Source organism: Amia ocellicauda, chromosome 12, assembly GCF_036373705.1.
Source record: "Amia ocellicauda isolate fAmiCal2 chromosome 12, fAmiCal2.hap1, whole genome shotgun sequence".
NCBI classification, from domain to species: Eukaryota; Metazoa; Chordata; class Actinopteri; order Amiiformes; family Amiidae; genus Amia; species Amia ocellicauda.
The window spans coordinates 38651243-38795421 of NC_089861.1; the positions used below are offsets into that span (position 1 = coordinate 38651243).

At 42.2% G+C, this 144179-nt stretch overlaps 13 non-coding genes across 13 annotated transcripts; 2 read left to right on the top strand and 11 right to left on the bottom strand.

Moving 5' to 3' along the window:
- Positions 1 to 32832: 32832 nt before the first annotated feature.
- Positions 32833 to 32906, bottom strand: trnai-aau (transfer RNA isoleucine (anticodon AAU)). The gene has a single exon. It is a non-coding gene; the product is annotated as a tRNA-Ile (tRNA).
- Positions 32907 to 34157: 1251 nt separating this feature from the next.
- trnai-aau (transfer RNA isoleucine (anticodon AAU)) lies at positions 34158 to 34231 on the bottom strand. Its single transcript has one exon. It is a non-coding gene; the product is annotated as a tRNA-Ile (tRNA).
- Positions 34232 to 35482: 1251 nt separating this feature from the next.
- trnai-aau (transfer RNA isoleucine (anticodon AAU)) lies at positions 35483 to 35556 on the bottom strand. Its single transcript has one exon. It is a non-coding gene; the product is annotated as a tRNA-Ile (tRNA).
- Positions 35557 to 36806: 1250 nt separating this feature from the next.
- On the bottom strand, positions 36807 to 36880 carry trnai-aau (transfer RNA isoleucine (anticodon AAU)). Its single transcript has one exon. It is a non-coding gene; the product is annotated as a tRNA-Ile (tRNA).
- Positions 36881 to 58154: 21274 nt separating this feature from the next.
- Positions 58155 to 58228, bottom strand: trnai-aau (transfer RNA isoleucine (anticodon AAU)). The gene has a single exon. It is a non-coding gene; the product is annotated as a tRNA-Ile (tRNA).
- A 1251-nt stretch (positions 58229 to 59479) lies between these two features.
- Positions 59480 to 59553, bottom strand: trnai-aau (transfer RNA isoleucine (anticodon AAU)). Its single transcript has one exon. It is a non-coding gene; the product is annotated as a tRNA-Ile (tRNA).
- Positions 59554 to 60804: 1251 nt separating this feature from the next.
- Positions 60805 to 60878, bottom strand: trnai-aau (transfer RNA isoleucine (anticodon AAU)). The gene has a single exon. It is a non-coding gene; the product is annotated as a tRNA-Ile (tRNA).
- Positions 60879 to 62129: 1251 nt separating this feature from the next.
- On the bottom strand, positions 62130 to 62203 carry trnai-aau (transfer RNA isoleucine (anticodon AAU)). The gene has a single exon. It is a non-coding gene; the product is annotated as a tRNA-Ile (tRNA).
- Positions 62204 to 85036: 22833 nt separating this feature from the next.
- trnar-ucu (transfer RNA arginine (anticodon UCU)) lies at positions 85037 to 85127 on the top strand. The gene is given in 2 exon segments: positions 85037 to 85073; positions 85092 to 85127. It is a non-coding gene; the product is annotated as a tRNA-Arg (tRNA).
- Positions 85128 to 99178: 14051 nt separating this feature from the next.
- Positions 99179 to 99252, bottom strand: trnai-aau (transfer RNA isoleucine (anticodon AAU)). Its single transcript has one exon. It is a non-coding gene; the product is annotated as a tRNA-Ile (tRNA).
- A 1251-nt stretch (positions 99253 to 100503) lies between these two features.
- trnai-aau (transfer RNA isoleucine (anticodon AAU)) lies at positions 100504 to 100577 on the bottom strand. Its single transcript has one exon. It is a non-coding gene; the product is annotated as a tRNA-Ile (tRNA).
- Positions 100578 to 126573: 25996 nt separating this feature from the next.
- Positions 126574 to 126664, top strand: trnar-ucu (transfer RNA arginine (anticodon UCU)). The gene is given in 2 exon segments: positions 126574 to 126610; positions 126629 to 126664. It is a non-coding gene; the product is annotated as a tRNA-Arg (tRNA).
- Positions 126665 to 141224: 14560 nt separating this feature from the next.
- Positions 141225 to 141298, bottom strand: trnai-aau (transfer RNA isoleucine (anticodon AAU)). Its single transcript has one exon. It is a non-coding gene; the product is annotated as a tRNA-Ile (tRNA).
- Between the last annotated feature and the right edge of the window lie 2881 nt (positions 141299 to 144179).

The window sequence follows — 144179 nt, forward strand, 5'->3', positions numbered from 1 at the left end:
TGCCTCTCATGGAGATACCATTTGAGCGCATTGGGATGGATTTGATCGGTCCGTTGGAGAAAAGCTCCGGGGTATCAATTTGTGCTGGTCATAGTAGACTATGCCACTCGGTACCTGGAGGCAATTCGTCTACGGACAATGTCAGCGACTAGGATCGCCGAGGAGCTGTTTAAGGTCTTCACTCGGGTGGGGATCCCAAAGGAAATCCTGACAGATCAGGGCTCTCCATTCATGTCACGCGTGATGCGAGACCTCTGTAGGCTGCTGGGGATAAAGTCCATCAGGACCTCAATCTATCATCCCCAGACAGACGCCCTAGTGGAGCTCTTTAATAAAACCCTAAAGAACATGATCTGTAAGTTTGTGAGCACAGACGCTTGGGACTGGGACAAGTTATTGCCACCCCTGCTGTTCGCTGTACGCGAGGTGCCCCAGACGTCCACTGGCTTCTCTCCCTTCGAGCTGCTGTACGGGAGGCGGCTGAGGGGCATCCTCGACTTAATAAAGGAGGACTGGGAGGTGACCGCCCCCTCCCAGACCTCTATGGTACAGCACATCCTGGACCTGAGAGATCGGCTATCGGCACTGGGGAAACTTGCACAGTTGCATCTCTTACAGGCCCAGGAGCGACAACAGCGCATGTACAACAGGAGAGCCCGGTTACGATCGTTCACCCAAGGACAAGGTACTGGTGTTATTCCCAAATTCAACATCTAAACTGCTGGCTAAGTGGCAGGGACCCTTTTTGGTCACACGCCGCTTAGGGGATGTTGATTATGAGGTGTGTCGCCCAGATCGTCGGAGGTAAAAGCAGATCTATCATCTGAACATGCTGAAGAAGTGGCGAGAGCAGGAAGCATTGGGTGCTTTTAGTTCCCCCCACAATAAAGAGTCTGAAGCCACTGTTTCTGAGGTTCGCACTGAACTCAATTTAACAAACGCCCATTTAACAAACGCACAGAAACAGCAGGTTCGCTCTTTATTGTGCCACTTCCAGCATGTCTTTTCTCACCGACCCGTGCTCACACTTCTCATTGAACACCACATCCACACAGCACTGGACCACTGCGTGCGTGTCAAACCCTATCGCACCCCCTATTACAAAAACTAGGCTGTCAATGAAGAGGTGCAGAAGATGTTGGAGCTGGGAGTCATTGAAAAGTCACAATCGGAATGGTGTAGCCCTATAGTCTTGGTGCCAAAGCCTGACGGCAGCACTAGATTCTGCGTTGATTATAGGGAGCTCAATGCAGTGTCTAGGTTTGATGCCTATCCGATGCCCCGTGTGGATGAGTTGCTGGATCGGCCGGGCGCTGCTCACGGAAAACCCGGGCAAGTGAACAGTTGGGAGGAGGGAGACCAAGTATCTGGGGTACCTCTTAGGAGGGGGGCAGGTACGGCCAGTCGTTGACAAGGTGTTCGCTATTGCCTCCTGTCCGCCTCCTAAGTCCAAAAAGGAAGTTCGGCAGTTTTTGGGGTTTTCCGGGTATTATCGCCAGTTTCTGCCGGACTTTGCCACCCTGGCTTACCCCCTGACCGAAGTGACGCGAAAAGGTGCTCCAGATACGGTCCAGTGGACGGAGCAGTGCCAGGTGGCTTTCCAGGTGATTAAGGACCGCCTCTGCCAACACCCTTTTTTTAAATGCCTTGACTTCTCTCTCCCTTTCATTCTACAGACCGACGCCTGAGAAGTTGGAGTGGGCACGGTCCTGTCCCAGAGTGTTGGCTATTCAAGAAGGGGGGCTCAAAGATGGCCAGATATAAATTTATCTATTTTATTTTATTTTATTTATTGTGCTTTGTTGGCACAGTGTTTAATGTTCAGTCTTAAATACATATTTTTTAATTGTAGTTTTGTAATTGATTTTGTCTTTGAAAAGCAAGACAAAATAATAAAAAGCACATTTTAGACTATTTAATTTATGCAATGGTGAAAAAATTGTCAAGTTAACTGAAATGTAAAAAACAACAAACAAAAAAAACTATCAAAACAATCTGATGCATTTAAAAGAACAATAACGGTCAATGCATTTGACAAATAAAAAAAACATCAAAACATTCAAAAACAGTGAAACCAGTGCTATTTAGAAATAATTAATACAATAATTTCCATAATTTCTTTACGTACTGTTGGAAATATACCATCTGGCCCAGGTGATTTGTTTGTTTTTAATTCTGCTAGTCCCTTTACTACCTCCTCCTCATTTATCCTGATCTCTCTTAGGGTTTGACTGGACTGGTTGTTAACCTGTGGCATGTTATCTGTTTTTTCTTTAGTAAAAACCTCAATATCGTCAGCTCAGCATACCTTAGTATAACTTAATATAAGCAACAGAGACGCTGCTGTGAAGGAGCGCAATAGTCTCTATAGCCGCTCTGTCACAGCCACCTCAATAAATACATCAATTCATTAATCATTGTATTGACTTCAACCATTTAAACACATGTAATGTTTTGCTTTATGATAGGGGTGGCTAACCCTGGTCCTGGATTTGAGCCCCCACCTCCCCAGGGATCTGTATTGGCAAACTGCTGAGCTGATGATATTGACTACAAAGGGGAATCTCTCTGGAATGGTCCATTATACAGGGGAGCTAAAGACCTCCAGGAAAGCACTAACCTGTGGCCCTGGGGCCCTGGGGTTTGTCTGCCTAACGCTCGTCCTCTGTTCTTTGGGTCTGCACTGGTTCTGGTCCTATCTGACCAACCTGTTCTGAATAGGGCAGTGGTTCTCGACCTGCGGCCCGTCACACATGGAAGTGCGGCCCACGATATGACACCCACATTTAACACTACAAGCGCAGAGCCGGTCAATTTGACCGTTTTGGTTATTCAAATTTGAATTATACTGTGTTCCAAAATACACTGCGCATATACCTATTCGTGACTATTCCTAACTATATGTATTAAACATGCCTACAGCGTTTTAGCTGCATAAACACGAAAATAAATAAGTTATAAACACATTTACCTAGAATAGCCAAAATCGGGTTATTTTGACTGGTCATTTAAATACATAATAACTCAAATATAACACATAATCCTGCCTTCCCTTTACAATAGAGTCAGTCTGGCACTCAAGTGGCGATCTCTACCTGTCTACAATCTTTCATGTGCTTGAAAAACACATGCATTTGTACAGCATTACAGGTGTTTTCTTACAACTGTAGTAAGATTGAGTGGATACAGTGATTACCCGCAAATCAACATGGATTTGAAACGGAGATTGAAGAGAGCTCGTTTTGGAAATTGGACAAGTAAAATCATGTTCTGTGAAATTGCAGTGTCTCACCACACAATAAGATGAGTTACAACAACCTCAACTTGAACAGAATTGTAAAACTTTAAATAACGTGCTCAGGTAACCACAAAACATATGTTCTATGAACGTTTTGTGTAATGCGCATGTGCCAAAACCATCACGTCATGATGACATACTACTTTACCGGAGTTGAGACATTTTTTGTATTAATTAGCATGGGATAAAGTTGCTGATCATGCAAGAAAAGATGAAGTAGCCCGCGTTTGAATGATTATAGATGGACTTTGTGGATTGCACATAATGAAATTAATAAGTACAGTGGGGGAAAAAAGTATTTGATCCCCTGCTGATTTTGTACGTTTGCCCACTGACAAATAAATGATCAGTCTATAGTTTTAATGGTAGGTGTATTTTAGCAGTGAGAGACAGAATAACAACAAAAAAATCCAGAAAAATGCATTTCAAAAGTTAATGAGGGAAATAAGTATTTGACCCCTTCGACTTAGTACTTGGTGGCAAAACCCTTGTTGGCAATCACAGAGGTCAGACGTTTCTTGTAGTTGGCCACCAGGTTTGCACACATCTCAGGAGGGATTTTGTCCCACTCCTCTTTGCAGATCCTCTCCAAGTCATTAAGGTTTCGAGGCTGACGTTTGGCAACTCGAACCTTCAGCTCCCTCCACAGATTTTCTATGGGATTAAGGTCTGGAGACTGGCTAGGCCACTCCTTGACCTTAATGTGCTTCTTTTTGAGCCACTCCTGTGTGTTTTGGGTCATTGTCATGCTGGAATACCCATCCACGACCCATTTTCAATGCCCTGGCTGAGGGAAGGAGGTTCTCACCCAAGATTTGACGGTACATGGCCCCGTCCATTATCCCTTTGATGCGGTGCAGTTGTCCTGTCCCCTTAGCAGAAAAACACCCCCAAAGCATAATGTTTCCACCTCCATGTTTGATGGTGGGGATGGTGTTCTTGAGGTCATAGGCAGCATTCCTCCTCCTCCAAACACGGCGAGTTGAGTTGATGCCAAAGAGCTCGATTTTGGTCTCATCTGACCACAACACTTTCACCCAGTTCTCCTCTGAATCATTCAGATGTTCATTGGCAAACTTTAGACGGGCCTGTACATGTGCTTTCTTGAGAAGGGGGACCTTGTGGGCGCTGCAGGATTTCAGTCCTTCATGGCGTAGTGTGTTACCAATTGTTTTCTTGGTGACTATGGTCCCAGCTGCCTTGAGATCATTAACAAGATCCTCCCGTGTAGTTCTGGGCTGATTCCTCACCGTTCTCATGATCATTGAAACTCCACGAGGTGAGATCTTGCATGGAGCCCCAGACCGAGGAAGACTGACAGTTATTTTGTGTTTCTTCCATTTGCGAATAATCGCACCAACTGTTGTCACCTTCTCACCAAGCTGCTTGGCGATGGTCTTGTAGCCCATTCCAGCCTTGTGTAGGTCTACAATCTTGTCCCTGACATCCTTGGACAGCTCTTTGGTCTTGGCCATGGTGGAGAGTTTGGAATCTGATTGATTGATTGCTTCTGTGGACAGGTGTCTTTTATACAGGTAACGAGCTGAGATTTAGGAGCGCTCCTAATGTCAGCTCATTACCTGTATAAAAGACACCTGGGAGCCAGAAATCTTGCTGATTGATAGGAGATCAAATACTTCTTTCCCTAATTAACATGCAAATCAATTTATAACTTTTTTGAAATGAGTTTTTCTGGATTTTTTTGTTGTTATTCTGTCTCTCACTGTTAAAATACACCTACCATTAAAATTATAGACTGATCATTTCTTTGTCAGTGGGCAAACGTACAAAATCAGCAGGGGATCAAATACTTTTTTCCCTCACTGTAAGTAATGAAAGTTGAGGAAGAATGACTATTTTGTCAATTAGACTTGGTTTATATTTGTGAAAACTTGAAAAATTAAGTTCAATTAATATGTTTTTCAGTTGACTTAACTAAAAATTCTAAATGCTTATTAATTGATAGAGTACGTTGGCTCAATTTACTGCATGTTATTTCAACAGTGAGTGAACTTAACACTTCATGTTTGCTAAACTGAGTCAAAGCAACAAGATGACTTGACTAAGTCACGTTGCGTCAACAAATAATTTTTACAGTGTAGCGGTTACATTTATGATTTGAAGAAATGTGGCTTCATTTTTAGTAAGAGGCTCAACTGAGTGTAGGTCCTTGTTTTGTGAAAGTATGCCTCAAAGCTAACCATATTGTGACTGCAGTTCACCATTGGTCGTTTGAAAATATCAAATAGCATGTGCTCTCTCTGGTTGGTTCCCTGACTAATTGAGGTAGAAAGCAGTCGTTTGCCCTCTAAAACATTTCTACTACTGCTTCTGTAGTCTCAACTGGGCTTTCCCAGTCAATGTTAGGAAATCTAAAACCCCATTATAACAGCCACTATAGCCCAATTGAAAAATCGTTTAAAGTGGTAATGTTATCTCTGAATAACTAGTTGTGTGCAAGTTTCTATCAGCTACTTTCAGAGAACAAAAGTAGTGAGGGAGTTCAAGGGTGACGATCTCGAGTCATTGTACATTTTCCCTGCATGCTTTGAAGACACGCGATACTTATACTACACAATACTTCAGGTCCAAGTTCAGAACCGGACAGCCGTCTTTAGACTCTTTAATAAAGGCAACCTAAATTAATCAGTGGGCCGTACGTCTGGGTGTCAAATAAGCACCTGGGCCACAACAGGAGCGCAGCCATGGGTGGGCCTGGGTGGGCCTGGGTGGGCCTGGGTGGGCCTGGGTGGGCCATGGCCCACCTACTTACCTCTCAGGTCCACCCAATCAGAGAGTGTAAAATTTCTCCCGCGTGTTAAAAAAACATTATAAATACAAGATTCTGAAGCAATAACGTGTTTCGGAAAATCACAGGCTTTATTCCAAAGCATGGGGGCTGGTTCTTTTCAAGTCTAATGGTTACATTTTGGCTAAGTTATGCACAAGCAGGTTATAACTGGCTGTGGTAAATGTTTTTTTACGTAGTGCATCACACCATGACAACTGAACAAATGTAGTTGTGAACGGAGTTCCTACAAATGGTGAAACAAAATTATTTGTTGAATTATTTCAAAAGACGAGAAGAGAACTATCAGAACAGCACATTACACAACCTGATAAATCACCAACTGCATCGGAAGAAACCAATATAAGCACTGCTTTGCATCCACAGGCCAGTGTTGAATTCGGTAAGGAAACATTTTACTGTCCCTCGGATTTATAAGGAATAGATGAGTCACCTACACGGCCAAAATTGCAGGCATTTGCTTTAATTTGTGTTAAATCCCAAAGTTTTTCATCACAGCGGTGGTATGAGAAGTATCGCTGGAGGAATACAGCATAGCCAGAAATGCAATTATCTGTAGATATGCAGGCATTTGTTCTGATTCCCACACCGAAGAAACATTCACTAAAAATGGTTTTAAAGATTTTAAGCATTTGAATCAGAGCCGTTCAAAACATGAAGCAAGCAATTGGTACTGTCCATCCGAAGGTTACAGACAAAGCCACACAGAAACATTTTTAATCGGTTAAATCGGGATTCCAGGAAGGCTTATTTGAGAGGAATTGTGATTAAAGCTGTGACTGACATTCTGATGTACTGCACAAAGCAGTGAATTCCAATCAGGGGTCTCAGAGAAGCTCTAAATAAAGGACATTTCTCTGAGCTATTTAAAGTAAACATGATAGTGAAATACAAACCTGTGTTGAAGAACTCCGCAAAAATGCAACACTATGAGCCCTGATACTCCAAAAGAGCTACTGCTTTACCATCACGCACACCTCATCACAGGGTACATTTCATGACCAGCATCAGTTCAGTATAGACCAGTGTCTCTATGGTTACCTTGTCCCAGTACAGACCAGTGTGTCTCTATGGCTATTATTATAATTGTTATTATTATTATTATTATTATTATTATTATTATTATTATTATTATTATTATTATTATTATTATTTCTTGGCAGATGCCCTTATCCAGTGCTATACAAATTGCAAGAATACAGTTAAGGCATCAAATATTACAAATACAAATGTACATGGTACAAAGCAATTCAAAATATAATACATTTTACAACTTCCAATTTACACAGGTAAGTACAGTAAGTGAGGTCATACATCCTGGAACTTAAAAGCTAAGTGCTCTCAAGATGTAAGGTCACAGTCAAGGGTTACGGGAAAGGGAGCAAGGGGGAAATCAATCAATAATACAAGTATTAGTAACACAAGAAGCATGATCAAATGCTGTGAAGTGCTATCTTCCAGGGAATAAAAGGACTAATACGTAATATTACTAATGGTTACCTATGTAGAAGTCCCAGTATAGAACAGTGTCTCTATGGTTACCTATGTAGAAGCCCCAGTATAGAACAGTGTGTCTCTATGGTTACCTAATCCCAGTATAGACCAGTGTGTCTCTATGGTTAGCTATATAGAAGCCCCAGTACAGAACAGTGCGTCTCTGTGTGTAGAGTCACAAACACACAGAGGGAATTCTAGATGGGCAGGAACCAGAACCCTTGGATGATCTAGAGCTAGAGAGGGAGGATTCCCCTGTTGTGAGACGCTCCTAGAGATATAACAAGGGTACACTTCCAGTAAGCTTAATAGAAGGGTATTTACAGAAAATATGCAGTGTATTGTCATTATAGATCACAGACCCCTTAAAAGGTATCCTGAAATTGCCTTGAATGTTTTGATATATAACCTGTATTAATTCAGCAGGTTTTCAACAGGGGGGATACTGTAAGGGATACTACTTTGTTCAGAATACGGTATTGTTACATTAAGAACACCAGAGAGGTCTAATGTAATGGATGGCTTCGCAAACCAACTGAATTACTGAATCGCCTAACCTGCTGTCCAATCGGAATGTAGCTTTCTCGAGAAAAAGGGTGGGCTGTAGTTCGGGAAGAGTAGTCGCCATGATTAGTTGAGTGTGCAAATTGGAGCTGTGTAGTGTGCAGAGGAAATAAACATGTTTTTTATATGAAAACAATGAACTTTGTTTTTGAACACTGGCCTGGAATTGTGTATCTTTTCAGGTTTTTTTTTAGAAGAGACTGTTCTAGGTGCAAAGTGAACGGGACCCGTGTGACACGCAGTTACGGAGAGCCCGCGTTGAACTAAGATGACTACAGTGAGATTTCCTGGACAAAGCTCGGGCAAAGGATAGCGCAGGGTGCACCTGCACCTGAGTTTTTGTCAAAAAGCATTGTGATCAGAGAAGGTAAAAAGGGAAAAACGCAAGTAAGCAGCAATAGCATTTTCTTTCTTTGAAGCATAGCATGACCATAGTTTTTCTATTGTATAAGTATCTTGGTGTAGGGGTGTCTCGCCTGTCCTGTAAGATTCGGGAGGGTAGGAATAGTTTAGTTATCCTCTCTGTTTACTTTTTGTGTGCCCCATTACTGTTAGTTCAGGTAGCCATTGTGAATTTAAATCTTGAACCCTACTTTGCCAAATTAGGTCACAGCTATACTTCGGTATGTAAAAAAATATATAACGCAGGATGGGCACATACCTCAAATTTGGGGGGTATAGGGACAAACTGTGTTGGGGGCGCGGACTTAGATCCTTTAGTTTCTCATCCATCCAAGATATCTAGCTTAGAACCCCTACAACAGCAGGACATTTACTAACTCCTCGTTACATATGGTTACCTATGTAGAAGCCCCAGTATAGACCTGATGCTGATGAAGTGAGGTCCGGGGGAGCTGGGGGGCTGCGAAAGTGAGGTCCGGTGGGGTCCAGGTTTCCTTCTTTGTTACCATCACTTAAGTTTACAAAGTGATCAAACACAAAGGCTTCTCTGACATTGTGAAAGTGTTTGTCCAAATCAGTAGGCAGTGGGTCCTCAGCCAGTCCAGGTTCAATCACAAAATTAGGGTTCTCAGTAAGAGTCCAAATCAAAAACGCAAGCAATCCTTAAAATATATATATATATATATTAACACAGTCAAAACCACCACAATCTTTCTACCCAACAAACAAGGAGAGCGAGGTAGGTCCTTATATAGTAAGTTTTAGAACAGTGGGTAATTTAAGATGGTTCTTGTGATATATCCTTCCCAACAAGAGCGCAGGACTAGGACACTGTCTTGTATGAGTGTCTGTTAGGTGGATGAGGAACTCATTGGCTGAGATTCAGATAATTATTACAAAATAAATTTTTCAGCACTTCCAAATCTCACAGCCACTGCAAATCTCGCAGCTGCTGTTTTATTTTTTCAGCAGTTGCACTTCAGGGCCACCGTAAGAAAGAAACTAGGTGTAACTCAAGTAACAGAAAGGTTGAGTACTTGTATGGTTTAAACGGGTCCACTGTGCCATCCTTAATGGACAAGTTTTCGGTCCAGAAATGTACCAGCTGAATGTCTCCATCCTGCCATCGGCTCCAGTGCGTCTCTTCAGTTTTCTGTGTCATTGTGCCCGCACCGTGTGAGTTCACCCGTGCACATGTTGCAGCAAACTCTCCAGTGTAAATTCAATGTAAAGTGCTCCTTTACTTTCCACGGGTGAAGCTGTTGCCTCTCTCAAGGTTTTTTCTAGTAGCTGCGCCCCAGGTAGACCCAAGTAATCGACGATTAATTACATTTTAAGATTTTATTCGATTTTAATCAACTTTATCGCTAAGTCGTTGGAAGCCCCGCTGTCGCTGAGTACTACTGTATCTGTAAGTGTGTTTTAATGACGAGGCGGCTAACGCCAGATGGTAGGTGATTGGATGTCGTACCAAATGTACCGCTGCAGCACTGGGTCATGAACGTCATTCAAGGTTCTTGTAGTTTTCATTGCCTTCTCGGTTAATTGCGACAATCCACAACCGAACTACATTTCCCACATTTTCTAATGTAATAATGATTAGTGTAAAATATAATTATTATCAAAATCCTGTCAATGTAGTATTTACTTATAGAGTTCAAATATTGTATATGCACTGTGCGCCCAAATTGTATTTCACACTCGCACAACATTATTTTCACTCACAAATTCGAGCATAACGCTCACACTGTAGAGCCCTGGGTTACCTATGTAGTAGCCCCATATAGACCAGTGTGTCTCTATGGTTACCTATGTAGTGGCCCCAGTATAGACCAGTGTGTCTCCATGGTTACCTATGTAGTAGCCCCAGTATAGACTAGTGTGTCTCTATAGTTACCTATGTAGTAGCCCCAGTATAGACCAGTGTGTCTCTATGTTTACCTATGTAGTAGCCCCAGTATAGACCAGTGTGTCTCCATGGTTACCTATGTAGTAGACCCAGTATAGACCAGTGTGTCAGGAGAAGAAAATTGTTGAAAATATTGTCAATTTGTATTATTTAAAACTGTAACAAACTTTGTTATTTCTTATTTAATTTGCACTCACTGTCACTCAATGTTTTGTCAATTTGCTGCATCATTCAGGCTTCTAAATGTGCTGTATTTGAACAATACCACTTAAAACACATGAAATACAGAGTATTCAAATTCCAGCTGCCATTTGGCCTGAACTGTAATACTCATTATTAAGAAGTCACACACATTGAGTGACATTGCCTTCAAGAATCAAAACATTTCATAAACATGGAACCATCGATCTTCATCGATTTTTACCAATCATTGTTTCATTATCAATTCACATCTGATTCATATACTCCTGAGCATTCTGAGGCACAACGTGAAAAGTAAATTTTAAAATCAAAAGTCTGAGAGTAGAACATCAACTGGACTAGAATCTCAGCCCTCATTAAAACAACAATCCATTCAACAATAGACTAGTCATAGGCAGGACCATACTGGACTAGACCCAAAGAGAAACAGTTCCCACTGACTAGTGACTGACTAATGCAAGCCAGCTTGACTACTGTATAATTAACAGACTTCTCACTACGTTTGACACAACATTTGGCACAATGTGACAATTATAAGTCTAACTCTATAATATAGTCCATCTAATAGACCAGAGACACACTGGTCTATACTGGGGCTTCTACATAGGTAACCATAGAGACACACTGTTCTACTACAGGGGTCGATCTTAACGCGAGCCCGCTTGCCAATGGCTAGTGCAGCTCGCTGCGGACCAGTACAGATTCTCTAGAACTAGTCCGTGTGGCTTGTGCATATTATCTTACGTTTTACAGCTGTTACGATTTAAATCCTCAGATTTTTCCTCGGTGCGCTATTCGGTGCGCTAGTTTCACGAATGCGTGCAACTGACAATGTGCCAGCGGTTGCGTTCGGTTTGTGTCCTCCAGCCTAACTCCGGTAGTATTTTATGTAGAAATGTTCTGGAAACGATCGCTACTAGCGCACGTCAAGATGTAATCGAATGTACCACTTGCAGCAGACAACAGAGGCAGTCTGTGGAGTGACCAGAGCATCATTAAACGTGAGTATAATCCTAAAACAAAGCCAAAAGACAAGAAAACGTGTGTATCAATCCTTAAATACAGTTGCATAGACCATAAATAAGCTACGTTAAAATACAAGTAAACGTATAGAGTGATATTGTGCAGTTAGGGATGGGCCATTTGGTATAGGGGGGGGGTACTGGATTAAACTGAAGAAACCTTGTACATAAATCCTTTAACACAGTTGCATACACCATAAATAAGCAACACCGTATTTAAGTCAATATATAAGCAAACATATATGATATAGATAGTGATATTATGGAGCTAGGGATGGGCCATTTGGTTTGTTGGGCGCTCACTATGGGTCGACCCTGGAGAGCTGTGGTGCAGGTGAGCGTTTCTCTCTCCTTATTTCCCTTTCTTCCTTTTCACTCTCGTCCTTTCTTGTGTTTGGTTTCAGCGCAGGGCACACACCCTGATTTCCAGTAACCATTCTGAACCGTTTTATTTTATTTCTCCAGGTATGGTGAGGACAATGACACTTTTAAAGTGGAGAGTTTCCCCAGCAGTGGCGATGATGACAATAACTAAGGAAGTGACGAGTGCCACAGAGAAGGTGACGTCAGACTACCACTCGGGCTCCACCTCGGTCTAACACAGCAGCACCTGGGATGCCCAGCACGCCCCCCCCGCCACCCCACACACACACACACATACACACACACACACACACACACACAGTGTACCGGTACTGAGCCAGCACTGTCCCCAGTCCCCTGGATCCAGCGATAATATAGAGAGCACAGAATTCAAGTGAGAAAAGTAAATTCGGATAATTGTGAAAGTCTACAGAAGCCCCCGCACTGCGACTGTCTGTTTACTCTGATGGTGCTCAATTCATGTTGCCGTTCTAGACAAGCGGCCTGTGTCATTAATGCTGGCTGAACACGGCTGATCGTGGCACAGAGCGCCAGCAATTGTGAAAAGGCACATTAAATGGTTATGGTTCCTTTCATCGCTTAGCTGGCTTGCCCTGTGTGATAAATGTCTGAGCTTTTATCGAGATCATGTATTCTACAATTTATGACAGTTGAGCAATAACATATAAACTGTTTTGCAGGCGCCTGATTTTGTGTGCCAGCCTGTTCCAGCATGGCAGCAGCTACCCAGGAATAAGTGTGTTCTGTACATAGCGTAGTGCTTTGCCAAACATAGTGCATTGTTTCTCTGACAGCAGATGGTGAAAGTTATCTAATATGTAAACATTGGTACAGGATTAAGTTAGTAACTCAAAGGTGTTGCCCTTTGGGTCAGATTGCAACACAAGTGCAGGATACGCACTAAATTGCAGCCTAGTATATAATTTCCTGGGGGATTGTACACACCTGGGGCTTATACCAATCAATTAGCAACAAACAAATGATCCGGAGGTCCGATATAGAGCAGAGGAACAGCTTTCCAAAGCCCAGTGGGTCATAGGGAACATGTTGCCTTTGTGATTGAAAGATGCTTCTTAAATAATGCTCAATTTGCTCTGCTTGTGCAACCAATGCATATATTGTTAGAAAGTGAAATTGATACGCGGGATACTCATTTTGCTGCCCTTATCCTTGTAGAATTAGTAATTCGTGTTCAGATCCTTTATGGAGAAAAAAATATGACATTCAATGTGCATCAATTTACTCCTCTGGCCTCAAATGTCAATAATTGGGGAGCCCTGTGAGCACATTCTGCTTCTTATTTTGAAAATGGAAATGGAAAGCTTGTTAAGCTGTTGAGGTGCACCACTACACAGTTAATATGTTTATGCTGTCAAAGACTCTCCATTTAGCAATCTACACAGCATTACTGAGAGGGTATCGAATTTCTGTAGCAAATTAACTGAACCACCAGTTTTTTTTTAAAAAGGAAAATTAATAAAATCGTCTTGAATGGTTCAAAAACTGTACTCCTTGGTTTAAGTACATTTGAAGAAAGAAAAGAATGAAATTATTAGAAGGGAAACCACAAAACTTGAGACAGGGGTGACAGGTAGCGGTGATCTGGGGAATCCATGCAGCAGGTCCGACAACGAGACACTTGGCACCGGCAGCACATGCTTCAGTGCTCTGGGAGTGTTTACAGCCTGTGAGTTTAACACTTCATGACCGACAGCTGCCCTTCATGCCAACACAATACACATCAACAATGACTTTCATCACCATGTTCATCTGGACACTCTGCACTCAGGGTGGGAATTATTTTGATTTTATTATTTCCATTTTGTATGTATTTCTTTGTAATATCTAAACAGGCACACATCAAACTCACAGATCAAATCAGATTGTTTTCATGTATATTACATATATATGTAAGCATTATTTTTATTCTTCGTTTCCAGAATCCAGCGGACAGTATACTGTGACTCAGACTCCATCAGTGAAATCTGTTCAGCCAGGAGAGACACTCACTGTGACCTGTAAACCCAGCAGTGCAGTGTATATTAACAACATCCTACACTGAGACCAACAGAAAACTGATTTATTTTGCCACTACCCGTCAGTCTGGGATCCCCATTATAGTGTTGGGCTGTGGTGAATGAGGGCCCAGAGTGTGAGCCATCTCTGAGTGACTGTGCTACACTGCTCCACAATATCACAATATGTACTGCTGGTCATAGCAATACAACAATAACAATACCCTGCACACAACACATGCCCTTAATAAGGTCCTTCTCTGTCAGAGGGCAGCCTGAGACACGTCTTGGAATCCAGCATGACTTCACTATTGACAAATAGTACATAGATTAAAAAAAAAAAGTTTCTACCTACTTTAGTCAGCTAATGTGTCACCTCACCCCTTTCTAGAAAATAAAATGATATTTGTTACATCAGTAATACTTGCATATCATATGAAAGAGGGAGACTGGGACACAGATTAATCTGATTAGACATTAGTATTAAACTGGGATCTCTGACAGGGGTAAAAATAGAAGAAAACCAGGAAAGTGTCCCACCCCTATCAAGTCCCACCTGTGTTCACAGCTCCCAACGCATCTAACTTTCTGTGACAGGATTTGGATGAAGGAAGCTGCTCTGCATACCTGTCCTCCCCGAGGTAACTGGATTTAAACTGCATTTTAGGTAACTTTTGTTTAATCATGCTGACAATGGATTTTATGTATTTTTTTCTTTGTTTTTATCCATCTTTAAACTATTGTTATATTATGATTTGTAACGTACAATAGTTTTAAAAGTCATCTGTCTAATTGCCACTTGGTGAACGGGTAGTTGGGGTTTCTTATTTGAATGGTTTCTTTTTTGGAGTTGAGTTGTTACAATGATCACGATTTGTTTTCACATTTAGAGTTTGGTTTGTAGTGTGGTTTATTTGTTTATTTTACTTCACTAACCCCAGTTCGCCTGTGGCATTTAAGATGAATAATTATTGAATCGTTTATTGCATATCCTGCTTTTATTCTTGGATTTTTGCTTGTAATAAACTGTTAAACATTTTGTACAATTTATTCCGGTCTCTGCTTACTTTTATTTGATTAAAAAGATCTTGTAGGGGGAAACCTGAGTTGTGCGCATTATATCTAAAACTATTTGGGCGAAACGAGTGGCATGGTCAGTAATTTAGCCAAGGGTAGAGTGTACACATCAGCCACCTGGTTACAATTATTATGATGCACAAGACAATATGAATTATTGTGAAAAAAAATATATAGAGAGTCTGCCCATGATGACATCTGTCTAGGTCACTCACAGCAATAATTGCCCTCATAGAAATCTTGCACAGCGTCAGGGGTGGCGGCGGGGTATGGCTTGGTTAGGCTACAGCCCCACTTTAGCACCACCATGGAACAACCAAGAATATCACCGAGCAGAATAAGTGCCAGCCAGTTCCATTTGTGTCACTGCGTCATTGCTGCGTGAGCATGCAGTGTAGTGATGCAGCGCATCACACATTACACTGATCTGAGTCAAATTAGTTAACGCTAGCTAGCTATGTAAGTTGGGAAATTGGAACATTGTTAGCATTATTATGGATCGATCCAACCACGACAACCGGCAGATTGTGCTCCTTTGAAAACGTAAATGCCGAGTTTGAATATATTTTAAATAATAGGGTCGATTTGGAAACTGTGCTGACTTTGTCGTGTTTTGTGTGGCCTCGGCGGCCACCTCTTGTGCTCCGTTAATTACTGTAGCGCTCTCTCTCTCTATCTGTCTCTCTCTGTGTCTCTCTATATCTTTCTTTGTGTGCGTCTGTGTGAGGGGAGTGTGATGCGTGATGTACAATCCGCTGGGTTTGCCAGACAATGTGAACGACTTTAAATAGCATGCATAGTAATTATTGCCTGAACTCAGTAGTAGTGACCATCCATGTCTGTTGCTCTCGATGTAATTTTGCGTGTGAAAAAAGGAGTCAGTGCAATCGTCTAACCCAGTGGTTTTCAAACCGGTCCTGGAGAACCCCCTGCCCTGCTGGTTTTTGTTCCAACTGCAGCGTACATTTTGTTGTCTCAAATTTGCATAGTAGTTATGCTAATCAAATATAATTTTGCTTAGCAACACGAGTTGCTTGATTAGCAACTTAAATTGGTCTACCAATTATCAAAAGTGGTGATTATTTGTTCTCACACAAACCCGCAGCGCAGCCAAGTACTCGGATATGGGCGTGTCTGGTGTAATTGGAAAGCTACAGCCCTGCCCTGTATGAGTGACAGACCCGCTGGCCAATGAGGGACGGGATTCGGGTAACAGGGCACGGAGTGCGGGCCGCCTCTCGGGCGTCACAATAAAAAAAAAAAAATATGCGTATCTTAAAGGGGAGGTACCTCAGCATTGCTTATACGCATTTTTGATGCTTGATTTGGGACGGAAAAATGTATTTTAATGCATCGCAGAATCAGCGAATCGATGAAGAAAATACATCGCAAATGGAGGTGAATTTGTCTCACATTTTGCGATGTGAACCCTGACAAAATGTTCACTGCAACTGAGGTCTTAAATTGCTTAATTGAATCCTTAATTGACCTAACAAAGCAATATACCATTCAATTAAGTAATTAAAACCTAAATTGGAACAAAAACCAGCAGGGCAGGGGGTACTCCAGGACCGGTTTGAAAACCCATGATCTAACCCATAGCAGCCTAATGCGTGGTATTTCTAGCTACTGGGAAGGGTGCTATTTTATTGTGTATGTATTCACACTGAAATTCAGACGTTGCATTACGGGTTCGCCATCCCTGCCATAGTGTGTGTGTGTGTGTGTGTGTGTGTGTGTGTGTGTGTCAGTCCGACAGAGCAGAGCAGCGGCTGCAGCTGCGTGATTTCCAATGACACCGACACGTTCAAAAGAACCGTAACGTCGGAGCTCATCAATACTACAGTCTTTAATCATTTAGCACCGGGGCCCGTTTAATACCGGGTTGGTACACAGCCCTTCTCATGGCCAGTGAAGCAGTGTTTTTTTTTCTTATCTAGTGAAGTGAATGTGCTAACGTTACTTAAAGGTTAAGCTTTCTAGCTGACGTTTTATTTGCGAGTCTACCAGCTCCTCACTTTTGCCATGTTCAGCTTCGCCTATCATACCTGGTGTTCATGCTTTGCAAGAAATGTGGCCATTGCCTCTCTGCTTCTTTCGATTCCTTTTCCTCTCTGTCCCCTGATTTTTGCCTTTGGTGAGGCATTTTGACTCGCTAGTCAGTTTCCGCTTTGCTGAGCTGCAAAATGCACATCAGTGTGTTCCGCACATCTGACTGGCCAAGTGTTTCGACCGCACCATTTTCACAATAACAGCGTGGGAGTGGGGTATCAGATGTCCCACTGCGTGAGGCTTCCTCTAGTTCAACTGCGTGTTGAGCTTTCTTTTCATACTTTCCCTACCATGGAAGATACTCTCAAAAAGTGGATACAAAATATTTGGTGTGAGCAGTTCAGCATAACCCCTCATACTATCGTCTGCAGTCGCCACTTTCAAGAGGAAGATTTGAGTGAGCCTAAGCTCCAGGCTAAACGGTCCCGAATTAATAAATTGGACAGTTTACTGTACAACCATGATAATAAGAAATCAATTCTGTACAACATGAAAAACAGGACAAAAATCATTTCACTGATTCTAGGATTTTGAAAATGGGGCGGGGGCCATAAGGAGGCCATGATTATTACAGAGAGGTCTGCTAGGGGGGTCTGGGGGCATGCTTTTAAAATTGGTTTTAAAAACTCAGTTTGTAAGTCAAGATTGAAGCAAATTACAAGGATAAGCTGGGCTATTCATAACAATCCAGCATTAATGTACCACCATATTTGCTACCATTTGCTAGTGACAAATGTATTTTAAAATGAACACAATAGACAACGGTGATGCCTTCTTGCCATGAACACAAGACAATACAGACAACTTTTCCACCCGCCTCACCCCCAAAAGTGCTTCAATATGGACACATTCCTTGAGCATGTGTTCAGTGCAAGAGGGAATGGTATTAGTGAACAAAATAGGGTCCCCTTAATATGCAAAAATAAAGAAAATGCCTGACTGGAGAGAATGGGTACACAACTCCCCCCAACATCACTAGAATGCATATTTAACACTGTATGTTAAGAAGTACCTTTTACAACAAAGTGTTATGACCTCAAACAAGTATTTACGTGCAAAACAAAATCTATGTATTAATGTCTGAACAATAAGTTATGAGTGTAACATTCAATCCCTGGACCCTTATGTAACATTATATACTGTGCAAATATATACAAATAGGTCAAATAAAAAACAGCAATTATTTGTTCAATACATGGCAAAAAGGTGCTAAAATGATTTACCAAGAAAAGAACACAAAAACTTGTGAGCTAAAACATATTTTTTTAACAATCAATAACAAACAATAAATAACATTAACGATTAGTATTATTTTTACTAAAAAGAAAATCATATTTGTTTTAGTTAATATGATTAATGTATATAAAAAGTATTTACTTTGAAAAACCACACTATTAAATGAAAATACATTTTAACACTATAACAAGGTAATATAGTACAAATATAACTGAAGAAACAGTAACAGCTAAACACTCAAAGATAGAGGAGGAGCAACCTCCTCTGCCTCTGTGGACCAGCCTCCTCTGATGTATGGTAACCCTAAACTAGCTATCACCATTCATCAAATTGTCAGTGTCATAGCAGAAATAAAATCCAGCACAGCAAGAGTATTTCAATGGTCAACTTACTGCGCACTGTCTGGTCCTTAGACTGACCTGCAGTGCGCATTGGAGAGCAGAGCGCAGCAGCAGGTGTGTTTGATCCAGAACTGCTCTCTCGCACCTCTATGCACCAGCCTCCTCTGGTATGTAGGTAGGTAGCAGTGGCCACACTGAACACAGGGCCCGATCTGTAATCAATGTATACCAGTGATGGCACCAGTGACTTTTCTAGTCTTAAACCCCCCCCACCAAGAATTGGGTCTGAGTTCATGGTCATTGTGCTTGTACATTAGTGTATGCGTACAGTTACAATTTACAGTATCCTTGTATGTGCTCGCTTTGCTTTGTGGAATGATGTTCGTTGCTTTATTGTTGTGTGTTTCAGATGATCATTTTATCATTTTCAGAGTTAACATAACTAAAGATTCAGCAATAATTTGGTGTTCATATGTGTGTAGTGTTATCGCTATTCAATATAGTGTGCCCAGTGTGCATAATGAGAAACATGTTCAGCTCATCTGCTCTGATGTTATGGATATCAAAAATGTCAACCCTCCACAGACACACACACACAGAGACACAGACACAGACGCACTAATAGGGACAAATTTTACTCCCTCAATAAACAGGCGGACAAGGAATAATCAGGACCTGATTTAACTGAAATAATACCAAAAAAGTTTATTGAGCTACAACGAAGCGCTCCGGAGATGGTCACTGGGCAAGACACATCTAAAGTTTTTCTAAAGAACTTGCTATCATATACAAGAGGACTCCCTTTGGTTTCTGGGCAACTAGATGTTGGTAATGAGGTACCTCAAACTTTAACAAACACGTCTCCTGTGTCTTACATTATGTTCTTTCTATGTCCTTGGATGAAAATGTTTTTCTAAAAATCACCTGCACAGAACTACTGTACCTGTCCTCTCCGGAGCCATACACAAAGCTTAAATTCATATATGGGTTACACAATCTTGCTGCAACAATGGTGGGAATATAATATATTTGGCACTCAGACAGGGCACTGTCCCACATCACACACAGAGACACACACACACAAGCACAGACACACACAGACAGCCAGACAGACACAGACAGTGTGCTTGACAAATACTTCCCCTCACAGTCAAGTCAACATGAGCCGCATTATCTAAAAGAAGAACCCATCATTTCCTTTTGTGTCAATATCAGCGAGACAGGGATTAAAAAACACATCTGAAAATGCTACTTGTACAAGCACGCTGAGATGCCCCGTCATCAGTAGGTGTGCAGAACAGTATGGTGACAAATGTCTTGTGTGGCTCTGTGGCTTAATGGATAGCGCGTTGGACTTCTAGTGAAAAGGGCAGTGGTCAATCAAAGGTTGTGGGTTCGAGTCCCACCAGAGTCAGTGCTCACTTCATGAAACTTAGAGCTTGCTGGGCTTCCTCGTGACAGCCAGAGGTATCTTGCAGTCAAGTTCCTTGCTGATGCCTTCACTTCTTACTTTTCTGGAATGCCAACTTTGTCCCAAATCCTTGCTTGACTATCAAGACCTCATACGCTGCTTCTTTTCCTAGCCACTGTCACTGTACCAGTCCCCCTCCGTGTCAGTTGCATCTCCGGGAACAGCTGGATCAGGTGGCCTTGTACTTAAGGCCATGGACTACTAAGCCGTTGTGTTTTGCACCCGTGGCTTTCTATCCCACCATCGTTGTGGGCATTCCTTGTTTGACATTTCTTGACGACTGACGCCGTGTACGTCCAATGGACAGTTCCAAGATTCGCAAGACAGAGCTACTTGTGCATTATTGCCCGCTTAACCTGGCTGCCTCTCGAGTGAGCAAAGCCATTTTACCAAATAGAAGAACCCATCATTTCCATCCGTCTCAAAATCAGCGAGACAGGGATTTAAAAAACACAACTGTAAATGCTACTTGTCAAATCACGCTGAGACGCCCGGTCATCTGCAGGCATGCAGAAGAGTATCTTCGTCGTACAGTTTTGTGGTTCTGTGCCACAATGGATAGTGTGCTGGACTTCTAGTGACACACACACACACACACACACACACACACACACAGACACTACAATTCAATATTCAATGTGCAAACAAGTTTAGCCAGAAGAAACAGAACTCTTTCAATCAATAAATCATGAATATACATTACAAATCGATTCAGAATATGCATAATACAATGTAAAAGCCAGACACAGGGATGGAGAGAATCTCTGGTTCCGTTGGTGTCCGGGCTTTATTGTGGTTCACAGGGTAAACGGGACAAAATACAAGGGGTAAAAACAACCAAAACGAAACATCCACACAAAACAGGGTGCTCCGGGCAGTCAGGGTTGGGAGTGTCAGTCCTCCTTCTCAGCGGGTTAGCTGCCTCCATCTGGGAAGGAGAGGGATTAAATAGAGAAGGCACAGCTGCCACTGACGTCACAATCGCCTCGGTGCTCATTGCCCGCAACCGTGAGTCCACAGCCTGTTAGCGAGGGAGCGACAACACAGCTGTGGCACATGAGCACCTCATCAGCAGACGTCAGCAGCAGCCGTGCCGTGACAGACAGCGGCCTGTCACATACAATTGTATATTTCCTGCATTCCGTTCCTGCACTCTCTCATTCACCCATTCTAGCTGAGGCAGCCAGTGAGCCCACACACGTGCTATCCCTTCCTCTTCCTCTCACTTCACTGCTATATCAGCGATGACATCATAGAAATCTCTCACCTGACAGCAATGACATTACAGAGCACATACATTATGTCTCTCGCCACACTGTCAGTGTTGACTTTCTCGCTCAGTATGCCAGCTCTCCCGGAAACACTGCAATACGTGGATGAGTTTGTACCATTTTTGGATGCTCTACCCTGCTGGGGCGGAGCTGTGATCCAGCTGAAAAGCAGGTCAGGCATGTGGGCACCTGGGCAGCGAAAGATGTATTCGTAATGAAGAGAAACCCAGGTCCAACCCTCCGGTTCAGCCACAGACAGCCACAGAAGTAGTATAGATGGCGGCATCACTTATTTTGACAGCTGGAAGTCCCGCCCTCCCTATGAACCTTTGAACGGGAACTCCTCTCTCCTTCCCAGCACCCCCCTTGGGTTACCATTTGACCCTCCCTTGTCAGCCATCTTGGATGATATCGGCTATTTTGGATGTCAGCCATCTTGGCTGATATCGGCCATTTGTAAGGTCATAGGTCATCTGGTAAGATGGTAGCCATTTTGTTAGGGTGACATCCATCATGGTGAGTGTCCAAGTGCACCTCACCCTGCTGGTGTGGAGATGTAACGTTTAATAGCGTAAACTGTGTTTTTAAGGTTATATTGTTTTCATGATACTGTGTTGGAAAATTAAGAAATAAGAAAATAAAAGTTTTATATATTTTAGGTTATAATGTTTTATGATACTGTTTAAGTAAATAAAAAGAATAAGAAAAGTTATATATATATATATATATATATATATATATATATAGGTTATATGGTTTTATGAAACTGTTTTAGTAAATTAAAAAATAAGAAAAGTTTTAAATATATATATATATTTAAGGTTATATAGAGAATAAGAAAATAGAAGTTTTAAATACATATATATATATATATATATATATATATATATATATATATATATATATGTATATATATTTAAGATTATATTGCTTTATGATACTGTTTAAGTAAATAAAAAGAATAAGAAAAGTTATATATATATATATATATATAGGTTATATTGTTTTATGAAACTGTTTTAGTAAATTAAAAAATAAGAAAAGTTTTAAATATATATATATATATATATTTAAGGTTATATAGAGAATAAGATAATAAAAGTTTTATATTCTATTTTAGGTTAAAATGTTTTATGATTTGTTTTAGTAAATTAAAAAATAAGAAAAATAAAAGTTTTATATATATACAAGATTATATTGTATACATTTAAGAAAAATAAAAGTTGTAAATACACATTTATATTTTATTTTAGATTATGTTTGATTATACATTTTTAGTAAATTAAAAAATAAGAAAAATAAACGTTTTATATATATTTAAGGTTACAATGTTTTATGATACTGTTTTAGTAAATTAAAAAGAAATATGAATATTTACTCAGAGTGGGATTTGAACCCACATGTGTTTTTAGTTTATATGTTTTATGATTAGGCTTAGGATGATACTGTGTTTGCAAAAAAAAAGGTAAGAAAAAATCAATTAAGAAATGTATAGACTTACATATATTGCATGTCATTACATATATATTTAAGCAAACACAGATAAACACACATACCTATATCTCTTTAGTTTATATTTATCAATAGACAATAGAGAACAACAGTGAAATGTATAGAATTATATCTGTACATTTTGACCAGCACTGTACTTATTATATTTGTTACATTAGTGAATGCTCAAACGTAGCCTTAACATGTATCATATTTAAGAATATACTGCATTTCATTCCATTACACACACACACACACACACACACAAACATATATATATATATCTTGTTAGGTTTTATTTATCAATAGACACTAAAGACATGCACACCACTTTTCTTAGAGAGACACAGTGAAGCACTATTTGTGAATACTCATATGTAATAAATAATATATGTATATATGATTTGTTTGTGCTTTAATGTATAGAATTAATAAAATACACACACACACACACACACACACACACACAATGGTGACTTTTATTGTGACAAACAAGCATTTTACAACATGGAACATAGTCAGAAGTAGAAAAAGATACTCCATGAAATGTTTTATAGATACTTGTAATCATTAATTTCTTGTTCACAACACCAACATTGGACAGAAAGAAACACTGACCTGTACAGAGTAATGTCATTTCCAGCATATTCCATATATATTCCCAGTTCCTTCTATTGGGAATCCGGTGTTGGCTTCAGCTGAGTCGCAGTAGCCTGTTAGGCACTGGCTCCTGGCTTTTCTATCCCTGTCTGCCCCTGTTGAGCATGCTTGGGAAAAGCAATGCAGAACCGTTATCCCTTCCTACCGGACTGTGACTTGTATACAGTTCATTCTATAGGTGGGAGTGCATGTGTTTTTTACACGTGTACCCCGCCATTGTACATAGTTCCTTTGTCAGCAGGCCTTGGCCCCTCCCTAGCTATACTAGCTGTGCTGAGGGCCGCTGCTGCTGTATTCAGCAGTAGGCTTTGAGTTTGCTCTTGTGCCCCGCTGTGTATATAGTTCATTTATTGACATCAGTAGAGCATCTGTTGCCGCTAGCTTCCGCAGTGGGTATCCTGCTCCTGTGTCATGTGTGTGGTGCATGAACTGGCTCCTGCGCCCCGCAGTGTATATAGTTCTTTAGAATATACAGTTGAGCTTGTCCGCTCCTTATTAAGTTTAGAATGGACAACTGCTCCTGTTGTTAGCGAGGGCACTCGTGCTTCGCTATGTATATAGTTCCTTTGCCAGCAGTCTGTGGCCCCGCCCTAGCTATGCTAGTGCTGAGGCCACTGCTGCGGTGTCCAGCGGAAGGCACTTGAGTTGGTTCTTGTTGGTCCACTGTGTATATAGTTCCATTATTCGTAATTGAACTATCCAGCAGTGGCTATCTAGTCTGGGTAGCCCGCTGTATGTTGAGCACGGGCTCAACGGACTGCGACCTGTGCTTATATGGTGTGGTCTGGGTATTGGCCCTGCTCCTAGCCCTGCTAGTAGAGCAGGAGACTGCTATTACTAGGCTTCATGGTAGGCACAAGGTCTTGTTGCCTGTGGATACACCATTGCTTATTTCTTCCCAGTTCAGCGTGACTGTGGTCTTCGCGTCTGAGCAGCCCAGATGTGGCCCAAGGGGCCCCTGTGGTTCTATCATAGAGTTGGTACGGCTCCTAGTAGGTTCGCCTCGGGGCAGGCTCTCTTACCAGCTCGCTGCCTCCTCCCTTGCGACGGTTTGGTTATACTGTAACACCTCCCCCTTGGGCAGTGCTTCTGACTCGAAAGATAACGATAGGTTGCGTATGAAACCCCGGTTATCTGAGAAAACAAGCACTGCCCAAGGGTTGCAAGCTCGCGCAGGAGTTCAAGCTCCCGGCAAAAAGAGGAAGTCCTTGTGCAGACGTCACCTTTTATACAAACAGGAAGTGGAAGGGTCCTGTTTGAGTGACGGGCACAAGGGCCAATGGCAGCTTTGATAGACAAAAGTCTTCGATGCGTTCCAGCGATGCACGCTGAAAACCCCTCCCCCTTGGGCAGTCCTTCTTTTCTCAGATAACCGGGGTTGCATATGCAACCTATCGTTCTTTGTCTATGGTTAAATCCCTCTCACTTTGTAACTTTTACTAGTAAGTCAAATTGAGATTTTAAAAGTTGGTACATGTGAGTCAGAGCCAAGAAGGTTGAATTCAGACTGTAGGTTGTTTATGTACATGGGTAAATTACTTTTGCTAGCCTAGTATAGTACTATATACCAATGCTTTATTGTCCTTCAGGCTAAATCATTTTGTATACCAAACAATGGTGAGTGACATATTCTGAGTAATGTACTTAAACTAGTGCTAATCATGCTCTGAAACCAACCCATAGAGAACAAGGTGAAAACTGGAATTAATGGCAAAGCACAGCCATAAACAGTCAACATAATCAAGCCCAGTTAGAAATATAGATGTCTATTTATTTTGAGCACTAATCTTACATTTCATAAAGAAAAGCATTTAATTCTTAGCAATTGTTAGGTGTATGCTGTACGTATTCCAGTTAGTTCACTGTAATGACAGAAATGAGAAGTTCATTTCTTTAGCACACTCACGGAAAACCATTTATTTTTAAACAGTTACTAGATAGCCAGTTTAGGCCTTCATCTTAGTTATTTCTAATAGCAAGAGTGCTTAAAATTATTAATTGAATTATATATCTTTGTTCCCCCTTTTTCTTACTGCTCTCATAAAATAACATTTTATTCAAGCAATAACAGGGTAGCCTAAATATACAACATATCTTAAAGTACAAGGCATCTGAAAGCTGTGTATGGTCTCAATGCATTTGATGCGGAGGATTAATTCAACTGAAAATGGTCAAAACTGTGGACTTTTATTGAATGTTAAATTTGACAGTGTTCTCTCTTAAGGACCTGTTGCCTGTGGGACGTTGCTGCTTTGGTTGTGTCCAGTGCCATTTCAGATAAGAGAGGCTCTGCAGGACAAGCAGGACAGAAACCCGTCTCACAGACACTCTGCCTGCTCTGCATCTCCATTTCCCCTCTCCACCGCACACAGCTGAACGTTATTCTGAATCTTACACAGAGCGCTCAGCTTCTGACACTGATGGCAACATGGGGCCTGGCTCCGAGCCTGAGGAAAACCATGAGGTAATTCAAACTTATTTAATTTCTATACTGTGAAATGTCAGATTGAAAGTGGTTTCTGTTCTTAATGTTTGTATTGTTTATGTATTTCATGTATTTTTGTACAGTTTTGTGTTGACGAGTCCTACATCAACATGAATGTGAATTTCAATGTGAAGAGCACGTGTCATGCTCTGTAATGCAAGGGAGCAATGAGGGGCTGTAGAGACACTCATAAGAGTAGCAGGAGCACTTTTTTATGAACTACTAATTTGTTATATTTTAATAGAATATGAAATGTAGTAGAAAGTTGTATCAGATCAGACCACTGGACAGAAACACCCCACCAAGACTGAGTTTTCATGTTTCTGCACATGTCACCTACAAACTGTTGACAGAGTGGATGAGGGTCTACAGCAGAGGTTCCCCATCCTGAGGTTGTGACAAAGTCAGGGTGAGTTTTGTTTAATATGTTTTTAAATTATTATTATTATTATTATTATTATTATTATTATTATTATTATTATTAAATTATTATATTGTTATTTTAAATATATTATTCTGTAAGTAAAAATATGATTGCTTAATATGTTTTTGCATTATTATTACTATTATTATATAGTATTTGTTATTTATATATATGAATTTGTAATTAAAAATATGATAAAATTATGTCAAATTAAATCAAAATTATAAACCACATTAATGTACATAGTATAACAACATGATACATATGATACAAAAAACATGTCTTAGTATTTTAGGGGTTGGAGGCTAATTTGAAAATGTTACAATGGGGTAAGGTTTTAAAGCCCTGGCCTACAAAGTCATTTTAAACCCCACCGCACAGCATTGTCAAAGCCCTGCTACCCGCTATCAATGCAGTTGTTAGCTCTGTATTAGACAAGTGTCTAAAAGTTGCATGAATAGATTAATAATACCCCTGTACTACTGGTAAACCTTTAAGTTTACATCATAACAAGTGTTGGAATATGTTGAGGGTGAGCCTATTTGTTTCTGTGTCTGTGAAATAAGCCATTTTACAAAACATAGAGTTTGTAGTGATTTTTCAGAGTTTCAGGGTTTAGTAGAATGCAGTTTTGGTTCATATAAATATGACGTTGTGCTTATTTCAGTCTGCTGTGTGTGTTTCCTGAAGACTGACTGCATTTTCACTATGTAGTTTGCAGATTACTCCTAGAAGTTACATAAATAATTTTACAAAACTTAAAATTTGCAGTAAAATACCATTTGTGCTTATTATATCCTTGCAGTGTGGTCCCTATTTCTGTGTTTTGTATGTGTGTCATGCTTGCAGTTGTCACCATGTATTTGTAGGTTTGAAAAATAAGGTATTTCCAAAGGAATAGAAACTTAAGAGTTTCTCACTTTATTTACAATAGATACCTGATGTACTTTGTCGCCAGAACCTGGTATAACTTTGAAAAAGAAGCCAAGAGTGAAAGACTGAATAGAATATATATGGAATATGCTGGAAATGACATTACTCCGTACAGGTCAGTGTTTCTTTCTGTCCAATGTTGGTGTTGTGAACCAGAAATTAATGATTACAAGTATCTATACAACATTTCATGGAGTATCTTTTTCTACTTCTGACTATGTTCCATGTTGTAAAATGCTTGTTTGCCACAATAAAAGTCACCATTGTGTGTGTGTGTGTGTATTTTATTAATTCTATACATTTGAGCACAAACAAATCATATATACATATATTATTTATTACATATGAGTATTCACAAATAGTGCTTCACTGTGTCTCTCTAAGAAAAGTGGTGTGCATGTCTTTAGTGTCTATTGATAAATAAAACCTAACAAGATATATATATGTTTGTGTGTGTGTGTGTGTGTAATGGAATGAAATGCAGTATATTCTTAAATATGATACATGTTAAGGCTACGTTTGAGCATTCACTAATGTAACAAATATAATAAGTACAGTGCTGGTCAAAATGAACAGATATAATTCTATATATTTCACTGTTGTTCTCTATTGTCTATTGATAAATATAAACTAAAGAGATATAGGTATGTGTGTTTATCTGTGTTTGCTTAAATATATATGTAATGACATGCAATATATGTAAGTCTATACATTTCTTAATCGATTTTTTCTTACCTTTTTATTTTGCAAACACAGTATCATCCTAACCCTAATCATAAAACATATAAACTAAAAACACATGTGGGTTCAAATCCCACTCTGGGTAAATATTAATTTTTCTTTTTAATTTACTAAAACAGTATCATAAAACAGTGTAACCTTAAATATATATAAAACGTTTATTTTTCTTATTTTTTAATTTACTAAAACAGTATAATCAAACATAATCTAAAATAAAATATATATGTGTATATACAACTTTTATTTTTCTTATTTTTTAATTTACTAAAACAAATCATAAAACATTATAACCTAAAATAAAATATAAAACTTTTCTTTTCTTATACTCTTTCTATTTACTAAAACAGTATCATAAAACAATATAACCTATTGATTATATATATATATATGTATTTAAAACTTTTATTCTCTTTTTATTTACTAAAATAGTAGCATAAAACAATATAACTTTAAATATATATATGTATTTAAAACTTTTCTTATTCTCTTTTTATTTACTTAAACAGTATCATAAAACAATATAACCTTAAAAACACAGTTTATGCTATTAAACATTACACCTCCACACCAGCAGTGTGAGGTGCCCTTGGACATTCACCATGATGGATGTCACCCTAACAAAATGGCTACCATCTTACCAGATGACCTATGACCTTACAAATGGCCGATATCAGTCAAAATGGCCGATATCATCCAAGATGGCTGACAAGGGAGGGTCAAATGGTAACCCAGGGGGGTGCTGGGAAGGAGAGAGGAGTTCCGGTTCAATGGTACATAAGGAGGGAGGGTCAAAGATTAACCCAGGGGGGTGCTGGGAAGGAGAGAGGAGTTCCAGTTCAAAGGTACATAGGGAGGGCGGGACTTCCGGCTGTCAAAATAAGTGATGCTGCCATCTATACTACTCACAGACACAGTTAGCCACAGCCACGGCTTCTTCCAATTCTCGTCAGTGTTCCAGATTCGATGTTTTTTTTCTTCAGTGACGTTGTAAACACGCACGTGGGGAGCACATCAAAACCCAGTTTTGTGATTCAGTTACAGAAACAACTGACACAGCGGAGCAGTAGGGGTTGTAACATTTTTTGGTCCAAGGTCTGGACCACAGCGACTGAGTGGTCCGGACCTCGGCACTGTGGTCCACGGAGTGGTCCCGATCACGTAACGCAAATTGGGATGGGTTTTTGTTTAGTTTTTTTGGACACACCGTATAAAACCCATTTACTGTCAAATATATTATCGACATATCCAAACTACAAACATAATGATCATAAATGTACAATATTAATAGTATAATTCTCATTTGTAACATAGCCGATAGCTGATTTCTTTTTTAATCTTATCTATCAGACAATTTGTAGGAAGCTGTGCTAACGTTACTCTGAAAAATGCGCTTACATTGAGCAACTTTGTCATTCTGAATGAAATTATTCAAGTTATCAATTTTTCCTCATCATGACTGAAGAGAAAAGATAGCTTATTTAGAATCTTATCTTTAATTTAATGTCAGCCTATTTACATGTCCTCTGTTTGCGCTCTGCCAAGAAATGTTTTATCAACTTTTTTGGTTAAACCATATCTTCCTTATTTTATCACTGTGAGATCTAGCAACATTAAAAACAAAAGCATAGGTTGTTTTGTTTATGTATGGTTAACATTGTAATAGTTGGTATTTTAAAGAGAGATTATAAGAGATGTATTAACGTATTGATCATCTGATGCCCTTTGTCTTTTCTTGAAGGATAATGTCATTATGAAGAAGATAAAACTTTTTTTTTTTAAACACCTCCCCCCAGCAGGATTTGGGTCGCCTCCGCACTGTTTCTGCTGAAACAAAAAAACAAGTGTCAATCTCTGCAGGAATCTACTCCGGCTCCCCCTTCTGGTGATGAAGAGGAACCCGAGTCCAAGATGCTTCCAACCAGCCCTCAGGCGCTCCCTTCGGCTGTAGGTCACGCTCCAGGGGGCCGGGGGAGTTAAGAGGGTGTCACTGGACGGGGACGACAAACGCCTCCAGTGACAGACGGACGCACACAGAGAGAGAAAGAGACAGAGAGAGAGAGTTGCACTTCCTCCTGCAATGCAATAAATATGCCCAAAATAAGGGACACATTCCTTAACAAAATAATGAATGCCACCCTACCTTTGACAAAACTGAGAAAAAATAAAAATGGTCAGTCCTCCTGGAGGAGGGACACACAGCCTCCCTGGCTGCCCAATATGTCACCGCCTGCCACAGCCTGAGGGGCACAGTGACACATGAGCACCAGCTGTAAATAAAATGTAAATACTCATTTGTAATGCATGTCATTGTATTTCCAAAAAGGAATCTGTAAACACTAAACCTATTTTCTTTAATTCTATGTATTAAAGATCATTTTTAGTTTATTACATTTTGTTTTTCTGTACTTTTATACATCTTATTGTGATTTTGGCAGGACGCTGTCTGTCACGGCATGGCTGCTGCTGACGCACACTAATTAGGTGCTCATGTGTTGCAGCCGTGTTGTCCGCTGCTTCGCAGACAGCTTGTGAGCTCACGGCTGCAGGCAATGATCACTGAGGCGACTGTGACGTCATTGGCAGGTGTGCTTCAGCTATTTAATCCCTCTCCTTCCCCGAGGGAGACTTTATTGTGACTGCCCGGAGCACCCTGTTTGTGTGGATGTTTTGTGTGCTGGTTTTGCCTTGTTTTCCCCTTTTTGTGTTTTTTTCTGTTGGACTATTGTGAACCCCAATAAAGCTCGGACACCGCCGGAACCCGAGACTCTCTCCGTTTATTGTGTCCGGCATTTACATTTGGTGGCCAATGTGGGGAAGCTTTGTGACATACTTACCCTGAACTCTGTACCCGGAAGGACAGCTATGGAGGCGTCTCCAGTGGAACAGTTGTTGGCCCCAGTGGTGAAGCTGCAGGCTCAAAAACAACAAACTCTCGAGACGCTTGTCCAGCAACTTCAAGTACCAGCTCCTGCACCTAACCCTGCTGTGGCCGCAGCAAACCCGGCTTGGGCAGGTCTGCAGATTCCAAAGATGGGACCGGAGGACAACCCAGAGGCTCTGAATTTCTGTCCAATATTAAAGATCCTAGGCTCTCATTATCTGATTTGGCTGGGGCACAATTGGGACATGTCTCTGGGGACCGATCACCATTAGTGACTGCAGGTGATGAGAGGGGCAGGGACAGCCTTCCCTCTGACTCCAGTCGTGTAGCAGCCAACAGTACCCTGTTGGACCCATGGGAAGGAACGAGTTCTGGGACTCACCTCCTCTCTCCTTCTTCCAGTGGAAGGCCCGACACTGGATCCCGCCTTCAACCGGGTATCCGATTTCGCTATGGACCAGACACAGGATGATGCCCTGGGACATATATATGACCAGGTCAGAGTTGTTGATGGTTGCATAGTGAATACACAGAGGGCACTTTGTGTTTCTCTCCAAACCAGCAGCCAAACCGATCATGCTGGATGATGTTGCAGACAGAATAACGTTCACCACGGTGCCTCCAGACTTTTTCACGAATACCAATCGAGCTGCACGGTGCTGGGCTGTGAGCACAGGTCCCACTAGAGGACGACGGGCCCTCGTGTCACCCTCATAGAGTCTGTTTCTGACAGTTTAGTCAGAAACATGCACACCAGTAGACCGCTGGAGGTCATTTTGGAGGGCTCAGGCAATGCTCCTCCTGTTCCTCCTCGCACAAAAAAGCAGATACTGGTCCTTCTGGTTCTTCTGATAGCACGGATGAATGTGCCATACTGGAGGAGCTGGACTACCTGTGCAACCTGAATGGGCTGCAGGGAGCACCTCATAATTCCAGTAGTGACAAGGACACTAGCAAAAGGCAAAACTAGAGAAGAATCAGTCAGGAAGGATAAGGAGAGAGCAATCGTCTGTGGCCACCACCTGCAAAACCATTCCCTTTTTGGGGTTGTCTTGCTGTTGCCTATCTCCGGTGCACCTGCTGTCACTTTCATTTGCACCAAAACAAGAGACAGTGATTCACAACCGCTTAGGCTTCCTAACTGTACAGATTAATATGCCTGAACTGTAACTGACTTGGTATTATGCTGTGATGATTACTTGTTCCCTTATTTTTTTGAGAGGTGTATTATAGAAGATAGCCTTGAGAATGCGGCCACAGAATTGCGGGAATCCGTGACTTTCAACACTTATGCAACCGAGTCGAGGTGACCAACAGCTCAATGTCTGGTTGGCACCATGGCTTAGATGTGCCATTCATGAAACTTGCGTTGATTCTTGAAGCCACTGGCATTGCTTCCCTCTCCAAGTCTGTGTAATAAGGAATTGGCAGGAGCCCACGAGTTGAAACTATCAGAGGACAGAATGCAAATGAAGTGTTCTGAGAAAAGCAAAGCGGCGAAAGGACATTTTCCCGTGTGCATGTAGATGGCCGACTTTGACACGGCTTGATGAAGTCTTGTGGATCCTACCACTGCTTAAGTGCACTACTACGCTTGCCTTCAGGGAGTTTCATGTCAAACATTCAAAAAACAGGACTCGAACTAGACGGATGAGCACCTACGATCGGTCTTGGCCGATGTGGGGATCGAACCCAAGACCTTGGCGTTATTAGCACCACGCTCTAACCAACTGAGCTAACCGGCCATCAAAAGGAGTCTCTCTGCCAGGCATTTCCTCATGTTTATGTAATTTGGCTGCAAAATGCATTACACACAAGTGTGAAAAGAACACTTTTGCAATTCCTAGCATTGGTGATGCTATAAATCAATCTGTCAGGAGTGGGATTTGAACCCACGCCTCCATCAGGAGACCAGAAAACCCTTCTACACTCTTCAAGGGAACAACACCTTAAGTCTGGCAAATTAGACCACTCGGCCATTCTGAGAGGATGTATACGTCCACCGCGAGATTATATACTGATCAAGAAAACTGCGGGAACACTTAAATCACACATCGGATCTCCGTGATCAAAATCTAGGAAACCTCAAGATCTTCACCATACATTGCATAATTCGTAACTCTCCCACCTCCATGCTTTTGAGACTGTACTGGGAGACACAGCAAACTTTCTTCAGACGGCACGTATGGATGTGCCATACTGGAGGAGCTGGACTACCTGTGCAACCTGAATGGGCTGCAGGGAGCACCTCATAATTCCAGTAGTGACAAGGACACTAGCAAAAGGCAAAACTAGAGAAGAATCAGTCAGGAAGGATAAGGAGAGAGCAATCGTCTGTGGCCACCACCTGCAAAACCATTCCCTTTTTGGGGTTGTCTTGCTGTTGCCTATCTCCGGTGCACCTGCTGTCACTTTCATTTGCACCAAAACAAGAGACAGTGATTCACAACCGCTTAGGCTTCCTAACTGTACAGATTAATATGCCTGAACTGTAACTGACTTGGTATTATGCTGTGATGATTACTTGTTCCCTTATTTTTTTGAGAGGTGTATTATAGAAGATAGCCTTGAGAATGCGGCCACAGAATTGCGGGAATCCGTGACTTTCAACACTTATGCAACCGAGTCGAGGTGACCAACAGCTCAATGTCTGGTTGGCACCATGGCTTAGATGTGCCATTCATGAAACTTGCGTTGATTCTTGAAGCCACTGGCATTGCTTCCCTCTCCAAGTCTGTGTAATAAGGAATTGGCAGAAGCCCACGAGTTGAAACTATCAGAGGACAGAATGCAAATGAAGTGTTCTGAGAAAAGCAAAGCGGCGAAAGGACATTTTCCCGTGTGCATGTAGATGGCCGACTTTGACACGGCTTGATGAAGTCTTGTGGATCCTACCACTGCTTAAGTGCACTACTACGCTTGCCTTCAGGGAGTTTCATGTCAAACATTCAAAAAACAGGACTCGAACTAGACGGATGAGCACCTACGATCGGTCTTGGCCGATGTGGGGATCGAACCCAAGACCTTGGCGTTATTAGCACCATGCTCTAACCAACTGAGCTAACCGGCCATCAAAAGGAGTCTCTCTGCCAGGCATTTCCTCATGTTTATGTAATTTGGCTGCAAAATGCATTACACACAAGTGTGAAAAGAACACTTTTGCAATTCCTAGCATTGGTGATGCTATAAATCAATCTGTCAGGAGTGGGATTTGAACCCACGCCTCCATCAGGAGACCAGAAAACCCTTCTACACTCTTCAAGGGAACAACACCTTAAGTCTGGCAAATTAGACCACTCGGCCATTCTGAGAGGATGTATACGTCCACCGCGAGATTATATACTGATCAAGAAAACTGCGGGAACACTTAAATCACTCATCGGATCTCCGTGATCAAAATCTAGGAAACCTCAAGATCTTCACCGTACATTGCATAATTCGTAACTCTCCCACCTCCATGCTTTTGAGACTGTACTGGGAGACACAGCAAACTTTCTTCAGACGGCACGTATGGATGTGCCATACTGGAGGAGCTGGACTACCTGTGCAACCTGAATGGGCTGCAGGGAGCACCTCATAATTCCAGTAGTGACAAGGACACTAGCAAAAGGCAAAACTAGAGAAGAATCAGTCAGGAAGGATAAGGAGAGAGCAATCGTCTGTGGCCACCACCTGCAAAACCATTCCCTTTTTGGGGTTGTCTTGCTGTTGCCTATCTCCGGTGCACCTGCTGTCACTTTCATTTGCACCAAAACAAGAGACAGTGATTCACAACCGCTTAGGCTTCCTAACTGTACAGATTAATATGCCTGAACTGTAACTGACTTGGTATTATGCTGTGATGATTACTTGTTCCCTTATTTTTTTGAGAGGTGTATTATAGAAGATAGCCTTGAGAATGCGGCCACAGAATTGCGGGAATCCGTGACTTTCAACACTTATGCAACCGAGTCGAGGTGACCAACAGCTCAATGTCTGGTTGGCACCATGGCTTAGATGTGCCATTCATGAAACTTGCGTTGATTCTTGAAGCCACTGGCATTGCTTCCCTCTCCAAGTCTGTGTAATAAGGAATTGGCAGGAGCCCACGAGTTGAAACTATCAGAGGACAGAATGCAAATGAAGTGTTCTGAGAAAAGCAAAGCGGCGAAAGGACATTTTCCCGTGTGCATGTAGATGGCCGACTTTGACACGGCTTGATGAAGTCTTGTGGATCCTACCACTGCTTAAGTGCACTACTACGCTTGCCTTCAGGGAGTTTCATGTCAAACATTCAAAAAACAGGACTCGAACTAGACGGATGAGCACCTACGATCGGTCTTGGCCGATGTGGGGATCGAACCCAAGACCTTGGCGTTATTAGCACCACGCTCTAACCAACTGAGCTAACCGGCCATCAAAAGGAGTCTCACTGCCAGGCATTTCCTCATGTTTATGTAATTTGGCTGCAAAATGCATTACACACAAGTGTGAAAAGAACACTTTTGCAATTCCTAGCATTGGTGATGCTATAAATCAATCTGTCAGGAGTGGGATTTGAACCCACGCCTCCATCAGGAGACCAGAAAACCCTTCTACACTCTTCAAGGGAACAACACCTTAAGTCTGGCAAATTAGACCACTCGGCCATTCTGAGAGGATGTATACGTCCACCGCGAGATTATATACTGATCAAGAAAACTGCGGGAACACTTAAATCACACATCGGATCTCCGTGATCAAAATCTAGGAAACCTCAAGATCTTCACCGTACATTGCATAATTCGTAACTCTCCCACCTCCATGCTTTTGAGACTGTACTGGGAGACACAGCAAACTTTCTTCAGACGGCACGTATGGATGTGCCATACTGGAGGAGCTGGACTACCTGTGCAACCTGAATGGGCTGCAGGGAGCACCTCATAATTCCAGTAGTGACAAGGACACTAGCAAAAGGCAAAACTAGAGAAGAATCAGTCAGGAAGGATAAGGAGAGAGCAATCGTCTGTGGCCTCCACCTGCAAAACCATTCCCTTTTTGGGGTTGTCTTGCTGTTGCCTATCTCCGGTGCACCTGCTGTCACTTTCATTTGCACCAAAACAAGAGACAGTGATTCACAACCGCTTAGGCTTCCTAACTGTACAGATTAATATGCCTGAACTGTAACTGACTTGGTATTATGCTGTGATGATTACTTGTTCCCTTATTTTTTTGAGAGGTGTATTATAGAAGATAGCCTTGAGAATGCGGCCACAGAATTGCGGGAATCCGTGACTTTCAACACTTATGCAACCGAGTCGAGGTGACCAACAGCTCAATGTCTGGTTGGCACCATTGCTTAGATGTGCCATTCATGAAACTTGCGTTGATTCTTGAAGCCACTGGCATTGCTTCCCTCTCCAAGTCTGTGTAATAAGGAATTGGCAGGAGCCCACGAGTTGAAACTATCAGAGGACAGAATGCAAAGAAGTGTTCTGAGAAAAGCAAAGCGGCGAAAGGACATTTTCCCGTGTGCATGTAGATGGCCGACTTTGACACGGCTTGATGAAGTCTTGTGGATCCTACCACTGCTTAAGTGCACTACTACGCTTGCCTTCAGGGAGTTTCATGTCAAACATTCAAAAAACAGGACTCGAACTAGACGGATGAGCACCTACGATCGGTCTTGGCCGATGTGGGGATCGAACCCAAGACCTTGGAGTTATTAGCACCACGCTCTAACCAACTGAGCTAACCGGCCATCAAAAGGAGTCTCTCTGCCAGGCATTTCCTCATGTTTATGTAATTTGGCTGCAAAATGCATTACACACAAGTGTGAAAAGAACACTTTTGCAATTCCTAGCATTGGTGATGCTATAAATCAATCTGTCAGGAGTGGGATTTGAACCCACGCCTCCATCAGGAGACCAGAAAACCCTTCTACACTCTTCAAGGGAACAACACCTTAAGTCTGGCAAATTAGACCACTCAGCCATTCTGAGAGGATGTATACGTCCACCGCGAGATTATATACTGATCAAGAAAACTGCGGGAACACTTAAATCACACATCGGATCTCCGTGATCAAAATCTAGGAAACCTCAAGATCTTCACCGTACATTGCATAATTCGTAACTCTCCCACCTCCATGCTTTTGAGACTGTACTGGGAGACACAGCAAACTTTCTTCAGACGGCACGTATGGATGTGCCATACTGGAGGAGCTGGACTACCTGTGCAACCTGAATGGGCTGCAGGGAGCACCTCATAATTCCAGTAGTGACAAGGACACTAGCAAAAGGCAAAACTAGAGAAGAATCAGTCAGGAAGGATAAGGAGAGAGCAATCGTCTGTGGCCTCCACCTGCAAAACCATTCCCTTTTTGGGGTTGTCTTGCTGTTGCCTATCTCCGGTGCACCTGCTGTCACTTTCATTTGCACCAAAACAAGAGACAGTGATTCACAACCGCTTAGGCTTCCTAACTGTACAGATTAATATGCCTGAACTGTAACTGACTTGGTATTATGCTGTGATGATTACTTGTTCCCTTATTTTTTTGAGAGGTGTATTATAGAAGATAGCCTTGAGAATGCGGCCACAGAATTGCGGGAATCCGTGACTTTCAACACTTATGCAACCGAGTCGAGGTGACCAACAGCTTAGTGTCAGAAAATAAAAGAACACTTTTGCAATTCCTAGCATTGGTCATGCTATAAATCAGTCTGTCAGAAGTGGTATTTGAACCTACGCCTCCATCAGGAGACCAGAAAACTCTTCTACACTCTTCGAGAAAACAACTGCATTTCCGTCCTTGCACTCTCTCATTAATCCAATCTTGCCCAGTCAGCGAGAGAAGCCATGTACATGCTTTGCCTTCCTCTCCCTCTCCCTTCACTGCCAGTTCAGCGATGACATCTCAGAACTCTCTCACAGCTGACTTCTATGACATCACAGAGTGCATCAATTCCGTGGCTTCTCATCTGTCGCCACACTGTCAGGGTTGACTTTCTCACTCACTATGCCAAGCTTTCTCGGAAACACTGGAATACGTGGATGAGTTTGTACCACTTTTGGAGGTTTTGCCCACCTGGGGCGAGGCTGTGATCCAGCTGAAAAGCAATTCGGGCATGTGGGCAGCGAAAGATGTATCTGTGATGAAGAGAAACCCAGGTCGATGATGTTTCCAATCAGCCCCATCGGTCCAGCCACAGACACACACACAGACAGCCACAAGCACAGACTGCCACAGACACACAGACAGCCACAGATAGACAGACAAACACACAGACAGTGTGCCTGACAAAAACTTTCCCTCACAGTCAAGTCAACATGAGTCGTATTATCTAAAAGAAGAACCCATCATTTCCTTTCATCTCTATATCAGAGAGAGCGATTAAAAAAACACATCTGTAAATGCTACTTGTACAAGCACGCTGAGATGCCCCATCATCAGTAGGCATGCTCTGTGGCGCAATGGATAGCGCGTTGGACTTTTAGTGAAAAGGGCAGTGGTCATTCAATGGTTGTGGGATCGAGTACCACCGGAGTCAGTGCTCACTTCATGACCCGGAGGCTTTTCTTGCCATCTTCAAGCGCACTGCCCGGTGTTGCGACTGGCCGGAGTCGGAGTGGGCGGTACGCCTGGCTCCCCTGCCACCCGAGTGCTTCGTCCCGAGGATGCCCTAGACTACAAAAGTCTGAGGGACAGTGTCCTGGACCGGGTCGGTCTGACGTCGGACGGCCAGCGCCGAAAGCTCAGAAGCCTCCGGTTCGAACCTGGCTCCCGGTGCCTGCCACCGCTGGCTCAAGCCACGGAAGTTGCCGACCTGGTGGCCTTGGAGCAGTTCATCTGCCATCTCCCACGTCCAACCTGAAGGCTGGCACCAGGCTGGCAGAGAACCATCATTGCCCGGGACGATGCCACCTTCTGATGCCCGACGGCGGGCACCCTCCCTTCCATTCCCAAGACCCCCTCTGACCCGACTGTCCTGGATACCAGCATGTTGCCAAACACCACACCTAAACATGTTTCTCCCCGACCCACTTCCCCTTCTCGCCTTGCCTGTCCCAAAAACAAATCTGCCTCCTTAGCTCCTTCTTTTTCTCTCTCCCCCGGCAGTGTGTGGTCCCCTGGAAAAACCACGGTGACGTTGCGGGCAGCCTGGACATCGCCCGGCCGGGTGCTCGCTAGTGAACACTATCTATCTAATATTAAGGATCATAGGCTCTCATCTGATTTGGCTGGGGCAGGTCACCTGTGTCGTGACAAGACCTTAAGCCGGATAATGGACCGATTCTTCTGGCCAGGCATCAAAAAGGAGGTAGAAAGATGGTGTGCTGCCTGTCCGGAGTGCCAGAAGACCAATGCCAGTGCAGTACCGTGGGCTCCGCTGGTACCGCTGCCTCTCATGGAGATACCATTTGAGCGCATTGGGATGGATTTGATCGGTCCGTTGGAGAAAAGCTCCGCGGGGTATCAATTTGTGCTGGTCATAGTAGACTATGCCACTCGGTACCTGGAGGCAATTCGTCTACGGACAATGTCAGCGACTAGGATCGCCGAGGAGCTGTTTAAGGTCTTCACTCGGGTGGGGATCCCAAAGGAAATCCTGACAGATCAGGGCTCTCCATTCATGTCACGCGTGATGCGAGACCTCTGTAGGCTGCTGGGGATAAAGTCCATCAGGACCTCAATCTATCATCCCCAGACAGACGCCCTAGTGGAGCTCTTTAATAAAACCCTAAAGAACATGATCTGTAAGTTTGTGAGCACAGACGCTTGGGACTGGGACAAGTTATTGCCACCCCTGCTGTTCGCTGTACGCGAGGTGCCCCAGACGTCCACTGGCTTCTCTCCCTTCGAGCTGCTGTACGGGAGGCGGCTGAGGGGCATCCTCGACTTAATAAAGGAGGACTGGGAGGCGACCGCCCCCTCCCAGACCTCTATGGTACAGCACATCCTGGACATGAGAGATCGGCTATCGGCACTGGGGAAACTTGCACAGTTGCATCTCTTACAGGCCCAGGAGCGACAACAGCGCATGTACAACAGGAGAGCCCGGTTACGATCGTTCACCCAAGGACAAGGTACTGGTGTTATTCCCAAATTCAACATCTAAACTGCTGGCTAAGTGGCAGGGACCCTTTTTGGTCACACGCCGCTTAGGGGATGCTGATTATGAGGTGTGTCGCCCAGATCGTCGGAGGTAAAAGCAGATCTATCATCTGAACATGCTGAAGAAGTGGCGAGAGCAGGAAGCATTGGGTGCTTTTAGTTCCCCCCACAATAAAGAGTCTGAAGCCGCTGTTTCTGAGGTTCGCACTGAACTCAATTTAACAAACGCCCATTTAACAAACGCCCAGAAACAGCACGTTTGCTCTTTATTGTGCCGCTTCCAGCATGTCTTTTCTCACCGACCCGTGCTCACACCTCTCATTGAACACCACATCCACACAGCACTGGACCACTGCGTGCGTGTCAAACCCTATCGCACCCCCTATTACAAAAAGTAGGCTGTCAATGAAGAGGTGCAGAAGATGTTGGAGCTGGGAGTCATTGAAAAGTCACAATCGGAATGGTGTAGCCCTATAGTCTTGGTGCCAAAGCCTGACGGCAGCACTAGATTCTGCGTTGATTATAGGGAGCTCAATGCAGTGTCTAGGTTTGATGCCTATCCGATGCTCCGTGTGGATGAGTTGCTGGATCGGCTGGGCGCTGCTCACGGAAAACCCGGGCAAGTGAACAGTTGGGAGGAGGGAGACCAAGTATCTGGGGTACCTCTTAGGAGGGGGGCAGGTACGGCCAGTCGTTGACAAGGTGACCGCTATTGCCTCCTGTCCGCCTCCTAAGTCCAAAAAGGAAGTTCGGCAGTTTTTGGGGTTTTCCGGGTATTATCGCCAGTTTCTGCCGGACTTTGCCACCCTGGCTTACCCCCTGACCGAACTGATGCGAAAAGGTGCTCCAGATACTTTCCAGTGGACGGAGCAGTGCCAGGTGGCTTTCCAGGCGATTAAGGACCGCCTCTGCCAACACCCTTTTTTTAAATGCCTTGACTTCTCTCTCCCTTTCATTCTACAGACCGACGCCTGAGAAGTTGGAGTGGGCACGGTCCTGTCCCAGAGTGTTGGGGGTCAGGAACACCCCGTCCTCTATCTAAGCAAACAATTATCGCCCAGGAGCGTAAATATAGCACCATTGAAAAGGAGTGTCTCGCTATAAAGTGGGCTGTGCCCTGTTTATTTAATCCCTCTCCCTCCCCGACGGAAGCAGCTAACCGACAAGAAGGTGGACTGAGTCTATTACCCCTGTCTGCCCGGAGCACCCCGATTGTGGACACTTTTTGCTTTTGCTTTTGATTTTGTTTTTGTTTTGTATCTCCGCCCTTTTTTGACATACCTGAACAAAATAAAGCCCGGACACAACCGAAACCGGAGACTCTCCCTCTCTCTCTCCCCGTTATTTGTGTCCGGCTTTCACAGTAGGCTATTCAAGAAGGGGGGCTCAAAGATGGCCAGATATAAATTTATCTATTTTATTTTATTTTATTTATTGTGCTTTGTTGGCACAGTGTTTAATGTTCAGTCTTAAATACATATTTTTTAATTGTAGTTTTGTAATTGATTTTGTCTTTGAAAAGCAAGACAAAATAATAAAAAGCACATTTTAGATTATTTAATTTATGCAATGGTGAAAAAATTGTCAAGTTAACTGAAATGTAAAAAACAACAAACAAAAAAAACTATCAAAACAATCTGATGCATTTAAAAGAACAATAACGGTCAATGCATTTGACAAATAAAAAAAACATCAAAACATTCAAAAACAGTGAAACCAGTGCTATTTAGAAATAATTAATACAATCATTTCCATAATTTCTTTACGTACTGTTGGAAATATATCATCTGGCCCAGGTGATTTGTTTGTTTTTAATTCTGCTAGTCCCTTTACTACCTCCTCCTCATTTATCCTGATCTCTCTTAGGGTTTGACTGGACTGGTTGTTAACCTGTGGCATGTTATCTGTTTTTTCTTTAGTAAAAACCTCAATATTGTCAGCTCAGCATACCTTAGTATAACTTAATATAAGCAACAGAGACGCTGCTGTGAAGGAGCGCAATAGTCTCTGTAGCCACTCTGTCACAGCCACCTCAATAAATACATCAATTCATTAATCACTGTATTGACTTCAACCATTTAAACACATGTAATGTTTTGCTTTATGCTAGGGGTGGCTAACCCTGGTCCTGGATTTGAGCCCCCACCTCCCCAGGGATCTGTATTGGCAAACTGCTGAGCTGATGATATTGACTGCAAAGGGGAATCTCTCTGGAATGGTCCATTATACAGGGGAGCTAAAGACCTCCAGGAAAGCACTAACCTGTGGCCCTGGGGCCCTGGGGCCCTGGGGTTTGTCTGCCTAACGCTCGTCCTCTGTTCTTTGGGTCTGCACTGGTTCTGGTCCTATCTGACCAACCTGTTCTGAATAGGGCAGTGGTTCTCGACCTGCGGCCCGTCACACATGGAAGTGCGGCCCACGATATGACACCCACATTTAACACTACAAGCGCAGAGCCGGTCAATTTGACCGTTTTGGTTATTCAAATTTGAATTATACTGTGTTCCAAAATACACTGCGCATATACCCATTCGTGACTATTCCTAACTATATGTATTAAACATGCCTACAGCGTTTTAGCTGCATAAACATGAAAATAAATAAGTTATAAACACATTTACCTAGAATAGCCAAAATCGGGTTATTTTGACTGGTCATTTAAATACATAATAACTCAAATATAACACATAATCCTGCCTTCCCTTTACAATAGAGTCAGTCTGGCACTCAAGTGGCGATCTCTACCTGTCTACAATCTTTCATGTGCTTGAAAAACACATGCATTTGTACAGCATTACAGGTGTTTTCTTACAACTGTAGTAAGATTGAGTGGATACAGTGATTACCCGCAAATCAACATGGATTTGAAACGGAGATTGAAGAGAGCTCGTTTTGGAAATTGGACAAGTAAAATCATGTTCTGTGAAATTGCAGTGTCTCACCACACAATAAGATGAGTTACAACAACCTCAACTTGAACAGAATTGTAAAACTTTAAATAACGTGCTCAGGTAACCACAAAACATATGTTCTATGAACGTTTTGTGTAATGCGCATGTGCCAAAACCATCACGTCATGATGACATACTACTTTACCGGAGTTGAAAATTTTTTTGTATTAATTAGCATGGGATAAAGTTGCTGATCATGCAAGAAAAGATGAAGTAGCCCGCGTTTGAATGATTATAGATGGACTTTGTGGATTGCAAATAATGAAATTAATAGTCATTCTTCCTCAACTTTCATTACTTACAGTGGGGGAAAAAAGTATTTGATCCCCTGCTGATTTTGTACGTTTGCCCACTGACAAATAAATGATCAGTCTATAGTTTTAATGGTAGGTGTATTTTAGCAGTGAGAGACAGAATAACAACAAAAAAATCCAGAAAAATGCATTTCAAAAGTTATAAATTGATTTGCATGTTAATGAGGGAAATAAGTATTTGACCCCTTCGACTTAGTACTTGGTGGCAAAACCCTTGTTGGCAATCACAGAGGTCAGACGTTTCTTGTAGTTGGCCACCAGGTTTGCACACATCTCAGGAGGGATTTTGTCCCACTCCTCTTTGCAGATCCTCTCCAAGTCATTAAGGTTTCGAGGCTGACGTTTGGCAACTCGAACCTTCAGCTCCCTCCACAGATTTTCTATGGGATTAAGGTCTGGAGACTGGCTAGGCCACTCCTTGACCTTAATGTGCTTCTTTTTGAGCCACTCCTGTGTGTTTTGGGTCATTGTCATGCTGGAATACCCATCCACGACCCATTTTCAATGCCCTGGCTGAGGGAAGGAGGTTCTCACCCAAGATTTGACGGTACATGGCCCCGTCCATTATCCCTTTGATGCGGTGCAGTTGTCCTGTCCCCTTAGCAGAAAAACACCCCCAAAGCATAATGTTTCCACCTCCATGTTTGATGGTGGGGATGGTGTTCTTGAGGTCATAGGCAGCATTGCTCCTCCTCCAAACACGGCGAGTTGAGTTGATGCCAAAGAGCTCGATTTTGGTCTCATCTGACCACAACACTTTCACCCAGTTCTCCTCTGAATCATTCAGATGTTCATTGGCAAACTTTAGATGGGCCTGTACATGTGCTTTCTTGAGAAGGGGGATCTTGCGGGCGCTGCAGGATTTCAGTCCTTCATGGCGTAGTGTGTTACCAATTGTTTTCTTGGTGACTATGGTCCCAGCTGCCTTGAGATCATTAACAAGATCCTCCCGTGTAGTTCTGGGCTGATTCCTCACCGTTCTCATGATCATTGAAACTCCACGAGGTGAGATCTTGCATGGAGCCCCAGACCGAGGAAGACTGACAGTTATTTTGTGTTTCTTCCATTTGCGAATAATCGCACCAACTGTTGTCACCTTCTCACCAAGCTGCTTGGCGATGGTCTTGTAGCCCATTCCAGCCTTGTGTAGGTCTACAATCTTGTCCCTGACATCCTTGGACAGCTCTTTGGTCTTTGCCATGGTGGAGAGTTTGGAATCTGATTGATTGATTGCTTCTGTGGACAGGTGTCTTTTATACAGGTAACGAGCTGAGATTTAGGAGCGCTCCTAATGTCAGCTCATTACCTGTATAAAAGACACCTGGGAGCCAGAAATCTTGCTGATTGATAGGAGATCAAATACTTCTTTCCCTAATTAACATGCAAATCAATTTATAACTTTTTTGAAATGAGTTTTTCTGGATTTTTTTGTTGTTATTCTGTCTCTCACTGTTAAAATACACCTACCATTAAAATTATAGACTGATCATTTCTTTGTCAGTGGGCAAACGTACAAAATCAGCAGGGGATCAAATACTTTTTTCCCTCACTGTAAGTAATGAAAGTTGAGGAAGAATGACTATTTTGTCAATTAGACTTGGTTTATAGTTGTGAAAACTTGAAAAATTAAGTTCAATTAATATGTTTTTCAGTTGACTTAACTAAAAATTCTAAATGCTTATTAATTGATAGAGTACGTTGGCTCAATTTACTGCATGTTATTTCAACAGTGAGTGAACTTAACACTTCATGTTTGCTAAACTGAGTCAAAGCAACAAGATGACTTGACTAAGTCACGTTGCGTCAACAAATAATTTTTACAGTGTAGCAGTTACATTTATGATTTGAAGAAATGTGGCTTCATTTTTAGTAAGAGGCTCAACTGAGTGTAGGTCCTTGTTTTGTGAAAGTATGCCTCAAAGCTAACCATATTGTGACTGCAGTTCACCATTGGTCGTTTGAAAATATCAAATAGCATGTGCTCTCTCTGGTTGGTTCCCTGACTAATTGAGGTAGAAAGCAGTCGTTTGCCCTCTAAAACATTTCTACTACTGCTTCTGTAGTCTCAACTGGGCTTTCCCAGTCAATGTTAGGAAATCTAAAACCCCATTATAACAGCCACTATAGCCCAATTGAAAAATCGTTTAAAGTGGTAATGTTATCTCTGAATAACTAGTTGTGTGCAAGTTTCTATCAGCTACTTTCAGAGAACAAAAGTAGTGAGGGAGTTCAAGGGTGACGATCTCGAGTCATTGTACATTTTCCCTGCATGCTTTGAAGACACGCGATACTTATACTACACAATACTTCAGGTCCAAGTTCAGAACCGGACAGCCGTCTTTAGACTCTTTAATAAAGGCAACCTAAATTAATCAGTGGGCCGTAAGTCTGGGTGTCAAATAAGCACCTGGGCCACAACAGGAGCGTAGCCATGGGTGGGCCTGGGTGGGCATGGGTGGGCATGGGTGGGCCTGGGTGGGCCATGGCCCACCTACTTACCTCTCAGGTCCACCCAATCAGAGAGTGTAAAATTTCTCCCGCGTGTTAAAAAAACATTATAAATACAAGATTCTGAAGCAATAACGTGTTTCGGAAAATCACAGGCTTTATTCCAAAGCATGGGGGCTGGTTCTTTTCAAGTCTAATGGTTACATTTTGGCTAAGTTATGCACAAGCAGGTTATAACTGGCTGTGGTAAATGTTTTTTTACGTAGTGCATCACACCATGACAACTGAACAAATGTAGTTGTGAACGGAGTTCCTACAAATGGTGAAACAAAATTATTTGTTGAATTATTTCAAAAGACGAGAAGAGAACTATCAGAACAGCACATTACACAACCTGATAAATCACCAACTGCATCGGAAGAAACCAATATAAGCACTGCTTTGCATCCACAGGCCAGTGTTGAATTCGGTAAGGAAACATTTTACTGTCCCTCGGATTTATAAGGAATGGATAAGTCACCTACACGGCCAAAATTGCAGGCATTTGCTTTAATTTGTGTTAAATCCCAAAGTTTTTCATCACAGCGGTGGTATGAGAAGTATCGCTGGATGGAATACAGCATAGCCAGAAATGCAATTATCTGTAGATATGCAGGCATTTGTTCTGATTCCCACACCGAAGAAACATTCACTAAAAATGGTTTTAAAGATTTTAAGCATTTGAATCAGAGCCGTTCAAAACATGAAGCAAGCAATTGGTACTGTCCATCCGAAGGTTACAGACAAAGCCACACAGAAACATTTTTAATCGGTTAAATCGGGATTCCAGGAAGGCTTATTTGAGAGGAATTGTGATTAAAGCTGTGACTGACATTCTGATGTACTGCACAAAGCAGTGAATTCCAATCAGGGGTCTCAGAGAAGCTCTAAATAAAGGACATTTCTCTGAGCTATTTAAAGTAAACATGATAGTGAAATACAAACCTGTGTTGAAGAACTCCGCAAAAATGCAACACTATGAGCCCTGATACTCCAAAAGAGCTACTGCTTTACCATCACGCACACCTCATCACAGGGTACATTTCATGACCAGCATCAGTTCAGTATAGACCAGTGTCTCTATGGTTACCTTGTCCCAGTACAGACAAGTGTGTCTCTATGGCTATTATTATTATTATTATTATTATTATTATTATTATTATTATTATTATTATTATTATTATTTCTTGGCAGATGCCCTTATCCAGTGCTATACAAATTGCAAGAATACAGTTAAGGCATCAAATATTACAAATACAAATTTACATTGTACAAAGCAATTCAAAATATAATACATTTTACAACTTCCAATTTACACAGGTAAGTACAGTAAGTTAGGTCATACATCCTGGAACGTAAAAGCTAAGTGCTGTCAAGATGTAAGGTCACAGTCAAAGGTTACGGGAAAGGGAGCAAGGGGGAAATCAATCAATAATACAAGTATTAGTAACACAAGAAGCATGATCAAATGCTGTGAAGTGCTATCTTCCAGGGAATAAAAGGACTAATACGTAATATTACTAATGGTTACCTATGTAGAAGCCCCAGTATAGAACAGTGTCTCTATGGTTACCTATGTAGAAGCCCCAGTATAGAACAGTGTGTCTCTATGGTTACCTAATCCCAGTATAGACCAGTGTGTCTCTATGGTTAGCTATATAGAAGCCCCAGTACAGAACAGTGCGTCTCTGTGTGTAGAGTCACAAACACACAGAGGGAATTCTAGATGGGCAGGAACCAGAACCCTTGGATGATCTAGAGCAAGAGAGGGAGGATTCCCCTGTTGTGAGACGCTCCTAGAGATATAACAAGGGTACACTTCCAGTAAGCTTAATAGAAGGGTATTTACAAAAAATATGCAGTGTATTGTCATTATAGATCACAGACCCCTTAAAAGGTATCCTGAAATTGCCTTGAATGTTTTGATATATAACCTGTATTAATTCAGCAGGTTTTCAACAGGGGGGATACTGTAAGGGATACTACTTTGTTCAGAATACGGTATTGTTACATTAAGAACACCAGAGAGGTCTAATGTAATGGATGGCTTCGCAAACCAACTGAATTACTGAATCGCCTAACCTGCTGTCCAATCGGAATGTAGCTTTCTCGAGAAAAAGGGTGGGCTGTAGTTCGGGAAGAGTAGTCGCCATGATTAGTTGAGTGTGCAAATTGGAGCTGTGTAGTGTGCAGAGGAAATAAACATGTTTTTTATATGAAAACAATGAACTTTGTTTTTGAACACTGGCCTGGAATTGTGTATCTTTTCAAGTTTTTTTTTAGAAGAGACTGTTCTAGGTGCAAAGTGAACGGGACCCGTGTGACACGCAGTTAAGGAGAGCCCGCGTTGAACTAAGATGACTACAGTGAGATTTCCTGGACAAAGCTCGGGCAAAGGATAGCGCAGGGTGCACCTGCACCTGAGTTTTTGTCAAAAAGCATTGTGATCAGAGAAGGTAAAAAGGGAAAAACGCAAGTAAGCAGCAATAGCATTTTCTTTCTTTGAAGCATAGCATGACCATAGTTTTTCTATTGTATAAGTATCTTGGTGTAGGGGTGTCTCGCCTGTCCTGTAAGATTCGGGAGGGTAGGAATAGTTTAGTTATCCTCTCTGTTTACTTTTTGTGTGCCCCATTACTGTTAGTTCAGGTAGCCATTGTGAATTTAAATCTTGAACCCTACTTTGCCAAATTAGGTCACAGCTATACTTCGGTATGTAAAAAAATATATAACGCAGGATGGGCACATACCTCAAATTTGGGGGGTATAGGGACAAACTGTGTTGGGGGCGCGGACTTAGATCCTTTAGTTTCTCATCCATCCAAGATATCTAGCTTAGAACCCCTACAACAGCAGGACATTTACTAACTCCTCGTTACATATGGTTACCTATGTAGAAGCCCCAGTATAGACCTGATGCTGATGAAGTGAGGTCCGGGGGAGCTGGGGGGCTGCGAAAGTGAGGTCCGGTGGGGTCCAGGTTTCCTTCTTTGTTACCATCACTTAAGTTTACAAAGTGATCAAACACAAAGGCTTCTCTGACATTGTGAAAGTGTTTGTCCAAATCAGTAGGCAGTGGGTCCTCAGCCAGTCCAGGTTCAATCACAAAATTAGGGTTCTCAGTAAGAGTCCAAATCAAAAACGCAAGCAATCCTTAAAATATATATATATATTAACACAGTCAAAACCACCACAATCTTTCTACCCAACAAACAAGGAGAGCGAGGTAGGTCCTTATATAGTAAGTTTTAGAACAGTGGGTAATTTAAGATGGTTCTTGTGATATATCCTTCCCAACAAGAGCGCAGGACTAGGACACTGTCTTGTATGAGTGTCTGTTAGGTGGATGAGGAACTCATTGGCTGAGATTCAGATAATTATTACAAAATACATTTTTCAGCACTTCCAAATCTCACAGCCACTGCAAATCTCGCAGCTGCTGTTTTATTTTTTCAGCAGTTGCACTTCAGGGCCACCGTAAGAAAGAAACTAGGTGTAACTCAAGTAACAGAAAGGTTGAGTACTTGTATGGTTTAAACGGGCCCACTGTGCCATCCTTAATGGACAAGTTTTCGGTCCAGAAATGTACCAGCTGAATGTCTCCATCCTGCCATCGGCTCCAGTGCGTCTCTTCAGTTTTCTGTGTCATTGTGCCCGCACCGTGTGAGTTCACCCGTGCACATTGATAATTCATTATCAATTCACATCTGATTCATATACTCCTGAGCATTCTGAGGCACAACGTGAAAAGTAAATTTTAAAATCAAAAGTCTGAGAGTAGAACATCAACTGGACTAGAATCTGAGCCCTCATTAAAACAACAATCCATTCAACAATAGGCTAGTCATAGGCAGGACCATACTGGACTAGACCCAAAGAGAAACAGTTCCCACTGACTAGTGACTGACTAATGCAAGCCAGCTTGACTACTGTATAATTAACAGACTTCTCACTACGTTTGACACAACATTTGGCACAATGTGACAATTATAAGTCTAACTCTATAATACAGTCCATCTAATAGACCAGAGACACACTGGTCTATACTGGGGCTTCTACATAGGTAACCATAGAGACACACTGTTCTACTACAAGGGTCGATCTTAACGCGAGCCCGCTTGCCAATGGCTAGTGCAGCTCGCTGCGGGCCAGTACAGATTCTCTAGAACTAGTCCGTGTGGCTAGTGCATATTATCTTACGTTTTACAGCTGTTACGATTTCAATCCTCAGATTTTTCCTCGGTGCGCTATTCGGTGCGCTAGTTTCACGAATGCGTGCAACTGACAATGTGCCAGCGGTTGCGTTCGGTTAGTGTCCTCCAGCCTAACTCCGGTAGTATTTTATATAGAAATGTACTGGAAACGATCGCTACTAGCGCACGTCAAGATGTAATCGAATGTACCACTTGCAGCAGACAACAAAGGCAGTCTGTGGAGTGACCAGAGCATCATTAAACGTGAGTATAACCCTAAAACAAAGCCAAAAGACAAGAAAATGTGTGTATCAATCCTTAAATACAGTTGCATAGACCATAAATAAGCTACGTTAAAATACAAGTAAACGTATAGAGTGATATTGTGCAGTTAGGGATGGGCCATTTGGTATTGGGGGGGGGGTACTGGATTAAACTGAAGAAACCTTGTACATAAATCCTTTAACACAGTTGCATACACCATAAATAAGCAACACCGTATTTAAGTCAATATATAAGCAAACATATATGATATAGATAGTGATATTATGGAGCTAGGGATGGGCCATTTGGTTTGTTGGGCGCTCACTATGGGTCGACCCTGGAGAGCTGTGGTGCAGGTGAGCGTTTCTCTCTCCTTATTTCCCTTTCTTCCTTTTCACTCTCGTCCTTTCTTGTGTTTGGTTTCAGCGCAGGGCACACACCCTGATTTCCAGTAACCATTCTGAACCGTTTTATTTTATTTCTCCAGGTATGGTGAGGACAATGACACTTTTAAAGTGGAGAGTTTCCCCAGCAGCGGCGATGATGACAATAACTAAGGAAGTGACGAGTGCCACAGAGAAGGTGACGTCAGACTACCACTCGGGCTCCACCTCGGTCTAAGACAGCAGCACCTGGGATGCCCAGCACGCCCCCCCCGCCACCCCACACACACACATACACACACACACACACACACAGTGTACCGGTACTGAGCCAGCACTGTCCCCAGTCCCCTGGATCCAGCGATAATATAGAGAGCACAGAATTCAAGTGAGAAAAGTAAATTCGGATAATTGTGAAAGTCTACAGAAGCCCCCGCACTGCGACTGTCTGTTTACTCTGATGGTGCTCAATTCATGTTGCCGTTCTAGACAAGCGGCCTGTGTCATTAATGCTGGCTGAACACGGCTGATCGTGGCACAGAGCGCCAGCAATTGTGAAAAGGCACATTAAATGGTTATGGTTCCTTTCATCGCTTAGCTGGCTTGCCCTGTGTGATAAATGTCTGAGCTTTTATCGAGATCATGTATTCTACAATTTATGACAGTTGAGCAATAACATATAAACTGTTTTGCAGACGCCTGATTTTGTGTGCCAGCCTGTTCCAGCATGGCAGCAGCTACCCAGGAATAAGTGTGTTCTGTACATAGCATAGTGCTTTGCCAAACATAGTGCATTGTTTCTCTGACAGCAGATGGTGAAAGTTATCTAATATGTAAACATTGGTACAGGATTAAGTTAGTAACTCAAAGGTGTTGCCCTTTGGGTCAGATTGCAACACAAGTGCAGGATACGCACTAAATTGCAGCCTAGTATATAATTTCCTGGGGGATTGTACACACCTGGGGCTTATACCAATCAATTAGCAACAAACAAATGATCCGGAGGTCCGATATAGAGCAGAGGAACAGCTTTCCAAAGCCCAGTGGGTCATAGGGAACATGTTGCCTTTGTGATTGAAAGATGCTTCTTAAATAATGCTCAATTTGCTCTGCTTGTGCAACCAATGCATATATTGTTAGAAAGTGAAATTGATACGCGGGATACTCATTTTGCTGCCCTTATCCTTGTAGAATTTGTAATTCGTGTTCAGATCCTTTATGGAGAAAAAAATATGACATTCAATGTGCATCAATTTACTCCTCTGGCCTCAAATGTCAATAATTGGGGAGCCCTGTGAGCACATTCTGCTTCTTATTTTGAAAATGGAAATGGAAAGCTTGTTAAGCTGTTGAGGTGCACCACTACACAGTTAATATGTTTATGCTGTCAAAGACTCTCCATTTAGCAATCTACACAACATTACTGAGAGGGTATCGAATTTCTGTAGCAAATTAACTGAACCACCAGTTTTTTTTTAAAAAGGAAAATTAATAAGATCGTCTTGAATGGTTCAAAAACTGTACTCCTTGGTTTAAGTACATTTGAAGAAAGAAAAGAATGAAATTATTAGAAGGGAAACCACAAAACTTGAGACAGGGGTGACAGGTAGCGGTGATCTGGGGAATCCATGCAGCAGGTCCGACAACGAGACACTTGGCACCGGCAGCACATGCTTCAGTGCTCTGGGAGTGTTTACAGCCTGTGAGTTTAACACTTCATGACCGACAGCTGCCCTTCATGCCAACACAATACACATCAACAATGACTTTCATCACCATGTTCATCTGGACACTATGCACTCAGGGTGGGAATTATTTTGATTTTATTATTTCCATTTTGTATGTATTTCTTTGTAATATCTAAACAGGCACACATCAAACTCACAGACCAAATCAGATTGTTTTCATGTATATTACATATATATGTAAGCATTATTTTTATTCTTCGTTTCCAGAATCCACCGGACAGTATACTGTGACTCAGACTCCATCAGTGAAATCTGTTCAGCCAGGAGAGACACTCACTGTGACCTGTAAACCCAGCAGTGCAGTGTATATTAACAACATCCTACACTGAGACCAACAGAAAACTGATTTATTTTGCCACTACCCGTCAGTCTGGGATCCCCATTATAGTGTTGGGCTGTGGTGAATGAGGGCCCAGAGTGTGAGCCATCTCTGAGTGACTGTGCTACACTGCTCCACAATATCACAATATGTACTGCTGGTCATAGCAATACAACAATAACAATACCCTGCACACAACACATGCCCTTAATAAGCTCCTTCTCTGTCAGAGGGCAGCCTGAGACACGTCTTGGAATCCAGCATGACTTCACTATTGACAAATAGTACATAGATTAAAAAAAAAAAGTTTCTACCTACTTTAGTCAGCTAATGTGTCACCTCACCCCTTTCTAGAAAATAAAATGATATTTGTTACATCAGTAATACTTGCATATCATATGAAAGAGGGAGACTGGGACACAGATTAATCTGATTAGACATTAGTATTAAACTGGGATCTCTGACAGGGGTAAAAATAGAAGAAAACCAGGAAAGTGTCCCACCCCTATCAAGTCCCACCTGTGTTCACAGCTCCCAACTCATCTAACTCTGTGACAGGATTTGGATGAAGGAAGCTGCTCTGCATACCTGTCCTCCCCGAGGTAACTGGATTTAAACTGCATTTTAGGTAACTTTTGTTTAATCATGCTGACAATGGATTTTATGTATTTTTTTCTTTGTTTTTATCCATCTTTAAACTATTGTTATATTATGATTTGTAACGTACAATAGTTTTAAAAGTCATCTGTCTAATTGCCACTTGGTGAACGGGTAGTTGGGGTTTCTTATTTGAATGGTTTCTTTTTTGGAGTTGAGTTGTTACAATGATCACGATTTGTTTTCACATTTAGAGTTTGGTTTGTAGTGTGGTTTATTTGTTTATTTTACTTCACTAACCCCAGTTCGCCTGTGGCATTTAAGATGAATAATTATTGAATCGTTTATTGCATATCCTGCTTTTATTCTTGGATTTTTGCTTGTAATAAACTGTTAAACATTTTGTACAATTTATTCCGGTCTCTGCTTACTTTTATTTGATTAAAAAGATCTTGTAGGGGGAAACCTGAGTTGTGCGCATTATATCTAAAACTATTTGGGCGAAACGAGTGGCATGGTCAGTAATTTAGCCAAGGGTAGAGTGTACACATCAGCCACCTGGTTACAATTATTATGATGCACAAGACAATATGAATTATTGTGAAAAAAAATATATATAGAGAGAGTCTGCCCATGATGACATCTGTCTAGGTCACTCACAGCAATAATTGCCCTCATAGAAATCTTGCACAGCGTCAGGGGTGGCGGCGGGGTATGGCTTGGTTAGGCTACAGCCCCACTTTAGCACCACCATGGAACAACCAAGAATATCACCGAGCAGAATAAGTGCCAGCCAGTTCCATTTGTGTCACTGCGTCATTGCTGCGTGAGCATGCAGTGTAGTGATGCAGCGCATCACACATTACACTGATCTGAGTCAAATTAGTTAACGCTAGCTAGCTATGTAAGTTGGGAAATTGGAACATTGTTAGCATTATTATGGATCGATCCAACCACGACAACCGGCAGATTGTGCTCCTTTGAAAACGTAAATGCCGAGTTTGAATATATTTTAAATAATAGGGTCGATTTGGAAACTGTGCTGACTTTGTCGTGTTTTGTGTGGCCTCGGCGGCCACCTCTTGTGCTCCGTTAATTACTGTAGCGCTCTCTCTCTCTATCTGTCTCTCTCTGTGTCTCTCTATATCTTTCTTTGTGTGCGTCTGTGTGAGGGGAGTGTGATGCGTGATGTACAATCCGCTGGGTTTGCCAGACAATGTGAACGACTTTAAATAGCATGCATAATAATTATTGCCTGAACTCAGTAGTAGTGACCGTCCATGTCTGTTGCTCTCGATGTAATTTTGCGTGTGAAAAAAGGAGTCAGTGCAATCGTCTAACCCAGTGGTTTTCAAACCGGTCCTGGAGTACCCCCTGCCCTGCTGGTTTTTGTTCCAACTGCAGCGTACATTTTGTTGTCTCAAATTTGCATAGTAGTTATGCTAATCAAATATAATTTTGCTTAGCAACACGAGTTGCTTGATTAGCAACTTAAATTGGTCTACCAATTATCAAAAGTGGTGATTATTTGTTCTCACACAAACCCGCAGCGCAGCCAAGTACTCGGATATGGGCGTGTCTGGTGTAATTGGAAAGCTACAGCCCTGCCCTGTATGAGTGACAGACCCGCTGGCCAATGAGGGACGGGATTCGGGTAACAGGGCACGGAGTGCGGGCCGCCTCTCGGGCGTCACAATAAAATAAAAAAAATACGCGTATCTTAAAGGGGAGGTACCTCAGCATTGCTTATACGCATTTTCGATGCTTGATTTGGGACGGAAAAACGTATTTTAATGCATCGCAGAATCAGCGAATCGATGAAGAAAATACATCGCAAATGGAGGTGAATTTGTCTCACATTTTGCGATGTGAACCCTGACAAAATGTTCACTGCAACTGAGGTCTTAAATTGCTTAATTGAATCCTTAATTGACCTAACAAAGCAATATACCATTCAATTAAGTAATTAAAACCTAAATTGGAACAAAAACCAGCAGGGCAGGGGGTACTCCAGGACCGGTTTGAAAACCCATGATCTAACCCATAGCAGCCTAATGCGTGGTATTTCTAGCTACTGGGAAGGGTGCTATTTTATTGTGTATGTATTCACACTGAAATTCAGACGTTGCATTACGGGTTCGCCATCCCTGCCATAGTGTGTGTGTGTGTGTGTGTGTGTGTCAGTCCGACAGAGCAGAGCAGCGGCTGCAGCTGCGTGATTTCCAATGACACCGACACGTTCAAAAGAACCGTAACGTCGGAGCTCATCAATACTACAGTCTTTAATCATTTAGCACCGGGGCCCGTTTAATACCGGGTTGGTACACAGCCCTTCTCATGGCCAGTGAAGCAGTGTTTTTTTTTCTTATCTAGTGAAGTGAATGTGCTAACGTTACTTAAAGGTTAAGCTTTCTAGCTGACGTTTTATTTGCGAGTCTACCAGCTCCTCACTTTTGCCATGTTCAGCTTCGCCTATCATACCTGGTGTTCATGCCTTGCAAGAAATGTGGCCATTGCCTCTCTGCTTCTTTCGATTCCTTTTCCTCTCTGTCCCCTGATTTTTGCCTTTGGTGAGGCATTTTGACTCGCTAGTCAGTTTCCGCTTTGCTGAGCTGCAAAATGCACATCAGTGTGTTCCGCACATCTGACTGGCCAAGTGTTTCGACCGCACCATTTTCACAATAACAGCGGGGGAGTGGGGTATCAGATGTCCCGCTGCGTGAGGCTTCCTCTAGTTCAACTGCGTGTTGAGCTTTCTTTTCATACTTTCCCTACCATGGAAGATACTCTCAAAAAGTGGATACAAAATATTTGGTGTGAGCAGTTCAGCATAACCCCTCATACTATCGTCTGCAGTCGCCACTTTCAAGAGGAAGATATGAGTGAGCCTAAGCTCCAGGCTAAACGGTCCCGAATTAATAAATTGGACAGTTTACTGTACAACCATGATAATAAGAAATCAATTCTGTACAACATGAAAAACAGGACAAAAATCATTTCACTGATTCTAGGATTTTGAAAATGGGGCGGGGGCCATAAGGAGGCCATGATTATTACAGAGAGGTCTGCTAGGGGGGTCTGGGGGCATGCTTTTAAAATTGGTTTTAAAAACTCAGTTTGTAAGTCAAGATTGAAGCAAATTACAAGGATAAGCTGGGCTATTCATAACAATCCAGCATTAATGTACCACCATATTTGCTACCATTTGCTAGTGACAAATGTATTTTAAAATGAACACAATAGACAACGGTGATGCCTTCTTGCCATGAACACAAGACAATACAGACAACTTTTCCACCCGCCTCACCCCCAAAAGTGCTTCAATATGGACACATTCCTTGAGCATGTGTTCAGTGCAAGAGGGAATGGTATTAGTGAACAAAATAGGGTCCCCTTAATATGCAAAAATAAAGAAAATGCCTGACTGGAGAGAATGGGTACACAACTCCCCCCAACATCACTAGAATGCATCTTTAACACTGTATGTTAAGAAGTACCTTTTACAACAAAGTGTTATGACGTCAAACAAGTATTTACATGCAAAACAAAATCTATGTATTAATGTCTGAACAATAAGTTATGAGTGTAACATTCAATCCCTGGACCCTTATGTAACATTATATACTGTGCAAATATATACAAATAGGTCAAATAAAAAACAGCACTTATTTGTTCAATACATGGCAAAAAGGTGCTAAAATGATTTACCAAGAAAAGAACACAAAAACTTGTGAGCTAAAACATATTTTTTTAACAATCAATAACAAACAATAAATAACATTAACGATTAGTATTATTTTTACTAAAAAGAAAATCATATTTGTTTTAGTTAATATGATTAATGTATATAAAAAGTATTTACTTTGAAAAACCACACTATTAAATGAAAATACATTTTAACACTATAACAAGGTAATATAGTACAAATATAACTGAAGAAACAGTAACAGCTGAACACTCAAAGATAGAGGAGGAGCAACCTCCTCTGCCTCTGTGGACCAGCCTCCTCTGATGTATGGTAACCCTAAACTAGCTATCACCATTCATCAAATTGTCAGTGTCATAGCAGAAATAAAATCCAGCACAGCAAGAGTATTTCAATGGTCAACTTACTGCGCACTGTCTGGTCCTGAGACTGACCTACAGTGCGCATTGGAGAGCAGAGCGCAGCAGCAGGTGTGTTTGATCCAGAACTGCTCTCTCGCACCTCTATGCACCAGCCTAATCTGGTATGTAGGTAGGTAGCAGTGGCCACACTGAACACAGGGCCCGATCTGTAATCAATGTATACCAGTGATGGCACCAGTGACTTTTCTAGTCTTAAACCCCCCCCACCAAGAATTGGGTCTGAGTTCATGGTCATTGATTCTTGAAGCCACTGGCATTGCTTCCCTCTCCAAGTCTGTGTAATAAGGAATTGGCAGGAGCCCACGAGTTGAAACTATCAGAGGACAGAATGCAAATGAAGTGTTCTGAGAAAAGCAAAGCGGCGAAAGGACATTTTCCCGTGTGCATGTAGATGGCCGACTTTGACACGGCTTGATGAAGTCTTGTGGATCCTACCACTGCTTAAGTGCACTACTACGCTTGCCTTCAGGGAGTTTCATGTCAAACATTCAAAAAACAGGACTTGAACTAGACGGATGAACACCTACGATCGGTCTTGGCCGATGTGGGGATCGAACCCAAGACCTTGGCGTTATTAGCACCATGCTCTAACCAACTGAGCTAACCGGCCATCAAAAGGAGTCTCTCTGCCAGGCATTTCCTCATGTTTATGTAATTTGGCTGCAAAATGCATTACACACAAGTGTGAAAAGAACACTTTTGCAATTCCTAGAATTGGTGATGCTATAAATCAATCTGTCAGAAGTGGGATTTGAACCCACGCCTCCATCAGGAGACCAGAAAACCCTTCTACACTCTTCAAGGGAACAACACCTTAAGTCTGGCAAATTAGACCACTCGGCCATTCTGAGTGGATGTATACGTCCACCGCGAGATTATATACTGATCAAGAAAACTGCGGGAACACTTAAATCACTCATCGGATCTCCGTGATCAAAATCTAGGAAACCTCAAGATCTTCACCGTACATTGCATAATTCGTAACTCTCCCACCTCCATGCTTTTGAGACTGTACTGGGAGACACAGCAAACTTTCTTCAGACGGCACGTATGGATGTGCCATACTGGAGGAGCTGGACTACCTGTGCAACCTGAATGGGCTGCAGGGAGCACCTCATAATTCCAGTAGTGACAAGGACACTAGCAAAAGGCAAAACTAGAGAAGAATCAGTCAGGAAGGATAAGGAGAGAGCAATCGTCTGTGGCCACCACCTGCAAAACCATTCCCTTTTTGCGGTTGTCTTGCTGTTGCCTATCTCCGGTGCACCTGCTGTCACTTTCATTTGCACCAAAACAAGAGACAGTGATTCACAACCGCTTAGGCTTCCTAACTGTACAGATTAATATGCCTGAACTGTAACTGACTTGGTATTATGCTGTGATGATTACTTGTTCCCTTATTTTTTTGAGAGGTGTATTATAGAAGATAGCCTTGAGAATGCGGCCACAGAATTGCGGGAATCCGTGACTTTCAACACTTATGCAACCGAGTCGAGGTGACCAACAGCTCAATGTCTGGTTGGCACCATGGCTTAGATGTGCCATTCATGAAACTTGCGTTGATTCTTGAAGCCACTGGCATTGCTTCCCTCTCCAAGTCTGTGTAATAAGGAATTGGCAGGAGCCCACGAGTTGAAACTATCAGAGGACAGAATGCAAATGAAGTGTTCTGAGAAAAGCAAAGCGGCGAAAGGACATTTTCCCGTGTGCATGTAGATGGCCGACTTTGACACGGCTTGATGAAGTCTTGTGGATCCTACCACTGCTTAAGTGCACTACTACGCTTGCCTTCAGGGAGTTTCATGTCAAACATTAAAAAAACAGGACTCGAACTAGACGGATGAGCACCTACGATCAGTCTTGGCCGATGTGGGGATCGAACCCAAGACCTTGGCGTTATTAGCACCACGCTCTAACCAACTGAGCTAACCGGCCATCAAAAGGAGTCTCTCTGCCAGGCATTTCCTCATGTTTATGTAATTTGGCTGCAAAATGCATTACACACAAGTGTGAAAAGAACACTTTTGCAATTCCTAGCATTGGTGATGCTATAAATCAATCTGTCAGGAGTGGGATTTGAACCCACGCCTCCATCAGGAGACCAGAAAACCCTTCTACACTCTTCAAGGGAACAACACCTTAAGTCTGGCAAATTAGACCACTCGGCCATTCTGAGTGGATGTATACGTCCACCGCGAGATTATATACTGATCAAGAAAACTGCGGGAACACTTAAATCACTCATCGGATCTCCGTGATCAAAATCTAGGAAACCTCAAGATCTTCACCGTACATTGCATAATTCGTAACTCTCCCACCTCCATGCTTTTGAGACTGTACTGGGAGACACAGCAAACTTTCTTCAGACGGCACGTATGGATGTGCCATACTGGAGGAGCTGGACTACCTGTGCAACCTGAATGGGCTGCAGGGAGCACCTCATAATTCCAGTAGTGACAAGGACACTAGCAAAAGGCAAAACTAGAGAAGAATCAGTCAGGAAGGATAAGGAGAGAGCAATCGTCTGTGGCCTCCACCTGCAAAACCATTCCCTTTTTGGGGTTGTCTTGCTGTTGCCTATCTCCGGTGCACCTGCTGTCACTTTCATTTGCACCAAAACAAGAGACAGTGATTCACAACCGCTTAGGCTTCCTAACTGTACAGATTAATATGCCTGAACTGTAACTGACTTGGTATTATGCTGTGATGATTACTTGTTCCCTTATTTTTTTGAGAGGTGTATTATAGAAGATAGCCTTGAGAATGCGGCCACAGAATTGCGGGAATCCGTGACTTTCAACACTTATGCAACCGAGTCGAGGTGACCAACAGCTCAATGTCTGGTTGGCACCATGGCTTAGATGTGCCATTCATGAAACTTGCGTTGATTCTTGAAGCCACTGGCATTGCTTCCCTCTCCAAGTCTGTGTAATATGGAATTGGCAGGAGCCCACGAGTTGAAACTATCAGAGGACAGAATGCAAATGAAGTGTTCTGAGAAAAGCAAAGCGGCGAAAGGACATTTTCCCGTGTGCATGTAGATGGCCGACTTTGACACGGCTTGATGAAGTCTTGTGGATCCTACCACTGCTTAAGTGCACTACTACGCTTGCCTTCAGGGAGTTTCATGTCAAACATTCAAAAAACAGGACTCGAACTAGACGGATGAGCACCTACGATCAGTCTTGGCCGATGTGGGGATCGAACCCAAGACCTTGGCGTTATTAGCACCACGCTCTAACCAACTGAGCTAACCGGCCATCAAAAGGAGTCTCTCTGCCAGGCATTTCCTCATGTTTATGTAATTTGGCTGCAAAATGCATTACACACAAGTGTGAAAAGAACACTTTTGCAATTCCTAGCATTGGTGATGCTATAAATCTATCTGTCAGGAGTGGGATTTGAACCCACGCCTCCATCAGGAGACCAGAAAACCCTTCTACACTCTTCAAGGGAACAACACCTTAAGTCTGGCAAATTAGACCACTCGGCCATTCTGAGAGGATGTATACGTCCACCGCGAGATTATATACTGATCAAGAAAACTGCGGGAACACTTAAATCACACATCGGATCTCCGTGATCAAAATCTAGGAAACCTCAAGATCTTCACCGTACATTGCATAATTCGTAACTCTCCCACCTCCATGCTTTTGAGACTGTATTGGGAGACACAGCAAACTTTCTTCAGACGGCACGTATGGATGTGCCATACTGGAGGAGCTGGACTACCTGTGCAACCTGAATGGGCTGCAGGGAGCACCTCATAATTCCAGTAGTGACAAGGACACTAGCAAAAGGCAAAACTAGAGAAGAATCAGTCAGGAAGGATAAGGAGAGAGCAATCGTCTGTGGCTTCCACCTGCAAAACCATTCCCTTTTTGGGGTTGTCTTGCTGTTGCCTATCTCCGGTGCACCTGCTGTCACTTTCATTTGCACCAAAACAAGAGACAGTGATTCACAACCGCTTAGGCTTCCTAACTGTACAGATTAATATGCCTGAACTGTAACTGACTTGGTATTATGCTGTGATGATTACTTGTTCCCTTATTTCTTTGAGAGGTGTTTTATAGAAGATAGCCTTGAGAATGCGGCCACAGAATTGCGGGAATCCGTGACTTTCAACACTTATGCAACCGAGTCGAGGTGACCAACAGCTCAATGTCTGGTTGGCACCATGGCTTAGATGTGCCATTCATGAAACTTGCGTTGATTCTTGAAGCCACTGGCATTGCTTCCCTCTCCAAGTCTGTGTAATAAGGAATTGGCAGGAGCCCACGAGTTGAAACTATCAGAGGACAGAATGCAAATGAAGTGTTCTGAGAAAAGCAAAGCGGCGAAAGGACATTTTCCCGTGTGCATGTAGATGGCCGACTTTGACACGGCTTGATGAAGTCTTGTGGATCCTACCACTGCTTAAGTGCACTACTACGCTTGCCTTCAGGGAGTTTCATGTCAAACATTCAAAAAACAGGACTCGAACTAGACGGATGAGCACCTACGATCGGTCTTGGCCGATGTGGGGATCGAACCCAAGACCTTGGCGTTATTAGCACCACGCTCTAACCAACTGAGCTAACCGGCCATCAAAAGGAGTCTCTCTGCCAGGCATTTCCTCATGTTTATGTAATTTGGCTGCAAAATGCATTACACACAAGTGTGAAAAGAACACTTTTGCAATTCCTAGCATTGGTGATGCTATAAATCAATCTGTCAGGAGTGGGATTTGAACCCACGCCTCCATCAGGAGACCAGAAAACCCTTCTACACTCTTCAAGGGAACAACACCTTAAGTCTGGCAAATTAGACCACTCGGCCATTCTGAGAGGATGTATACGTCCACCGGGAGATTATATACTGATCAAGAAAACTGCGGGAACACTTAAATCACACATCGGATCTCCGTGATCAAAATCTAGGAAACCTCAAGATCTTCACCGTACATTGCATAATTCGTAACTCTCCCACCTCCATGCTTTTGAGACTGTACTGGGAGACACAGCAAACTTTCTTCAGACGGCACGTATGGATGTGCCATACTGGAGGAGCTGGACTACCTGTGCAACCTGAATGGGCTGCAGGGAGCACCTCATAATTCCAGTAGTGACAAGGACACTAGCAAAAGGCAAAACTAGAGAAGAATCAGTCAGGAAGGATAAGGAGAGAGCAATCGTCTGTGGCCACCACCTGCAAAACCATTCCCTTTTTGGGGTTGTCTTGCTGTTGCCTATCTCCGGTGCACCTGCTGTCACTTTCATTTGCACCAAAACAAGAGACAGTGATTCACAACCGCTTAGGCTTCCTAACTGTACAGATTAATATGCCTGAACTGTAACTGACTTGGTATTATGCTGTGATGATTACTTGTTCCCTTATTTTTTTGAGAGGTGTATTATAGAAGATAGCCTTGAGAATGCGGCCACAGAATTGCGGGAATCCGTGACTTTCAACACTTATGCAACCGAGTCGAGGTGACCAACAGCTTAGTGTCAGAAAATAAAAGAACACTTTTGCAATTCCTAGCATTGGTCATGCTATAAATCAGTCTGTCAGAAGTGGTATTTGAACCTACGCCTCCATCAGGAGACCAGAAAACTCTTCTACACTCTTCGAGAAAACAACTGCATTTCCGTCCTTGCACTCTCTCATTAATCCAATCTTGCCCAGTCAGCGAGAGAAGCCATGTACATGCTTTGCCTTCCTCTCCCTCTCCCTTCACTGCCAGTTCAGCGATGACATCTCAGAACTCTCTCACAGCTGACTTCTATGACATCACAGAGTGCATCAATTCCGTGGCTTCTCATCTGTCGCCACACTGTCAGGGTTGACTTTCTCACTCACTATGCCAAGCTTTCTCGGAAACACTGGAATACGTGGATGAGTTTGTACCACTTTTGGAGGTTTTGCCCACCTGGGGCGAGGCTGTGATCCAGCTGAAAAGCAATTCGGGCATGTGGGCAGCGAAAGATGTATCTGTGATGAAGAGAAACCCAGGTCGATGATGTTTCCAATCAGCCCCATCGGTCCAGCCACAGACACACACACAGACAGCCACAAGCACAGACTGCCACAGACACACAGACAGCCACAGATAGACAGACAAACACACAGACAGTGTGCCTGACAAAAACTTTCCCTCACAGTCAAGTCAACATGAGTCGTATTATCTAAAAGAAGAACCCATCATTTCCTTTCATCTCTATATCAGAGAGAGCGATTAAAAAAACACATCTGTAAATGCTACTTGTACAAGCACGCTGAGATGCCCCATCATCAGTAGGCATGCTCTGTGGCGCAATGGATAGCGCGTTGGACTTTTAGTGAAAAGGGCAGTGGTCATTCAATGGTTGTGGGATCGAGTACCACCGGAGTCAGTGCTCACTTCATGACCCGGAGGCTTTTCTTGCCATCTTCAAGCGCACTGCCCGGTGTTGCGACTGGCCGGAGTCGGAGTGGGCGGTACGCCTGGCTCCCCTGCCACCCGAGTGCTTCGTCCCGAGGATGCCCTAGACTACAAAAGTCTGAGGGACAGTGTCCTGGACCGGGTCGGTCTGACGTCGGACGGCCAGCGCCGAAAGCTCAGAAGCCTCCGGTTCGAACCTGGCTCCCGGTGCCTGCCACCGCTGGCTCAAGCCACGGAAGTTGCCGACCTGGTGGCCTTGGAGCAGTTCATCTGCCATCTCCCACGTCCAACCTGAAGGCTGGCACCAGGCTGGCAGAGAACCATCATTGCCCGGGACGATGCCACCTTCTGATGCCCGACGGCGGGCACCCTCCCTTCCATTCCCAAGACCCCCTCTGACCCGACTGTCCTGGATACCAGCATGTTGCCAAACACCACACCTAAACATGTTTCTCCCCGACCCACTTCCCCTTCTCGCCTTGCCTGTCCCAAAAACAAATCTGCCTCCTTAGCTCCTTCTTTTTCTCTCTCCCCCGGCAGTGTGTGGTCCCCTGGAAAAACCACGGTGACGTTGCGGGCAGCCTGGACATCGCCCGGCCGGGTGCTCGCTAGTGAAAACTATCTATCTAATATTAAGGATCATAGGCTCTCATCTGATTTGGCTGGGGCAGGTCACCTGTGTCGTGACAAGACCTTAAGCCGGATAATGGACCGATTCTTCTGGCCAGGCATCAAAAAGGAGGTAGAAAGATGGTGTGCTGCCTGTCCGGAGTGCCAGAAGACCAATGCCAGTGCAGTACCGTGGGCTCCGCTGGTACCGCTGCCTCTCATGGAGATACCATTTGAGCGCATTGGGATGGATTTGATCGGTCCGTTGGAGAAAAGCTCCGCGGGGTATCAATTTGTGCTGGTCATAGTAGACTATGCCACTCGGTACCTGGAGGCAATTCGTCTACGGACAATGTCAGCGACTAGGATCGCCGAGGAGCTGTTTAAGGTCTTCACTCGGGTGGGGATCCCAAAGGAAATCCTGACAGATCAGGGCTCTCCATTCATGTCACGCGTGATGCGAGACCTCTGTAGGCTGCTGGGGATAAAGTCCATCAGGACCTCAATCTATCATCCCCAGACAGACGCCCTAGTGGAGCTCTTTAATAAAACCCTAAAGAACATGATCTGTAAGTTTGTGAGCACAGACGCTTGGGACTGGGACAAGTTATTGCCACCCCTGCTGTTCGCTGTACGCGAGGTGCCCCAGACGTCCACTGGCTTCTCTCCCTTCGAGCTGCTGTACGGGAGGCGGCTGAGGGGCATCCTCGACTTAATAAAGGAGGACTGGGAGGCGACCGCCCCCTCCCAGACCTCTATGGTACAGCACATCCTGGACATGAGAGATCGGCTATCGGCACTGGGGAAACTTGCACAGTTGCATCTCTTACAGGCCCAGGAGCGACAACAGCGCATGTACAACAGGAGAGCCCGGTTACGATCGTTCACCCAAGGACAAGGTACTGGTGTTATTCCCAAATTCAACATCTAAACTGCTGGCTAAGTGGCAGGGACCCTTTTTGGTCACACGCCGCTTAGGGGATGCTGATTATGAGGTGTGTCGCCCAGATCGTCGGAGGTAAAAGCAGATCTATCATCTGAACATGCTGAAGAAGTGGCGAGAGCAGGAAGCATTGGGTGCTTTTAGTTCCCCCCACAATAAAGAGTCTGAAGCCGCTGTTTCTGAGGTTCGCACTGAACTCAATTTAACAAACGCCCATTTAACAAACGCCCAGAAACAGCACGTTTGCTCTTTATTGTGCCGCTTCCAGCATGTCTTTTCTCACCGACCCGTGCTCACACCTCTCATTGAACACCACATCCACACAGCACTGGACCACTGCGTGCGTGTCAAACCCTATCGCACCCCCTATTACAAAAAGTAGGCTGTCAATGAAGAGGTGCAGAAGATGTTGGAGCTGGGAGTCATTGAAAAGTCACAATCGGAATGGTGTAGCCCTATAGTCTTGGTGCCAAAGCCTGACGGCAGCACTAGATTCTGCGTTGATTATAGGGAGCTCAATGCAGTGTCTAGGTTTGATGCCTATCCGATGCTCCGTGTGGATGAGTTGCTGGATCGGCTGGGCGCTGCTCACGGAAAACCCGGGCAAGTGAACAGTTGGGAGGAGGGAGACCAAGTATCTGGGGTACCTCTTAGGAGGGGGGCAGGTACGGCCAGTCGTTGACAAGGTGACCGCTATTGCCTCCTGTCCGCCTCCTAAGTCCAAAAAGGAAGTTCGGCAGTTTTTGGGGTTTTCCGGGTATTATCGCCAGTTTCTGCCGGACTTTGCCACCCTGGCTTACCCCCTGACCGAACTGATGCGAAAAGGTGCTCCAGATACTTTCCAGTGGACGGAGCAGTGCCAGGTGGCTTTCCAGGCGATTAAGGACCGCCTCTGCCAACACCCTTTTTTTAAATGCCTTGACTTCTCTCTCCCTTTCATTCTACAGACCGACGCCTGAGAAGTTGGAGTGGGCACGGTCCTGTCCCAGAGTGTTGGGGGTCAGGAACACCCCGTCCTCTATCTAAGCAAACAATTATCGCCCAGGAGCGTAAATATAGCACCATTGAAAAGGAGTGTCTCGCTATAAAGTGGGCTGTGCCCTGTTTATTTAATCCCTCTCCCTCCCCGACGGAAGCAGCTAACCGACAAGAAGGTGGACTGAGTCTATTACCCCTGTCTGCCCGGAGCACCCCGATTGTGGACACTTTTTGCTTTTGCTTTTGATTTTGTTTTTGTTTTGTATCTCCGCCCTTTTTTGACATACCTGAACAAAATAAAGCCCGGACACAACCGAAACCGGAGACTCTCCCTCTCTCTCTCCCCGTTATTTGTGTCCGGCTTTCACAGTAGGCTATTCAAGAAGGGGGGCTCAAAGATGGCCAGATATAAATTTATCTATTTTATTTTATTTTATTTATTGTGCTTTGTTGGCACAGTGTTTAATGTTCAGTCTTAAATACATATTTTTTAATTGTAGTTTTGTAATTGATTTTGTCTTTGAAAAGCAAGACAAAATAATAAAAAGCACATTTTAGATTATTTAATTTATGCAATGGTGAAAAAATTGTCAAGTTAACTGAAATGTAAAAAACAACAAACAAAAAAAACTATCAAAACAATCTGATGCATTTAAAAGAACAATAACGGTCAATGCATTTGACAAATAAAAAAAACATCAAAACATTCAAAAACAGTGAAACCAGTGCTATTTAGAAATAATTAATACAATCATTTCCATAATTTCTTTACGTACTGTTGGAAATATATCATCTGGCCCAGGTGATTTGTTTGTTTTTAATTCTGCTAGTCCCTTTACTACCTCCTCCTCATTTATCCTGATCTCTCTTAGGGTTTGACTGGACTGGTTGTTAACCTGTGGCATGTTATCTGTTTTTTCTTTAGTAAAAACCTCAATATTGTCAGCTCAGCATACCTTAGTATAACTTAATATAAGCAACAGAGACGCTGCTGTGAAGGAGCGCAATAGTCTCTGTAGCCACTCTGTCACAGCCACCTCAATAAATACATCAATTCATTAATCACTGTATTGACTTCAACCATTTAAACACATGTAATGTTTTGCTTTATGCTAGGGGTGGCTAACCCTGGTCCTGGATTTGAGCCCCCACCTCCCCAGGGATCTGTATTGGCAAACTGCTGAGCTGATGATATTGACTGCAAAGGGGAATCTCTCTGGAATGGTCCATTATACAGGGGAGCTAAAGACCTCCAGGAAAGCACTAACCTGTGGCCCTGGGGCCCTGGGGCCCTGGGGTTTGTCTGCCTAACGCTCGTCCTCTGTTCTTTGGGTCTGCACTGGTTCTGGTCCTATCTGACCAACCTGTTCTGAATAGGGCAGTGGTTCTCGACCTGCGGCCCGTCACACATGGAAGTGCGGCCCACGATATGACACCCACATTTAACACTACAAGCGCAGAGCCGGTCAATTTGACCGTTTTGGTTATTCAAATTTGAATTATACTGTGTTCCAAAATACACTGCGCATATACCCATTCGTGACTATTCCTAACTATATGTATTAAACATGCCTACAGCGTTTTAGCTGCATAAACATGAAAATAAATAAGTTATAAACACATTTACCTAGAATAGCCAAAATCGGGTTATTTTGACTGGTCATTTAAATACATAATAACTCAAATATAACACATAATCCTGCCTTCCCTTTACAATAGAGTCAGTCTGGCACTCAAGTGGCGATCTCTACCTGTCTACAATCTTTCATGTGCTTGAAAAACACATGCATTTGTACAGCATTACAGGTGTTTTCTTACAACTGTAGTAAGATTGAGTGGATACAGTGATTACCCGCAAATCAACATGGATTTGAAACGGAGATTGAAGAGAGCTCGTTTTGGAAATTGGACAAGTAAAATCATGTTCTGTGAAATTGCAGTGTCTCACCACACAATAAGATGAGTTACAACAACCTCAACTTGAACAGAATTGTAAAACTTTAAATAACGTGCTCAGGTAACCACAAAACATATGTTCTATGAACGTTTTGTGTAATGCGCATGTGCCAAAACCATCACGTCATGATGACATACTACTTTACCGGAGTTGAAAATTTTTTTGTATTAATTAGCATGGGATAAAGTTGCTGATCATGCAAGAAAAGATGAAGTAGCCCGCGTTTGAATGATTATAGATGGACTTTGTGGATTGCAAATAATGAAATTAATAGTCATTCTTCCTCAACTTTCATTACTTACAGTGGGGGAAAAAAGTATTTGATCCCCTGCTGATTTTGTACGTTTGCCCACTGACAAATAAATGATCAGTCTATAGTTTTAATGGTAGGTGTATTTTAGCAGTGAGAGACAGAATAACAACAAAAAAATCCAGAAAAATGCATTTCAAAAGTTATAAATTGATTTGCATGTTAATGAGGGAAATAAGTATTTGACCCCTTCGACTTAGTACTTGGTGGCAAAACCCTTGTTGGCAATCACAGAGGTCAGACGTTTCTTGTAGTTGGCCACCAGGTTTGCACACATCTCAGGAGGGATTTTGTCCCACTCCTCTTTGCAGATCCTCTCCAAGTCATTAAGGTTTCGAGGCTGACGTTTGGCAACTCGAACCTTCAGCTCCCTCCACAGATTTTCTATGGGATTAAGGTCTGGAGACTGGCTAGGCCACTCCTTGACCTTAATGTGCTTCTTTTTGAGCCACTCCTGTGTGTTTTGGGTCATTGTCATGCTGGAATACCCATCCACGACCCATTTTCAATGCCCTGGCTGAGGGAAGGAGGTTCTCACCCAAGATTTGACGGTACATGGCCCCGTCCATTATCCCTTTGATGCGGTGCAGTTGTCCTGTCCCCTTAGCAGAAAAACACCCCCAAAGCATAATGTTTCCACCTCCATGTTTGATGGTGGGGATGGTGTTCTTGAGGTCATAGGCAGCATTGCTCCTCCTCCAAACACGGCGAGTTGAGTTGATGCCAAAGAGCTCGATTTTGGTCTCATCTGACCACAACACTTTCACCCAGTTCTCCTCTGAATCATTCAGATGTTCATTGGCAAACTTTAGATGGGCCTGTACATGTGCTTTCTTGAGAAGGGGGATCTTGCGGGCGCTGCAGGATTTCAGTCCTTCATGGCGTAGTGTGTTACCAATTGTTTTCTTGGTGACTATGGTCCCAGCTGCCTTGAGATCATTAACAAGATCTACCCGTGTAGTTCTGGGCTGATTCCTCACCGTTCTCATGATCATTGAAACTCCACGAGGTGAGATCTTGCATGGAGCCCCAGACCGAGGAAGACTGACAGTTATTTTGTGTTTCTTCCATTTGCGAATAATCGCACCAACTGTTGTCACCTTCTCACCAAGCTGCTTGGCGATGGTCTTGTAGCCCATTCCAGCCTTGTGTAGGTCTACAATCTTGTCCCTGACATCCTTGGACAGCTCTTTGGTCTTTGCCATGGTGGAGAGTTTGGAATCTGATTGATTGATTGCTTCTGTGGACAGGTGTCTTTTATACAGGTAACGAGCTGAGATTTAGGAGCGCTCCTAATGTCAGCTCATTACCTGTATAAAAGACACCTGGGAGCCAGAAATCTTGCTGATTGATAGGAGATCAAATACTTCTTTCCCTAATTAACATGCAAATCAATTTATAACTTTTTTGAAATGAGTTTTTCTGGATTTTTTTGTTGTTATTCTGTCTCTCACTGTTAAAATACACCTACCATTAAAATTATAGACTGATCATTTCTTTGTCAGTGGGCAAACGTACAAAATCAGCAGGGGATCAAATACTTTTTTCCCTCACTGTAAGTAATGAAAGTTGAGGAAGAATGACTATTTTGTCAATTAGACTTGGTTTATAGTTGTGAAAACTTGAAAAATTAAGTTCAATTAATATGTTTTTCAGTTGACTTAACAAAAAATTCTAAATGCTTATTAATTGATAGAGTACGTTGGCTCAATTTACTGCATGTTATTTCAACAGTGAGTGAACTTAACACTTCATGTTTGCTAAACTGAGTCAAAGCAACAAGATGACTTGACTAAGTCACGTTGCGTCAACAAATAATTTTTACAGTGTAGCAGTTACATTTATGATTTGAAGAAATGTGGCTTCATTTTTAGTAAGAGGCTCAACTGAGTGTAGGTCCTTGTTTTGTGAAAGTATGCCTCAAAGCTAACCATATTGTGACTGCAGTTCACCATTGGTCGTTTGAAAATATCAAATAGCATGTGCTCTCTCTGGTTGGTTCCCTGACTAATTGAGGTAGAAAGCAGTCGTTTGCCCTCTAAAACATTTCTACTACTGCTTCTGTAGTCTCAACTGGGCTTTCCCAGTCAATGTTAGGAAATCTAAAACCCCATTATAACAGCCACTATAGCCCAATTGAAAAATCGTTTAAAGTGGTAATGTTATCTCTGAATAACTAGTTGTGTGCAAGTTTCTATCAGCTACTTTCAGAGAACAAAAGTAGTGAGGGAGTTCAAGGGTGACGATCTCGAGTCATTGTACATTTTCCCTGCATGCTTTGAAGACACGCGATACTTATACTACACAATACTTCAGGTCCAAGTTCAGAACCGGACAGCCGTCTTTAGACTCTTTAATAAAGGCAACCTAAATTAATCAGTGGGCCGTAAGTCTGGGTGTCAAATAAGCACCTGGGCCACAACAGGAGCGTAGCCATGGGTGGGCCTGGGTGGGCATGGGTGGGCATGGGTGGGCCTGGGTGGGCCATGGCCCACCTACTTACCTCTCAGGTCCACCCAATCAGAGAGTGTAAAATTTCTCCCGCGTGTTAAAAAAACATTATAAATACAAGATTCTGAAGCAATAACGTGTTTCGGAAAATCACAGGCTTTATTCCAAAGCATGGGGGCTGGTTCTTTTCAAGTCTAATGGTTACATTTTGGCTAAGTTATGCACAAGCAGGTTATAACTGGCTGTGGTAAATGTTTTTTTACGTAGTGCATCACACCATGACAACTGAACAAATGTAGTTGTGAACGGAGTTCCTACAAATGGTGAAACAAAATTATTTGTTGAATTATTTCAAAAGACGAGAAGAGAACTATCAGAACAGCACATTACACAACCTGATAAATCACCAACTGCATCGGAAGAAACCAATATAAGCACTGCTTTGCATCCACAGGCCAGTGTTGAATTCGGTAAGGAAACATTTTACTGTCCCTCGGATTTATAAGGAATAGATGAGTCACCTACACGGCCAAAATTGCAGGCATTTGCTTTAATTTGTGTTAAATCCCAAAGTTTTTCATCACAGCGGTGGTATGAGAAGTATCGCTGGATGGAATACAGCATAGCCAGAAATGCAATTATCTGTAGATATGCAGGCATTTGTTCTGATTCCCACACCGAAGAAACATTCACTAAAAATGGTTTTAAAGATTTTAAGCATTTGAATCAGAGCCGTTCAAAACATGAAGCAAGCAATTGGTACTGTCCATCCGAAGGTTACAGACAAAGCCACACAGAAACATTTTTAATCGGTTAAATCGGGATTCCAGGAAGGCTTATTTGAGAGGAATTGTGATTAAAGCTGTGACTGACATTCTGATGTACTGCACAAAGCAGTGAATTCCAATCAGGGGTCTCAGAGAAGCTCTAAATAAAGGACATTTCTCTGAGCTATTTAAAGTAAACATGATAGTGAAATACAAACCTGTGTTGAAGAACTCCGCAAAAATGCAACACTATGAGCCCTGATACTCCAAAAGAGCTACTGCTTTACCATCACACACACCTCATCACAGGGTACATTTCATGACCAGCATCAGTTCAGTATAGACCAGTGTCTCTATGGTTACCTTGTCCCAGTACAGACAAGTGTGTCTCTATGGCTATTATTATTATTATTATTATTATTATTATTATTATTATTATTATTATTATTATTATTTCTTGGCAGATGCCCTTATCCAGTGCTATACAAATTGCAAGAATACAGTTAAGGCATCAAATATTACAAATACAAATTTACATTGTACAAAGCAATTCAAAATATAATACATTTTACAACTTCCAATTTACACAGGTAAGTACAGTAAGTTAGGTCATACATCCTGGAACGTAAAAGCTAAGTGCTGTCAAGATGTAAGGTCACAGTCAAAGGTTACGGGAAAGGGAGCAAGGGGGAAATCATTCAATAATACAAGTATTAGTAACACAAGAAGCATGATCAAATGCTGTGAAGTGCTATCTTCCAGGGAATAAAAGGACTAATACGTAATATTACTAATGGTTACCTATGTAGAAGCCCCAGTATAGAACAGTGTCTCTATGGTTACCTATGTAGAAGCCCCAGTATAGAACAGTGTGTCTCTATGGTTACCTAATCCCAGTATAGACCAGTGTGTCTCTATGGTTAGCTATATAGAAGCCCCAGTACAGAACAGTGCATCTCTGTGTGTAGAGTCACAAACACACAGAGGGAATTCTAGATGGGCAGGAACCAGAACCCTTGGATGATCTAGAGCAAGAGAGGGAGGATTCCCCTGTTGTGAGACGCTCCTAGAGATATAACAAGGGTACACTTCCAGTAAGCTTAATAGAAGGGTATTTACAAAAAATATGCAGTGTATTGTCATTATAGATCACAGACCCCTTAAAAGGTATCCTGAAATTGCCTTGAATGTTTTGATATATAACCTGTATTAATTCAGCAGGTTTTCAACAGGGGGGATACTGTAAGGGATACTACTTTGTTCAGAATACGGTATTGTTACATTAAGAACACCAGAGAGGTCTAATGTAATGGATGGCTTCGCAAACCAACTGAATTACTGAATCGCCTAACCTGCTGTCCAATCGGAATGTAGCTTTCTCGAGAAAAAGGGTGGGCTGTAGTTCGGGAAGAGTAGTCGCCATGATTAGTTGAGTGTGCAAATTGGAGCTGTGTAGTGTGCAGAGGAAATAAACATGTTTTTTATATGAAAACAATGAACTTTGTTTTTGAACACTGGCCTGGAATTGTGTATCTTTTCAAGTTTTTTTTTAGAAGAGACTGTTCTAGGTGCAAAGTGAACGGGACCCGTGTGACACGCAGTTAAGGAGAGCCCGCGTTGAACTAAGATGACTACAGTGAGATTTCCTGGACAAAGCTCGGGCAAAGGATAGCGCAGGGTGCACCTGCACCTGAGTTTTTGTCAAAAAGCATTGTGATCAGAGAAGGTAAAAAGGGAAAAACGCAAGTAAGCAGCAATAGCATTTTCTTTCTTTGAAGCATAGCATGACCATAGTTTTTCTATTGTATAAGTATCTTGGTGTAGGGGTGTCTCGCCTGTCCTGTAAGATTCGGGAGGGTAGGAATAGTTTAGTTATCCTCTCTGTTTACTTTTTGTGTGCCCCATTACTGTTAGTTCAGGTAGCCATTGTGAATTTAAATCTTGAACCCTACTTTGCCAAATTAGGTCACAGCTATACTTCGGTATGTAAAAAAATATATAACGCAGGATGGGCACATACCTCAAATTTGGGGGGTATAGGGACAAACTGTGTTGGGGGCGCGGACTTAGATCCTTTAGTTTCTCATCCATCCAAGATATCTAGCTTAGAACCCCTACAACAGCAGGACATTTACTAACTCCTCGTTACATATGGTTACCTATGTAGAAGCCCCAGTATAGACCTGATGCTGATGAAGTGAGGTCCGGGGGAGCTGGGGGGCTGCGAAAGTGAGGTCCGGTGGGGTCCAGGTTTCCTTCTTTGTTACCATCACTTAAGTTTACAAAGTGATCAAACACAAAGGCTTCTCTGACATTGTGAAAGTGTTTGTCCAAATCAGTAGGCAGTGGGTCCTCAGCCAGTCCAGGTTCAATCACAAAATTAGGGTTCTCAGTAAGAGTCCAAATCAAAAACGCAAGCAATCCTTAAAATATATATATATATATATTAACACAGTCAAAACCACCACAATCTTTCTACCCAACAAACAAGGAGAGCGAGGTAGGTCCTTATATAGTAAGTTTTAGAACAGTGGGTAATTTAAGATGGTTCTTGTGATATATCCTTCCCAACAAGAGCGCAGGACTAGGACACTGTCTTGTATGAGTGTCTGTTAGGTGGATGAGGAACTCATTGGCTGAGATTCAGATAATTATTACAAAATACATTTTTCAGCACTTCCAAATCTCACAGCCACTGCAAATCTCGCAGCTGCTGTTTTATTTTTTCAGCAGTTGCACTTCAGGGCCACCGTAAGAAAGAAACTAGGTGTAACTCAAGTAACAGAAAGGTTGAGTACTTGTATGGTTTAAACGGGCCCACTGTGCCATCCTTAATGGACAAGTTTTCGGTCCAGAAATGTACCAGCTGAATGTCTCCATCCTGCCATCGGCTCCAGTGCGTCTCTTCAGTTTTCTGTGTCATTGTGCCCGCACCGTGTGAGTTCACCCGTGCACATGTTGCAGCAAACTCTCCAGTGTAAATTCAATGTAAAGTGCTCCTTTACTTTCCACGGGTGAAGCTGTTTCCTCTCTCAAGGTTTTTTCTAGTAGCTGCGCCCCAGGTAGACCCAAGTAATCGACGATTAATTACATTTTAAGATTTTATTCGATTTTAATCAACTTTATCGCTAAGTCGTTGGCAGCCCCGCTGTCGCTGAGTACTACTGTATCTGTAAGTGTGTTTTAATGACGAGGCGGCTAACGCCAGATGGTAGGTGATTGGATGTCGTACCAAATGTACCGCTGCAGCACTGGGTCATGAACGTCATTCACGGTTCTTGTAGTTTTCATTGCCTTCTCGGTTAATTGCGACAATCCACAACCGAACTACATTTCCCACATTTTCTAACGTAATAATGATTAGTGTAAAATATAATTATTATCAAAATCCTGTCAATGTAGTGTTTACTTATAGAGTTCAAATATTGTATATGCACTGTGCGCCCAAATTGTATTTCACACTCGCACAACATTATTTTCACTCACAAATTCGAGCATAACGCTCACACTGTAGAGCCCTGGGTTACCTATGTAGTAGCCCCATATAGACCAGTGTGTCTCTATGGTTACCTATGTAGTGGCCCCAGTATAGACCAGTGTGTCTCCATGGTTACCTATGTAGTAGCCCCAGTATAGACTAGTGTGTCTCTATAGTTACCTATGTAGTAGCCCCAGTATAGACCAGTGTGTCTCTATGTTTACCTATGTAGTAGCCCCAGTATAGACCAGTGTGTCTCCATGGTTACCTATGTAGTAGACCCAGTATAGACCAGTGTGTCAGGAAAAGAAAATTGTTGAAAATATTGTCAATTTGTATTATTTAAAACTGTAACAAACTTTGTTATTTCTTATTTAATTTGCACTCACTGTCACTCAATGTTTTGTCAATTTGCTGCATCATTCAGGCTTCTAAATGTGCTGTATTTGAACAATACCACTTAAAACACATGAAATACAGAGTATTCAAATTCCAGCTGCCATTTGGCCTGAACTGTAATACTCATTATTAAGAAGTCACACACATTGAGTGACATTGCCTTCAAGAATCAAAACATTTCATAAACATGGAACCATCGATCTTCATCGATTTTTACCAATCATTGTTTCATTATCAATTCACATCTGATTCATATACTCCTGAGCATTCTGAGGCACAACGTGAAAAGTAAATTTTAAAATCAAAAGTCTGAGAGTAGAAAATCAACTGGACTAGAATCTGAGCCCTCATTAAAACAACAATCCATTCAACAATAGGCTAGTCATAGGCAGGACCATACTGGACTAGACCCAAAGAGAAACAGTTCCCACTGACTAGTGACTGACTAATGCAAGCCAGCTTGACTACTGTATAATTAACAGACTTCTCACTACGTTTGACACAACATTTGGCACAATGTGACAATTATAAGTCTAACTCTATAATACAGTCCATCTAATAGACCAGAGACACACTGGTCTATACTGGGGCTTCTACATAGGTAACCATAGAGACACACTGTTCTACTACAGGGGTCGATCTTAACGCGAGCCCGCTTGCCAATGGCTAGTGCAGCTCGCTGCGGGCCAGTACAGATTCTCTAGAACTAGTCCGTGTGGCTAGTGCATATTATCTTACGTTTTACAGCTGTTACGATTTAAATCCTCAGATTTTTCCTCGGTGCGCTATTCGGTGCGCTAGTTTCACGAATGCGTGCAACTGACAATGTGCCAGCGGTTGCGTTCGGTTAGTGTCCTCCAGCCTAACTCCGGTAGTATTTTATATAGAAATGTACTGGAAACGATCGCTACTAGCGCACGTCAAGATGTAATCGAATGTACCACTTGCAGCAGACAACAGAGGCAGTCTGTGGAGTGACCAGAGCATCATTAAACGTGAGTATAACCCTAAAACAAAGCCAAAAGACAAGAAAATGTGTGTATCAATCCTTAAATACAGTTGCATAGACCATAAATAAGCTACGTTAAAATACAAGTAAACGTATAGAGTGATATTGTGCAGTTAGGGATGGGCCATTTGGTATTGGGGGGGGGGTACTGGATTAAACTGAAGAAACCTTGTACATAAATCCTTTAACACAGTTGCATACACCATAAATAAGCAACACCGTATTTAAGTCAATATATAAGCAAACATATATGATATAGATAGTGATATTATGGAGCTAGGGATGGGCCATTTGGTTTGTTGGGCGCTCACTATGGGTCGACCCTGGAGAGCTGTGGTGCAGGTGAGCGTTTCTCTCTCCTTATTTCCCTTTCTTCCTTTTCACTCTCGTCCTTTCTTGTGTTTGGTTTCAGCGCAGGGCACACACCCTGATTTCCAGTAACCATTCTGAACCGTTTTATTTTATTTCTCCAGGTATGGTGAGGACAATGACACTTTTAAAGTGGAGAGTTTCCCCAGCAGCGGCGATGATGACAATAACTAAGGAAGTGACGAGTGCCACAGAGAAGGTGACGTCAGACTACCACTCGGGCTCCACCTCGGTCTAAGACAGCAGCACCTGGGATGCCCAGCACGCCCCCCCCGCCACCCCACACACACACACACACACACACACACACACACACACACACACACACACACACACAGTGTACCGGTACTGAGCCAGCACTGTCCCCAGTCCCCTGGATCCAGCGATAATATAGAGAGCACAGAATTCAAGTGAGAAAAGTAAATTCGGATAATTGTGAAAGTCTACAGAAGCCCCCGCACTGCGACTGTCTGTTTACTCTGATGGTGCTCAATTCATGTTGCCGTTCTAGACAAGCGGCCTGTGTCATTAATGCTGGCTGAACACGGCTGATCGTGGCACAGAGCGCCAGCAATTGTGAAAAGGCACATTAAATGGTTATGGTTCCTTTCATCGCTTAGCTGGCTTGCCCTGTGTGATAAATGTCTGAGCTTTTATCGAGATCATGTATTCTACAATTTATGACAGTTGAGCAATAACATATAAACTGTTTTGCAGACGCCTGATTTTGTGTGCCAGCCTGTTCCAGCATGGCAGCAGCTACACAGGAATAAGTGTGTTCTGTACATAGCGTAGTGCTTTGCCAAACATAGTGCATTGTTTCTCTGACAGCAGATGGTGAAAGTTATCTAATATGTAAACATTGGTACAGGATTAAGTTAGTAACTCAAAGGTGTTGCCCTTTGGGTCAGATTGCAACACAAGTGCAGGATACGCACTAAATTGCAGCCTAGTATATAATTTCCTGGGGGATTGTACACACCTGGGGCTTATACCAATCAATTAGCAACAAACAAATGATCCGGAGGTCCGATATAGAGCAGAGGAACAGCTTTCCAAAGCCCAGTGGGTCATAGGGAACATGTTGCCTTTGTGATTGAAAGATGCTTCTTAAATAATGCTCAATTTGCTCTGCTTGTGCAACCAATGCATATATTGTTAGAAAGTGAAATTGATACGCGGGATACTCATTTTGCTGCCCTTATCCTTGTAGAATTTGTAATTCGTGTTCAGATCCTTTATGGAGAAAAAAATATGACATTCAATGTGCATCAATTTACTCCTCTGGCCTCAAATGTCAATAATTGGGGAGCCCTGTGAGCACATTCTGCTTCTTATTTTGAAAATGGAAATGGAAAGCTTGTTAAGCTGTTGAGGTGCACCACTACACAGTTAATATGTTTATGCTGTCAAAGACTCTCCATTTAGCAATCTACACAACATTACTGAGAGGGTATCGAATTTCTGTAGCAAATTAACTGAACCACCAGTTTTTTTTTAAAAAGGAAAATTAATAAGATCGTCTTGAATGGTTCAAAAACTGTACTCCTTGGTTTAAGTACATTTGAAGAAAGAAAAGAATGAAATTATTAGAAGGGAAACCACAAAACTTGAGACAGGGGTGACAGGTAGCGGTGATCTGGGGAATCCATGCAGCAGGTCCGACAACGAGACACTTGGCACCGGCAGCACATGCTTCAGTGCTCTGGGAGTGTTTACAGCCTGTGAGTTTAACACTTCATGACCGACAGCTGCCCTTCATGCCAACACAATACACATCAACAATGACTTTCATCACCATGTTCATCTGGACACTAAGCACTCAGGGTGGGAATTATTTTGATTTTATTATTTCCATTTTGTATGTATTTCTTTGTAATATCTAAACAGGCACACATCAAACTCACAGACCAAATCAGATTGTTTTCATGTATATTACATATATATGTAAGCATTATTTTTATTCTTCGTTTCCAGAATCCAGCGGACAGTATACTGTGACTCAGACTCCATCAGTGAAATCTGTTCAGCCAGGAGAGACACTCACTGTGACCTGTAAACCCAGCAGTGCAGTGTATATTAACAACATCCTACACTGAGACCAACAGAAAACTGATTTATTTTGCCACTACCCGTCAGTCTGGGATCCCCATTATAGTGTTGGGCTGTGGTGAATGAGGGCCCAGAGTGTGAGCCATCTCTGAGTGACTGTGCTCCACTGCTCCACAATATCACAATATGTACTGCTGGTCATAGCAATACAACAATAACAATACCCTGCACACAACACATGCCCTTAATAAGCTCCTTCTCTGTCAGAGGGCAGCCTGAGACACGTCTTGGAATCCAGCATGACTTCACTATTGACAAATAGTACATAGATTAAAAAAAAAAAGTTTCTACCTACTTTAGTCAGCTAATGTGTCACCTCACCCCTTTCTAGAAAATAAAATGATATTTGTTACATCAGTAATACTTGCATATCATATGAAAGAGGGAGACTGGGACACAGATTAATCTGATTAGACATTAGTATTAAACTGGGATCTCTGACAGGGGTAAAAATAGAAGAAAACCAGGAAAGTGTCCCACCCCTATCAAGTCCCACCTGTGTTCACAGCTCCCAACTCATCTAACTCTGTGACAGGATTTGGATGAAGGAAGCTGCTCTGCATACCTGTCCTCCCCGAGGTAACTGGATTTAAACTGCATTTTAGGTAACTTTTGTTTAATCATGCTGACAATGGATTTTATGTATTTTTTTCTTTGTTTTTATCCATCTTTAAACTATTGTTATATTATGATTTGTAACGTACAATAGTTTTAAAAGTCATCTGTCTAATTGCCACTTGGTGAACGGGTAGTTGGGGTTTCTTATTTGAATGGTTTCTTTTTTGGAGTTGAGTTGTTACAATGATCACGATTTGTTTTCACATTTAGAGTTTGGTTTGTAGTGTGGTTTATTTGTTTATTTTACTTCACTAACCCCAGTTCGCCTGTGGCATTTAAGATGAATAATTATTGAATCGTTTATTGCATATCCTGCTTTTATTCTTGGATTTTTGCTTGTAATAAACTGTTAAACATTTTGTACAATTTATTCCGGTCTCTGCTTACTTTTATTTGATTAAAAAGATCTTGTAGGGGGAAACCTGAGTTGTGCGCATTATATCTAAAACTATTTGGGCGAAACGAGTGGCATGGTCAGTAATTTAGCCAAGGGTAGAGTGTAAACATCAGCCACCTGGTTACAATTATTATGATGCACAAGACAATATGAATTATTGTGAAAAAAAATATATATAGAGAGAGTCTGCCCATGATGACATCTGTCTAGGTCACTCACAGCAATAATTGCCCTCATAGAAATCTTGCACAGCGTCAGGGGTGGCGGCGGGGTATGGCTTGGTTAGGCTACAGCCCCACTTTAGCACCACCATGGAACAACCAAGAATATCACCGAGCAGAATAAGTGCCAGCCAGTTCCATTTGTGTCACTGCGTCATTGCTGCGTGAAACTGCGGGCGTTAGCATGCAGTGTAGTGATGCAGCGCATCACACATTACACTGATCTGAGTAAAATTAGTTAACGCTAGCTAGCTATGTAAGTTGGTAAATTGGAACATTGTTAGCATTATTATGGATCGATCCAACCACGACAACCGGCAGATTGTGCTCCTTTGAAAACGTAAATGCCGAGTTTGAATATATTTTAAATAATAGGGTCGATTTGGAAACTGTGCTGACTTTGTCGTGTTTTGTGTGGCCTCGGCGGCCACCTCTTGTGCTCCGTTAATTACTGTAGCGCTCTCTCTCTCTCTATCTGTCTCTCTCTGTGTCTCTCTATATCTTTCTTTGTGTGCGTCTGTGTGAGGGGAGTGTGATGCGTGATGTACAATCCGCTGGGTTTGCCAGACAATGTGAACGACTTTAAATAGCATGCATAATAATTATTGCCTGAACTCAGTAGTAGTGACCGTCCATGTCTGTTGCTCTCGATGTAATTTTGCGTGTGAAAAAAGGAGTCAGTGCAATCGTCTAACCCAGTGGTTTTCAAACCGGTCCTGGAGTACCCCCTGCCCTGCTGGTTTTTGTTCCAACTGCAGCGTACATTTTGTTGTCTCAAATTTGCATAGTAGTTATGCTAATCAAATATAATTTTGCTTAGCAACACGAGTTGCTTGATTAGCAACTTAAATTGGTCTACCAATTATCAAAAGTGGTGATTATTTGTTCTCACACAAACCCGCAGCGCAGCCAAGTACTCGGATATGGGCGTGTCTGGTGTAATTGGAAAGCTACAGCCCTGCCCTGTATGAGTGACAGACCCGCTGGCCAATGAGGGACGGGATTCGGGTAACAGGGCACGGAGTGCGGGCCGCCTCTCGGGCGTCACAATAAAATAAAAAAAATACGCGTATCTTAAAGGGGAGGTACCTCAGCATTGCTTATACGCATTTTCGATGCTTGATTTGGGACGGAAAAACGTATTTTAATGCATCGCAGAATCAGCGAATCGATGAAGAAAATACATCGCAAATGGAGGTGAATTTGTCTCACATTTTGCGATGTGAACCCTGACAAAATGTTCACTGCAACTGAGGTCTTAAATTGCTTAATTGAATCCTTAATTGACCTAACAAAGCAATATACCATTCAATTAAGTAATTAAAACCTAAATTGGAACAAAAACCAGCAGGGCAGGGGGTACTCCAGGACCGGTTTGAAAACCCATGATCTAACCCATAGCAGCCTAATGCGTGGTATTTGCATTGCATTACGGGTTCGCCATCCCTGCCATAGTGTGTGTGTGTGTGTGTGTGTGTGTCAGTCCGACAGAGCAGAGCAGCGGCTGCAGCTGCGTGATTTCCAATGACACCGACACGTTCAAAAGAACCGTAACGTCGGAGCTCATCAATACTACAGTCTTTAATCATTTAGCACCGGGGCCCGTTTAATACCGGGTTGGTACACAGCCCTTCTCATGGCCAGTGAAGCAGTGTTTTTTTTTCTTATCTAGTGAAGTGAATGTGCTAACGTTACTTAAAGGTTAAGCTTTCTAGCTGACGTTTTATTTGCGAGTCTACCAGCTCCTCACTTTTGCCATGTTCAGCTTCGCCTATCATACCTGGTGTTCATGCCTTGCAAGAAATGTGGCCATTGCCTCTCTGCTTCTTTCGATTCCTTTTCCTCTCTGTCCCCTGATTTTTGCCTTTGGTGAGTTATTTTGAGGAAGATATGAGTGAGCCTAAGCTCCAGGCTAAACGGTCCCGAATTAATAAATTGGACAGTTTACTGTACAACCATGATAATAAGAAATCAATTCTGTACAACATGAAAAACAGGACAAAAATCATTTCACTGATTCTAGGATTTTGAAAATGGGGCGGGGGCCATAAGGAGGCCATGATTATTACAGAGAGGTCTGCTAGGGGGGTCTGGGGGCATGCTTTTAAAATTGGTTTTAAAAACTCAGTTTGTAAGTCAAGATTGAAGCAAATTACAAGGATAAGCTGGGCTATTCATAACAATCCAGCATTAATGTACCACCATATTTGCTACCATTTGCTAGTGACAAATGTATTTTAAAATGAACACAATAGACAACGGTGATGCCTTCTTGCCATGAACACAAGACAATACAGACAACTTTTCCACCCGCCTCACCCCCAAAAGTGCTTCAATATGGACACATTCCTTGAGCATGTGTTCAGTGCAAGAGGGAATGGTATTAGTGAACAAAATAGGGTCCCCTTAATATGCAAAAATAAAGAAAATGCCTGACTGGAGAGAATGGGTACACAACTCCCCCCAACATCACTAGAATGCATCTTTAACACTGTATGTTAAGAAGTACCTTTTACAACAAAGTGTTATGACGTCAAACAAGTATTTACATGCAAAACAAAATCTATGTATTAATGTCTGAACAATAAGTTATGAGTGTAACATTCAATCCCTGGACCCTTATGTAACATTATATACTGTGCAAATATATACAAATAGGTCAAATAAAAAACAGCACTTATTTGTTCAATACATGGCAAAAAGGTGCTAAAATGATTTACCAAGAAAAGAACACAAAAACTTGTGAGCTAAAACATATTTTTTTAACAATCAATAACAAACAATAAATAACATTAACGATTAGTATTATTTTTACTAAAAAGAAAATCATATTTGTTTTAGTTAATATGATTAATGTATATAAAAAGTATTTACTTTGAAAAACCACACTATTAAATGAAAATACATTTTAACACTATAACAAGGTAATATAGTACAAATATAACTGAAGAAACAGTAACAGCTAAACACTCAAAGATAGAGGAGGAGCAACCTCCTCTGCCTCTGTGGACCAGCCTCCTCTGATGTATGGTAACCCTAAACTAGCTATCACCATTCATCAAATTGTCAGTGTCATAGCAGAAATAAAATCCAGCACAGCAAGAGTATTTCAATGGTCAACTTACTGCGCACTGTCTGGTCCTGAGACTGACCTACAGTGCGCATTGGAGAGCAGAGCGCAGCAGCAGGTGTGTTTGATCCAGAACTGCTCTCTCGCACCTCTATGCACCAGCCTCCTCTGGTATGTAGGTAGGTAGCAGTGGCCACACTGAACACAGGGCCCGATCTGTAATCAATGTATACCAGTGATGGCACCAGTGACTTTTCTAGTCTTAAACCCCCCCCACCAAGAATTGGGTCTGAGTTCATGGTCATTGTGCTTGTACATTAGTGTATGCGTACAGTTACAATTTACAGTATCCTTGTATGTGCTCGCTTTGCTTTGTGGAATGATGTTCGTTGCTTTATTGTTGTGTGTTTCAGATGATCATTTTATCATTTTCAGAGTTAACATAACTATAGATTCAGCAATAATTTGGTGTTCATATGTGTGTAGTGTTATCGCTATTCAATATAGTGTGCCCAGTGTGCATAATGAGAAACATGTTCAGCTCATCTGCTCTGATGTTATGGATATCAAAAATGTCAACCCTCCACAGACACACACACACAGAGACACAGACACAGACGCACTAATAGGGACAAATTTTACTCCCTCAATAAACAGGCGGACAAGGAATAATCAGGACCTGATTTAACTGAAATAATACCAAAAAAGTTTATTGAGCTACAACGAAGCGCTCCGGAGATGGTCACTGGGCAAGACACATCTAAAGTTTTTCTAAAGAACTTGCTATCATATACAAGAGGACTCCCTTTGGTTTCTGGGCAACTAGATGATGGTAATGAGGTACCTCAAACTTTAACACACACGTCTCCTGTGTCTTACATTATGTTCTTTCTATGTCCTTGGATGAAAATGTTTTTCTAAAAATCACCTGCACAGAACTACTGTACCTGTCCTCTCCGGAGCCATACACAAAGCTTAAATTCATATATGGGTTACACAATCTTGCTGCAACAATGGTGGGAATATAATATATTTGGCACTCAGACAGGGCACTGTCCCACATCACACACAGAGACACACACACACAAGCACAGACACACACAGACAGCCAGACAGACACAGACAGTGTGCTTGACAAATACTTCCCCTCACAGTCAAGTCAACATGAGCTGCATTATCTAAAAGAAGAACCCATCATTTCCTTTTGTGTCAATATCAGCGAGACAGGGATTAAAAAACACATCTGAAAATGCTACTTCTACAAGCACGCTGAGATGCCCCGTCATCAGTAGGCGTGCAGAACAGTATGGTGACAAATGTCTTGCGTGGCTCTGTGGCGCAATGGATAGCGCGTTGGACTTCTAGTGAAAAGGGCAGTGGTCATTCAAAGGTTGTGGGTTCGAGTCCCACCAGAGTCAGTGCTCACTTCATGAAACTTAGAGCTTGCTGGGCTTCCTCGTGACAGCCAGAGGTATCTTGCAGTCAAGTGCCTCGCTGATGCCTTCACTTCTTACTTTTCTGGAATGCCAACTTTGTCCCAAATCCTTGCTTGACTATCAAGACCTTCGTCGTACAGTTTTGTGGTTCTGTGCCACAATGGATAGTGTGCTGGACTTCTAGTGACACACACACACACACACACACACACACACAGACACTACAATTCAATATTCAATGTGCAAACAAGTTTAGCCAGAAGAAACAGAACTCTTTCAATCAATAAATCATGAATATACATTACAAATCGATTCAGAATATGCATAATACAATGTAAAAGCCAGACACAGGGATGGAGAGAATCTCTGGTTCCGTTGGTGTCCGGGCTTTATTGTGGTTCACAGGGTAAACGGGACAAAATACAAGGGGTAAAAACAACCAAAACGAAACATCCACACAAAACAGGGTGCTCCGGGCAGTCAGGGTTGGGAGTGTCAGTCCTCCTTCTCAGCGGGTTAGCTGCCTCCATCTGGGAAGGAGAGGGATTAAATAGAGAAGGCACAGCTGCCACTGACGTCACAATCGCCTCGGTGCTCATTGCCCGCAACCGTGAGTCCACAGCCTGTTAGCGAGGGAGTGACAACACAGCTGTGGCACATGAGCACCTCATCAGCAGACGTCAGCAGCAGCCGTGCCGTGACAGACAGCGGCCTGTCACATACAATTGTATATTTCCTGCGTTCCGTTCCTGCACTCTCTCATTCACCCATTCTAGCTGAGGCAGCCAGTGAGCCCACACACGTGCTATCCCTTCCTCTTCCTCTCACTTCACTGCTATATCAGCGATGACATCATAGAAATCTCTCACCTGACAGCAATGACATTACAGAGCACATACATTATGTCTCTCGCCACACTGTCAGTGTTGACTTTCTCGCTCAGTATGCCAGCTCTCCCGGAAACACTGCAATACGTGGATGAGTTTGTACCATTTTTGGATGCTCTACCCTGCTGGGGCGGAGCTGTGATCCAGCTGAAAAGCAGGTCAGGCATGTGGGCACCTGGGCAGCGAAAGATGTATTCGTAATGAAGAGAAACCCAGGTCCAACCCTCCGGTCCAGCCACAGACAGCCACAGAAGTAGTATAGATGGCGGCATGACTTATTTTGACAGCTGGAAGTCCCGCCCTCCCTATGAACCTTTGAACGGGAACTCCTCTCTCCTTCCCAGCACCCCCCTTGGGTTACCATTTGACCCTCCCTTGTCAGCCATCTTGGATGATATCGGCTATTTTGGATGTCAGCCATCTTGGCTGATATCGGCCATTTGTAAGGTCATAGGTCATCTGGTAAGATGGTAGCCATTTTGTTAGGGTGACATCCATCATGGTGAGTGTCCAAGTGCACCTCACCCTGCTGGTGTGGAGATGTAACGTTTAATAGCGTAAACTGTGTTTTTAAGGTTATATTGTTTTCATGATACTGTGTTGGAAAATTAAGAAATAAGAAAATAAAAGTTTTATATATTTTAGGTTATAATGTTTTATGATACTGTTTAAGTAAATAAAAAGAATAAGAAAAGTTATATATATATATATATAGGTTATATTGTTTTATGAAACTGTTTTGGTAAATTAAAAAATAAGAAACATTTTAAATAAATATATATATATATATATATATATATATATATATATATATATAAATATATATATATATATATATATATATAAGTTTATATAGAGAATAAGAAAATAGAAGTTTTAAATACATACATATATATATATATATATATATATATATATATATATATATATATATATATATAAGATTATATTGTTTTATGATACTGTTTTAGTAAATAAAAATAATAAGAAAAGTTATATATATATATTAGGTTATATTGTTTTATGAAACTGTTTTAGTAAATTAAAAAATAAGAAAAGTTTTAAATATATATATATATATATATATTTAAGGTTATATAGAGAATAAGATAATAAAAGTTTTATATTTTATTTTAGGTTAAAATGTTTTATGATTTGTTTTAGTAAATTAAAAAATAAGAAAAATAAAAGTTTTATATATATACAAGATTATATTGTATACATTTAAGAAAAATAAAAGTTGTAAATACACATATATATTTTATTTTAGATTATGTTTGATTATACTGTTTTAGTAAATTAAAAAATAAGAAAAATAAACGTTTTATATATATTTAAGGTTACAATGTTTTATGATACTGTTTTAGTAAATTAAAAAGAAATATGAATGTTTACTCAGAGTGGGATTTGAACCCACATGTGTTTTTAGTTTATATGTTTTATGATTAGGCTTAGGATGATACTGTGTTTGCAAAATAAAAAGGTAAGAAAAAATCAATTAAGAAATGTATAGACTTACATATATTGCATGTCATTACATATATATTTAAGCAAACACAGATAAACACACATACCTATATCTCTTTAGTTTATATTTATCAATAGACAATAGAGAACAACAGTGAAATGTATAGAATTATATCTGTACATTTTGACCAGCACTGTACTTATTATATTTGTTACATTAGTGAATGCTCAAACGTAGCCTTAACATGTATCATATTTAAGAATATACTGCATTTCATTCCATTACACACACACACACACACACACACACACACACAAACATATATATATATCTTGTTAGGTTTTATTTATCAATAGACACTAAAGACATGCACACCACTTTTCTTAGAGAGACACAGTGAAGCACTATTTGTGAATACTCATATGTAATAAATAATATATGTATATATGATTTGTTTGTGCTCAAATGTATAGAATTAATAAAATACACACACACACACACACAATGGTGACTTTTATTGTGACAAACAAGCATTTTACAACATGGAACATAGTCAGAAGTAGAAAAAGATACTCCATGAAATGTTTTATAGATACTTGTAATCATTAATTTCTTGTTCACAACACCAACATTGGACAGAAAGAAACACTGACCTGTACAGAGTAATGTCATTTCCAGCATATTCCATATATATTCTATTCAGTCTTTCACTCTTGGCTTCTTTTTCAAAGTTATACCAGGTTCTGGTGACAAAGTACATCAGGTATATATTGTAAATAAAGTGAGAAACACTTAAGTTTCTATTCCTTTGGAAATACCTTATTTTTCAAACCTACAAATACATGGTGACAACTGCAAGCATGACACACATACAAAACACAGAAATAGGGACCACATTGCAAGGATATAATAAGCACAAATAGTATTTTACTGCAAATTTTAAGTTTTGTAAAATTATTTATATAACTTCTAGGAGTAATCTGCAAACTACATAGTGAAAATGCAATCAGTCTTCAGGAAACACACACAGCAGACTGAAATAAGCACAACGTCATATTTATATGAACCAAAACTGCATTCTACTAAACCCTGAAACTCTGAAAAATCACTACAAACTCTATGTTTTGTAAAATGGCTTATTTCACAGACACAGAAACAAATAGGCTCACCCTCAACATATTCCAACACTTACAAAAATTATGATGTAAACTTAAAGGTTTACCAGTAGTACAGGGGTATTATTAATCTATTCATGCAACTTTTAGACACTTGTCTACTACAGAGCTAACAACTGCATTGATAGCGGGTAGCAGGGCTTTGACAATGCTGTGCGGTGGGGTTTAAAATGACTTTGTAGGCCAGGGCTTCAAAACCTTACCCCATTTTAACATTTTCAAATTAGCCTCCAACCCCTAAAATACTAAGACATGTTTTTTTGTATCATATGTATCATGTTGTATTACTATGTACATTAATGTGGTTTATAATTTTGATTTAATTTGACATAATTTTATCATATTTTTAATTACAAATTCATATATATAAATAACAAATACTATATAATAATAGTCATAATAATGCAAAAACATATTAAGCAATCATATTTTTACTTACAAAATAATATATATAAAATAACAATATCGAGCGTGGTATTGACGGTATGGAGAGACCCCGTTCCTCCTCCTCCCGTCCCCGCTGCTGTGCCACGTGTGGCCACCGCATGCTACCGGCTTGGAGTGGTGACGTGATCTGCCCCCTCTGTCAGGGACCGGACCCGCGGGGTCCTAGTCACGTCCTGAAAGACAGGGGGCGAGATGCTGCACCAAGATGGACCAGATCTGTGCCCTACTGGCTGCTCAAGGTTTATTTAGCCGCCCTCTCCTCATGTCATGTCAGGATTGATGGCGAGCCTCCGGACCCTCATTTTTTAGCAGCGCAGTTTCTGAAAGGTGCACGTAGGCAGAGGCCTACCCACGCTCCTTCTTTGCCCACATGGCGCCTTAATGTAGTGCTGGACACGCTTTCTAAGGCCCCATTTGAGCCCTTGCAGTCATATGACTTAAGGTTTGCGTCACTGAAGACGGCATTTTTGCTGGCAATCACGTCAGCGAGTCACATGCCCTGTCTGTTCACCCTGTGTGTGTCCGTTTTGCAGGAGATGGTTCCAGGGTTACACTTTGACCTAATCCTGCATTCCTCCCGAAGGTGCTGTCTCCTTTCCATATCAACAGGCCTATTGAGTTGATGGCTTTCCATCCTCCACCCTTCTCTTCGGAGGAGGAGAGTAGGCTACACCTGTTGACCTGCTGCGGGCTCTCAGGTGCTATTTGAAGCGCACCAAGGACATTCGATGTTCGGACCAATTGTTTGTGGCCGGGCGCTTTCAAAGCAGCGCCTCTCGCACTGGATTGTGGACACCATTACCACGGCTTATGAGTCAACTGGAGCCCCAGTGCCTGAACACCTGGTGGCCTACTCAACTCAAGGTGTAGCCACGTCGTGGGCCCTTTTTCCAAGGCGCCCCACTGGCAGACATCTGTGCGGCTGCCAGTTGGGTCTTGCCACACACCTTTGTTCGGTTGTACAGGCTGGACGTGACGGGCCCAGTTCCTTCTATTGGGAATCCGGTGTTGGCTTCAGCTGAGTCGCAGTAGCCTGTTAGGCACTGGCTCCTGGCTTTTCTATCCCTGTCTGCCCCTGTTGAGCATGCTTGGGAAAAGCAATGCAGAACCGTTATCCCTTCCTACCGGACTGTGACTTGTATACAGTTCATTCTATAGGTGGGAGTGCATGTGTTTTTTACACGTGTACCCCGCCATTGTACATAGTTCCTTTGTCAGCAGGCCTTGGCCCCTCCCTAGCTATACTAGCTGTGCTGAGGGCCGCTGCTGCTGTATTCAGCAGTAGGCTTTGAGTTTGCTCTTGTGCCCCGCTGTGTATATAGTTCATTTATTGACATCATTAGAGCATCTGTTGCCGCTAGCTTCCGCAGTGGGTATCCTGCTCCTGTGTCATGTGTGTGGTGCATGAACTGGCTCCTGCGCCCCGCAGTGTATATAGTTCTTTAGAATATACAGTTGAGCTTGTCCTCTCCTTATTAAGTTTAGAATGGACAACTGCTCCTGTTGTTAGCGAGGGCACTCGTGCTTTGCTATGTATATAGTTCCTTTGCCAGCAGTCTGTGGCCCCGCCCTAGCTATGCTAGTGCTGAGGCCACTGCTGCGGTGTCCAGCGGAAGGCACTTGAGTTGGTTCTTGTTGGTCCACTGTGTATATAGTTCCATTATTCGTAATTGAACTATCCAGCAGTGGCTATCTAGTCTGGGTAGCCCGCTGTATGTTGAGCACGGGCTCAACGGACTGCGACCTGTGCTTATATGGTGTGGTCTGGGTATTGGCCCTGCTCCTAGCCCTGCTAGTAGAGCAGGAGACTGCTATTACTAGGCTTCATGGTAGGCACAAGGTCTTGTTGCCTGTGGATACACCATTGCTTATTTCTTCCCAGTTCAGCGTGACTGTGGTCTTCGCGTCTGAGCAGCCCAGATGTGGCCCAAGGGGCCCCTGTGGTTCTATCATAGAGTTGGTACGGCTCCTAGTAGGTTCGCCTCGGGGCAGGCTCTCTTACCAGCTCGCTGCCTCCTCCCTTGCGACGGTTTGGTTATACTGTAACACCTCCCCCTTGGGCAGTGCTTCTGACTCGAAAGATAACGATAGGTTGCGTATGAAACCCCGGTTATCTGAGAAAACAAGCACTGCCCAAGGGTTGCAAGCTCGCGCGGGAGTTCAAGCTCCCGGCAAAAAGAGGAAGTCCTTGTGCAGACGTCACCTTTTATACAAACAGGAAGTGGAAGGGTCCTGTTTGTGTGACGGGCACAAGGGCCAATGGCAGCTTTGATAGACAAAAGTCTTCGATGCGTTCCAGCGATGCACGCTGAAAACCCCTCCCCCTTGGGCAGTCCTTCTTTTCTCAGATAACCGGGGTTGCATATGCAACCTATCGTTCTTTGTCTATGGTTAAATCCCTCTCACTTTGTAACTTTTACTAGTAATTTAAATTGAGATTTTAAAAGTTGGTACATGTGAGTCAGAGCCAAGAAGGTTGAATTCAGACTGTAGGTTGTTTATGTACATGGGTAAATTACTTTTACTAGCCTAGTATAGTACTATATACCAATGCTTTATTGTCCTTCAGGCTAAATCATTTTGTATACCAAACAATGGTGAGTGACATATTCTGAGTAATGTACTTAAACTAGTGCTAATCATGCTCTGAAACCAACCCATAGAGAACAAGGTGAAAACTGGAATTAATGGCAAAGCACAGCCATAAACAGTCAACATAATCAAGCCCAGTTAGAAATATAGATGTCTAATTATTTTGAGCACTAATCTTACATTTCATAAAGAAAAGCATTTAATTCTTAGCAATTGTTAGGTGTATGCTGTACGTATTCCAGTTAGTTCACTGTAATGACAGAAATAAGAAGTTCATTTCTTTAGCACACTCACGGAAAACCATTTATTTTTAAACAGTTACTAGATAGCCAGTTTAGGCCTTCATCTTAGTTATTTCTAATAGCAAGAGTGCTTAAAATTATTAATTGAATTATATATCTTTGTTCCCCCTTTTTCTTACTGCTCTCATAAAATAACATTTTATTCAAGCAATAACAGGGTAGCCTAAATATACAACATATCTTAAAGTACAAGGCATCTGAAAGCTGTGTATGGTCTCAATGCATTTGATGCGGAGGATTAATTCAACTGAAAATGGTCAAAACTGTGGACTTTTATTGAATGTTAAATTTGACAGTGTTCTCTCTTAAGGACCTGTTGCCTGTGGGACGTTGCTGCTTTGGTTGTGTCCAGTGCCATTTCAGATAAGAGAGGCTCTGCAGGACAAGCAGGACAGAAACCCGTCTCACAGACACTCTGCCTGCTCTGCATCTCCATTTCCCCTCTCCACCGCACACAGCTGAACGTTATTCTGAATCTTACACAGAGCGCTCAGCTTCTGACACTGATGGCAACATGGGGCCTGGCTCCGAGCCTGAGGAAAACCATGAGGTAATTCAAACTTATTTAATTTCTATACTGTGAAATGTCAGATTGAAAGTGGTTTCTGTTCTTAATGTTTGTATTGTTTATGTATTTCATGTATTTTTGTACAGTTTTGTGTTGACGAGTCCTACATCAACATGAATGTGAATTTCAATGTGAAGAGCACGTGTCATGCTCTGTAATGCAAGGGAGCAATGAGGGGCTGTAGAGACACTCATAAGAGTAGCAGGAGCACTTTTTTATGAACTACTAATTTGTTATATTTTAATAGAATATGAAATGTAGTAGAAAGTTGTATCAGATCAGACCACTGGACAGAAACACCCCACCAAGACTGAGTTTTCATGTTTCTGCACATGTCACCTACAAACTGTTGACAGAGTGGATGAGGGTCTACAGCAGAGGTTCCCCATCCTGAGGTTGTGACAAAGTCAGGGTGAGTTTTGTTTAATATGTTTTTAAATTATTATTATTATTATTATTATTATTATTATTATTATTATTATTATTATTATTAAATTATTATATTGTTATTTTAAATATATTATTCTGTAAGTAAAAATATGATTGCTTAATATGTTTTTGCATTATTATTACTATTATTATATAGTATTTGTTATTTATATATATGAATTTGTAATTAAAAATATGATAAAATTATGTCAAATTAAATCAAAATTATAAACCACATTAATGTACATAGTATAACAACATGATACATATGATACAAAAAACATGTCTTAGTATTTTAGGGGTTGGAGGCTAATTTGAAAATGTTACAATGGGGTAAGGTTTTAAAGCCCTGGCCTACAAAGTCATTTTAAACCCCACCGCACAGCATTGTCAAAGCCCTGCTACCCGCTATCAATGCAGTTGTTAGCTCTGTATTAGACAAGTGTCTAAAAGTTGCATGAATAGATTAATAATACCCCTGTACTACTGGTAAACCTTTAAGTTTACATCATAACAAGTGTTGGAATATGTTGAGGGTGAGCCTATTTGTTTCTGTGTCTGTGAAATAAGCCATTTTACAAAACATAGAGTTTGTAGTGATTTTTCAGAGTTTCAGGGTTTAGTAGAATGCAGTTTTGGTTCATATAAATATGACGTTGTGCTTATTTCAGTCTGCTGTGTGTGTTTCCTGAAGACTGACTGCATTTTCACTATGTAGTTTGCAGATTACTCCTAGAAGTTACATAAATAATTTTACAAAACTTAAAATTTGCAGTAAAATACCATTTGTGCTTATTATATCCTTGCAGTGTGGTCCCTATTTCTGTGTTTTGTATGTGTGTCATGCTTGCAGTTGTCACCATGTATTTGTAGGTTTGAAAAATAAGGTATTTCCAAAGGAATAGAAACTTAAGTGTTTCTCACTTTATTTACAATAGATACCTGATGTACTTTGTCGCCAGAACCTGGTATAACTTTGAAAAAGAAGCCAAGAGTGAAAGACTGAATAGAATATATATGGAATATGCTGGAAATGACATTACTCCGTACAGGTCAGTGTTTCTTTCTGTCCAATGTTGGTGTTGTGAACCAGAAATTAATGATTACAAGTATCTATACAACATTTCATGGAGTATCTTTTTCTACTTCTGACTATGTTCCATGTTGTAAAATGCTTGTTTGCCACAATAAAAGTCACCATTGTGTGTGTGTGTGTGTGTATTTTATTAATTCTATACATTTGAGCACAAACAAATCATATATACATATATTATTTATTACATATGAGTATTCACAAATAGTGCTTCACTGTGTCTCTCTAAGAAAAGTGGTGTGCATGTCTTTAGTGTCTATTGATAAATAAAACCTAACAAGATATATATATGTTTGTGTGTGTGTGTGTGTGTAATGGAATGAAATGCAGTATATTCTTAAATATGATACATGTTAAGGCTACGTTTGAGCATTCACTAATGTAACAAATATAATAAGTACAGTGCTGGTCAAAATGAACAGATATAATTCTATATATTTCACTGTTGTTCTCTATTGTCTATTGATAAATATAAACTAAAGAGATATAGGTATGTGTGTTTATCTGTGTTTGCTTAAATATATATGTAATGACATGCAATATATGTAAGTCTATACATTTCTTAATCGATTTTTTCCTACCTTTTTATTTTGCAAACACAGTATCATCCTAACCCTAATCATAAAACATATAAACTAAAAACACATGTGGGTTCAAATCCCACTCTGGGTAAATATTAATTTTTCTTTTTAATTTACTAAAACAGTATCATAAAACAGTGTAACCTTAAATATATATAAAACGTTTATTTTTCTTATTTTTTAATTTACTAAAACAGTATAATCAAACATAATCTAAAATAAAATATATATGTGTATATACAACTTTTATTTTTCTTATTTTTTAATTTACTAAAACAAATCATAAAACATTATAACCTAAAATAAAATATAAAACTTTTCTTTTCTTATACTCTTTTTATTTACTAAAACAGTATCATAAAACAATATAACCTATTGATTATATATATATATATATCTGTATTTAAAACTTTTATTCTCTTTTTATTTACTAAAATAGTAGCATAAAACAATATAACTTTAAATATATATATGTATTTAAAACTTTTCTTATTCTCTTTTTATTTACTTAAACAGTATCATAAAACAATATAACCTTAAAAACACAGTTTATGCTATTAAACATTACACCTCCACACCAGCAGTGTGAGGTGCCCTTGGACATTCACCATGATGGATGTCACCCTAACAAAATGGCTACCATCTTACCAGATGACCTATGACCTTACAAATGGCCGATATCAGTCAAAATGGCCGATATCATCCAAGATGGCTGACAAGGGAGGGTCAAATGGTAACCCAGGGGGGTGCTGGGAAGGAGAGAGGAGTTCCAGTTCAAAGGTACATAGGGAGGGCGGGACTTCCGGCTGTCAAAATAAGTGATGCTGCCATCTATACTACTCACAGACACAGTTAGCCACAGCCACGGCTTCTTCCAATTCTCGTCAGTGTTCCAGATTCGATGTTTTTTTTCTTCAGTGACGTTGTAAACACGCACGTGGGGAGCACATCAAAACCCAGTTTTGTGATTCAGTTACAGAAACAACTGACACAGCGGAGCAGTAGGGGTTGTAACATTTTTTGGTCCAAGGTCTGGACCACAGCGACTGAGTGGTCCGGACCTCGGCACTGTGGTCCACGGAGTGGTCCCGATCACGTAACGCAAATTGGGATGGGTTTTTGTTTAGTTTTTTTGGACACACCGTATAAAACCCATTTACTGTCAAATATATTATCGACATATCCAAACTACAAACATAATGATCATAAATGTACAATATTAATAGTATAATTCTCATTTGTAACATAGCCGATAGCTGATTTCTTTTTTAATCTTATCTATCAGACAATTTGTAGGAAGCTGTGCTAACGTTACTCTGAAAAATGCGCTTACATTGAGCAACTTTGTCATTCTGAATGAAATTATTCAAGTTATCAATTTTTCCTCATCATGACTGAAGAGAAAAGATAGCTTATTTAGAATCTTATCTTTAATTTAATGTCAGCCTATTTACATGTCCTCTGTTTGCGCTCTGCCAAGAAATGTTTTATCAACTTTTTTGGTTAAACCATATCTTCCTTATTTTATCACTGTGAGATCTAGCAACATTAAAAACAAAAGCATAGGTTGTTTTGTTTATGTATGGTTAACATTGTAATAGTTGGTATTTTAAAGAGAGATTATAAGAGATGTATTAACGTATTGATCATCTGATGCCCTTTGTCTTTTCTTGAAGGATAATGTCATTATGAAGAAGATAAAACTTTTTTTTTTTAAACACCTCCCCCCAGCAGGATTTGGGTCGCCTCCGCACTGTTTCTGCTGAAACAAAAAAACAAGTGTCAATCTCTGCAGGAATCTACTCCGGCTCCCCCTTCTGGTGATGAAGAGGAACCCGAGTCCAAGATGCTTCCAACCAGCCCTCAGGCGCTCCCTTCGGCTGTAGGTCACGCTCCAGGGGGCCGGGGGAGTTAAGAGGGTGTCACTGGACAGGGACGACAAATGCCTCCAGTGACAGACGGACGCACACAGAGAGAGAAAGAGACAGAGAGAGAGAGTTGCACTTCCTCCTGCAATGCAATAAATATGCCCAAAATAAGGGACACATTCCTTAACAAAATAATGAATGCCACCCTACCTTTGACAAAACTGAGAAAAAATAAAAATGGTCAGTCCTCCTGGAGGAGGGACACACAGCCTCCCTGGCTGCCCAATATGTCACCGCCTGCCACAGCCTGAGGGGCACAGTGACACATGAGCACCAGCTGTAAATAAAATGTAAATACTCATTTGTAATGCATGTCATTGTATTTCCAAAAAGGAATCTGTAAACACTAAACCTATTTTCTTTAGTTCTATGTATTAAAGATCATTTTTAGTTTATTACATTTTGTTTTTCTGTACTTTTATACATCTTATTGTGATTTTGGCAGGACGCTGTCTGTCACGGCATGGCTGCTGCTGACGCACACTAATTAGGTGCTCATGTGTTGCAGCCGTGTTGTCCGCTGCTTCGCAGACAGCTTGTGAGCTCACGGCTGCAGGCAATGATCACTGAGGCGACTGTGACGTCATTGGCAGGTGTGCTTCATCTATTTAATCCCTCTCCTTCCCCGAGGGAGACTTTATTGTGACTGCCCGGAGCACCCTGTTTGTGTGGATGTTTTGTGTGCTGGTTTTGCCTTGTTTTCCCCTTTTTGTGTTTTTTTCTGTTGGACTATTGTGAACCCCAATAAAGCTCGGACACCGCCGGAACCCGAGACTCTCTCCGTTTATTGTGTCCGGCATTTACATTTGGTGGCCAATGTGGGGAAGCTTTGTGACATACTTACCCTGAACTCTGTACCCGGAAGGACAGCTATGGAGGCGTCTCCAGTGGAACAGTTGTTGGCCCCAGTGGTGAAGCTGCAGGCTCAAAAACAACAAACTCTCGAGACGCTTGTCCAGCAACTTCAAGTACCAGCTCCTGCACCTAACCCTGCTGTTTACCGCAGCAAACCCGGCTTGGGCAGGTCTGCAGATTCCAAAGATGGGACCGGAGGACGACCCAGAGGCTCTGAATTTCTGTCCAATATTAAAGATCCTAGGCTCTCATTGTCTGATTTGGCTGGGGCACAATTGGGACATGTCTCTGGGGACCGATCACCATTAGTGACTGCAGGTGATGAGAGGGGCAGGGACAGCCTTCCCTCTGACTCCAGTCGTGTAGCAGCCAACAGTACCCTGTTGGACCCAGGGGAAGGAACGAGTTCTGGGACTCACCTCCTCTCTCCTTCTTCCAGTGGAAGGCCCGACACTGGATCCCGCCCTCAACCGGGTTTCCGATTTCGCTATGGACCAGACACAGGATGATGCCCTGGGACATATATATGACCAGGTCAGAGTTGTTGATGGTTGCATAGTGAATACACAGAGGGCACTTTGTGTTTCTCTCCAAACCAGCAGCCAAACCGATCATGCTGGATGATGTTGCAGACAGAATAACGTTCACCACGGTGCCTCCACACTCTTTCACGAATACCAATCGAGCTGCACGGTGCTGGGCTGTGAGCACAGGTCCCACTAGAGGATGACGGGCCCTCGTGCCACCCTCATAGAGTCTGTTTCTGACAGTTTAGTCAGAAACATGCACACCAGTAGACTGCTGGAGGTCATTTTGGAGGGCTCAGGCAATGCTCCTCCTGTTCCTCCTCGCACAAAAAAGCAGATACTGGTCCTTCTGGTTCTTCTGATAGCACGGATGAATGTGCCATACTGGAGGAGCTGGACTACCTGTGCAACCTGAATGGGCTGCAGGGAGCACCTCATAATTCCAGTAGTGACAAGGACACTAGCAAAAGGCAAAACTAGAGAAGAATCAGTCAGGAAGGATAAGGAGAGAGCAATCGTCTGTGGCCACCACCTGCAAAACCATTCCCTTTTTGGGGTTGTCTTGCTGTTGCCTATCTCCGGTGCACCTGCTGTCACTTTCATTTGCACCAAAACAAGAGACAGTGATTCACAACCGCTTAGGCTTCCTAACTGTACAGATTAATATGCCTGAACTGTAACTGACTTGGTATTATGCTGTGATGATTACTTGTTCCCTTATTTTTTTGAGAGGTGTATTATAGAAGATAGCCTTGAGAATGCGGCCACAGAATTGCGGGAATCCGTGACTTTCAACACTTATGCAACCGAGTCGAGGTGACCAACAGCTCAATGTCTGGTTGGCACCATGGCTTAGATGTGCCATTCATGAAACTTGCGTTGATTCTTGAAGCCACTGGCATTGCTTCCCTCTCCAAGTCTTTGTAATAAGGAATTGGCAGGAGCCCACGAGTTGAAACTATCAGAGGACAGAATGCAAATGAAGTGTTCTGAGAAAAGCAAAGCGGCGAAAGGACATTTTCCCGTGTGCATGTAGATGGCCGACTTTGACAGTGCTTGATGAAGTCTTGTGGATCCTACCACTGCTTAAGTGCACTACTACGCTTGCCTTCAGGGAGTTTCATGTCAAACATTCAAAAAACAGGACTCGAACTAGACGGATGAGCACCTACGATCGGTCTTGGCCGATGTGGGGATCGAACCCAAGACCTTGGCGTTATTAGCACCATGCTCTAACCAACTGAGCTAACCGGCCATCAAAAGGAGTCTCTCTGCCAGGCATTTCCTCATGTTTATGTAATTTGGCTGCAAAATGCATTACACACAAGTGTGAAAAGAACACTTTTGCAATTCCTAGCATTGGTGATGCTATAAATCAATCTGTCAGTAGTGGGATTTGAACCCACGCCTCCATCAGGAGACCAGAAAACCCTTCTACACTCTTCAAGGGAACAACACCTTAAGTCTGGCAAATTAGACCACTCGGCCATTCTGAGAGGATGTATACGTCCACCGCGAGATTATATACTGATCAAGAAAACTGCGGGAACACTTAAATCACACATCGGATCTCCGTGATCAAAATCTAGGAAACCTCAAGATCTTCACCGTACATTGCATAATTCGTAACTCTCCCACCTCCATGCTTTTGAGACTGTACTGGGAGACACAGCAAACTTTCTTCAGACGGCACGTATGGATGTGCCATACTGGAGGAGCTGGACTACCTGTGCAACCTGAATGGGCTGCAGGGAGCACCTCATAATTCCAGTAGTGACAAGGACACTAGCAAAAGGCAAAACTAGAGAAGAATCAGTCAGGAAGGATAAGGAGAGAGCAATCGTCTGTGGCCACCACCTGCAAAACCATTCCCTTTTTGGGGTTGTCTTGCTGTTGCCTATCTCCGGTGCACCTGCTGTCACTTTCATTTGCACCAAAACAAGAGACAGTGATTCACAACCGCTTAGGCTTCCTAACTGTACAGATTAATATGCCTGAACTGTAACTGACTTGGTATTATGCTGTGATGATTACTTGTTCCCTTATTTTTTTGAGAGGTGTATTATAGAAGATAGCCTTGAGAATGCGGCCACAGAATTGCGGGAATCCGTGACTTTCAACACTTATGCAACCGAGTCGAGGTGACCAACAGCTCAATGTCTGGTTGGCACCATGGCTTAGATGTGCCATTCATGAAACTTGCGTTGATTCTTGAAGCCACTGGCATTGCTTCCCTCTCCAAGTCTTTGTAATAAGGAATTGGCAGGAGCCCACGAGTTGAAACTATCAGAGGACAGAATGCAAATGAAGTGTTCTGAGAAAAGCAAAGCGGCGAAAGGACATTTTCCCGTGTGCATGTAGATGGCCGACTTTGACAGTGCTTGATGAAGTCTTGTGGATCCTACCACTGCTTAAGTGCACTACTACGCTTGCCTTCAGGGAGTTTCATGTCAAACATTCAAAAAACAGGACTCGAACTAGACGGATGAGCACCTACGATCGGTCTTGGCCGATGTGGGGATCGAACCCAAGACCTTGGCGTTATTAGCACCATGCTCTAACCAACTGAGCTAACCGGCCATCAAAAGGAGTCTCTCTGCCAGGCATTTCCTCATGTTTATGTAATTTGGCTGCAAAATGCATTACACACAAGTGTGAAAAGAACACTTTTGCAATTCCTAGCATTGGTGATGCTATAAATCAATCTGTCAGGAGTGGGATTTGAACCCACGCCTCCATCAGGAGACCAGAAAACCCTTCTACACTCTTCAAGGGAACAACACCTTAAGTCTGGCAAATTAGACCACTCGGCCATTCTGAGAGGATGTATACGTCCACCGGGAGATTATATACTGATCAAGAAAACTGCGGGAACTCTTAAATCACACATCGGATCTCCGTGATCGAAGTCTAGGAAACCTCAAGATCTTCACCGTACATTGCATAATTCGTAACTCTCCCACCTCCATGCTTTTGAGACTGTACTGGGAGACACAGCAAACTTTCTTCAGATGGCACGTATGGATGTGCCATACTGGAGGAGCTGGACTACCTGTGCAACCTGAATGGGCTGCAGGGAGCGCCTCATAATACCAGTAGTGACAAGGACACTAGCAAAAGGCAAAACTAGAGAAGAATCAGTCAGGAAGGATAAGGAGAGAGCAATCGTCTGTGGCCACCACCTGCAAAACCATTCCCTTTTTGGGGTTGTCTTGCAGTTGCCTCTCTCCGGTGCACCTGCTGTCACTTTAATTTGCACCAAAAAAGGAGAGAGTGATTCACCACCGCTTTGGATTCTTAACTGTACAGATTGATATGCCTGAAGTGTAATTGACTTGGTGTTATGCTGTGATGATTACGTGTTCCCTTATTTTTTTGAGAGGTGTATTATAGAAGATAGCCTTGAGAATGAGGCCACAGAATTGCGGGAATCCGTGACTTTCAACACTTATGCAACCGAGTCGAGTTGACCAACAGCTTAATGTCAGAAAATAAAAGAACACTTTTGCAATTCTTAGCATTGGTCATGCTATAAATCAGTCTGTCAGAAGTGGTATTTGAACCCACGCCTCCATCAGGAGACCAGAAAACTCTTCTACACTCTTCGAGAAAACAACTGCATTTCCGTCCTTGCACTCTCTCATTAATCCAATCTTGCCCAGTCAGCGAGAGAAGCCATGTACATGCTTTGCCTTCCTCTCCCTCTCCCTTCACTGCCAGTTCAGCGATGACATCTCAGAACTCTCTCACAGCTGACTTCTATGACATCACAGAGTGCATCAATTCCATGGCTTCTCATCTGTCGCCACACTGTCAGGGTTGACTTTCTCACTCACTATGCCAAGCTTTCTCGGAAACACTGGAATACGTGGATGAGTTTGTACCACTTTTGGAGGTTTTGCCCACCTGGGGCGAGGCTGTGATCCAGCTGAAAAGCAATTCGGGCATGTGGGCAGCGAAAGATGTATCTGTGATGAAGAGAAACCCAGGTCGATGATGTTTCCAATCAGCCCCATCGGTCCAGCCACAGACACACACACAGACAGCCACAAGCACAGACTGCCACAGACACACAGACAGCCACAGATAGACAGACAAACACACAGACAGTGTGCCTGACAAAAACTTTCCCTCACAGTCAAGTCAACATGAGTCGTATTATCTAAAAGAAGAACCCATCATTTCCTTTCGTCTCTATATCAGAGAGAGCGATTAAAAAAACACATCTGTAAATGCTACTTGTACAAGCACGCTGAGATGCCCCATCATCAGTAGGCATGCTCTGTGGCGCAATGGATAGCGCGTTGGACTTTTAGTGAAAAGGGCAGTGGTCATTCAAAGGTTGTGGGATCGAGTACCACCGGAGTCAGTGCTCACTTCATGACCCGGAGGCTTTTCTTACCATCTTCAAGCGCACTGCCCGGTGTTGCGACTGGCCGGAGTCGGAGTGGGCGGTACGCCTGGCTTCCCTGCCACCCGAGTGCTTCGTCCCGAGGATGCCCTAGACTACAAAAGTCTGAGGGACAGTGTCCTGGACCGGGTCGGTCTGACGTCGGACGGCCAGCGCCGAAAGCTCAGAAGCCTCCGGTTCGAACCTGGCTCCCGGTGCCTGCCACCGCTGGCTCAAGCCACGGAAGTTGCCGACCTGGTGGCCTTGGAGCAGTTCATCTGCCATCTCCCACGTCCAACCTGAAGGCTGGCACCAGGCTGGCAGAGAACCATCATTGCCCGGGACGATGCCACCTTCTGATGCCCGACGGCGGGCACCCTCCCTTCCATTCCCAAGACCCCCTCTGACCCGACTGTCCTGGATACCAGCATGTTGCCAAACACCACACCTAAACATGTTTCTCCCCGACCCACTTCCCCTTCTCGCCTTGCCTGTCCCAAAAACAAATCTGCCTCCTTAGCTCCTTCTTTTTCTCTCTCCCCCGGCAGTGTGTGGTCCCCTGGAAAAACCACGGTGACGTTGCGGGCAGCCTGGACATCGCCCGGCCGGGTGCTCGCTAGTGAAAACTATCTATCTAATATTAAGGATCATAGGCTCTCATCTGATTTGGCTGGGGCAGGTCACCTGTGTCGTGACAAGACCTTAAGCCGGATAATGGACCGATTCTTCTGGCCAGGCATCAAAAAGGAGGTAGAAAGATGGTGTGCTGCCTGTCCGGAGTGCCAGAAGACCAATGCCAGTGCAGTACCGTGGGCTCCGCTGGTACCGCTGCCTCTCATGGAGATACCATTTGAGCGCATTGGGATGGATTTGATCGGTCCGTTGGAGAAAAGCTCCGCGGGGTATCAATTTGTGCTGGTCATAGTAGACTATGCCACTCGGTACCTGGAGGCAATTCGTCTACGGACAATGTTAGCGACTAGGATCGCCGAGGAGCTGTTTAAGGTCTTCACTCGGGTGGGGATCCCTAAGGAAATCCTGACAGATCAGGGCTCTCCATTCATGTCACGCGTGATGCGAGACCTCTGTAGGCTGCTGGGGATAAAGTCCATCAGGACCTCAATCTATCATCCCCAGACAGACGCCCTAGTGGAGCTCTTTAATAAAACCCTAAAGAACATGATCTGTAAGTTTGTGAGCACAGACGCTTGGGACTGGGACAAGTTATTGCCACCCCTGCTGTTCGCTGTACGCAAGGTGCCCCAGACGTCCACTGGCTTCTCTCCCTTCGAGCTGCTGTACGGGAGGCGGCTGAGGGGCATCCTCGACTTAATAAAGGAGGACTGGGAGGCGACCGCCCCCTCCCAGACCTCTATGGTACAGCACATCCTGGACCTGAGAGATCGGCTATCGGCACTGGGGAAACTTGCACAGTTGCATCTCTTACAGGCCCAGGAGCGACAACAGCGCATGTACAACAGGAGAGCCCGGTTATGATCGTTCACCCAAGGACAAGGTACTGGTGTTATTCCCAAATTCAACATCTAAACTGCTGGCTAAGTGGCAGGGACCCTTTTTGGTCACACGCCGCTTAGGGGATGTTGATTATGAGGTGTGTCGCCCGGTTACGATCGTTCACCCAAGGACAAGGTACTGGTGTTATTCCCAAATTCAACATCTAAACTGCTGGCTAAGTGGCAGGGACCCTTTTTGGTCACACGCCGCTTAGGGGATGTTGATTATGAGGTGTGTCGCCCAGATCGTCGGAGGTAAAAGCAGATCTATCATCTGAACATGCTGAAGAAGTGGCGAGAGCAGGAAGCATTGGGTGCTTTTAGTTCCCCCCACAATAAAGAGTCTGAAGCCGCTGTTTCTGAGGTTCGCACTGAACTCAATTTAACAAACGCCCATTTAACAAACGCCCAGAAACAGCACGTTTGCTCTTTATTGTGCCGCTTCCAGCATGTCTTTTCTCACCGACCCGTGCTCACACCTCTCATTGAACACCACATCCACACAGCACTGGACCACTGCGTGCGTGTCAAACCCTATCGCACCCCCTATTACAAAAAGTAGGCTGTCAATGAAGAGGTGCAGAAGATGTTGGAGCTGGGAGTCATTGAAAAGTCACAATCGGAATGGTGTAGCCCTATAGTCTTGGTGCCAAAGCCTGACGGCAGCACTAGATTCTGCGTTGATTATAGGGAGCTCAATGCAGTGTCTAGGTTTGATGCCTATCCGATGCCCCGTGTGGATGAGTTGCTGGATCGGCTGGGCGCTGCTCACGGAAAACCCGGGCAAGTGAACAGTTGGGAGGAGGGAGACCAAGTATCTGGGGTACCTCTTAGGAGGGGGGCAGGTACGGCCAGTCGTTGACAAGGTGACCGCTATTGCCTCCTGTCCGCCTCCTAAGTCCAAAAAGGAAGTTCGGCAGTTTTTGGGGTTTTCCGGGTATTATCGCCAGTTTCTGCCAGACTTTGCCACCCTGGCTTACCCCCTGACCGAACTGACGCGAAAAGGTGCTCCAGATACGGTCCAGTGGACGGAGCAGTGCCAGGTGGCTTTCCAGGCGATTAAGGACCGCCTCTGCCAACACCCTTTTTTTAAATGCCTTGACTTCTCTCTCCCTTTCATTCTACAGACCGACGCCTGAGAAGTTGGAGTGGGCACGGTCCTGTCCCAGAGTGTTGGGGGTCAGGAACACCCCGTCCTCTATCTAAGCAAACAATTATCGCCCAGGAGCGTAAATATAGCACCATTGAAAAGGAGTGTCTCGCTATAAAGTGGGCTGTGCCCTGTTTATTTAATCCCTCTCCCTCCCCGACGGAAGCAGCTAACCGACAAGAAGGTGGACTGAGTCTATTACCCCTGTCTGCCCGGAGCACCCCGATTGTGGACACTTTTTGCTTTTGCTTTTGATTTTGTTTTTGTTTTGTATCTCCGCCCTTTTTTGACATACCTGAACAAAATAAAGCCCGGACACAACCGAAACCGGAGACTCTCCCTCTCTCTCTCCCCGTTATTTGTGTCCGGCTTTCACAGTAGGCTATTCAAGAAGGGGGGCTCAAAGATGGCCAGATATAAATTTATCTATTTTATTTTATTTTATTTATTGTGCTTTGTTGGCACAGTGTTTAATGTTCAGTCTTAAATACATATTTTTTAATTGTAGTTTTGTAATTGATTTTGTCTTTGAAAAGCAAGACAAAATAATAAAAAGCACATTTTAGACAATTTAATTTATGCAATGGTGAAAAAATTGTCAAAATAACTGAAATGTAAAAAACAACAAACAAAAAAAAACTATCAAAACAATCTGATGCATTTAAAAGAACAATAACGGTCAATGCATTTGACAAATAAAAAAAACATCAAAACATTCAAAAACAGTGAAACCAGTGCTATTTAGAAATAATTAATACAATCATTTCCATAATTTCTTTACGTACTGTTGGAAATATACCATCTGGCCCAGGTGATTTGTTTGTTTTTAATTCTGCTAGTCCCTTTACTACCTCCTCCTCATTTATCCTGATCTCTCTTAGGGTTTGACTGGACTGGTTGTTAACCTGTGGCATGTTATCTGTTTTTTCTTTAGTAAAAACCTCAATATCGTCAGCTCAGCATACCTTAGTATAACTTAATATAAGCAACAGAGACGCTGCTGTGAAGGAGCGCAATAGTCTCTATAGCCACTCTGTCACAGCCACCTCAATAAATACATCAATTCATTAATCACTGGATTGACTTCAACCATTTAAACACATGTAATGTTTTGCTTTATGCTAGGGGTGGCTAACCCTGGTCCTGGATTTGAGCCCCCACCTCCCCAGGGATCTGTATTGGCAAACTGCTGAGCTGATGATATTGACTGCAAAGGGGAATCTCTCTGGAATGGTCCATTATACAGGGGAGCTAAAGACCTCCAGGAAAGCACTAACCTGTGGCCCTGGGGCCCTGGGGTTTGTCTGCCTAACGCTCGTCCTCTGTTCTTTGGGTCTGCACTGGTTCTGGTCCTATCTGACCAACCTGTTCTGAATAGGGCAGTGGTTCTCGACCTGCGGCCCGTCACACATGGAAGTGCGGCCCACGATATGACACCCACATTTAACACTACAAGCGCAGAGCCGGTCAATTTGACCGTTTTGGTTATTAAATTTGAATTATACTGTGTTCCAAAATACACTGCGCATATACCCATTCGTGACTATTCCTAACTATATGTATTAAACATGCCTACAGCGTTTTAGCTGCATAAACATGAAAATAAATAAGTTATAAACACATTTACCTAGAATATCCAAAATCGGGTTATTTTGACTGGTCATTTAAATACATAATAACTCAAATATAACACATAATCTTGCCTTCCCTTTACAATAGAGTCAGTCTGGCACTCAAGTGGCGATCTCTACCTGTCTACAATCTTTCATGTGCTTGAAAAACACATGCATTTGTACAGCATTACAGGTGTTTTCTTACAACTGTAGTAAGATTGAGTGGATACAGTGATTACCCGCAAATCAACATGGATTTGAAACGGAGATTGAAGAGAGCTCGTTTTGGAAATTGGACAAGTAAAATCATGTTCTGTGAAATTGCAGTGTCTCACCACACAATAAGATGAGTTACAACAACCTCAACTTGAACAGAATTGTAAAACTTTAAATAACGTGCTCAGGTAACCACAAAACATATGTTCTATGAACGTTTTGCGTAATGCGCATGTGCCAAAACCATCACGTCATGATGACATACTACTATACCGGAGTTGAGAAATTTTTTGTATTAATTAGCATGGGATAAAGTTGCTGATCATGCAAGAAAAGATGAAGTAGCCCGCGTTTGAATGATTATAGATGGACTTTGTGGATTGCAAATAATGAAATTAATAGTCATTCTTCCTCAACTTTCATTACTTACAGTGGGGGAAAAAAGTATTTGATCCCCTGCTGATTTTGTACGTTTGCCCACTGACAAATAAATGATCAGTCTATAGTTTTAATGGTAGGTGTATTTTAGCAGTGATAGACAGAATAACAACAAAAAAATCCAGAAAAATGCATTTCAAAAGTTATAAATTGATTTGCATGTTAATGAGGGAAATAAGTATTTGACCCCTTCGACTTAGTACTTGGTGGCAAAACCCTTGTTGGCAATCACAGAGGTCAGACGTTTCTTGTAGTTGGCCACCAGGTTTGCACACATCTCAGGAGGGATTTTGTCCCACTCCTCTTTGCAGATCCTCTCCAAGTCATTAAGGTTTCGAGGCTGACGTTTGGCAACTCGAACCTTCAGCTCCCTCCACAGATTTTCTATGGGATTAAGGTCTGGAGACTGGCTAGGCCACTCCTTGACCTTAATGTGCTTCTTTTTGAGCCACTCCTGTGTGTTTTGGGTCATTGTCATGCTGGAATACCCATACACGACCCATTTTCAATGCCCTGGCTGAGGGAAGGAGGTTCTCACCCAAGATTTGACGGTACATGGCCCCGTCCATTATCCCTTTGATGCGGTGCAGTTGTCCTGTCCCCTTAGCAGAAAAACACCCCCAAAGCATAATGTTTCCACCTCCATGTTTGATGGTGGGGATGGTGTTCTTGAGGTCATAGGCAGCATTGCTCCTCCTCCAAACACGGCGAGTTGAGTTGATGCCAAAGAGCTCGATTTTGGTCTCATCTGACCACAACACTTTCACCCAGTTCTCCTCTGAATCATTCAGATGTTCATTGGCAAACTTTAGACGGGCCTGTACATGTGCTTTCTTGAGAAGGGGGACCTTGCGGGCGCTGCAGGATTTCAGTCCTTCATGGCGTAGTGTGTTACCAATTGTTTTCTTGGTGACTATGGTCCCAGCTGCCTTGAGATCATTAACAAGATCCTCCCGTGTAGTTCTGGGCTGATTCCTCACCATTCTCATGATCATTGAAACTCCACGAGGTGAGATCTTGCATGGAGCCCCAGACCGAGGAAGACTGACAGTTATTTTGTGTTTCTTCCATTTGCGAATAATCGCACCAACTGTTGTCACCTTCTCACCAAGCTGCTTGGCGATGGTCTTGTAGCCCATTCCAGCCTTGTGTAGGTCTACAATCTTGTCCCTGACATCCTTGGACAGCTCTTTGGTCTTGGCCATGGTGGAGAGTTTGGAATCTGATTGATTGATTGCTTCTGTGGACAGGTGTCTTTTATACAGGTAACGAGCTGAGATTTAGGAGCGCTCCTAATGTCAGCTCATTACCTGTATAAAAGACACCTGGGAGCCAGAAATCTTGCTGATTGATAGGAGATCAAATACTTCTATCCCTAATTAACATGCAAATCAATTTATAACTTTTTTGAAATGAGTTTTTCTGGATTTTTTTGTTGTTATTCTGTCTCTCACTGTTAAAATACACCTACCATTAAAATTATAGACTGATCATTTCTTTGTCAGTGGGCAAACGTACAAAATCAGCAGGGGATCAAATACTTTTTTCCCTCACTGAAAGTAATGAAAGTTGAGGAAGAATGACTATTTTGTCAATTAGACTTGGTTTATAGTTGTGAAAACTTGAAAAATTAAGTTCAATTAATATGTTTTTCAGTTGACTTAACTAAAAATTCTAAATGCTTATTAATTGATAGAGTACGTTGGCTCAATTTACTGCATGTTATTTCAACAGTGAGTGAACTTAACACTTCATGTTTGCTAAACTGAGTCAAAGCAACAAGATGACTTGACTAAGTCACGTTGCGTCAACAAATAATTTTTACAGTGTAGCGGTTACATTTATGATTTTAAGAAATGTGGCTTCATTTTTAGTAATAGGCTCTACTGAGTGTAGGTCCTTGTTTTGTGAAAGTATGCCTCAAAGCTAACCATATTGTGACCGCAGTTCACCATTGGTCGTTTGAAAATATCAAATAGCATGTGCTCTCTCTGGTTGGTTCCCTGACTAATTGAGGTAGAAAGCAGTCGTTTGCCCTCTAAAACATTTCTACTACTGCTTCTGTAGTCTCAACTGGGCTTTCCCAGTCAATGTTAGGAAATCTAAAACCCCATTATAACAGCCACTATAGCCCAATTGAAAAATCGTTTAAAGTGGTAATGTTATCTCTGAATAACTAGTTGTGTGCAAGTTTCTATCAGCTACTTTCAGAGAACAAAAGTAGTGAGGGAGTTCAAGGGTGACGATCTCGAGTCATTGTACATTTTCCCTGCATGCTTTGAAGACACGCGATACTCATAATACACAATACTTCAGGTCCAAGTTCAGAACCGGACAGCCGTCTTTAGACTCTTTAATAAAGGCAACCTAAATTAATCAGTGGGCCGTAAGTCTGGGTGTCAAATAAGCAACTGGGCCACAACAGGAGCGTAGCCATGGGTGGGCCTGGGTGGGCCTGGGTGGGCCATGGCCCACCTACTTACCTCTCAGGTCCACCCAATCAGAGAGTGTAAAATTTCTCCCGCGTGTTAAAAAAACATTATAAATACAAGATTCTGAAGCAATAACGTGTTTCGGAAAATCACAGGCTTTATTCCAAAGCATGGGGGCTGGTTCTTTTCAAGTCTAATGGTTACATTTTGGCTAAGTTATGCACAAGCAGGTTATAACTGGCTGTGGTAAATGTTTTTTTACGTAGTGCATCACACCATGACAACTGAACAAATGTAGTTGTGAACGGAGTTCCTACAAATGGTGAAACAAAATTATTTGTTGAATTATTTCAAAAGACGAGAAGAGAACTATCAGAACAGCACATTACACAACCTGATAAATCACCAACTGCATCGGAAGAAACCAATATAAGCACTGCTTTGCATCCACAGGCCAGTGTTGAATTCGGTAAGGAAATATTTTACTGTCCCTCGGATTTATAAGGAATAGATGAGTCACCTACACGGCCAAAATTGCAGGCATTTGCTTTAATTTGTGTTAAATCCCAAAGTTTTTCATCACAGCGGTGGTATGAGAAGTATCGCTGGATGGAATACAGCATAGCCAGAAATGCAATTATCTGTAGATATGCAGGCATTTGTTCTGATTCCCACACCGAAGAAACATTCACTAAAAATGGTTTTAAAGATTTTAAGCATTTGAATCAGAGCCGTTCAAAACATGAAGCAAGCAACTGGTACTGTCCATCCGAAGGTTACAGACAAAGCCACACAGAAACATTTTTAATTGGTTAAATCGGGATTCCAGGAAGGCTTATTTGAGAGGAATTGTGATTAAAGCTGTGACTGACATTCTGATGTACTGCACAAAGCAGTGAATTCCAATCAGGGGTCTCAGAGAAGCTCTAAATAAAGGACATTTCTCTGAGCTATTTAAAGTAAACATGATAGTGAAATACAAACCTGTGTTGAAGAACTCCGCAAAAATGCAACACTATGAGCCCTGATACTCCAAAAGAGCTACTGCTTTACCATCACGCACACCTCATCACAGGGTACATTTCATGACCAGCATCAGTTCAGTATAGACCAGTGTCTCTATGGTTACCTTGTCCCAGTACAGACCAGTGTGTCTCTATGGCTATTATTATTATTGTTATTATTATTATTATTATTATTATTATTATTATTATTATTATTATTATTATTATTATTTCTTGGCAGATGCCCTTATCCAGTGCTATACAAATTGCAAGAATACAGTTAAGGCATCAAATATTACAAATACAAATTTACATTGTACAAAGCAATTCAAAATATAATACATTTTACAACTTCCAATTTACACAGGTAAGTACAGTAAGTGTAGGTTCTGGTTCCTGCCCATCTAGAATTCCCTCTGTGTGTTTGTGACTCTACACACAGAGACGCACTGTTCTGTACTGGGGCTTCTATATAGCTAACCATAGAGACACACTGGTCTATACTGGGATTAGGTAACCATAGAGACACACTGTTCTATACTGGGGCTTCTACATAGGTAACCATAGAGACACTGTTCTATACTGGGACTTCTACATAGGTAGTAGCCCCAGTATAGACCAGTGTGTCTCTATGTTTACCTATGTAGTAGCCCCAGTATAGACCAGTGTGTCTCCATGGTTACCTATGTAGTAGACCCAGTATAGACCAGTGTGTCAGGAGAAGAAAATTGTTGAAAATATTGTCAATTTGTATTATTTAAAACTGTAACAAACTTTGTTATTTCTTATTTAATTTGCACTCACTGTCACTCAATGTTTTGTCAATTTGCTGCATCATTCAGGCTTCTAAATGTGCTGTATTTGAACAATACCACTTAAAACACATGAAATACAGAGTATTCAAATTCCAGCTGCCATTTGGCCTGAACTGTAATACTCATTATTAAGAAGTCACACACATTGAGTGACATTGCCTTCAAGAATCAAAACATTTCATAAACATGGAACCATCGATCTTCATCGATTTTTACCAATCATTGTTTCATTATCAATTCACATCTGATTCATATACTCCTGAGCATTCTGAGGCACAACGTGAAAAGTAAATTTTAAAATCAAAAGTCTGAGAGTAGAACATCAACTGGACTAGAATCTGAGCCCTCATTAAAACAACAATCCATTCAACAATAGACTAGTCATAGGCAGGACCATACTGGACTAGACCCAAAGAGAAACAGTTCCCACTGACTAGTGACTGACTAATGCAAGCCAGCTTGACTACTGTATAATTAACAGACTTCTCACTACGTTTGACACAACATTTGGCACAATGTGACAATTATAAGTCTAACTCTATAATACAGTCCATCTAATAGACCAGAGACACACTGGTCTATACTGGGGCTTCTACATAGGTAACCATAGAGACACACTGTTCTACTACAGGGGTCGATCTTAACGCGAGCCCGCTTGCCAATGGCTAGTGCAGCTCGCTGCGGGCCAGTACAGATTCTCTAGAACTAGTCCGTGTGGCTAGTGCATATTATCTTACGTTTTACAGCTGTTACGATTTAAATCCTCAGATTTTTCCTCGGTGCGCTATTCGGTGCGCTAGTTTCACGAATGCGTGCAACTGACAATGTGCCAGCGGTTGCGTTCGGTTTGTGTCCTCCAGCCTAACTCCGGTAGTATTTTATGTAGAAATGTTCTGGAAACGATCGCTACTAGCGCACGTCAAGATGTAATCGAATGTACCACTTGCAGCAGACAACAGAGGCAGTCTGTGGAGTGACCAGAGCATCATTAAACGTGAGTATAATCCTAAAACAAAGCCAAAAGACAAGAAAACGTGTGTATCAATCCTTAAATACAGTTGCATAGACCATAAATAAGCTACGTTAAAATACAAGTAAACGTATAGAGTGATATTGTGCAGTTAGGGATGGGCCATTTGGTATAGGGGGGGGGTACTGGATTAAACTGAAGAAACCTTGTACATAAATCCTTTAACACAGTTGCATACACCATAAATAAGCAACACCGTATTTAAGTCAATATATAAGCAAACATATATGATATAGATAGTGATATTATGGAGCTAGGGATGGGCCATTTGGTTTGTTGGGCGCTCACTATGGGTCGACCCTGGAGAGCTGTGGTGCAGGTGAGCGTTTCTCTCTCCTTATTTCCCTTTCTTCCTTTTCACTCTCGTCCTTTCTTGTGTTTGGTTTCAGCGCAGGGCACACACCCTGATTTCCAGTAACCATTCTGAACCGTTTTATTTTATTTCTCCAGGTATGGTGAGGACAATGACACTTTTAAAGTGGAGAGTTTCCCCAGCAGCGGCGATGATGACAATAACTAAGGAAGTGACGAGTGCCACAGAGAAGGTGACGTCAGACTACCACTCGGGCTCCACCTCGGTCTAAGACAGCAGCACCTGGGATGCCCAGCACGCCCCCCCCGCCACCCCACACACACACACACATACACACACACACACACACACACACACAGTGTACCGGTACTGAGCCAGCACTGTCCCCAGTCCCCTGGATCCAGCGATAATATAGAGAGCACAGAATTCAAGTGAGAAAAGTAAATTCGGATAATTGTGAAAGTCTACAGAAGCCCCCGCACTGCGACTGTCTGTATACTCTGATGGTGCTCAATTCATGTTGCCGTTCTAGACAAGCGGCCTGTGTCATTAATGCTGGCTGAACACGGCTGATCGTGGCACAGAGCGCCAGCAATTGTGAAAAGGCACATTAAATGGTTATGGTTCCTTTCATCGCTTAGCTGGCTTGCCCTGTGTGATAAATGTCTGAGCTTTTATCGAGATCATGTATTCTACAATTTATGACAGTTGAGCAATAACATATAAACTGTTTTGCAGGCGCCTGATTTTGTGTGCCAGCCTGTTCCAGCATGGCAGCAGCTACCCAGGAATAAGTGTGTTCTGTACATAGCGTAGTGCTTTGCCAAACATAGTGCATTGTTTCTCTGACAGCAGATGGTGAAAGTTATCTAATATGTAAACATTGGTACAGGATTAAGTTAGTAACTCAAAGGTGTTGCCCTTTGGGTCAGATTTACATTGTACAAAGCAATTCAAAATATAATACATTTTACAACTTCCAATTTACACAGGTAAGTACAGTAAGTGAGGTCATACATCCTGGAACGTAAAAGCTAAGTGCTGTCAAGATGTAAGGTCACAGGAAAGGGAGCAAGGGGGAAATCAATCAATAATACAAGTATTAGTAACACAAGAAGCATGATCAAATGCTGTGAAGTGCTATCTTCCAGGGAATAAAAGGACTAATACGTAATATTACTAATGGTTACCTATGTAGAAGTCCCAGTATAGAACAGTGTCTCTATGGTTACCTATGTAGAAGCCCCAGTATAGAACAGTGTGTCTCTATGGTTACCTAATCCCAGTATAGACCAGTGTGTCTCTATGGTTAGCTATATAGAAGCCCCAGTACAGAACAGTGCGTCTCTGTGTGTAGAGTCACAAACACACAGAGGGAATTCTAGATGGGCAGGAACCAGAACCCTTGGATGATCTAGAGCTAGAGAGGGAGGATTCCCCTGTTGTGAGACGCTCCTAGAGATATAACAAGGGTACACTTCCAGTAAGCTTAATAGAAGGGTATTTACAAAAAATATGCAGTGTATTGTCATTATAGATCACAGACCCCTTAAAAGGTATCCTGAAATTGCCTTGAATGTTTTGATATATAACCTGTATTAATTCAGCAGGTTTTCAACAGGGGGGATACTGTAAGGGATACTACTTTGTTCAGAATACGGTATTGTTACATTAAGAACACCAGAGAGGTCTAATGTAATGGATGGCTTCGCAAACCAACTGAATTACTGAATCGCCTAACCTGCTGTCCAATCGGAATGTAGCTTTCTCGAGAAAAAGGGTGGGCTGTAGTTCGGGAAGAGTAGTCGCCATGATTAGTTGAGTGTGCAAATTGGAGCTGTGTAGTGTGCAGAGGAAATAAACATGTTTTTTATATGAAAACAATGAACTTTGTTTTTGAACACTGGCCTGGAATTGTGTTTCTTTTCAAGTTTTTTTTTAGAAGAGACTGTTCTAGGTGCAAAGTGAACGGGACCCGTGTGACACGCAGTTAAGGAGAGCCCGCGTTGAACTAAGATGACTACAGTGAGATTTCCTGGACAAAGCTCGGGCAAAGGATAGCGCAGGGTGCACCTGCACCTGAGTTTTTGTCAAAAAGCATTGTGATCAGAGAAGGTAAAAAGGGAAAAACGCAAGTAAGCAGCAATAGCATTTTCTTTCTTTGAAGCATAGCATGACCATAGTTTTTCTATTGTATAAGTATCTTGGTGTAGGGGTGTCTCGCCTGTCCTGTAAGATTCGGGAGGGTAGGAATAGTTTAGTTATCCTCTCTGTTTACTTTTTGTGTGCCCCATTACTGTTAGTTCAGGTAGCCATTGTGAATTTAAATCTTGAACCCTACTTTGCCAAATTAGGTCACAGCTATACTTCGGTATGTAAAAAAATATATAACGCAGGATGGGCACATACCTCAAATTTGGGGGGTATAGGGACAAACTGTGTTGGGGGCGCGGACTTAGATCCTTTAGTTTCTCATCCATCCAAGATATCTAGCTTAGAACCCCTACAACAGCAGGACATTTACTAACTCCTCGTTACATATGGTTACCTATGTAGAAGCCCCAGTATAGACCTGATGCTGATGAAGTGAGGTCCGGGGGAGCTGGGGGGCTGCGAAAGTGAGGTCCGGTGGGGTCCAGGTTTCCTTCTTTGTTACCATCACTTAAGTTTACAAAGTGATCAAACACAAAGGCTTCTCTGACATTGTGAAAGTGTTTGTCCAAATCAGTAGGCAGTGGGTCCTCAGCCAGTCCAGGTTCAATCACAAAATTAGGGTTCTCAGTAAGAGTCCAAATCAAAAACGCAAGCAATCCTTAAAATATATATATATATATATTAACACAGTCAAAACCACCACAATCTTTCTACCCAACAAACAAGGAGAGCGAGGTAGGTCCTTATATAGTAAGTTTTAGAACAGTGGGTAATTTAAGATGGTTCTTGTGATATATCCTTCCCAACAAGAGCGCAGGACTAGGACACTGTCTTGTATGAGTGTCTGTTAGGTGGATGAGGAACTCATTGGCTGAGATTCAGATAATTATTACAAAATACATTTTTCAGCACTTCCAAATCTCACAGCCACTGCAAATCTCGCAGCTGCTGTTTTATTTTTTCAGCAGTTGCACTTCAGGGCCACCGTAAGAAAGAAACTAGGTGTAACTCAAGTAACAGAAAGGTTGAGTACTTGTATGGTTTAAACGGGTCCACTGTGCCATCCTTAATGGACAAGTTTTCGGTCCAGAAATGTACCAGCTGAATGTCTCCATCCTGCCATCGGCTCCAGTGCGTCTCTTCAGTTTTCTGTGTCATTGTGCCCGCACCGTGTGAGTTCACCCGTGCACATGTTGCAGCAAACTCTCCAGTGTAAATTCAATGTAAAGTGCTCCTTTACTTTCCACGGGTGAAGCTGTTGCCTCTCTCAAGGTTTTTTCTAGTAGCTGCGCCCCAGGTAGACCCAAGTAATCGACGATTAATTACATTTTAAGATTTTATTCGATTTTTATCAACTTTATCGCTAAGTCGTTGGCAGCCCCGCTGTCGCTGAGTACTACTGTATCTGTAAGTGTGTTTTAATGACGAGGCGGCTAACGCCAGATGGTAGGTGATTGGATGTCGTACCAAATGTACCGCTGCAGCACTGGGTCATGAACGTCATTCACGGTTCTTGTAGTTTTCATTGCCTTCTCGGTTAATTGCGACAATCCACAAACGAACTACATTTCCCACATTTTCTAATGTAATAATGATTAGTGTAAAATATAATTATTATCAAAATCCTGTCAATGTAGTATTTACTTATAGAGTTCAAATATTGTATATGCACTGTGCGCCCAAATTGTATTTCACACTCGCACAACATTATTTTCACTCACAAATTCGAGCATAACGCTCACACTGTAGAGCCCTGGGTTACCTATGTAGTAGCCCCATATAGACCAGTGTGTCTCTATGGTTACCTATGTAGTGGCCCCAGTATAGACCAGTGTGTCTCCATGGTTACCTATGTAGTAGCCCCAGTATAGACTAGTGTGTCTCTATAGTTACCTATGTAGTAGCCCCAGTATAGACCAGTGTGTCTCCATGGTTACCTATGTAGTAGACCCAGTATAGACCAGTGTGTCAGGAGAAGAAAATTGTTGAAAATATTGTCAATTTGTATTATTTAAAACTGTAACAAACTTTGTTATTTCTTATTTAATTTGCACTCACTGTCACTCAATGTTTTGTCAATTTGCTGCATCATTCAGGCTTCTAAATGTGCTGTATTTGAACAATACCACTTAAAACACATGAAATACAGAGTATTCAAATTCCAGCTGCCATTTGGCCTGAACTGTAATACTCATTATTAAGAAGTCACACACATTGAGTGACATTGCCTTCAAGAATCAAAACATTTCATAAACATGGAACCATCGATCTTCATCGATTTTTACCAATCATTGTTTCATTATCAATTCACATCTGATTCATATACTCCTGAGCATTCTGAGGCACAACGTGAAAAGTAAATTTTAAAATCAAAAGTCTGAGAGTAGAACATCAACTGGACTAGAATCTGAGCCCTCATTAAAACAACAATCCATTCAACAATAGACTAGTCATAGGCAGGACCATACTGGACTAGACCCAAAGAGAAACAGTTCCCACTGACTAGTGACTGACTAATGCAAGCCAGCTTGACTACTGTATAATTAACAGACTTCTCACTACGTTTGACACAACATTTGGCACAATGTGACAATTATAAGTCTAACTCTATAATACAGTCCATCTAATAGACCAGAGACACACTGGTCTATACTGGGGCTTCTACATAGGTAACCATAGAGACACACTGTTCTACTACAGGGGTCGATCTTAACGCGAGCCCGCTTGCCAATGGCTAGTGCAGCTCGCTGCGGGCCAGTACAGATTCTCTAGAACTAGTCCGTGTGGCTAGTGCATATTATCTTACGTTTTACAGCTGTTACGATTTAAATCCTCAGATTTTTCCTCGGTGCGCTATTCGGTGCGCTAGTTTCACGAATGCGTGCAACTGACAATGTGCCAGCGGTTGCGTTCGGTTTGTGTCCTCCAGCCTAACTCCGGTAGTATTTTATGTAGAAATGTTCTGGAAACGATCGCTACTAGCGCACGTCAAGATGTAATCGAATGTACCACTTGCAGCAGACAACAGAGGCAGTCTGTGGAGTGACCAGAGCATCATTAAACGTGAGTATAATCCTAAAACAAAGCCAAAAGACAAGAAAACGTGTGTATCAATCCTTAAATACAGTTGCATAGACCATAAATAAGCTACGTTAAAATACAAGTAAACGTATAGAGTGATATTGTGCAGTTAGGGATGGGCCATTTGGTATAGGGGGGGGGTACTGGATTAAACTGAAGAAACCTTGTACATAAATCCTTTAACACAGTTGCATACACCATAAATAAGCAACACCGTATTTAAGTCAATATATAAGCAAACATATATGATATAGATAGTGATATTATGGAGCTAGGGATGGGCCATTTGGTTTGTTGGGCGCTCACTATGGGTCGACCCTGGAGAGCTGTGGTGCAGGTGAGCGTTTCTCTCTCCTTATTTCCCTTTCTTCCTTTTCACTCTCGTCCTTTCTTGTGTTTGGTTTCAGCGCAGGGCACACACCCTGATTTCCAGTAACCATTCTGAACCGTTTTATTTTATTTCTCCAGGTATGGTGAGGACAATGACACTTTTAAAGTGGAGAGTTTCCCCAGCAGCGGCGATGATGACAATAACTAAGGAAGTGACGAGTGCCACAGAGAAGGTGACGTCAGACTACCACTCGGGCTCCACCTCGGTCTAAGACAGCAGCACCTGGGATGCCCAGCACGCCCCCCCCGCCACCCCACACACACACACACATACACACACACACACACACACACACACAGTGTACCGGTACTGAGCCAGCACTGTCCCCAGTCCCCTGGATCCAGCGATAATATAGAGAGCACAGAATTCAAGTGAGAAAAGTAAATTCGGATAATTGTGAAAGTCTACAGAAGCCCCCGCACTGCGACTGTCTGTATACTCTGATGGTGCTCAATTCATGTTGCCGTTCTAGACAAGCGGCCTGTGTCATTAATGCTGGCTGAACACGGCTGATCGTGGCACAGAGCGCCAGCAATTGTGAAAAGGCACATTAAATGGTTATGGTTCCTTTCATCGCTTAGCTGGCTTGCCCTGTGTGATAAATGTCTGAGCTTTTATCGAGATCATGTATTCTACAATTTATGACAGTTGAGCAATAACATATAAACTGTTTTGCAGGCGCCTGATTTTGTGTGCCAGCCTGTTCCAGCATGGCAGCAGCTACCCAGGAATAAGTGTGTTCTGTACATAGCGTAGTGCTTTGCCAAACATAGTGCATTGTTTCTCTGACAGCAGATGGTGAAAGTTATCTAATATGTAAACATTGGTACAGGATTAAGTTAGTAACTCAAAGGTGTTGCCCTTTGGGTCAGATTGCAACACAAGTGCAGGATACGCACTAAATTGCAGCCTAGTATATAATTTCCTGGGGGATTGTACACACCTGGGGCTTATACCAATCAATTAGCAACAAACAAATGATCCGGAGGTCCGATATAGAGCAGAGGAACAGCTTTCCAAAGCCCAGTGGGTCATAGGGAACATGTTGCCTTTGTGATTGAAAGATGCTTCTTAAATAATGCTCAATTTGCTCTGCTTGTGCAACCAATGCATATATTGTTAGAAAGTGAAATTGATACGCGGGATACTCATTTTGCTGCCCTTATCCTTGTAGAATTTGTAATTCGTGTTCAGATCCTTTATGGAGAAAAAAATATGACATTCAATGTGCATCAATTTACTCCTCTGGCCTCAAATGTCAATAATTGGGGAGCCCTGTGAGCACATTCTGCTTCTTATTTTGAAAATGGAAATGGAAAGCTTGTTAAGCTGTTGAGGTGCACCACTACACAGTTAATATGTTTATGCTGTCAAAGACTCTCCATTTAGCAATCTACACAACATTACTGAGAGGGTATCGAATTTCTGTAGCAAATTAACTGAACCACCAGTTTTTTTTTAAAAAGGAAAATTAATAAAATCGTCTTGAATGGTTCAAAAACTGTACTCCTTGGTTTAAGTACATTTGAAGAAAGAAAAGAATGAAATTATTAGAAGGGAAACCACAAAACTTGAGACAGGGGTGACAGGTAGCGGTGATCTGGGGAATCCATGCAGCAGGTCCGACAACGAGACACTTGGCACCGGCAGCACATGCTTCAGTGCTCTGGGAGTGTTTACAGCCTGTGAGTTTAACACTTCATGACCGACAGCTGCCCTTCATGCCAACACAATACACATCAACAATGACTTTCATCACCATGTTCATCTGGACACTCTGCACTCAGGGTGGGAATTATTTTGATTTTATTATTTCCATTTTGTATGTATTTCTTTGTAATATCTAAACAGGCACACATCAAACTCACAGATCAAATCAGATTGTTTTCATGTATATTACATATATATGTAAGCATTATTTTTATTCTTCGTTTCCAGAATCCAGCGGACAGTATACTGTGACTCAGACTCCATCAGTGAAATCTGTTCAGCCAGGAGAGACACTCACTGTGACCTGTAAACCCAGCAGTGCAGTGTATATTAACAACATCCTACACTGAGACCAACAGAAAACTGATTTATTTTGCCACTACCAGTCAGTCTGGGATCCCCATTATAGTGTTGGGCTGTGGTGAATGAGGGCCCAGAGTGTGAGCCATCTCTGAGTGACTGTGCTACACTGCTCCACAATATCACAATATGTACTGCTGGTCATAGCAATACAACAATAATAATACCCTGCACACAACACATGCCCTTAATAAGGTCCTTCTCTGTCAGAGGGCAGCCTGAGACACGTCTTGGAATCCAGCATGACTTCATTATTGACAAATAGTACATAGATTAAAAAAAAAAAGTTTCTACCTACTTTAGTCAGCTAATGTGTCACCTCACCCCTTTCTAGAAAATAAAATGATATTTGTTACATCAGTAATACTTGCATATCATATGAAAGAGGGAGACTGGGACACAGATTAATCTGATTAGACATTAGTATTAAACTGGGATCTCTGACAGGGGTAAAAATAGAAGAAAACCAGGAAAGTGTCCCACCCCTATCAAGTCCCACCTGTGTTCACAGCTCCCAACGCATCTAACTTTCTGTGACAGGATTTGGATGAAGGAAGCTGCTCTGCATACCTGTCCTCCCCGAGGTAACTGGATTTAAACTGCATTTTAGGTAACTTTTGTTTAATCATGCTGACAATGGATTTTATGTATTTTTTTCTTTGTTTTTATCCATCTTTAAACTATTGTTATATTATGATTTGTAACGTACAATAGTTTTAAAAGTCATCTGTCTAATTGCCACTTGGTGAACGGGTAGTTGGGGTTTCTTATTTGAATGGTTTCTTTTTTGGAGTTGAGTTGTTACAATGATCACGATTTGTTTTCACATTTAGAGTTTGGTTTGTAGTGTGGTTTATTTGTTTATTTTACTTCACTAACCCCAGTTCGCCTGTGGCATTTAAGATGAATAATTATTGAATCGTTTATTGCATATCCTGCTTTTATTCTTGGATTTTTGCTTGTAATAAACTGTTAAACATTTTGTACAATTTATTCCGGTCTCTGCTTACTTTTATTTGATTAAAAAGATCTTGTAGGGGGAAACCTGAGTTGTGCGCATTATATCTAAAACTATTTGGGCGAAACGAGTGGCATGGTCAGTAATTTAGCCAAGGGTACAGTGTACACATCAGCCACCTGGTTACAATTATTATGATGCACAAGACAATATGAATTATTGTGAAAAAAAATATATATAGAGAGAGTCTGCCCATGATGACATCTGTCTAGGTCACTCACAGCAATAATTGCCCTCATAGAAATCTTGCACAGCGTCAGGGGTGGCGGCGGGGTATGGCTTGGTTAGGCTACAGCCCCACTTTAGCACCACCATGGAACAACCAAGAATATCACCGAGCAGAATAAGTGCCAGCCAGTTCCATTTGTGTCACTGCGTCATTGCTGCGTGAGCATGCAGTGTAGTGATGCAGCGCATCACACATTACACTGATCTGAGTAAAATTAGTTAACGCTAGCTAGCTATGTAAGTTGGTAAATTGGAACATTGTTAGCATTATTATGGATCGATCCAACCACGACAACCGGCAGATTGTGTTCCTTTGAAAACGTAAATGCCGAGTTTGAATATATTTTAAATAATAGGGTCGATTTGGAAACTGTGCTGACTTTGTCGTGTTTTGTGTGGCCTCGGCGGCCACCTCTTGTGCTCCGTTAATTACTGTAGCGCTCTCTCTCTCTCTATCTGTCTCTCTCTGTGTCTCTCTATATCTTTCTTTGTGTGCGTCTGTGTGAGGGGAGTGTGATGCGTGATGTACAATCCGCTGGGTTTGCCAGACAATGTGAACGACTTTAAATAGCATGCATAGTAATTATTGCCTGAACTCAGTAGTAGTGACCATCCATGTCTGTTGCTCTCGATGTAATTTTGCGTGTGAAAAAAGGAGTCAGTGCAATCGTCTAACCCAGTGGTTTTCAAAACGGTCCTGGAGTACCCCCTGCCCTGCTGGTTTTTGTTCCAACTGCAGCGTACATTTTGTTGTCTCAAATTTGCATAGTAGTTATGCTAATCAAATATAATTTTGCTTAGCAACACGAGTTGCTTGATTAGCAACTTAAATTGGTCTACCAATTATCAAAAGTGGTGATTATTTGTTCTCACACAAACCCGCAGCGCAGCCAAGTACTCGGATATGGGCGTGTCTGGTGTAATTGGAAAGCTACAGCCCTGCCCTGTATGAGTGACAGACCCGCTGGCCAATGAGGGACGGGATTCGGGTAACAGGGCACGGAGTGCGGGCCGCCTCTCGGGCGTCACAATAAAAAAAAAAAAATATGCGTATCTTAAAGGGGAGGTACCTCAGCATTGCTTATACGCATTTTTGATGCTTGATTTGGGACGGAAAAACGTATTTTAATGCATCGCAGAATCAGCGAATCGATGAAGAAAATACATCGCAAATGGAGGTGAATTTGTCTCACATTTTGCGATGTGAACCCTGACAAAATGTTCACTGCAACTGAGGTCTTAAATTGCTTAATTGAATCCTTAATTGACCTAACAAAGCAATATACCATTCAATTAAGTAATTAAAACCTAAATTGGAACAAAAACCAGCAGGGCAGGGGGTACTCCAGGACCGGTTTGAAAACCCATGATCTAACCCATAGCAGCCTAATGCGTGGTATTTCTAGCTACTGGGAAGGGTGCTATTTTATTGTGTATGTATTCACACTGAAATTCAGATGTTGCATTACGGGTTCGCCATCCCTGCCATAGTGTGTGTGTGTGTGTGTGTGTGTGTGTGTGTGTCAGTCCGACAGAGCAGAGCAGCGGCTGCAGCTGCGTGATTTCCAATGACACCGACACGTTCAAAAGAACCGTAACGTCGGAGCTCATCAATACTACAGTCTTTAATCATTTAGCACCGGGGCCCGTTTAATACCGGGTTGGTACACAGCCCTTCTCATGGCCAGTGAAGCAGTGTTTTTTTTTCTTATCTAGTGAAGTGAATGTGCTAACGTTACTTAAAGGTTAAGCTTTCTAGCTGACGTTTTATTTGCGAGTCTACCAGCTCCTCACTTTTGCCATGTTCAGCTTCGCCTATCATACCTGGTGTTCATGCCTTGCAAGAAATGTGGCCATTGCCTCTCTGCTTCTTTCGATTCCTTTTCCTCTCTGTCCCCTGATTTTTGCCTTTGGTGAGGCATTTTGACTCGCTAGTCAGTTTCCGCTTTGCTGAGCTGCAAAATGCACATCAGTGTGTTCCGCACATCTGACTGGCCAAGTGTTTCGACCGCACCATTTTCACAATAACAGCGGGGGAGTGGGGTATCAGATGTCCCGCTGCGTGAGGCTTCCTCTAGTTCAACTGCGTGTTGAGCTTTCTTTTCATACTTTCCCTACCATGGAAGATACTCTCAAAAAGTGGATACAAAATATTTGGTGTGAGCAGTTCAGCATAACCCCTCATACTATCGTCTGCAGTCGCCACTTTCAAGAGGAAGATATGAGTGAGCCTAAGCTCCAGGCTAAACGGTCCCGAATTAACAAATTGGACAGTTTACTGTACAACCATGATAATAAGAAATCAATTCTGTACAACATGAAAAACAGGACAAAAATCATTTCACTGATTCTAGGATTTTGAAAATGGGGCGGGGGCCATAAGGAGGCCATGATTATTACAGAGAGGTCTGCTAGGGGGGTCTGGGGGCATGCTTTTAAAATTGGTTTTAAAAACTCAGTTTGTAAGTCAAGATTGAAGCAAATTACAAGGATAAGCTGGGCTATTCATAACAATCCAGCATTAATGTACCACCATATTTGCTACCATTTGCTAGTGACAAATGTATTTTAAAATGAACACAATAGACAACGGTGATGCCTTCTTGCCATGAACACAAGACAATACAGACAACTTTTCCACCCCCAAAAGTGCTTCAATATGGACACATTCCTTGAGCATGTGTTCAGTGCAAGAGGGAATGGTATTAGTGAACAAAATAGGGTCCCCTTAATATGCAAAAATAAAGAAAATGCCTGACTGGAGAGAATGGGTACACAACTCCCCCCAACATCACTAGAATGCATCTTTAACACTGTATGTTAAGAAGTACCTTTTACAACAAAGTGTTATGACGTCAAACAAGTATTTACATGCAAAACAAAATCTATGTATTAATGTCTGAACAATAAGTTATGAGTGTAACATTCAATCCCTGGACCCTTATGTAACATTATATACTGTGCAAATATATACAAATAGGTCAAATAAAAAACAGCACTTATTTGTTCAATACATGGCAAAAAGGTGCTAAAATGATTTACCAAGAAAAGAACACAAAAACTTGTGAGCTAAAACATATTTTTTTAACAATCAATAACAAACAATAAATAACATTAACGATTAGTATTATTTTTACTAAAAAGAAAATCATATTTGTTTTAGTTAATATGATTAATGTATATAAAAAGTATTTACTTTGAAAAACCACACTATTAAATGAAAATACATTTTAACACTATAACAAGGTAATATAGTACAAATATAACTGAAGAAACAGTAACAGCTAAACACTCAAAGATAGAGGAGGAGCAACCTCCTCTGCCTCTGTGGACCAGCCTCCTCTGATGTATGGTAACCCTAAACTAGCTATCACCATTCATCAAATTGTCAGTGTCATAGCAGAAATAAAATCCAGCACAGCAAGAGTATTTCAATGGTCAACTTACTGCACACTGTCTGGTCCTGAGACTGACCTGCAGTGCGCATTGGAGAGCAGAGCGCAGCAGCAGGTGTGTTTGATCCAGAACTGCTCTCTCGCACCTCTATGCACCAGCCTCCTCTGGTATGTAGGTAGGTAGCAGTGGCCACACTGAACACAGGGCCCGATCTGTAATCAATGTATACCAGTGATGGCACCAGTGACTTTTCTAGTCTTAAACCCCCCCCACCAAGAATTGGGTCTGAGTTCATGGTCATTGTGCTTGTACATTAGTGTATGCATACAGTTACAATTTACAGTATCCTTGTATGTGCTCGCTTTGCTTTGTGGAATGATGTTCGTTGCTTTATTGTTGTGTGTTTCAGATGATCATTTTATCATTTTCAGAGTTAACATAACTATAGATTCAGCAATAATTTGGTGTTCATATGTGTGTAGTGTTATCGCTATTCAATATAGTGTGCCCAGTGTGCATAATGAGAAACATGTTCAGCTCATCTGCTCTGATGTTATGGATATCAAAAATGTCAACCCTCCACAGACACACACACACAGAGACACAGACACAGACGCACTTATAGGGACAAATTTTACTCCCTCAATAAACAGGCGGACAAGGAATAATCAGGACCTGATTTAACTGAAATAATACCAAAAAAGTTTATTGAGCTACAACGAAGCGCTCCGGAGATGGTCACTGGGCAAGACACATCTAAAGTTTTTCTAAAGAACTTGCTATCATATACAAGAGGACTCCCTTTGGTTTCTGGGCAACTAGATGATGGTAATGAGGTACCTCAAACTTTAACACACACGTCTCCTGTGTCTTACATTATGTTCTTTCTATGTCCTTGGATGAAAATGTGTTTCTAAAAATCACCTGCACAGAACTACTGTACCTGTCCTCTCCGGAGCCATTCACAAAGCTTAAATTCATATATGGGTTACACAATCTTGCTGCAACAATGGTGGGAATATAATATATTTGGCACTCAGACAGGGCACTGTCCCACATCACACACAGAGACACACACACACAAGCACAGACACACACAGACAGCCAGACAGACACAGACAGTGTGCTTGACAAATACTTCCCCTCACAGTCAAGTCAACATGAGCCGCATTATCTAAAAGAAGAACCCATCATTTCCTTTTGTGTCAATATCAGCGAGACAGGGATTAAAAAACACATCTGAAAATGCTACTTCTACAAGCACGCTGAGATGCCCCGTCATCAGTAGGCGTGCAGAACAGTATGGTGACAAATGTCTTGTGTGGCTCTGTGGCGCAATGGATAGCGCGTTGGACTTCTAGTGAAAAGGGCAGTGGTCATTCAAAGGTTGTGGGTTTGAGTCCCACCAGAGTCAGTGCTCACTTCATGAAACTTAGAGCTTGCTGGGCTTCCTCGTGACAGCCAGAGGTATCTTGCAGTCAAGTGCCTCGCTGATGCCTTCACTTCTTACTTTTCTGGAATGCCAACTTTGTCCCAAATCCTTGCTTGACTATCAAGACCTCATACGCTGCTTCTTTTCCTAGCCACTGTCACTGTACCAGTCCCCCTCCGTGTCAGTTGCATCTCCGGGAACAGCTGGATCAGGTGGCCTTGTACTTAAGGCCATGGACTACTAAGCCGTTGTATTTTGCACCCGTGGCTTTCTATCCCACCATCGTTGTGGGCATTCCTTGTTTGACATTTCTTGACGACTGACGCCGTGTACGTCCAATGGACAGTTCCAAGATTCGCAAGACAGAGCTACTTGTGCATTATTGCCCGCTTAACCTGGCTGCCTCTCGAGTGAGCAAAGCCATTTTACCAAATAGAAGAACCCATCATTTCCATCCGTCTCAAAATCAGCGAGACAGGGATTTAAAAAACACAACTGTAAATGCTACTTGTCAAATCACGCTGAGACGCCCGGTCATCTGCAGGCATGCAGAAGAGTATCTTCGTCGTACAGTTTTGTGGTTCTGTGCCACAATGGATAGTGTGCTGGACTTCTAGTGACACACACACACACACACACACACACACACACAGACACTACAATTCAATATTCAATGTGCAAACAAGTTTAGCCAGAAGAAACAGAACTCTTTCAATCAATAAATCATGAATATACATTACAAATCGATTCAGAATATGCATAATACAATGTAAAAGCCAGACACAGGGATGGAGAGAATCTCTGGTTCCGTTGGTGTCCGGGCTTTATTGTGGTTCACAGGGTAAACGGGACAAAATACAAGGGGTAAAAACAACCAAAACGAAACATCCACACAAAACAGGGTGCTCCGGGCAGTCAGGGTTGGGAGTGTCAGTCCTCCTTCTCAGCGGGTTAGCTGCCTCCATCTGGGAAGGAGAGGGATTAAATAGAGAAGGCACAGCTGCCACTGACGTCACAATCGCCTCGGTGCTCATTGCCCGCAACCGTGAGTCCACAGCCTGTTAGCGAGGGAGTGACAACACAGCTGTGGCACATGAGCACCTCATCAGCAGACGTCAGCAGCAGCCGTGCCGTGACAGACAGCGGCCTGTCACATACAATTGTATATTTCCTGCATTCCGTTCCTGCACTCTCTCATTCACCCATTCTAGCTGAGGCAGCCAGTGAGCCCACACACGTGCTATCCCTTCCTCTTCCTCTCACTTCACTGCTATATCAGCGATGACATCATAGAAATCTCTCACCTGACAGCAATGACATTACAGAGCACATACATTATGTCTCTCGCCACACTGTCAGTGTTGACTTTCTCGCTCAGTATGCCAGCTCTCCCGGAAACACTGCAATACGTGGATGAGTTTGTACCATTTTTGGATGCTCTACCCTGCTGGGGCGGAGCTGTGATCCAGCTGAAAAGCAGGTCAGGCATGTGGGCACCTGGGCAGCGAAAGATGTATTCGTAATGAAGAGAAACCCAGGTCCAACCCTCCGGTCCAGCCACAGACAGCCACAGAAGTAGTATAGATGGCGGCATCACTTATTTTGACAGCTGGAAGTCCCGCCCTCCCTATGAACCTTTGAACGGGAACTCCTCTCTCCTTCCCAGCACCCCCCTTGGGTTACCATTTGACCCTCCCTTGTCAGCCATCTTGGATGATATCGGCTATTTTGGATGTCAGCCATCTTGGCTGATATCGGCCATTTGTAAGGTCATAGGTCATCTGGTAAGATGGTAGCCATTTTGTTAGGGTGACATCCATCATGGTGAGTGTCCAAGTGCACCTCACCCTGCTGGTGTGGAGATGTAACGTTTAATAGCGTAAACTGTGTTTTTAAGGTTATATTGTTTTCATGATACTGTGTTGGAAAATTAAGAAATAAGAAAATAAAAGTTTTATATATTTTAGGTTATAATGTTTTATGATACTGTTTAAGTAAATAAAAAGAATAAGAAAAGTTATATATATATATATAGGTTATATTGTTTTATGAAACTGTTTTGGTAAATTAAAAAATAAGAAACATTTTAAATATATATATATATATATATATATATATATATATATATATATATATATATATATAAATATATATATATATATATATATATGAGTTTATATAGAGAATAAGAAAATAGAAGTTTTAAATACATACATATATATATATATATATATATATATATATATATATATATATATATATATATATATAAGATTATATTGTTTTATGATACTGTTTTAGTAAATAAAAAGAATAAGAAAAGTTATATATATATATTAGGTTATATTGTTTTATGAAACTGTTTTAGTAAATTAAAAAATAAGAAAAATTTTAAATATATATATATATATATATATTTAAGGTTATATAGAGAATAAGATAATAAAAGTTTTATATTTTATTTTAGGTTAAAATGTTTTATGATTTGTTTTAGTAAATTAAAAAATAAGAAAAATAAAAGTTTTATATATATACAAGATTATATTGTATACATTTAAGAAAAATAAAAGTTGTAAATACACATATATATTTTATTTTAGATTATGTTTGATTATACTGTTTTAGTAAATTAAAAAATAAGAAAAATAAACGTTTTATATATATTTAAGGTTACAATGTTTTATGATACTGTTTTAGTAAATTAAAAAGAAATATGAATATTTACTCAGAGTGGGATTTGAACCCACATGTGTTTTTAGTTTATATGTTTTATGATTAGGCTTAGGATGATACTGTGTTTGCAAAATAAAAAGGTAAGAAAAAATCAATTAAGAAATGTATAGACTTACATATATTGCATGTCATTACATATATATTTAAGCAAACACAGATAAACACACATACCTATATCTCTTTAGTTTATATTTATCAATAGACAATAGAGAACAACAGTGAAATGTATAGAATTATATCTGTACATTTTGTCCAGCACTGTACTTATTATATTTGTTACATTAGTGAATGCTCAAACGTAGCCTTAACATGTATCATATTTAAGAATATACTGCATTTCATTCCATTACACACACACACACACACACACACACAAACATATATATATATCTTGTTAGGTTTTATTTATCAATAGACACTAAAGACATGCACACCACTTTTCTTAGAGAGACACAGTGAAGCACTATTTGTGAATACTCATATGTAATAAATAATATATGTATATATGATTTGTTTGTGCTTTAATGTATAGAATTAATAAAATACACACACACACACACACACACACACACAATGGTGACTTTTATTGTGACAAACAAGCATTTTACAACATGGAACATAGTCAGAAGTAGAAAAAGATACTCCATGAAATGTTTTATAGATACTTGTAATCATTAATTTCTTGTTCACAACACCAACATTGGACAGAAAGAAACACTGACCTGTACAGAGTAATGTCATTTCCAGCATATTCCATATATATTCTATTCAGTCTTTCACTCTTGGCTTCTTTTTCAAAGTTATACCAGGTTCTGGTGACAAAGTACATCAGGTATCTATTGTAAATAAAGTGAGAAACACTTAAGTTTCTATTCCTTTGGAAATACCTTATTTTTCAAACCTACAAATACATGGTGACAACTGCAAGCATGACACACATACAAAACACAGAAATAGGGACCACATTGAAAGGATATAATAAGCACAAATAGTATTTTACTGCAAATTTTAAGTTTTGTAAAATTATTTATATAACTTCTAGGAGTAATCTGCAAACTACATAGTGAAAATGCAATCAGTCTTCAGGAAACACACACAGCAGACTGAAATAAGCACAACGTCATATTTATATGAACCAAAACTGCATTCTACTAAACCCTGAAACTCTGAAAAATCACTACAAACTCTGTGTTTTGTAAAATGGCTTATTTCACAGACACAGAAACAAATAGGCTCACCCTCAACATATTCCAACACTTGTTATGATGTAAACTTAAAGGTTTACCAGTAGTACAGGGGTATTATTAATCTATTCATGCAACTTTTAGACACTTGTCTACTACAGAGCTAACAACTGCATTGATAGCGGGTAGCAGGGCTTTGACAATGCTGTGCGGTGGGGTTTAAAATGACTTTGTAGGCCAGGGCTTCAAAACCTTACCCCATTTTAACATTTTCAAATTAGCCTCCAACCCCTAAAATACTAAGACATGTTTTTTTGTATCATATGTATCATGTTGTATTACTATGTACATTAATGTGGTTTATAATTTTGATTTAATTTGACATAATTTTATCATATTTTTAATTACAAATTCATATATATAAATAACAAATACTATATAATAATAGTCATAATAATGCAAAAACATATTAAGCAATCATATTTTTACTTACAAAATAATATATATAAAATAACAATATCGAGCGTGGTATTGACGGTATGGAGAGACCCCGTTCCTCCTCCTCCCGTCCCCGCTGCTGTGCCACGTGTGGCCACCGCATGCTACCGGCTTGGAGTGGTGACGTGATCTGCCCCCTCTGTCAGGGACCGGACCCGCGGGGTCCTAGTCACGTCCTGAAAGACAGGGGGCGAGATACTGCACCAAGATGGACCAGATCTGTGCCCTACTGGCTGCTCAAGGTTTATTTAGCCGCCCTCTCCTCATGTCATGTCAGGATTGATGGCGAGCCTCCGGACCCTCATTTTTTAGCAGCGCAGTTTCTGAAAGGTGCACGTAGGCAGAGGCCTACCCACGCTCCTTCTTTGCCCGCATGGCGCCTTAATGTAGTGCTGGACACGCTTTCTAAGGCCCCATTTGAGCACTTGCAGTCATATGACTTAAGGTTTGCGTCACTGAAGACGGCATTTTTGCTGGCAATCACGTCAGCGAGTCACATGCCCTGTCTGTTCACCCTGTGTGTGTCCGTTTTGCAGGAGATGGTTCCAGGGTTACACTTTGACCTAATCCTGCATTCCTCCCGAAGGTGCTGTCTCCTTTCCATATCAACAGGCCTATTGAGTTGATGGCTTTCCATCCTCCACCCTTCTCTTCGGAGGAGGAGAGTAGGCTACACCTGTTGACCTGCTGCGGGCTCTCAGGTGCTATTTGAAGCGCACCAAGGACATTCGATGTTCGGACCAATTGTTTGTGGCCGGGCGCTTTCAAAGCAGCGCCTCTCGCACTGGATTGTGGACACCATTACCACGGCTTATGAGTCAACTGGAGCCCCAGTGCCTGAACACCTGGTGGCCTACTCGACTCAAGGTGTAGCCACGTCGTGGGCCCTTTTTCCAAGGCGCCCCACTGGCAGACATCTGTGCGGCTGCGAGTTGGGTCTTGCCACACACCTTTGTTCGGTTGTACAGGCTGGCGTGACGGGCCCAGTTCCTTCTATTGGGAATCCGGTGTTGGCTTCAGCTGAGTCGCAGTAGCCTGTTAGGCACTGGCTCCTGGCTTTTCTATCCCTGTCTGCCCCTGTTGAGCATGCTTGGGAAAAGCAATGCAGAACCGTTATCCCTTCCTACCGGACTGTGACTTGTATACAGTTCATTCTATAGGTGGGAGTGCATGTGTTTTTTACACGTGTACCCCGCCATTGTACATAGTTCCTTTGTCAGCAGGCCTTGGCCCCTCCCTAGCTATACTAGCTGTGCTGAGGGCCGCTGCTGCTGTATTCAGCAGTAGGCTTTGAGTTTGCTCTTGTGCCCCGCTGTGTATATAGTTCATTTATTGACATCATTAGAGCATCTGTTGCCGCTAGCTTCCGCAGTGGGTATCCTGCTCCTGTGTCATGTGTGTGGTGCATGAACTGGCTCCTGCGCCCCGCAGTGTATATAGTTCTTTAGAATATACAGTTGAGCTTGTCCGCTCCTTATTAAGTTTAGAATGGACAACTGCTCCTGTTGTTAGCGAGGGCACTCGTGCTTCGCTATGTATATAGTTCCTTTGCCAGCAGTCTGTGGCCCCGCCCTAGCTATGCTAGTGCTGAGGCCACTGCTGCGGTGTCCAGCGGAAGGCACTTGAGTTGGTTCTTGTTGGTCCACTGTGTATATAGTTCCATTATTCGTAATTGAACTATCCAGCAGTGGCTATCTAGTCTGGGTAGCCCGCTGTATGTTGAGCACGGGCTCAACGGACTGCGACCTGTGCTTATATGGTGTGGTCTGGGTATTGGCCCTGCTCCTAGCCCTGCTAGTAGAGCAGGAGACTGCTATTACTAGGCTTCATGGTAGGCACAAGGTCTTGTTGCCTGTGGATACACCATTGCTTATTTCTTCCCAGTTCAGCGTGACTGTGGTCTTCGCGTCTGAGCAGCCCAGATGTGGCCCAAGGGGCCCCTGTGGTTCTATCATAGAGTTGGTACGGCTCCTAGTAGGTTCGCCTCGGGGCAGGCTCTCTTACCAGCTCGCTGCCTCCTCCCTTGCGACGGTTTGGTTATACTGTAACACCTCCCCCTTGGGCAGTGCTTCTGACTCGAAAGATAACGATAGGTTGCGTATAAAACCCCGGTTATCTGAGAAAACAAGCACTGCCCAAGGGTTGCAAGCTCGCGCGGGAGTTCAAGCTCCCGGCAAAAAGAGGAAGTCCTTGTGCAGACGTCACCTTTTATACAAACAGGAAGTGGAAGGGTCCTGTTTGAGTGACGGGCACAAGGGCCAATGGCAGCTTTGATAGACAAAAGTCTTCGATGCGTTCCAGCGATGCACGCTGAAAACCCCTCCCCCTTGGGCAGTCCTTCTTTTCTCAGATAACCGGGGTTGCATATGCAACCTATCGTTCTTTGTCTATGGTTAAATCCCTCTCACTTTGTAACTTTTACTAGTAAGTCAAATTGAGATTTTAAAAGTTGGTACATGTGAGTCAGAGCCAAGAAGGTTGAATTCAGACTGTAGGTTGTTTATGTACATGGGTAAATTACTTTTGCTAGCCTAGTATAGTACTATATACCAATGCTTTATTGTCCTTCAGGCTAAATCATTTTGTATACCAAAAAATGGTGAGTGACATATTCTGAGTAATGTACTTAAACTAGTGCTAATCATGCTCTGAAACCAACCCATAGAGAACAAGGTGAAAACTGGAATTAATGGCAAAGCACAGCCATAAACAGTCAACATAATCAAGCCCAGTTAGAAATATAGATGTCTAATTATTTTGAGCACTAATCTTACATTTCATAAAGAAAAGCATTTAATTCTTAGCAATTGTTAGGTGTATGCTGTACGTATTCCAGTTAGTTCACTGTAATGACAGAAATGAGAAGTTCATTTCTTTAGCACACTCACGGAAAACCATTTATTTTTAAACAGTTACTAGATAGCCAGTTTAGGCCTTCATCTTAGTTATTTCTAATAGCAAGAGTGCTTAAAATTATTAATTGAATTATATATCTTTGTTCCCCCTTTTTCTTACTGCTCTCATAAAATAACATTTTATTCAAGCAATAACAGGGTAGCCTAAATATACAACATATCTTAAAGTACAAGGCATCTGAAAGCTGTGTATGGTCTCAATGCATTTGATGCGGAGGATTAATTCAACTGAAAATGGTCAAAACTGTGGACTTTTATTGAATGTTAAATTTGACAGTGTTCTCTCTTAAGGACCTGTTGCCTGTGGGACGTTGCTGCTTTGGTTGTGTCCAGTGCCATTTCAGATAAGAGAGGCTCTGCAGGACAAGCAGGACAGAAACCCGTCTCACAGACACTCTGCCTGCTCTGCATCTCCATTTCCCCTCTCCACCGCACACAGCTGAACGTTATTCTGAATCTTACACAGAGCGCTCAGCTTCTGACACTGATGGCAACATGGGGCCTGGCTCCGAGCCTGAGGAAAACCATGAGGTAATTCAAACTTATTTAATTTCTATACTGTGAAATGTCAGATTGAAAGTGGTTTCTGTTCTTAATGTTTGTATTGTTTATGTATTTCATGTATTTTTGTACAGTTTTGTGTTGACGAGTCCTACATCAACATGAATGTGAATTTCAATGTGAAGAGCACGTGTCATGCTCTGTAATGCAAGGGAGCAATGAGGGGCTGTAGAGACACTCATAAGAGTAGCAGGAGCACTTTTTTATGAACTACTAATTTGTTATATTTTAATAGAATATGAAATGTAGTAGAAAGTTGTATCAGATCAGACCACTGGACAGAAACACCCCACCAAGACTGAGTTTTCATGTTTCTGCACATGTCACCTACAAACTGTTGACAGAGTGGATGAGGGTCTACAGCAGAGGTTCCCCATCCTGAGGTTGTGACAAAGTCAGGGTGAGTTTTGTTTAATATGTTTTTAAATTATTATTATTATTATTATTATTATTATTATTATTATTATTATTATTATTAAATTATTATATTGTTATTTTAAATATATTATTATGTAAGTAAAAATATGATTGCTTAATATGTTTTTGCATTATTATTACTATTATTATATAGTATTTGTTATTTATATATATGAATTTGTAATTAAAAATATGATAAAATTATGTCAAATTAAATCAAAATTATAAACCACATTAATGTACATAGTATAACAACATGATACATATGATACAAAAAACATGTCTTAGTATTTTAGGGGTTGGAGGCTAATTTGAAAATGTTACAATGGGGTAAGGTTTTAAAGCCCTGGCCTACAAAGTCATTTTAAACCCCACCGCACAGCATTGTCAAAGCCCTGCTACCCGCTATCAATGCAGTTGTTAGCTCTGTATTAGACAAGTGTCTAAAAGTTGCATGAATAGATTAATAATACCCCTGTACTACTGGTAAACCTTTAAGTTTACATCATAATTTTTGTAAGTGTTGGAATATGTTGAGGGTGAGCCTATTTGTTTCTGTGTCTGTGAAATAAGCCATTTTACAAAACATAGAGTTTGTAGTGATTTTTCAGAGTTTCAGGGTTTAGTAGAATGCAGTTTTGGTTCATATAAATATGACGTTGTGCTTATTTCAGTCTGCTGTGTGTGTTTCCTGAAGACTGACTGCATTTTCACTATGTAGTTTGCAGATTACTCCTAGAAGTTACATAAATAATTTTACAAAACTTAAAATTTGCAGTAAAATACCATTTGTGCTTATTATATCCTTGCAGTGTGGTCCCTATTTCTGTGTTTTGTATGTGTGTCATGCTTGCAGTTGTCACCATGTATTTGTAGGTTTGAAAAATAAGGTATTTCCAAAGGAATAGAAACTTAAGTGTTTCTCACTTTATTTACAATAGATACCTGATGTACTTTGTCGCCAGAACCTGGTATAACTTTGAAAAAGAAGCCAAGAGTGAAAGACTGAATAGAATATATATGGAATATGCTGGAAATGACATTACTCCGTACAGGTCAGTGTTTGTTTCTGTCCAATGTTGGTGTTGTGAACCAGAAATTAATGATTACAAGTATCTATACAACATTTCATGGAGTATCTTTTTCTACTTCTGACTATGTTCCATGTTGTAAAATGCTTGTTTGCCACAATAAAAGTCACCATTGTGTGTGTGTGTGTGTATTTTATTAATTCTATACATTTGAGCACAAACAAATCATATATACATATATTATTTATTACATATGAGTATTCACAAATAGTGCTTCACTGTGTCTCTCTAAGAAAAGTGGTGTGCATGTCTTTAGTGTCTATTGATAAATAAAACCTAACAAGATATATATATGTTTGTGTGTGTGTGTGTGTGTAATGGAATGAAATGCAGTATATTCTTAAATATGATACATGTTAAGGCTACGTTTGAGCATTCACTAATGTAACAAATATAATAAGTACAGTGCTGGTCAAAATGAACAGATATAATTCTATATATTTCACTGTTGTTCTCTATTGTCTATTGATAAATATAAACTAAAGAGATATAGGTATGTGTGTTTATCTGTGTTTGCTTAAATATATATGTAATGACATGCAATATATGTAAGTCTATACATTTCTTAATCGATTTTTTCTTACCTTTTTATTTTGCAAACATAGTATCATCCTAACCCTAATCATAAAACATATAAACTAAAAACACATGTGGGTTCAAATCCCACTCTGGGTAAATATTAATTTTTCTTTTTAATTTACTAAAACAGTATCATAAAACAGTGTAACCTTAAATATATATAAAACGTTTATTTTTCTTATTTTTTAATTTACTAAAACAGTATAATCAAACATAATCTAAAATAAAATATATATGTGTATATACAACTTTTATTTTTCTTATTTTTTAATTTACTAAAACAAATCATAAAACATTATAACCTAAAATAAAATATAAAACTTTTCTTTTCTTATACTCTTTTTATTTACTAAAACAGTATCATAAAACAATATAACCTATTGATTATATATATATATCTGTATTTAAAACTTTTATTCTCTTTTTATTTACTAAAATAGTAGCATAAAACAATATAACTTTAAATATATATATGTATTTAAAACTTTTCTTATTCTCTTTTTATTTACTTAAACAGTATCATAAAACAATATAACCTTAAAAACACAGTTTATGCTATTAAACATTACACCTCCACACCAGCAGTGTGAGGTGCCCTTGGACATTCACCATGATGGATGTCACCCTAACAAAATGGCTACCATCTTACCAGATGACCTATGACCTTACAAATGGCCGATATCAGTCAAAATGGCCGATATCATCCAAGATGGCTGACAAGGGAGGGTCAAATGGTAACCCAGGGGGGTGCTGGGAAGGAGAGAGGAGTTCCGGTTCAATGGTACATAAGGAGGGAGGGTCAAAGAGTAACCCAGGGGGGTGCTGGGAAGGAGAGAGGAGTTCCAGTTCAAAGGTACATAGGGAGGGCGGGACTTCCGGCTGTCAAAATAAGTGATGCTGCCATCTATACTACTCACAGACACAGTTAGCCACAGCCACGGCTTCTTCCAATTCTCGTCAGTGTTCCAGATTCGATGTTTTTTTTCTTCAGTGACGTTGTAAACACGCACGTGGGGAGCACATCAAAACCCAGTTTTGTGATTCAGTTACAGAAACAACTGACACAGCGGAGCAGTAGGGGTTGTAACATTTTTTGGTCCAAGGTCTGGACCACAGCGACTGAGTGGTCCGGACCTCGGCACTGTGGTCCACGGAGTGGTCCCGATCATGTAACGCAAATTGGGATGGGTTTTTGTTTAGTTTTTTTGGACACACCGTATAAAACCCATTTACTGTCAAATATATTATCGACATATCCAAACTACAAACATAATGATCATAAATGTACAATATTAATAGTATAATTCTCATTTGTAACATAGCCGATAGCTGATTTCTTTTTTAATCTTATCTATCAGACAATTTGTAGGAAGCTGTGCTAACGTTACTCTGAAAAATGCGCTTACATTGAGCAACTTTGTCATTCTGAATGAAATTATTCAAGTTATCAATTTTTCCTCATCATGACTGAAGAGAAAAGATAGCTTATTTAGAATCTTATCTTTAATTTAATGTCAGCCTATTTACATGTCCTCTGTTTGCGCTCTGCCAAGAAATGTTTTATCAACTTTTTTGGTTAAACCATATCTTCCTTATTTTATCACTGTGAGATCTAGCAACATTAAAAACAAAAGCATAGGTTGTTTTGTTTATGTATGGTTAACATTGTAATAGTTGGTATTTTAAAGAGAGATTATAAGAGATGTATTAACGTATTGATCATCTGATGCCCTTTGTCTTTTCTTGAAGGATAATGTCATTATGAAGAAGATAAAACTTTTTTTTTTTAAACACCTCCCCCCAGCAGGATTTGGGTCGCCTCCGCACTGTTTCTGCTGAAACAAAAAAACAAGTGTCAATCTCTGCAGGAATCTACTCCGGCTCCCCCTTCTGGTGATGAAGAGGAACCCGAGTCCAAGATGCTTCCAACCAGCCCTCAGGCGCTCCCTTCGGCTGTAGGTCACGCTCCAGGGGGCCGGGGGAGTTAAGAGGGTGTCACTGGACGGGGACGACAAACGCCTCCAGTGACAGACGGACGCACACAGAGAGAGAAAGAGACAGAGAGAGAGAGTTGCACTTCCTCCTGCAATGCAATAAATATGCCCAAAATAAGGGACACATTCCTTAACAAAATAATGAATGCCACCCTACCTTTGACAAAACTGAGAAAAAATAAAAATGGTCAGTCCTCCTGGAGGAGGGACACACAGCCTCCCTGGCTGCCCAATATGTCACCGCCTGCCACAGCCTGAGGGGCACAGTGACACATGAGCACCAGCTGTAAATAAAATGTAAATACTCATTTGTAATGCATGTCATTGTATTTCCAAAAAGGAATCTGTAAACACTAAACCTATTTTCTTTAGTTCTATGTATTAAAGATCATTTATAGTTTATTACATTTTGTTTTTCTGTACTTTTATACATCTTATTGTGATTTTGGCAGGACGCTGTCTGTCACGGCATGGCTGCTGCTGACGCACACTAATTAGGTGCTCATGTGTTGCAGCCGTGTTGTCCGCTGCTTCGCAGACAGCTTGTGAGCTCACGGCTGCAGGCAATGATCACTGAGGCGACTGTGACGTCATTGGCAGGTGTGCTTCATCTATTTAATCCCTCTCCTTCCCCGAGGGAGACTTTATTGTGACTGCCCGGAGCACCCTGTTTGTGTGGATGTTTTGTGTGCTGGTTTTGCCTTGTTTTCCCCTTTTTGTGTTTTTTTCTGTTGGACTATTGTGAACCCCAATAAAGCTCGGACACCGCCGGAACCCGAGACTCTCTCCGTTTATTGTGTCCGGCATTTACATTTGGTGGCCAATGTGGGGAAGCTTTGTGACATACTTACCCTGAACTCTGTACCCGGAAGGACAGCTATGGAGGCGTCTCCAGTGGAACAGTTGTTGGCCCCAGTGGTGAAGCTGCAGGCTCAAAAACAACAAACTCTCGAGACGCTTGTCCAGCAACTTCAAGTACCAGCTCCTGCACCTAACCCTGCTGTTTACCGCAGCAAACCCGGCTTGGGCAGGTCTGCAGATTCCAAAGATGGGACCGGAGGACGACCCAGAGGCTCTGAATTTCTGTCCAATATTAAAGATCCTAGGCTCTCATTGTCTGATTTGGCTGGGGCACAATTGGGACATGTCTCTGGGGACCGATCACCATTAGTGACTGCAGGTGATGAGAGGGGCAGGGACAGCCTTCCCTCTGACTCCAGTCGTGTAGCAGCCAACAGTACCCTGTTGGACCCAGGGGAAGGAACGAGTTCTGGGACTCACCTCCTCTCTCCTTCTTCCAGTGGAAGGCCCGACACTGGATCCCGCCTTCAACCGGGTTTCCGATTTCGCTATGGACCAGACACAGGATGATGCCCTGGGACATATATATGACCAGGTCAGAGTTGTTGATGGTTGCATAGTGAATACACAGAGGGCACTTTGTGTTTCTCTCCAAACCAGCAGCCAAACCGATCATGCTGGATGATGTTGCAGACAGAATAACGTTCACCACGGTGCCTCCACACTCTTTCACGAATACCAATCGAGCTGCACGGTGCTGGGCTGTGAGCACAGGTCCCACTAGAGGATGACGGGCCCTCGTGCCACCCTCATAGAGTCTGTTTCTGACAGTTTAGTCAGAAACATGCACACCAGTAGACTGCTGGAGGTCATTTTGGAGGGCTCAGGCAATGCTCCTCCTGTTCCTCCTCGCACAAAAAAGCAGATACTGGTCCTTCTGGTTCTTCTGATAGCACGGATGAATGTGCCATACTGGAGGAGCTGGACTACCTGTGCAACCTGAATGGGCTGCAAGGAGCACCTCATAATTCCAGTAGTGACAAGGACACTAGCAAAAGGCAAAACTAGAGAAGAATCAGTCAGGAAGCATAAGGAGAGAGCAATCGTCTGTGGCCACTACCTGCAAAACCATTCCCTTTTTGGGGTTGTCTTGCTGTTGCCTATCTCCGGTGCACCTGCTGTCACTTTCATTTGCACCAAAACAAGAGACAGTGATTCACAACCGCTTAGGCTTCCTAACTGTACAGATTAATATGCCTGAACTGTAACTGACTTGGTATTATGCTGTGATGATTACTTGTTCCCTTATTTTTTTGAGAGGTGTATTATAGAAGATAGCCTTGAGAATGCGGCCACAGAATTGCGGGAATCTGTGACTTTCAACACTTATGCAACCGAGTCGAGGTGACCAACAGCTCAATGTCTGGTTGGCACCATGGCTTAGATGTGCCATTCATGAAACTTGCGTTGATTCTTGAAGCCACTGGCATTGCTTCCCTCTCCAAGTCTGTGTAATAAGGAATTGGCAGGAGCCCACGAGTTGAAACTATCAGAGGACAGAATGCAAATGAAGTGTTCTGAGAAAAGCAAAGCGGCGAAAGGACATTTTCCCGTGTGCATGTAGATGGCCGACTTTGACACGGCTTGATGAAGTCTTGTGGATCCTACCACTGCTTAAGTGCACTACTACGCTTGCCTTCAGGGAGTTTCATGTCAAACATTCAAAAAACAGGACTCGAACTAGACGGATGAGCACCTACGATCGGTCTTGGCCGATGTGGGGATCGAACCCAAGACCTTGGCGTTATTAGCACCACGCTCTAACCAACTGAGCTAACCGGCCATCAAAAGGAGTCTCTCTGCCAGGCATTTCCTCATGTTTATGTAATTTGGCTGCAAAATGCATTACACACAAGTGTGAAAAGAACACTTTTGCAATTCCTAGCATTGGTGATGCTATAAATCAATCTGTCAGTAGTGGGATTTGAACCCACGCCTCCATCAGGAGACCAGAAAACCCTTCTACACTCTTCAAGGGAACAACACCTTAAGTCTGGCAAATTAGACCACTCGGCCATTCTGAGAGGATGTATACGTCCACCGCGAGATTATATACTGATCAAGAAAACTGCGGGAACACTTAAATCACACATCGGATCTCCGTGATCAAAATCTAGGAAACCTCAAGATCTTCACCGTACATTGCATAATTCGTAACTCTCCCACCTCCATGCTTTTGAGACTGTACTGGGAGACACAGCAAACTTTCTTCAGACGGCACGTATGGATGTGCCATACTGGAGGAGCTGGACTACCTGTGCAACCTGAATGGGCTGCAGGGAGCGCCTCATAATACCAGTAGTGACAAGGACACTAGCAAAAGGCAAAACTAGAGAAGAATCAGTCAGGAAGGATAAGGAGAGAGCAATCGTCTGTGGCCACCACCTGCAAAACCATTCCCTTTTTGGGGTTGTCTTGCAGTTGCCTCTCTCCGGTGCACCTGCTGTCACTTTAATTTGCACCAAAAAAGGAGAGAGTGATTCACCACCGCTTTGGATTCTTAACTGTACAGATTGATATGCCTGAAGTGTAATTGACTTGGTGTTATGCTGTGATGATTACGTGTTCCCTTATTTTTTTGAGAGGTGTATTATAGAAGATAGCCTTGAGAATGAGGCCACAGAATTGCGGGAATCCGTGACTTTCAACACTTATGCAACCGAGTCGAGGTGACCAACAGCTTAATGTCAGAAAATAAAAGAACACTTTTGCAATTCCTAGCATTGGTCATGCTATAAATCAGTCTGTCAGAAGTGGTATTTGAACCCACGCCTCCATCAGGAGACCAGAAAACTCTTCTACACTCTTCGAGAAAACAACTGCATTTCCGTCCTTGCACTCTCTCATTAATCCAATCTTGCCCAGTCAGCGAGAGAAGCCATGTACATGCTTTGCCTTCCTCTCCCTCTCCCTTCACTGCCAGTTCAGCGATGACATCTCAGAACTCTCTCACAGCTGACTTCTATGACATCACAGAGTGCATCAATTCCGTGGCTTCTCATCTGTCGCCACACTGTCAGGGTTGACTTTCTCACTCACTATGCCAAGCTTTCTCGGAAACACTGGAATACGTGGATGAGTTTGTACCACTTTTGGAGGTTTTGCCCACCTGGGGCGAGGCTGTGATCCAGCTGAAAAGCAATTCGGGCATGTGGGCAGCGAAAGATGTATCTGTGATGAAGAGAAACCCAGGTCGATGATGTTTCCAATCAGCCCCATCGGTCCAGCCACAGACACACACACAGACAGCCACAAGCACAGACTGCCACAGACACACAGACAGCCACAGATAGACAGACAAACACACAGACAGTGTGCCTGACAAAAACTTTCCCTCACAGTCAAGTCAACATGAGTCGTATTATCTAAAAGAAGAACCCATCATTTCCTTTCGTCTCTATATCAGAGAGAGCGATTAAAAAAACACATCTGTAAATGCTACTTGTACAAGCACGCTGAGATGCCCCATCATCAGTAGGCATGCTCTGTGGCGCAATGGATAGCGCGTTGGACTTTTAGTGAAAAGGGCAGTGGTCATTCAAAGGTTGTGGGATCGAGTACCACCGGAGTCAGTGCTCACTTCATGACCCGGAGGCTTTTCTTACCATCTTCAAGCGCACTGCCCAGTGTTGCGACTGGCCGGAGTCGGAGTGGGCGGTACGCCTGGCTCCCCTGCCACCCGAGTGTTTCGTCCCGAGGATGCCCTAGACTACAAAAGTCTGAGGGACAGTGTCCTGGACCGGGTCGGTCTGACGTCGGACGGCCAGCGCCGAAAGCTCAGAAGCCTCCGGTTCGAACCTGGCTCCCGGTGCCTGCCACCGCTGGCTCAAGCCACGGAAGTTGCCGACCTGGTGGCCTTGGAGCAGTTCATCTGCCATCTCCCACGTCCAACCTGAAGGCTGGCACCAGGCTGGCAGAGAACCATCATTGCCCGGGACGATGCCACCTTCTGATGCCCGACGGCGGGCACCCTCCCTTCCATTCCCAAGACCCCCTCTGACCCGACTGTCCTGGATACCAGCATGTTGCCAAACACCACACCTAAACATGTTTCTCCCCGACCCACTTCCCCTTCTCGCCTTGCCTGTCCCAAAAACAAATCTGCCTCCTTAGCTCCTTCTTTTTCTCTCTCCCCCGGCAGTGTGTGGTCCCCTGGAAAAACCACGGTGACGTTGCGGGCAGCCTGGACATCGCCCGGCCGGGTGCTCGCTAGTGAAAACTATCTATCTAATATTAAGGATCATAGGCTCTCATCTGATTTGGCTGGGGCAGGTCACCTGTGTCGTGACAAGACCTTAAGCCGGATAATGGACCGATTCTTCTGGCCAGGCATCAAAAAGGAGGTAGAAAGATGGTGTGCTGCCTGTCCGGAGTGCCAGAAGACCAATGCCAGTGCAGTACCGTGGGCTCCGCTGGTACCGCTGCCTCTCATGGAGATACCATTTGAGCGCATTGGGATGGATTTGATCGGTCCGTTGGAGAAAAGCTCCGCGGGGTATCAATTTGTGCTGGTCATAGTAGACTATGCCACTCGGTACCTGGAGGCAATTCGTCTACGGACAATGTCAGCGACTAGGATCGCCGAGGAGCTGTTTAAGGTCTTCACTCGGGTGGGGATCCCAAAGGAAATCCTGACAGATCAGGGCTCTCCATTCATGTCACGT